This window comes from Garra rufa, chromosome 19 (assembly GCF_049309525.1).
Source record: "Garra rufa chromosome 19, GarRuf1.0, whole genome shotgun sequence".
NCBI lineage: Eukaryota > Metazoa > Chordata > Actinopteri > Cypriniformes > Cyprinidae > Garra > Garra rufa.
In genome coordinates, this window is record NC_133379.1 from 43358351 (window position 1) to 43486333 (window position 127983).

Here is a 127983-nt window from a genome sequence, read left to right on the forward strand (position 1 = left end):
CGATGTTTTACTGTGGACAGTTAAAAGGTCCACACAATCTATATTTCGTGTTAGAGCGCGCACATTCTGTCAAATACAATTCTGCCGCCTCAGTCTTAATATAGGCTACTGTACGATGCAGCACACATTCAAATCAAATGATAACTCAGCTGCAGAGGACCGCTCACGCATAGGCATAATTTCCACTGTGGGGACACGCTTTTTTCAAAATCCCGTTTGTGTCCTGCCACTTTCAAAACAAGGTTTTGTTAAAGCAATCTATTGTATTCATGGGTACCATGTGACGTCACTGTGCTTTATCGCCGCCATTTTTGTGTCCGCGCTACCTGTTTTAGTCTCTGGTCACAGCAGCCACAACTACCAGAGGAAGCTCAACAAAACTCCCAGAATGTTCACAACAGGGATACAATATGCCCGGGATATGTTGTTCTGTTAGCTGTAACAACAGTCATCAGAAAAAAACCTAACTACAGATTTATTCGATCTCAGCAGTGCTTGAAGTGGGTCGGTATGCATATAGCCTTTAGTGTACCGGTGTCATTCACGCAGGTGCTTTTCACAGCAGGGTGTTTTTTCGGCACAACAAGAGTAGTGCAATAATAATTAATTATTGACTAAGATTGTAAATAAGTAGATGATAACGAAAATAATGCCTTAAAATGAAAAGAATCAGTTAATTACATTTTGAACCGATCAACTCGTACGTCAAAAGATCTAGTAAACGAGAATGCATTCAAACAGTAAGTTCAAAACAGTGCTAATGCAGAGAATAGTGACTTACAGTACAGCCAGATGCCGTAAATTATTTGTTTCAGTGTGTATTAGGCTTAAGAGCAAGAGTGTTTACAGTTGAAGGCATTTTAGAACATGCAGTGTGTAATGAATTATGAAAATTAAATAATAAACGCTAAACAATTGTACTACATAGCGTTCATTGCAACGCCTGCAGTAAAGTATATACATGTAAAAAAGGTTCTTAAAATAATCATATTTGTTTTGCTAAAACTATTTATGTACAATTACCCTAAAAATTATTTGTCATACAAAAATGGCACACACACAAATCATCATCCCGAGTAAATTGTACCATTGTGAATTGTGACTGGCTGCACAAGTGATGTAATAAACTAAAGTAAACTAAAATTTTATGCGGCCATATAGTCTGGATGAATGAAAAAGCATATTTTTAAACAGAAATCGCATGCTTTTGGTGCTTGAATTTGAGCTTCAATAATGAGATCCAGGTTTGTGAATACACAAAACGTGAAAGACGTTTTCCCTTGGCTTGCTGGATGTTGGGCTTATGCTCAACAATCACATTTTTTTTGCATTCGGCAAAACTAATTTGCCGAAATCTAAGCGCGGACTGTATTAGTGCCGTCAGCGCGAGTCCCGTTCGCTGTGAAGTAGTGACCAGCCGGCAAAGGATTCTTCCAGGTCTTAAAGCCTTCACCGAGCGACTACGTTCACAATAATTTACACAATCTGTCCTAAACATACAATCAAGTCAAATACACAGTGTGGGAAGTAGTGATAAAAAGTAATTTCTTGTTTCAATTTATTAATAAATCTCATTTAGATGCGCTGTGCCTGTTATCATATCGGACACAAATATGGCGGCGAGCATAGCGGAAGTGACGTCTTTGGTACAAATGGATTGTAGAATGGACGCTATGCACTGCTGATTTAATTAAGAAGTTTCAATTATTGATTTTAATTATTTTGCCTTATGTTCCATGTTACAAGAAAAAAGCGGGAGACTGCAGTGACCATCTGATCTGGATACAGGTGGCTGCGGTGACCTCAGAATAAGAAGAAAAAATGCTAATATTAGCGTAGATGCCATTCTTCTTCTGATGCAACGAGTGCATTAGGTGTTATAGGAAGTGTCCCTGGTTCCGGTTGACCTAAATAATGCAGCCTAAAAAATCCTTTAACAGATTTGGATTATGAAATGTAGTAAGTGTAGGCCAGGTTAATAAGATGGGTCTTTAATCTAGATTTAAACTGGCAGAGTGTGTCTGCCTCCCGAACAGTGTTAGGTAGATTGTTCCAGAGTTTGGGCGCTGAATTTGAAAAAGATCTGCCGCCTGCAGATGATTTTGATATTCTAGGTACTATCAAATTGCCGGAATTTTGAGAACGCAGCGGACGTGAAGGACTATAATACGATAGGAGCTCGTTCAAGTACTGAGGAGCTAAACCATTGAGGGCTTTATAAGTAATTAGCAAGATTTTAAAGTCTATACGATGTTTAATAGGGAGCCAGTGCAGTGTTGACAGAACCGGGCTAATATGGTCATACTTTCTGGTTCTAGTAAGAACTCTAGCTGCTGCATTTTGGACCAGCTGGAGTTTGTTTATTAAGCGTGCAGAACAAACACCTAATAAAGCATTACAATAATCTATCCTTGAGGTCATAAATGCATGGATTAACGTTTCTGCATTTGACATCGTGAGCATAGGTCGTAATTTCAATATATTTTTAGATGTAAAAATGCAGTTTTGCAAATGCTAGAAATGTGGCTTTCGAAGGAAAGATTGCTATCGAATAGCACACCTAGGTTCCTGACTGATGACGACGAATTGACAGAGCAGTCATTGAGTTTTAGACTGTGTTTTAGGTTATTACATGTAGAGGTTTTAGGTCCAATAATTAACCCTCTGGGGTCTGAGGGTGTTTTGGGGCCCTGAAGAAGTTTTGACATGTCCTGACATTTGTGCTTTTTTCAGTATCTTAAAAACTTATGAATGGCCTAAATCTGATTACGTTGTAATCAGCACATATTGGGCTACACTAATATGTAAGCAACATGAAAGTACATGTTTGTGTTTTTGAGAAAACAACTTTTATGCGTGTTTAGTGAAAAACGAAATTTTTGAAGTCACTAAAATAAGCTCATGAAACATACAGAATATTTGTTCACAAGACTTTTGAGAACTGGATGTGGTAGGCTGAAGTTTTTTTCTACCAAATGATGTGAAAATCATCTAGTTCACTTGTTTACACAAAACAGTATATTGAATAACATTTTTGAAGACTTTAGAATGGCTGTATTCGAGAAGGTGTGAATCATCATGAATAATGCTGTGATTCACACCTGAAATGACAAAGACCCGCATAATGAGCTGCATAACGAGCCTTTCACTCAGGTGTGTCACTGAGAGGGAATTGCTACCAAGAAAAGAATGTGAGGAAAAATAGAAATGTATATAGTTTTTGTTTATTGAGAATATAGAACTATCATGCAAACGAGAGTATCACATGAGGTGGATGGTTTGTATAAATGTGCCCACTCACCCACCAATAGTAATAATCGACTAGCTTACATGGTATCGTACATAAATGCTTTACATGTTACATGTTGCTGAAGGAAAAAAAACGTACTTAAACTGAGAAGACAAAGACCTGCATAATGAGCCGCATAATTAGCCATTCAGTCAGATGAAGGAGGAATGTTAAGGACAAAAGATGTTTGTAGCTTATTTTGAATAGATTTATTTATCACGCAAAATAACTTGAGTTTCACTTGTAAACTTCTTTAACATCTGAAGTTGGTAAAGTGCTCTCAGGAAAACGTCAAATGTCAGCAGGATTCATCTTTTGAGCAGGTTTCAGATCACTAAAAACAACAACAACAAAACATCTGTGAGCATGTTAATATCAGGAGCATCATACTATTTATTTATATACAGTACAGACCAAAAGTGAACCAAGGTTTTCTTTATTTTCATGACTATGAAAATTGTAGATTCACACTGAAGGCATCAAAACTATGAATTAGCACATGTGGAAATATATACATAACAAAAAAGAGTGAAGCAAATTAATTATACAATACAAAGAAACTATGCCATATTATAACTGTTAAGCTTAAATGTGAACACTATTACCTTTATATTGCATCATTGTTTATTGTATAGACTATTAAAAGCATCATGGCATCGTGAGGCATTTAGATGCAGTGAAATGAAACATACTTTATAATGTTTCACTTGCTGTAGTCAGGAATTATAGCTGGCAAAAAGTCTTAACTGGTAAAATGTGTGCACATTCTGTCACAGTAATAACTAACAAGTAGGCTAATAAAAGAAAAAAACTTACTCATGTAAATATCTCCTCTGCTGGATCGGGCCGTGTCTCACATAATGTTCATCTTCTGAAGTAAGTTTTATTACAAGTAGCCCGGATGAACTTGAAAGAAGCGTCTTTCTCCCCAGCTAACAAAAATAGGTCCCCAGAACGTCCCCTAAATGGCCTCTGCGAACTTCCCCGGATGTCATTTTGTAGGGTCCCCGTTACGTCTAGCGGACGTCCGTGAAGACGCCCTCCGGACGTTCCCGGGGACGTTCACAGGACGTGCAGCGGCCAATCGGGACGTTTAGAGGACTTTTGCTTAAAGTACTCTTAATGTCATTTTATTTTACTTTTAGGCTAACCAAAGAAAGTAGACACGTGGAAAATAGTTGGAACAAAGTAGGCTACATTTTATTTAAACAATTATTATTTTTTAGATGTTAATACATAAAAGATATACAACTATAACAAAACATCATAACACATAGTATATTTAAAATAGATTAAAAAGGCTTACAAGAAAAATGAAATGCATAGATGTAGAACTTAGCAAAAAAAAGAATTATATCTAAAAAAACAACAACAATACAGGTTAAATTTTTTTATTTATTCTTTAACTCATAAAAAATCATTTTTTTCGTGCGTGTGTGGCTGGCTGGCTGTGTGCTCTGGCTGCTTATTCTGACAGTTCTGCCTGGCTTCTAACCTGAAACAACGAAATGAAAACATTTACATGTTAAGAAAAATAAAACATATTTCTAATGCTGTCTTGCAATGAAACTACAACAAAATTCAGCGTTATTACTGAAAAGCATCCACTCAATTCTTTTCTAACATAATTTAAATTGTAAATGCCATCATCAAGTAAAATAAAATTTAGAAAAAAATAGCGAAAGTCCCCTAAACGTCCCGAATGGCCGTTGACCGTCCTGTGAAAGTCCCCGAGAACGTCCAGAGCACGTTGTTGGGGATGTCTGCTCGACGTCAAGAGGACCCTACACGTTCCGGACGTTCGCAGAGGCCATTTAGGGGACGTTCTGGGGACCTTTTAGAAGTGTCTGTAGGTTTGTTTCCCCTAGTATTTTATGTGGTGACCACTGGGAGGTGCTCAGTGCATATATTTTTCTTTCTTAGTTTCTTCCCTGATGTAATCTATGTTACAAAGCGAAAGTACCAATTTTACGCACATTTGCTGCATTCTAACAGGACAGAGTGCCATGTATTTATTAAAAATCGTTTATTTTATGAAGAACATCGCTTTCTCACATTACACACTGAAGCAGACCCTGCATTCAGTGAATAATCACTTTCTGAGAAATCTATATAAACCAATTCAGCACCACGGCCATGGGCAGCAACCAGTAACGTTGCACGTAAGCACGAGCTCAAATGCGATTTTTTTGGTTATCGGAAAAAATCGTCTGTTCTCTTATGGTCTGGGCACGTACGGTGTGTGAGAAATTACGGCAGGTTTTAAAATCGTGCCGTGTACCACTGCGTCCGTCACTCAAGACGTGTGCTTGACCATACGGTCTTCCGACCATCCAAATTCGTACCATGTACGGCGGCCTTTAAGCAGCAGTAGGCTATATAGTTCGGGGAACAAAGCTAGAAAAGGTACAGCTGTAGTGAAGATATACCTTTAGAATATAAGAGACAGCGTTATCGAGAAATGCACCCCCCCCCCCAAAAGAGCAGAAAATCTTACTGATCCCAAACTTTTAAGCGTAGTCTAACATTGTAGTATTTATTACTTCCCTACAAAAATGTACTACCTTTGTAATATTTACTGTTCTTTTTAGATTGTGGAATGTTTGCCTTTCAATAAAGGAGATTTTGTTGTTGAATATAGAGGAAAAATGATTTTGGAGAAGAACATAGAAGACACATCTGTCCAAATACAGGCTTCATCTTTGACTTTACCTGGCAAAACAAGAAGTGCTGGTAAGTTTTTAAAATTTACATTTTCTTTGAAACAAGACTTCACTTTCCTTTGGTGTTTTTAACATCCAAAAATAAAAATCTTTGCACTTATTTTACATCAAAAATAATTAAATTTAAAAAAAAAAGTGTGTATTGTTTTACTTATCAGCTGAGCGACATGATTCTTGATTTATTCTTTGAAAAGTGTTATATCAGAAATAAAAGAACAGCACAAAACCAAGGACAGGAAACAGCCATAAGTTGAGGTCTAAAATGTCGATGAAACATCAGTTCTATTCACAAAATCAATTATGTAAGTAAAGGTGGGGTATGCCTTTTTTTCAAAAAAAGCTTTATACAATGGGCAGAGTACCAAAACAAGCTTGTACCCAGTCAGCAGTTCTACTCATGATGGGGATTAGAGAGCACTCAGTGCACAGCATGGATGTTAGATAGTTGAGTCACTCTGGTTTACTTTGTTTCACAGAACAAATATATGCTGACCTTAGCTTAGCAGAACTATCAAAATAAGGGCGAGACCCTTTTGGTGTAGGGGCTTGTTCATTTTGGTGATTTAAAATGTCAACATTGGCAACCAGAAATCACTTACCCCACATTTAATGTAATTTTGTTTCTTACAGTAAATACAAAATGCCATTTCTATGTTTTATTTTTTTGTTTGTTTGTTTTTTGCTCTGATAAGCTCCAGTCCTGCACTTACTCTTGTTTGCACCCTTTAACCTAATTTTGAAAGAGGAAGTTCCTTTCTTGAGAAGATAACACTGGGTTTTAGTGCCCTGAGCTGTTGCTCAACACTTCTGTGGAAGTGACATGAGAATAGTAGACCAGCAGGCTTTTGTGTTTATGCATATTTGTGTTACTGTTTAGTCCAGAGTGTATTTCCGAAAGCCATATGTCTGGCTAATAAAAAATATATATAAAAAAAGAAGAAGCAGAATCACATCCATAATTATAATCGTGCCAAAAATTAAGCTAATATTGAGGAAACAATGGAGGATTGAGGATTTGGTTTTGGAGCTAAAGTAAAGTAAAAGATCACTTCTTTAACCAGAGAAGGTGAGCATGTTGTTCTTGTGGGAAAAATAAACATGCAAGCACTGTCACTGACAGCCAGTTTAGTTTAAATTTTATTTCTTTTTTTATTTTTAAAAGCTTTTCCTGCACTGTTAAAAATTGCTGTAAAAATACAGCCAATTTCCAACAGTAAAATACTGTTATTCCAATGAACAGTTTAATCCTGTAAATTTACAGTCCATAAATTAATTAATTAATTAATTGTAGTAACCCTTAACTCGATATACATGAATTTCTGATTCAGTAATGTTAAATGATGCGAATTTTACAAGATGCATTAATGGTAACGTTATTCACATAATCTCATGCACATAAAATGGAGAATAATTACAAAACTACTCTACATATCCAGATCCATTATAATAATTAAAATTTAGTGGTCAATTTGTTTAGTTTCCATGCAAATAATGTAAAGCTGTTAAAATTCCCAAAGCAAAATAAATATTTATGTATATTTTTCTGATTTAGTGCTGCGATTAGGCTGTGTGTTATGTGAAATTCACAAGTAACTTACAAAGTATTAAAAAGTCAAAGAGGTTCTTTTTGAAAGACAAGGCGGAAATTCGATTTTTCGTAAAACCCGAAGTCAATTATTCCGCTTATCAGGGGCGGATTGGCCATTTGGCAATTCTGGCAAATGCCAGAAGGGCCGGACCATTTTTTTTAAATGTGGGCCGGTCAGTTTTAATTTTCTTGCAAGATGTGAATATTATGATGATGATAGTAATAATAATCATGATAAATGTTAAGCATTTGGCCCAATCGGCGACGGCCGGCTGGTTTCGAGACGGGCCGACCCAATCAGAGGTTTTGCGGACGTAATCAAAATCTGGCATGAATGACAAACAGAAAGTGCAACACAAGCTAATTGTAAGAGATGAAACGTAAAAAAACGGAAAGGCGGTGACGAAAAGCTCAGAGAAAGCAAAAAAAAGGGCTGTAAAATCAGACGCTGCCAAATGCATACAATTAACTGAAATATTCTCGAAAGGTTTACATTCGGCTGCTGCATCGGAGGACAGTAGCGTGGTAGAGGAGGTAAGAAGAAAACAGTAAATATACTTCTAATGGCCGTATCTACCACTGAGGACACCGAGGTCATGTCCTCTGTATTTTTTTTTTTTAATTTCAAATTAGTCAAAGCTGAAATCCAGCAGTGATGATCAATGCCAAACACAGAACCCGGTCCGTGTCCGAATCCATATGTCGTCTGTATTTTCTCCCAATTAAATTTACATTCTCCATCTAATCTCAAGTGAAATCTCCGCCTCTATCTGTCTTTGCAGGCAGCGGCACTTGACGTCACGTTACCTGCAGGTTACCTTCGAACGAACCACCCCATACCGCAAATTTTTTTATAAACATGTGTTCTTTTAAATAACAACGACATTTAAAGCCATGAAAAGTATTAAATACCTTAATTAGTATAAAAGCCTTAATTATTAAAGATGTCATAAATTTGGGCAAGGAAAGACAAGAATCGCCTTATGGATTAAGTGCGCTAGTCATTTAAAGCTTGCCACACGGACCGTTTATCCGCTCGGATCACAGTTCAAACAGCAGCGGAGCGCAAATTCACAAGAGCAGATCGTTTACTAGCGAGCTCTGAACAGCGCTGCAAGATCCACGATGAAGCTTTTGAAGTTAGTGAAAAACACAAATGACTTTGCGACTTAAACAGGCAAAACAGCGCTGACAAACAGAAGAGACACTGTGTGCGACGATACAGTCAGAATCATTTTCCATATAGCCTAATTATTTTACACTAACTGCACCATGGTATTATAGCGGCAGAAATGTGGAATATTATATAATATTAATGTAGACATGTATTAACTGTAAATAAGTAATGTAATATAATTATAGTATCTATAGCGTTTGTGCATTTATACTAAATGTATTCAGACCACTGTTCTTTATACAAATACATAGAAAATATGTAGCCTAGTTAATTTTTATACCATGGTGTTAAGGCGCTATAGGCCTACAGTATGTGTGTGTTTGGTTATCATGTATGCTACTAGCAAGGGGTCGTTTAATAACTCAAACAGTCAGAATAATTCAATTTCACCATATAAAAATTAGCTTGTTACAATTTTACAGATGTTATTGTTTTTGATGAACATTATCTGAGCTGTAAATCATGATAGAGGTTTAATATGTTACTAGACATTGCTTGATCCCGCTCATTTAATATTAATTCTATTTCTGCAGGTCTTAAAAAGGTAACAAAAAGCCTTTATTTTGATTTTAATAATCCTGCAAAAACCATGTGGGCCTAAATAGTTAAATAGAATTCCTTTCTTGATATTTGTGTTTTGAAAAGGAGGGCACTGCATAGGGCCCAGAGGTTGAAAGGGGCCCAGAAAACTGACTAGAGGCGACACTTTTTTATTTTTCTTGTTCAATTTGCCCACTGAACATAGTTGTAGCTCTTATTTTTAAACTCTCAAAATGCACCAAATGAATGAATTTAACTTTAAAATGTAAAAAAAAATTCTACAGGGGAGCATGCCCCCGGACCCCCCTAGAGGGATACACATTCACCCACCACTGTATCGTTAAATCTTACATGACCATGATGTCAGCCCTCAACCATTACCCCCTCATGTTTTGGCTCAGGCAAAGTTTTTAATTTAAATACTACAAACATAAACTCAATTGGAAGTGTGTCGGTACAAAGGATCTGTGCATTTATTGCATTAACAATGTCACTTGCGCTTCTTTATTAATTGCTTTAGGTATTTTTGTATATTTACTGAGGTGATACATGATGTTGGTAAGTTTGAAGTTTTTGAAGTAAGTTTTTGACAGTAACCTACACTGTGTTTAAGAGTTGTAAGCTTAGCGTAGAACTCCCATGTCATAATGTCATTATCAGCAGATAACGTGGGATTTAGGGTAGACTGCTATAGGCATTAGCAAACTCTGAATACATAGCTAGTCTTTAAAGTAAAGGAACCGTATGTAAGAAAAAATTATGTCAGTTAATCATAAAATGGCCCTGACATGTCACTAGACATTAAGAAATCATGTTAATTCCAAATACTTATATCACTGACAACAGTGGTCTGGCCAGGATATTGTCATTTAAAAGTGAGAGTTGCAGCCCACAACTGATGTTATTGTTGACGTTTTGTGTTTTGGTCTGATGCGCCACCCTCCAGCTATCTACCAATCACAAAGTCAGTAGAGTTTCGTGAGACGGGTTGCCAGCTATGCTCTAGTTAGTTAGCTAGCTGCTGCTAAGAACGAGTCGGATAAAACATGTATAAAGTTACGAAACCTAAAAGACCTCGTTATGAATCCGAAATACGTAGTGACAAAGTCCGAAATAAAACAAGGATTTGTATAGGAGATGCTTTTGAAAGATGGAGACGGCTGAAAACGGAGAAGAATTTGAAAGATAGACGTCAACGTTGATAATTTTCTCCTTGACAGGTAAGATTCATCTATGTTTGGCTAACTTTGCTTCCGTACACAGTGGATTTTCTGCGGTCGCCTGTGCTAAATGAGTTCATAAAAAGCTTTATATCGCACCACGAGCAGGGTATGAAAACAATCTATGTTCCGACTGAAATGTGGTATTACAGTACATCTTTCTGAAATATTTGGCTAATCGCCATCTGTACATTTTTGCGATACATAATTACTTCGCAAAACATCTCTTGTGAAGCATAAACCTAATTAACAGAAGAAAAACAAATTACTGTGTAAGACTCGTCACTTGCCATTGGAAGCTCCTTGTAGCAGCCTACTCCTGCAGCTTAGCTGGCAACCTCGAGTCAGGGGGGGAGCGGGAGGGGACACACCGTTCTACAGTATTTTGAAAGTGATTGCAGTACCAGTTTTGGCCACAATCCTACATACGGTTCCTTTAAAGTAAAACATTAAATACATGCATAGGTTACAGTATGTAATTAATCCTTAGGTAGGGTGGAACATAATATATACACTGGCGATCAAAATTAGAGAACAATTTATAAACTTAAAAAATTTAACAATTCTAAAATAATGTCATCTTCACTGCTCAACAGCTGAAGGAGTTTTTGTCCCGTCTATACCATGCTACCAGAACACTTTTCCAAAAAACAACTAAGGCATTTCAACAAAAAAACATTATTTTGCAGAAAACACACTGATCAAAATTAGCGAACACTTTCAGATACCTCCCAGTTATTGGTGTTAATCTGGCACCTTGTTCTAATTTCCTTAATTATCTGTTCTGGTAGCATGGTATAGACGGGACAAAATCTCCTTCAACTGTTGAGGTGTGAAGATGACATTATTTCGGAATTGTTAAATTGTTAATAAATTGTTCTCTAATTTTGATTGCCAGTGTATATGCAATAGTTAGACAATGTAAAATGAGACATTGGCTTGCTTATGTTCTCCCATGACTGAATCGTATGTTCATCTATTCAAAACTAGAATGTTTCTGGACCCACTGCAGATAGCTCAGCTGCTGCAGCAGAGTCAAGTATCATGGAGGTAGGAAGACAGCAATGGGAGAGAACACCATGAGAGACCAGCAAAAAGCATGGACACAATGACAGTCAGGCAAGAGTGAGGAACAATAAGTAGTGAATGTGCGTGTCTGTGGGTGGGGCTATGTCGGTGTGGTGATGTGAGCTGGTGTGGCTACATTGCCAGGGCTGAATTTTTGTCCCAGTCCGCCCCTGGTACTCCTCTTAATAAAAAAAAAAGTGACTCAAAATGTGCTCAACCATTTGGTCGAGCAGGCAGTTAAAGGGTTAAGCTGGAAAAGACATATGACCTAGAAACCAATCCCATCTCATCTCATTCTGCGAATTATAACCAGCCTTACATCCTATATAAGACTCAGATCAGAAGACAGATTTTACTTGTTGGTCAGAAGAAAACAAGAGAAAGAAAATGGCAAGCAAAACTGCAACCGCAGGCAGCAAAAGACCCAGAGACCCATCTAATCAGGTTAGGCATTTTATTTAACATAATGCATTGTACAATAGTCACTATTATTTACAAAGACTAATTCATAAAATATTGATCACTTCAGTTTCTTGTTTATAATTATAGGCACTAGGGATAACTGCTTATGCTTATATATTATGTATATAATATAATATAATATTATTATTATTATTATTATTATTATTATTATTATTATTATTATTATTATTATTATTATTAAATAACAATATAGGATACTTATCTGTTTATAGTTACATTTAGTGTTGCAAATTTTCTGTGAAACATCTGTAGTTCTTGTTGTCACAGTTGGAAACTGTCATTCCCACACCAGTCTTTTCTCCCTTGGTTAATTTGTTTGTTTTTGTTAATTAGACAAAACATAATAATAATAATAAAAAGAAGGTAGTGCACACCCTGTCCTAAAGAAGTTGGAAAGTTAGAACCTTATCTAGTGTTGTCACAAAGTAATGACATAGGAGACGCATTCCATTATTGTTATATAAATGTTAAACATACAGAAAACTTCACCATGTCAATGGTATTCTGTTTAGGGGCCCTGTGAATGGCTCTAGTCTAGTACAATAACATAATAGAGCCAGTGCATTATTACAAACATTTGCAGTGACTGTCAGAACTGACGTTATAAAAAATGAACACTTCCTGACCCTTCATAATTCAGAGTTCAGCAGCAGTGTGGTATATTTTTACATTAAATAAACTATATTAAGTTGACTCAAATAATTTCTGCATTAGTGTCATGCTATAATTTTAGTAGTCTATGTTTTTATGGAGACATGAACTTCTCATAAAATCAGTCAAGGGATTGTAGTGTGTGGATAGTGCTGGATAAATACTTTTTGCAGTTAGTCTTATCTACAAAAGTGACAAAAATTCTTTCTCACTAGCAATAAGTGTGTTCTTTTTTTCATCAGGGGTTAAAGATCAAGTTTTTGATCAATATACCTTTGAAGGTGAACTCAGAGACTGAGGCACAGAAGAGGTGTTGTTATCTACTTACAAAACTAGATGAAGACTTTAGTAAAGAGGATAGAAACTACAGAATAGAAGATGTAGCCGTGATTATTGGCATGAATGGACAATACAGCCGAGAACTAGATGCGGTCCTGAAGAGGCTCAAGACCTTCAGGTGTGAGAGTAAAACCAAGTTTTCTATAATCACGTACACCTGGGGAAGCGGTGGAACAATAGCACAAGCAGCGACTACGCCACCATACCAGGATATTCGAGAGTATCTGAAAAACAATGCTGCTACAACAAAACTTGTGGAGGAGTTGAGGGGGAAAGAGAGATGTCTGGTTTACTTCAGTTTCGTTGATAGCGACACCTTCGAGTTTAACTCCATCTACAGTGAATACATAACAATTGTGAGAGATGAGCTGAGAAAAGACTCTATCCCACCCACCGTGATGTCGGCTGGTTATGAGTTCACCCACGAGAAAGAATATCACATTGCAAGTGAACAAGACCGCATGATTCGCAGTGCGTTAGCAGAGGTCAGTCCTCTCTTAGTGTATTACCCAGAACCCAACTTCTGTGTTCTAGTGCGTGATGAACTCAACACTATAAAGGAGAGTTTCATTGACCCAAAAAGAAAGAAAGGAGAATACAGCATGGAATCACCAGTTCTGATCAGGCAGGTTAAGACACGTGAAAACTTTAAAGCGGTGTTTCCATGGAAAAAGCCCATTATCATTGTTACTCCAGAAAGATTTAATCGATGGGGCCAAGGCCTGAAGACCAGACAATCAACTCTTGTGGGGAGGAGTTTGGCAATTGGTGCATACTGCAATAGGTTGCTCGAACATGTGGAGACATATAATGGGGCGGAGTTACCAAATGACCCCCAAGTGCGGCAAAATACACATTTAAAAAACTTAAAGTTTATTATGGACTTGTATAAATGTGATGATGACAACGAGTTTGAAGAGCTGAGTAAAAAAAATCCATTCAGCATAGATGGAAAAGATGCAACAATACTAGTCACTGCTATTAGAGAAGCAAGAGAATGCAGAAAATTAGTTGAAGAGCGTAATGAAAGCTTTTCTGAAGACCGTTAAACTGAAATATTCATCTGCTTCAACATGCTGTTATTCTGATCAGAAATTACTTTGCAGATTATACACAATAGCCGGTTTTTATGTTTATATACGGTACACTCATGTGACTTTAAATATTTTAGTTACATTGTTAATGTTGCTTTATTTTCTAAATTGTATTTAAGTTCCTGCTTGTCACTTCCTTTTTGTGTAGTCTTAAACGTCTAGTGTATTTTCCAAGTTGTTGTATTCCTGTGTTCTTTATTATTCAAATCCTGTGTTGGGAAAAGGTACTTTTAAAAGTAATGCATTACAATATTGAGTTGCTCCCTAAAAAAGTAACTTATTATGTAATGTTACTTTTATCTGGGAAAACCTTTGAAGGATCCATCGATCCTCACATGACGCTTAAATTGTTTGTGTTGTTTTTTGATTTGTATGTTTTAAATTCATTTATAATCATTAATTGACACATTTATAATAATTTTATAATCATTAGTCACTCATATAATTTATCAGTTGATTATTTGATTATTGATTACTATATATTTTTTAATCATTTATACATTTAGTATTTTAGTAGTTCTTATTGTTTTCCTTGCATTTGTATTTTCATTATTGTTCCGTTTTATGATTGTGGTGTTTCATGGATTGTTTGGATTTCCATCAACATCCCCTCTTATCTATTTCTTATTCATACAGACCAGAGTTTAATGGGAAGTTGTCATGAATCAGTTTGATATATCATTGTTTTCTTAAATGTGTTCTCCAGACGAATTGTTCAATAAACTCTGTTATTCCTTTTCAAAATCATTATATAGTGTCCTGCTTCTGCTCTTTTCTAGCTTTCATCAGTCAACTTATTTTAGTTTCTTTAGTGTTTAACACTCGTTTTTGGTATTTTTAGATACCAGACGAGACTTCTTGTTAGCAGGGCTTGGGTATTGACAGCTCTGCTGACTAGTTATTCTGATACCAGAAAAACTGATATTTCCTGACAGGATCCGGCATTTGGGGATGGATCTTAATTACTGTCTTGAAGTGGGGCCTCGATCTAACAGCGTGCTTGTTTGTTTTTAATATAAAAAATTATATTTTTGACAAATGTAAAAGCCTCTTCACACAAAAAGCTTCAGGCTAAGAGAAAAGTAAGTTCATGTCTGTACAGTAGACCACAGAAAGTGTAAACTCTTCAACAATACAAAAAAAGGAAAACAAATGTTAGATTATCTTGAGTAATTTTTTATTAGTAGTATGGATGAATGCTCTACTTGCGAACCTACTTCTGCATTCTTCTCAATAGGGCTCAGTCAGTTCCGGTTTTCTTACGATTTGTGCCGCCTTATCGACAAATGCTACCCTATTGCAAATCGGGCTCGAGCTAAAGTGCCCTTTTGGTGATATTGGTGTCCCCGACAAAAATTTTGATTCAGTGGAATCAATATGCATGAAATTGAGTGACACCTCTATAGTTGAGATTAGAGGGAATCTACTGCAACCACTCAATATTTGAAACTATAGCAAAATGGTATGGACACAGGAGAATTATGATCAACAGGTTCAATGTACAAATAAAACAAGCACAAGTATAGTAGTTTTGGAGGTGACAGTCAGCTATAGCCCACAGTCAGATGTAGCCTGCATTCAGCCCTGGTGTGAATGTAGCCTGCATTTTACATAGCATTTTTCTTGTCATACTCTTTAACAAAGAACAGAAAGTCTTATATTTGCATTGTTTTCTTCATGTATCTATAAATGTGATAGGAAAAAGTTACACAATTGAATTGTTTTCCAGAATGAATGGACAGATGATGGTGGAAATTACTCCTTTTTCTAAGCTTCGGCAATCTGAGGTAACTGGCAATTTCTTCACAGAATGAGTTTCCAAATGACGTTTCATGCTGTTTTGATGTGTGAAAATGTCTTCTCACACTGAATACACTTGAAAGGCTTCTCTCCAGTGTGAACTCTCATGCGAGTTTTAAGATTTTAAAACTTAAAACTTAAAACTTTTGGGGGCAGCCGTGGCCTAATGGTTAGAGAGTTGCGGATTTGTAACCCAAAGGTTGCAGGTTTGAGTCCCAGGTCCGGCAGGGATTGTAGGTGGAGATTGTGAATGTACAGCACTCTCTCCACCCTCAATACCACGACTGAGGTGAGTCCCTTGAGCAACGCACCGTTCCCCCAACTGCTCCCCGGGCGCCGCAGCAATGGTTGCCCACTGCTCCGGGTGTGTGTTCACTACTGTGTGTGTGCACTTGGATGGGTTAAATGCGGAGCACAAATTCCTAGTATGGGTCACCATACTTGGCCTCACTTCACCTGCTTTAATTAATTAATTTTCTTTAATCGTGAAACTCTTTCCACAATGTTTGCATGTGAATGGTTTTGTCTCCAGTGTGAACAGTCATCCAGACTGACTAAAGCAGTCAATTACTGTAGTTTTAGACAGATTTCAGGGACGTCGTCAGAATATAAAATATTGAAAGGATGTAAGCAGTTACAGGAATTTGCCAAGATTTTCAGCGACTCTAATCTAATCAGCAGAACTATAGACTCATTATCACAGAGATCAGGGAAAGTCTCACCTATAGCCTCTGCATTCATATTTAACTCAGATATTGATCAGAAACAAAGACACCAATTAAAGAAATGAGGCTGAAACATCAGTCTCCTCAATTGTAGACGTGATAATACTTTCTAGAGTTGTGTCAATAGTTATTAAGATAGTGTGCAAATTCCAGAAGCTCTTAACTCATCTTTTACAGAAAGGACGAGGAAGAAATTGAGGAATATCACGGCAGAAACCGTCCTTCTGGCAAATAAAAATGATTTAGGACATCCTTCATACCAAATTCCTAACTCTGCAAGTGACTGAAAAAATTCTTGCAAAGATTGACATGAACCTTTTTTTACTTTGTCTTTTCACATTTATGGGGTTTTGTAACTTGTAAACTTCTGAAGTGGTAAACTACAACAAATACAGATCCTTTTCAAAAATATTAAAGTTCATTATTTTCTGTAATGTATTGATAAACATTAGACTTTCATATATTTTAGATTCATTACACACAACTGAAGTAGTTCAAGCCTTTTATTGTTTTAATATTGATGATTTTGGCATACAGCTCATGAAAGCATCCTGGGCCTCCATAACACCTCAGCAGTGCCACAGGCTGATTGCCTCCATGCCACGTCGCATTGAAGCAGTCATTTCTGCAAAAGGATTCCTGACCAAGTATTGAGTGCATAAATGAACATAATTGTTTGAAGGTTGACTTTTTTGTATTAAAAACACTTTTCTTTTATTGGTCGGATGAAATATGCTAATTTTTTGAGATAGGAATTTTGGGTTTTCATGAGCCGTATGCCAAAATCATAAATATTAAAACAATAAAAGGCTTGAACTACTTCAGTTGTGTGTAATGAATCTAAAATATATGAAAGTCTAATGTTTATCAGTACATTACAGAAAATAATGAACTTTATCACAATATGCTAATTTTTTGAAAAGGACCTGTATATTCTGATTTACAGGATAACAAAAGTAGATATCCATAAATCCCTCTGTATTTTTTTCCCATCTAATATGTGAACACGATGAATTGGCTAGTTGCATATCTCCCCCATCGTCTGGCCTCGTCGGGCAGTTGGTGCGCGTCCGGTGAAGCACGTTGGTTCGGTGTGTTCCGCATGCGGCTTTCGTCGGGCTTGCATCGGCCAAAGTTTGCCCGATTCAACATGTTGAATTAGCGTCGGACTTGTTGGGGCTGTCTGGGAAAGGGAGCGCTCTGATTGGCTGTTTAGACATCGAATCAGAGGGCCTGGAGGACTTGAACGAGAAGTGATTTAACAAGCAAAGAAAAGAGTCAAGAGGGAACCGATTCGCTGTCATCATTTCACAATCCGTAACAATTCGAAACCAACTATGGCTGTGTGGAACGAAGCTATGGAAGGCGAGCTGATCAATTTGATCCAAGACAGGCCAGCGCTGTACGATATAACGGAAAATGCTATGCAAACCGTGCAGTGGTTCTTCTGGGTTCTCTTCTTGAAATGAAAATACAGACTACTGCCATCTGCAGGTACACCACGGTATATCACCTCATGCATACGCAGAAAGCACCTTCTAGTTTGTAGTCGGCTTTCGTCAGTTCACAAACATTATTAAATATTTGCCTAGTTTCACAGAAGTCTTAAGCCTAGTCTCAGACTAAACTTCATGTTTCAGCTGTCTTAACTGAATGCAAATTACAGACATATCTTAAAATATGTCAGTGCTATTGTTTTGTCCAAAATTGCACACCAGAAAAGTTTTTTTTCTAAGGCATGTTCATAAATGCTACTTAAATGTTCTAATCCAACTAAAGTTTAGACTTGGCTTAATCTAAACCATCTGTTAAACTAGGCCATTAGGTTAGAGCAAGATGAGACAGTTAATAAAGTAAAACCATGGTTCATTTTGTAAGGGGATGTCTTGTCATTGTGTAACTGTAACATGATAATAAATGAATGTTTCTTTGTTGAATCCAAAAGTACGCGAGATGCTGCTGGGGTGTGAAGTCTTTGAATCGGTGCTCTTTGGTCACAGGAATATTGACATACTGTATCTTCAAAAAACTCATCAAACCAAGGTACTGAAAATCTTCTTAGAAAGTGTAAAAAGCCTTTATTCACATGGTTTTATAATTTATCTTATATGTTGGAGAGCATTTAAATTGTTTTTCCTCATCTCATTGCTGTTTCAATCTTAATTTTTTTAAATAAATCCTTTCTTCACAGGAGCACACTTTACAAACCAGTGAAAGGAAATTTGCCTGATCAAGATGTGCTTACAGTTGTAGAAATTTACAAGGACGTTTCACCAGACATTGCACCACTCATCACTACTATGTGTATAAATGCAGACGCACCATTAGTTGATTCTGCTCTTGGAAAAGTTCAAGAAGGAAGTCCCATCTCCTTTCACCGTCCACTGCCAGTGAGCCAGACAGTAATTTTCCACCCAGACACCCCTCCTCCACCACTTCTACCTTTAGACGGCTACAGGCTTGAGCCCACCAGCTGCCAATTTGTTTGCAGTCACCAACAGCAACTGCATCTTCAGTCACTGAAGACTATGCTGGACATGGCCAGGAGAATTGAAGCTACTAATACTGGCAGGTCCAAGGCCAGCTCTTGATTACTGGAATGGCATGGTGTGACTTTGTTGTTTTTGAAGTAGCCAGAATCATTAGAGAGAAAGCCAATTACTTCTTTTTTTATTTTTACATGTGTTAGATTTAGGGTTAGAGCCAAAGTACCTCTATAGGACCAGGACACACACACACACACACACACACACACACACACACACACACACACACACACACACACACACACACACACACAAAGAAAGAAAGAGAGACAGGGAAAAGTGCAGATTAAAGAAAGATAAAAAGACAACAAATTCTAAGCTTTTACAAAAATACACTTTTTTTTCTTTTCTTTTTTTTTTTTAAATGTTTAAATATGTATTTACAAAATATATATTACAAAGTTGTGAGAAGTGGAAGCGTCAAAAAAAATTTAATTAAATGAGTCCCTAAGGGCCTCTGCTGGATATATGTGGTCATCGCACTTCCTCTCTCTAACTATAATTTCTAAAGTTTTCTTCACTAACCTGCAGAAGGCAGTATTGTATGTTTTAAAACATAGAGCAATGTCCAAAAACAATTTAGATCATCATCAATATGTATTATTCATTAAAAAGTAATTTTTCATAAGTCACTTGCTGCCGTAGGTGAGTAATTGTACAGTAAATGGGTAAAAAAGTACCAAAAATCCTTGAAAACAAAGCATCAATATAAAGTTGAGAAGTAAATGAAAAAATATATGTAGTTTATATTATTTAAAATATATATTTCTTTATGCAATCACACTTTAAATCTTTGGAGTCTATATGACCCCAGGGAAGACGACCATAACCCTACTTACGGAGAGCTAAAGGGTGTTAAATAGTTCACCCCAAAAAAATTACATCTGATGTTAATTTACTCACCCTTAGGCCATCCAAAGATGTTGGTATATTTTTCTTCTACAGTGCAGTAGTAACGAAGATTTTAAGCTGAAATCATGGTCCTTGATTTTTAACTGAAAATGTGATCACTGACAAAAATTCACAAAATGCAAGTCAGCGACTGACCCTCTTTGAGAATTACAAAAAAAAAAAAGAAACAGGCAGCGACTAATTTGCATTTTTTAAGGACCATGTTCTTTTCAAGAAAAAAAAGTCACATACATCTTGGATGGCTTCAAAGTGAGCAAATGTTCATTTTTGGATGCATTATCATTTTAAAAGAAAGGGCTCAATTCATAGATATATGATGTTATATATATATATATATGGGCTTTCCTACATAGCCAGAGCTGTCCTTCCCCCATGAACAAGAGGAACTGGCCACATTCCCAACGGCCAACACCTGTTCACTTGGTATCAGAATCCAAGTAAAAAACACTTACTCAGATTTTAAAAGCTCCATGGCTCCAAATAGGCATTGGTTGTTAAGACCAGTTTGGGCTTCAGTAAATGTTTTTTTTTTTTTTAATCTACATGTTATGTTGATGTTTTAATACTAACAATTAGTTGGCATTTAATATATATATATAATTTTTTTTTACTGAATTGCACACAGTGCTGTTGCACTGTTCAAATATTCAAATATTTTCAGAGTTTCACACAATAAACAAGCACAAATGTTTTAGATTGTCATGATTTTATTGAGTTGCACACATGAAATCACTTTCTTTTTTTTAGAACTTATTTTTTGAGTAACAACTTTGCATACAATACAGTATTACAGTTTAACATGTTAGTCCATCAATTATCAAAAAAAAAGAGTTCTATTGGGGAGGAGGTTTTAACTTTCTCAAAGGAAATTTCTTAATTGCAAATATCTAAAAAATTCTGACCTTGGAAGCCTAAATTCAATTTTAATTTGTTCAAATGATTTAAGTGTATCATTATGAAACATCTGATGCAGACAGTTGAGTCCATATTGAGACCACTTTTTAAAACCTGTATCTGTACGAGCTGGAACAAAATCATTAAGATAACCAATATTGGCTGCGGATGAAATTTTCTTTGACATGCCAAATGATGTTTGTATAGTTCTCCAGATTTTTAACGTTGCTTTAGTGTCATGATCTGGGCTGTGGGGCTCCCCTCAGCCACCTGAGGTCGCTGTTTTCCCTTCCCTGCACACACATGCCTAATTGTACACTCCTGTCTAGTTGTTATCACTGATTACACGCACACCTGTTCACAATCACATCTGGTATATAAGAACACTCAATTCCCACTACTCATTCTGGCTGCATTGTCTTCTGTGTGGTTTGTTGTTGATGTTATTTTGTATTCTAGATCTTGGCTCCTGACCGTGTTTCTTGTTTTGTTCAGTTTATGTTTGAGTTAATGTTTGATTGTGCCGTGTTGGCCTTTTGTTTGTTTGTTTGTTTGTTTGTTTATTGTTCATTAAAATCTTTCCCTGCATTTTGGACCCAGATCTTCTCTTGTTTCACGTGACAGAATGCAGCCAGCACAAATGGGTCCAGCGGGGAAGATTTTTTTTTTTGAGGCGGCGGTCGGGGCGGCGACCATTCCCTCTGCTCCCAACACGGAGGGGATGTCCTTTGAGGCGGCGTCGGCAGCGCGCTTTGAATATATCTACGCCTGCCTGGCGATGGACGCCCGTGTCGCAGAGGATTTGCGAAGGCGCCCCTTCTTTGCGGTGGGGGTGGAGACGGAGTTTCGTGGGAAGGTGGCGGCTTCCACTCTCTCTGTTCCGGACGCGGCGGTGACCGCTCTCTCTGTTCCGGACGCGGCGGTGACCGCTCTCTCTGTTCCGGACGCGGCGGTGACCGCTCTCTCTGCTCCGGACGTGGCGGTGATCGCTATCTCTGATCCGGACGCGGCGGTGACCGCTCTCTCTGCTCCGGACGCGGCGTTGACCGCTCTCTCTGCTCCGGACGCGGCGGTGACCGCTCTCTCTGATCCGGACGCGCCGTTGACCGCTCTCTCTGCTCCGGACGCTGCGGTGACCGCTCTCTCTGATCCGGACGCGGCGGTGACCGCTCTCTCTGCTCCTGACGCGGCGTTGACCGCTCTCTCTGTTCCGGACGCGGCGGTGACCGCTCTCTCTGCTCCGGATGCGGCGGTGACCGCTCTCTCTGCTCCTGACGCGGCGTTGACCGCTCTCTCTGCTCCGGACGCGGCGGTGACCGCTCTCTCTGCTCCTGACGCGGCGTTGACCGCTCTCTCTGCTCCGGACGCGGCGGTGACCGCTCTCTCTGCTCCGGACGCGGCGGTGACCGCTCTTTCTGCTCTTGACGCGGCGTTGACCGCTCTCTGTTCCGGACGTGGCGGTGACCGCTGTCTCTGCTCTGGACGCGGCGGTGACCGCTCTCTCTGCTCCGGACGCGGCGGTGACCGCTCTCTCTGCTCTGGACGCGGCGGTGACCGCTCTCTCTGCTCCGGACGCGGCGGTGACCGCTCTCTCTGCTCTGGACGCGGCGGTGACTGCTCTCTCTGCTCTGGACGCGGCGGTGACCGCTCTCTCTGCTCTGGACGCGGCAGTGACCGCTCTCTCTGCTCTGGACGCGGCGGTGACCGCTCTCTCTGCTCCGGACGCGGCGGTGAACGCTATCTCCGTGCCTGACGCGCCGGAGACCGCAATCTCTGTTCCTGACACTGCGGCGACCGTGCTTTCTGTTCCTGGCGTGGCGGTGACTGCGCTGCACGGACCTGGCCCGCCGTCCCTCCCCCTGATTTGCCTTCCCCCGTTCCTCCACCCTCCAGACTTGTGGAACGTCTGGGAGCCGTTCCGTGGGGAGGGGGTAGTGTCATGATCTGGGCTCCCCTCAGCCACCTGAGGTCGCTGTTTTCCCTTCCCTGCACACACATGCCTAATTGTACACTCCTGTCTAGTTGTTATCACTGATTACACGCACACCTGTTCACAATCACATCTGGTATATAAGAACACTCAATTCCCACTACTCATTCTGGCTGCATTGTCTTCTGTGTGGTTTGTTGTTGATGTTATTTTGTATTCTAGATCTTGGCTCCTGACCGTGTTTCTTGTTTTGTTCAGTTTATGTTTGAGTTAATGTTTGATTGTGCCGTGTTGGCCTTTTGTTTGTTTGTTTGTTTATTGTTCATTAAAATCTTTCCCTGCATTTTGGACCCAGATCTTCTCTTGTTTCACGTGACATTTAGTCCATTCTCCCATATTGGCATTTTTTAATGATATGTTGGAAAAAGGAACTACCTTAAGGGGCATTGAACAGAGACTCTTTTCAATGTTGACCCAGCGAGTATGTGTGATATCTCTAATCCATGAGATCAAGGGCCTCAGTTGAGCAGCCCAAAAGTAAAACCTAAAATTTGGAAGCCCATATGAAATCACTGTCTTATAAATGTTACATACATCAAGTAAACTGCATGTGAGATGAAACACAGATGATACAGTAGTCAACATTTGAATTGTGTCAAAAAAAGCTGTCCTAAGACAAGAATGGGTATAGTTTTGGTTTTAGAACTTTGATGAAAGGTTTTAATCCACTTTGGACAGGTAATAGAAATAGTAATATGCTGCGGGGACGAGCAAACGACAGACCCAGTAAGTGGTGTCAGGCCTCGGAGAGGCTTTTATTAAACATAAAATAAACAAATGTGGAAAAGTGGAAAAATAAGAGTCCGAAATAAACAGGGGATCTGATATTCTCGTCTTGCTGGGAGTTCCGTAAAGGTCCTTCTCGAACACTGCTCCTCTTTCACAGAACTCCCAGCATGACAAGGATAACAGTTTCCCCTTTAATTTGGACACCCCCCCCCCCCCCCCCTTTGGACATTTTATGTTTAATAAAAACACCACACTTACTGTGTCTGTCGTTTACTCCTCCCGCCACAAATAGAAATGGGAAAGAAGAGAGCTGCTGTACTAATGAACAAAAATACTGTACAAAAAACCAAAACTAATTACATGGAGTCAAGGAACACAATAACCTCTTGTAAGCGGTTCACTCCAAGGCCGTCTCTTTGTCCTCCCAAGGGATCAATGCGTTGCTGAAGATCAGTCAAGCAGTCAATGTCCAGAGCATATTCACTTTTGGGGACCTCAACACTGTCTGGCCAGCTAAAAGCTGGTAGCTGAGGTGAGAAGGGCACTTCTGCCTCCAGTTGAGCTAGCTGCTCATCAGCCTCAAACACTCCCTGGATCCCAGTGAGATTTTTAGCCTGCAAGCGAAGACAGCCACGCACAAACATCTGATATGGTGACATGTACCTTGCTGTTCTCAGGCAGTGATGGTTCCACTGGTTCACAAAGAGAGTCAAGTCCTGGTTTATTCGGGGAAGGTAGATGTTATGGAGCGCTCACAGATGCTTTTCATTGTTGCAATCTACTATTCCATCACCTTCCAAAACAGCTGCGCAGGCTCTTTTATTGTACATGACGTCCCGATGGCAGGTCCGTTGCATTACGATTAAAAGCAGTATCAATAAAGTAAAAAATCTGATGTGCACTGCAGTCAAGCTCCAGTGCGCTGTTTAAACAAGTGTTCTCACTGATACTTTTGTGATTTGTGGAGTTTTGACAAGTTTTATAGCCTTGATATTGTTTCTTATTGAAAAGTGGTGACAGAAAAAACTCAGCATCCCCAGTGAAGCAAATGTATATGTAAGGGAATCAAGTTGAACAATTACATGTAGCCTACCCAGCTTTTGAATTGTGTTGGTTAAAATAAAATGCTCTTCAGAACAGGTTAATCATTTGTGAATGTGTCTCCGAAATCAGAAATTGAAAACCAGACACGTTTAACATTTGCATTCAACAAAAATCATTCAACAAGTGTATTTTGTCAGGTAATTATGACATTTAACCAATGTTTGAGAAATGTGAAACACTTTTTTTACTGAAATGTGTATCAGTAATAATCTCAGTAATAATGTGTTATTCTAAAAAAAAGACTAAAATTTTTTGACTAAACCTAGACTAAAATTAAAAGACTTTTAGTCGACTAAAACTTGACTAAGATACCTTGAGTTTTCTTTTGACTAAAACTACGCTAAAATGACGAGACTTTTAGTCGACTAAAACTTGACTAACAAAAAAAGATATGTGAATGACTAAATATGACTAAAACTAACAAGGACATTTGGCCCAAGACTAAGACTAAATAAAAAATAGGTGACGAAATGAACACTACGCTGATTATGGGTGCTCCTTCCCCTCAAAGCAGTCTCCTGGCAGATCCTCGAAAAAAACCTCCATAAATAGGCAAACCCCATTGTTCTCTCCGCTTTGGTCGCAGCGGACTCTTGACGGCACACCATCAGGGGCGCCGCTAAGGGGGGGGGGGGGTAAGTTAGGACAATTCTAAGGGCCCACGCACTTTAGGGGCCCCCAGAGATCTGCTTAAGTGTGGTAGGGGGGGCCCAACTTCATATTTTGTCATAGGGTCCAAAATTGCGAGCGGCGCCCCTGCACACCATACTGGGGTGCGTTTCCCGTACAGCGACATAACTCACTGGTTAACCTCCATAGTACGATGCATCGTTGTGGAAACGAACTAGCTAGTCACAAGTGTTTCCCGAACACGGTCGCATCTCCGTCGTTTGAACCACATTAGTTCAACAACTTAGGTCCGTTGTTAATGACGTCACCGAGTAATAACTTCTGCTATTTAACTGATTAGGGTCTCTCAAAAATGCAGCTATATTGAACATGGCACCTAATGACTAATTTACTATTTTTGTTCCCTGTCAATTTGCTTTATTTGATGTTTGATTCATTGCGCGTTCTCTCTTACGTCATATTCCGGGGTCCCCTGAGGCATTTGTGCACATGCGCACTGTTCATAAACAACGCTTATAAAGGACGCACAAAAATACATAGAGTAAAATGCATTTATTTTTAGATAAAATTGAGGATATAGATTGTACTGCGTGTTAGCTTGCAAACTGTGACCAAGAACATAATTTATTTAGCCCACATGTGTTACTAAGAAGCAACAATGCTTCTAACCACAGGTCAAGAGCTGTAGTTCCAACCAAGTAAGTTTGTGACGCTGTTTGCGAATGTTCGTTTGAACTATGGTGTTGGGAAACACCCAATCGTTGAACTATGTTGGTAACGACGGAACTTGCAAACATAGTTGGCTAACGATGCTTTTGGGAAACGCACCCCTGTTCGACAGCTTTAACAAACTTCTTCATGACAGTGCTGCTTCTATTGTTGTCTAAAGCTTCCAAAAAATGTGACCAATCTGCTGAATCCATTAATGGCCCCGTGAATAACAATTCTCCATCTGAAAACGAAATGAATAAGTTAGCACCAGTGCTATGTACAAAAAAGTTAACATACAGCCCTTTATGTATGTGTGTATATATATGCTGTCAGCTAAAAGCTGGTAGCTGAGGTGAGAGGGGAAGTGTGTGTGTGTGTGTGTGTGTGTGTGTGTGTGTGTGTGTGTGTGTGTGTGTGTGTGTGTGTGTGTGTGTGTGTGTGTGTGTGTGTGTTCTTGAATATAGGGTTTATGAGGAAAAAATGTCAGGTTACTCACTATAAGGACAGCTTGGTTTATGAGGACACTTCAGTGTTCTCATAATTCTGGGAGTAGTTATGTTGTTTTTTTGACTCCAAATAATGCCCCTATTATGTTTTTACATAAAAAAAGACCTTATATACCACAATGTGTATGTGAATGATTTTTGAGGATGTCCCCTTTAACCACGATGTGCATTTTACAACAGTACAATCTCGCGGGAAATTATACAAAAATTCGCGGGAAATGGATAAAATCACGATTTGATGGATAAATATTAAAAATACAAACTTAATATTAACAGATAACATAGTCTCATCTTCTTTGATGGAAATGGAAAGAAAATAGTGCCGATTAAAACTGAGGTATGATTTTTGTCTGGAGTGTTTTTTGTGATGTAAATTAATCAAGCTTTGAAACGCATATATTTTTTTCACGTAAAAACGCACAGTTTTGAGGCCCCGGAAAATAACAGTGACTACTTTCTTGAAAAACTTCCAGTGGCCAGAACTCTGACCAGGGAGGTGAACGCAGTGTGGGTCAGTGTGTATACACTATAGTGCTGATAAGGATTGCATACAACTTCATGTCTTAAATGGGCGAACTGTCCCTTTAAGCATCCTTCATATAGCAGCCCTTAATTTGTCATTTGTGGACATATTTTCAAATTGACATATTTCAGATATCAAAAATATCAATAGCCACTATATGGCTGTAGAACTTATTGGTTGCATTTAGGCTGAAATCAATAAACCATTGCTGTAATCAACTTGACCTCTTAAGTTTTAGATTTGATCAAGTTAAAAGTGTAAAATTGCAGGAAAAAATTGTGCTGGGTGAGACTATACATAGGTGCCAAAATATGCCTACAGACAAATCTTACAATGCTATATCAGGGTGGCCGCGGATCCTTAAAAAGTCTTAAATTCCGTTGTCCTAAAATAAGGCCTTTAAATGTCTTAATTTGTCTTAAATCTAAATCCAAAGGTCTTAATTTTTTAATCTTCATTTTAGAGGGAATTTCTCCATCATTAAAATGTTTTTTTTACACTTTGAAAAGGAAAAGTTTATCGTTTTGAGGAGAATCTCCTCTAAATCTGTTCTGTTGCTAGACACGCGCTTGTTTGACAATGCCCCAGTGTTGCCAGATTTAGCGGCTTTTGATGATTTGGGCGGGTTTTACGTCGTGTTTGGGCTGGAACCTGTCAGTCAGATCTGGCAACCCTGATCCCAGCGCTGGATTATTTGGATTTAGTCAGCGTAGTCTCGAGACAAGGCAAGGAAATATAGGTAAATGTAAATTTAGCGACAAATGGCTTGAAAATTCCAGTTTCTATTGGTGGCAGAAAGCTGTGCCCAAAGATGACAGCGAGGCTTACTGTGCGGTTCATTAAACTCACAAACCCCTGCTATTCCTTTACAAAATGTTTAATCCACTTCATGTTTAAGCACTGGAGTCTCAAATGCAGAGCGGGAAACACGTTAGCTTTTGCTACAGCCCGCCAACAGCAGCCTCAAATCAATGACTTTTGCACCGCCACCGCTAACGGAGAAATGGCATAATGGGTGTCTGAGAGTGAGTGAGTATCAGTGCTCGCAAAATCGCTAGCCCAGTTGTGTTTTCCAGTCGGGCTACCAAAATGTTTAACCGGCTACCCGACAGGCTATTGTAAAGTAGAAAAAGTTGTAATTATAATTTAGGAGGTTTTACAGCTGAGGACGGAAAGATGAGAATCGTGATAGGGCTGGATTAAACTTCAAAAAGGCAATGATGTCCCTGAAAAAATATGCACGCTGCACGTTTCAAAGTCAAAACGCAGCAGTTATGTCTTTATTAATGTATCTGAAGGAAACCGACGGTCCTCAGAAACGTGTCGTTGGCATTTTCTATTAAACAGCGTTAATTCTGCATTGTGTTCAGCTGTTACTAGGGAAACCGTAGTATTTCAGCGCTCCTAAAGCGCCCCCTTGTGACGGAGAATGAATTATGTCCACATTTTTTTTCACATGTTTATGGTCAAATGATTGCAAGTATCGACCCATGTTTTTATGCAGCAAACACATAGAGTTGTAAATGTGAAAGAAGTTAATGTGCTTTCTAAAAATCTAAACAATTAAGACAGTAATACTTACGTTTTAAATAAATATAATAAATTATGTACTCTATTTATCTCTTTTAATGGTATAAAGGCTGAAATGCCATTGTATTAGATATTTTGTTTTTGTGTGGACCTGTATCTGAATTATAATTCATGCCATTTTATGGCTTAATATTCTACCGTGTATTGTCCAACCCCACTCATACTACTCATTTTACTTGTACATTGGATTCAAAGTGTGTGAGTGCCTTGACATTGTCATGGAATAGAAATTAATTTCTTCTTCTGGAATAGTGTTTTCTGTTGAATATTCCCAAGAACAATCAGTTAAATAACAATTTAAAATATCCTCATTGTGCTTGACTTTTGCGGGACTTTCAATTTGGTCTTAAATTTGGTTTGAAAATGGTATTAAAAAGTCTTAAAATGTCTTAAATTTAACTTGGTCAAACCTGTAGACACCCTGTATATAAAAAAAGACCAAGTAGAAGACAGATAAATAAATTTATTTTGGAAAAAAAAAAAAACATTTCAATAACTCACAAAAGTAAAATGGAACCATTTAGTTTTTTTTTTTTTTTTTTTTATCGTTTCCCTAAACTGAACAGTTCAAGACTTGGCAACTTTTCATCTATTTGACGTCTGCATTTACATCTGCAAGACATAGTTTGCTCATCTGCAATACGTCTATTGGATGTTTCCTATAAGATGTCAAATAGACGTCTAATAAATGTCTTAAAGATGTTTATGAATTATAATGTATGTAACACTGACATCTTACAAACGTCTGCCTGACGTTTGTACACAGATGCTTTCCAGATCAAGAAATCTTTAACGGACATCTTGCAGATGTACATGTGTTATTTGGGAAATTAGGTCCCGCAAAGTGAGTTTGTGGGATAAAACCGTTTCTAGTTCCTGTTGTGCGAACACTTCAAAAAGCGGTAACTTCTTCCAATAGTTCTAGGAACTATGAAAAGGTTTCTCCGGTGCAAAGGTCCAAATGGTCCCGTGGTCCCAATTTTCCTGCTCTTTGCAGAGTCAAATTTGGACATGACATCTATAACAAGACTATAATACATTTTTACAAAGAATTGAATTATAAAAGCATTTCAAGAAATGCAATTTCAAGCACAGGCATACCAAACACAAATATAAACCATTAAGCTATTCAATAGTTATCAAAAAGGACATACACAACGAGTGGTTAAAACATGATAGACAAATGTGTGGGCTACATAAATGATAGGAAGTTATGCATAGAAATGATTAGTTGCTCTTAAGTCCTTTTAGCATCATTTTAGATGCATACATACATGAATAGGCAGTTTTCTGTGTCGTATTGGGAATGTAATGGTACGTTCTCTGAGCTGGAAGGTCAACAGTTTAGGGAAGGAATCTCTGTTTCTGTCCTGAGTGGGGGAGCCCACCAACCAAAATCTCTAATGATTTTCCTCATGTGATGTTCATGATGTGCATATTTTGACCATTAATCTTGGTTACTTGCCCCAATCTCTTTTCTTGGGATTATCAACAAGTGTCCTTGTGTGTTAATGTTGCAAGTTGTTCTTAGCTTCTAGTTCATTAGACTTCAGGGTGGCTGGTGCCAGGGTATCAAATGAAAAATTTACAGCCTCTTGTGGAATTTGGGTCTGTAGAAGTGTTTCAAATTTTCTAATCGAACCACTTGAATTGTCTGATTTGTGCTGAGATCCTAGAACTTTAAAACCAAGTCATAAGATTAAAAACAAAACACTGTAAAGGTGCGTCCAATGAGTAGATGGCAAGTCAGGATCAGGGTTGCCAGGTTTTTACAACAAAACCCACCCAATTGCTACTCAAAATTAGCCCAATGGTGTTTCGAAGTGGGGGTCCCCCGGGGAAGTTAAATACGTGTTTTTGACTCGGTTACCCTAATAAAATTTGCATTCCAGGGGCTAAATATCATGTTATTGGAATCAGTGCTCTGTGTGAAAGGGGAAATTCTTTCCTATATGGCACAAGTTCATTGGCCACTATGCTATGGAAAATTCAAAGAAATATGTGCGAATAAAGAAGGTAACTGGACGAAGCTTTGCCCAAATAAATGTGGTTACTCCCCTGTATGGATCCTCATGTGTAGCTTCAGGTGACCTTTAAAAAAGAAACTCTTCCCGCACTGATCACACCTGTTATGACGTTTCTCTCCGCTGTGCATCTTCTCGTGTGTTTTCATATTTCCTAACTGACTGAATGTCTTGTCACAATATGAACACTTGTGAGGTTTTTCTCCAGTGTGAACTCTCAGGTGTAGTCTTAAATGTTTCGCTGTAGTGAAAGTCTTCCCACACTCAAAGCACAAGTGCTCTCTCACACCAGTATGCAGAGTTTTCTGATGTAAAAGTAAATTCCTCAGCTGTGAAAATGTCTTTCCACATTCAGAACAGGAATGTGGCTTCTCATTCGTATGAACTGCCAGGTGAGTTTTTAAATTTGATGACGTATGAAATGTTTTGTCGCACTGATCACACTTGAATGGCTTCTCTCCTGTGTGGATCCTCATGTGAACAGTAAGACCGTGTTTGTATGGGAAACTCGTCCCGCACTGATCACACGTGTGTGGCTTTTCTCCAGTGTGAACTCTCATGTGTGTTTTAAGATGTGCTCTTTGCGTGAAGCTCTTTCCGCATTGATCACAAGTGAATGGCTTCTCTCCAGTGTGAACTCTGAGGTGACACTCAAGACCATCTTTCCTTGAGAATCTCATTTCACACTGATCGCACATGAACGGCTTCACTCCGGTGTGGATTCTCATGTGAAACTCAAGACTATTTTTGTGTGCGAATCTCTTTTCACATAGATCACACTTGTACGGCTTCTCTCCTGTGTGAGTTCTCATGTGTACTGTAAGGTTTGATGATTGTCTGAAACTCTTACCACAGTGATCACACGGGAACGGCTTCTCTCCAGTGTGAACTCTCATGTGAAGCTCAAGACAGGGTTTGTCTGAGAAACTCTTCCCGCACTGATCACATGAAAACGGCTTCTCTCCAGTGTGGATTTTCATGTGCTTTTTAAGGGATGCTTTTTCTTTAAATTGATTTCCACATTGATTACACGTGAATGGCTTCTCTCCAGTGTGAACTCTCATGTGACGCTCAAGACTTTGTTTGAGTGAGAAACTCTTCGCGCACTGATCACATGGAAACGGCTTCTCTCCTGTGTGGACTCTCATGTGTCCCTTAAGGTTTCCTTGTTGTGCAAACCTTTTCCCGCATTGATCACATGAAAACGGCTTCTCTCCAGTGTGGATTTTCATGTGCTTTTTAAGGGATCCTTTTTCTTTAAATTGATTTCCACATTGATTACACGTGAATGGCTTCTCTCCAGTGTGAACTCTCATGTGACGCTCAAGACTTTGTTTGAGTGAGAAACTCTTCGCGCACTGATCACATGGAAACGGCTTCTCTCCTGTGTGAACTCTCATGTGACACTTAAGACTATGTTTGTCTGTGAAACTCTTTCCACACTGAGTGCAGACAGATTTCTTGGCCATTCTTTTCTTTAAAAACGTCTTTTTAGTCTCTGAGTGACTCAAAGTTTTTTTTCCTGGTTTGACATGATGCCACTCATGCGAACTCAGTTCGTCGCTCTCCTCCATCAGGTCTGAAAAAAGAAGCATTTTAAAGAGCAAAATATGAAAGTTAGTCCCAGTGTAATAACAGATATAAGACAGCTGCTGTTGTTCACTGCGGTGTTTTTATAAATTAATTGTATGACTGAGAAACAAATTACATTTTTGTGTGTGAGAACTATCATTTATTTGTCTTAAGTTATATTTTAAAGACCAACCAGAGAAAAGCTAATTAAATCACCTAAATTAGTGAAAAATAAATAGAGATTTCAAATTGTGTAAATATATCAATATTTCTCAATGCATGTCTTTTGAATATAAACACTTATTGACGCTATGGTAACACAAATAAACCTCTGCAGACGTGACTGAATGTGAATCAAATCACACATACGGATTTATTTATTATATTGCACTCTTGACACAAATAATAATTATCTGTCACTGCAACAGTTGTATCGAAAAACATTGATCAAATATCGAAGATAGTCTTCAATCATTGTAATGATGCACAGTTGTCCAGATCAAGGAAAAGTGATGTTTAAAAGTGAAACGTTAATAATCTAAGGCCGAGGTGATCTTTGCATCTTAACAGTATGAACAGATTTGGAGTAATGAAGGCAGAATTTTAATTTTTGGGAGAGTTATCGATTTTGTGTACAAAACATAAAAATAACAATGTTGTAAACTCTATATTTTAGCTTTTTTTGTGCTCAATGCTTTCTAACATTAACGTTCTTCAGCATCAAGGTGAACCATTAGGGTTGCAAAGGTGTGGAAAATTTCCAGGGGAACTTAATTTTAGAAATATTTTAAGTTGGACAGAATTTATAGAATTATAAATTTGGTAATAAAAATAAATTACTGAATAGATTTCATACACTATGACTTAAGGACCAGTTACTAAAAGACTAGAGAGTTCATTTATTTCTGAGATTAAGGCTAGCAGCAAGTTAAGGGGACAGTTACTGTGGTGGTTTCCCTCTTCCTCAATCGAAGAAACATTTTTGAGACTCAGGTTTTGATACCAAAAAGAATTGCCGAAACGATCAAGCCGAGCCATTCATAGAGAACTAACTTACCTTGGTTGAGGCAGGGTTCTTATACCTGCCTTCTCACGCACACATGTCAAACTGAATGGATTTACCATTATTATTATAAACAGATGTTCTTCCCCACCATGGACTAGCTATACTGCCCTCCAAAGGCAAAGTGCAGTAACTACGCGAACACTGAAACTGAGAAAAATGCCTTTAAATTTTTACACCAGCTAGACAAACATGTTGACACTCTTGTTTCTCTGAAACACTCTCATTTCTCTGGGACAAAATTTAACCAGGAGACTTTGCCACAAGACAAAACAGTTGTCACAAAGTCCATTTTAAGCCTTAACTCAATTTTGACCAAATGTGTAGTTATTTCGCTTTGCCTTTGAAGGGAAGTATAGGCCCCTAACATAAGTTCTTCCTTTCCCTGGCCTCCCTAGGGGAACATGGCCTAGTTACTGTAGTGTGCCTCAACATATATTTTGTCTAATGTTAAAACAAATCATATAGCTTCATCATATGAGGTCCACCATATGTGACTTCTGCAATGTCTGTACATTCCATTCTCCTGCAGGCCCGTACACACCCAGACAAATACATTATTATAATAGTAGCTGGAATAGTTCACATTATGACCAAAAAAATGACCATTAAAATGACTCAGCCTCAAGTTGTTCTAAACCAATATGAATTTATTTGTTCTGAAGAATGTTCATTAACAAAAATGTCTATTTCCCCATTAACTCCCATAGTATTTTTTTTTTTGTCATACTACTTCGTCAATGGGGCCCAGCAACTAGCCACCAATATTCTTCAAAATATGTTTAACAGAAAAACTCCTACAGGTTTGAAACAATATGAGGGTGACAGAATGATAATCGGGATTATTTTTAATTTTTTTTATGCTTTATGAATTATGCTTTTACCAACAATTTTATCCAAGATTATGCTGCAAAACGTTTTTTTCCAACTACATTTAATTTTCTTGTTATAGGCTAACATAACATAACCAGTTTATTTCTTTTATTTCTAATGGAAGTTTTCCAACGTCACTAACATCAGAATTTTGCATCACTTATCATGAATGAAGAATAAACACCAACCTATTTGTTCTTGAGTATCTTCAGTGTGTTTCATTCTGCTGTGTTCTGGATCACTGGATCAGTCTTTACAGATTTCAGCTCTTCACAATGATTTGATGCTCGTCTTTACTTGTGAACTGATGGGAATCTTCCAGCATTTAAAGCTGAACTGCAATTGGAGGAACTTCACTGATAAAGAATTTCAGTGTGGGAGGAGCTAAACTGCCAAAATAAAAAAATATAGCTGTTAAATAGTTTTTTTTTAATAGTCTCAAAAACCAGTAAAATTGTGTCTGCAATATATATCAGAATATATAAAATGAAAGTCTGAATAAATTGAATGAAAGTCCAAATATATATACAATGAAAGTCTGAATATATCAAATAAAAGTCTGAATATATGGAATGAAATCAGAATATATAAAATTATAGTCTTTATATATATATATATATATATATATATATATATATACATACATACATAAATACATACATACATACATACATACAATGAATGTCTTAATATATGGAACGAAAGTCTGAATATATTTATATATATACACAATGAAACATGTAGCTATTGAAGGAAATATAATGACATCAGCGCCATCTTGTGTTATTAATTTGCGATTGTTTAGACACATTTAGAACAATGAGCCAGTCCGCAAGAAATTTAGTAGTGGCAATTTTAAGTAATGATGATTAAATTTGAAGTTTCCTTCTGTAATGGTTGCCTGATAAGCAGGAACTTCCTGGCCTGTCAGGTTCACCACATTCACTCTTCCGTGGTGAAATAGCGAACTAATTTCTTCATCAGTAAAACAGTGCAGCGTACGGTTACCAGTATTTGGGCCTGTGCATTTAAACCCCTGTTTAAGTTGTGCATTTAGGTCTGTATTTTATTGCATCAATGTGCTTTAATATAAATTTGAAGGAAATCATTGTTTTTCCACCACATGAGGGGTGCACCTATAGTAAAATTACATTTTCATTCAATGGTAATTGATGGTTTCAAATGAGCGATCAAAGACTGCCCATTTTTTTTATGTCAACAGAAAGTTCTTTGTAGAAAGATGGAGGCCTGTCTGTAAAGTAGATAAACTCAATTTGTCTAAACGATGATTTTTGGATTTATAAGGGCTAGATTTATTACGTCAGGACGCTTCAGAGCTGGGTCATGTCTGTAATGTTTTAAAGATTAAGTTTATTTCATTTAGTAATTACTAATGCAATTAACTCGAAACATTCTGTGCAAAACCAACTTATGGCCATGCTTATTATGATCAACAGCCTATCTCAATTCTTTGCTCTTATCAGCCATAATAATGCATTATGGACGTGAGCGTTACGGACGCTTTATATTAAATCATATGCATACTGGCACACACGTTGATGACCGATAGCCTGATAGCATTTATTTCTACACTGCTGTGACCTGTTTCAAGCTTTCCCTATCACAACATTTCAGAAATTGATTCATTCTAAATTTTCAGAAATTGCATTCTCAACGAGAACATCGTGGAGCTGTGTGGGTCAGAAATGCAAAGGCGGACTGAAGGAAAAAAAATATTTATAATAAAAACTATATGAATAAAACCTATTTGAAATGTCATATAATGTTCATTGTCAATATTATATTATTTTATAATGAATAATTTAATATTTATAAATAAACATTAATATAAAAATACAACACTAGACGTAAGAGCAATTTTTCTGTACGTATCTAACTTACTAAAATACATATACAGTACTTGTCATACATAAACTCAGAATAGTTGACTGCACATACAACATAACCTAAGACAATACAGACTATACAAGTACTTGACATAAGGTATTTAAGGTTAAGAAGCAAGTACAATATGATTTGTGGTTCATTCACAAGTAAACATTTGCCGCCTGTCGTCTTATATTCGCCATCTCATTCGCAATCTATTTTATAAATATTTGTACAGTAGGCGGGCCTATAATATATTCAACATAATTTACTTAACCTGGATTGTGTCTTAGTTATTTAATGCATAAGCAAGTCATTAAAACTTTTTTTTTTTTCAGCTGCATCCGTTTAATCTTGATCAGAAATGATCAACAATTCGTTGCGGTGTTGGTCTGTTAGATCATATAGAAATGTCAAACAGTCTTCAATTTATAGGTCATGCTTGTCTTGGATGTAGACTGGTTGAGATTTATTTGAATGCAAATTCTAAACTTTATCACTAACCTAAGTAAATGTAAATTTTTTGGCCAATATTCAAGTATTTGCGCAGAATGTTAATGCACATATGGGAGGCGCATGCGCGATCAAACATTTGTCCAGAGTCAGCACTGTGAATTTCATCAGGCAGCCGTCAAGAAACCATTAGTTTATTAACAAATAATTCAAAAGTCAAATTTTTTTAAATACATTTATTAGTTCAATATTGGCTTAAACGATTGACAATTAGTTACTACTAGACTTTTTAAAGAATTTGATACGCATTTCCATAGTCCGATAAATTCCGCTTTCAGAACGGTCACATCCGTAATGCTGATTTTTCTACTGAAACACAAAAACGAAAATGTAAACAAAATTGATATTTTAGGTTTTGTGAATAGCCAACCCTTGTCAATTCGGCAGATATTGTTGTTTCTGGTTTGTGCATTGTAAATCTCAGAAATTCTACGAAATATGTTCTCTCCCAGAAACTTAACTTAACAAAACTCTCTTTAAAAAAATACATAAAGAGATGGTTCAATATGTAAAGTATGCAATTTATGAGAATTTATATTTCAGGTTTTGACTTTGAATATCAACACTGGAATTGTTTCTTAATTAATGGAAGATTGCTAGAAAAGTAGGCTTAGTAAAGAACTGCATGAAAAGCATTTGAAAGCACAAACACAAATTAATGTACATATTTGTAAGCAACAAATTGCCTACCTTCTTGACACCAATGAATTGAGCTTGAAATGGCAATTTACAGAAGATCTGAAGACATCAGCATAATAAATGAGGACAGGAACTATTGAGATTAAATAAAGGAGTCTTTTCAGTAGCTGTTAATATTGATGAACCTCAGACTATCAACACTCAGTCATAGTCAGAGGATAATCTCAATTTATTCTAAGTGTTTGCCATTAGAAACAGATTATTTGAGTTGAGATGTGCTAAAAGTGTTAAACTTAAAGATAATACAATTATTTTCTCAATATGACATGAATACAAAAACAAACACTACTTATCTTCATGAACCACCACAGCAGCATGCCCATGTGAATCTAAATAGTTTTATTTTCTAATAAGTACAGTATATTCATTGCAATCAAGCAATTACAACTTAAATACTAGTTTTGTGTGCAGAAAATTAAACTATTAATATTTACCTACATTAATATGTATTATAACGTCTGACGTTACCATGTAAAGTAGCTAACAATATGTCAGAAGAGTAGAAAAAAAAAGCTCAAACCTTAAGATAGATTCCCATCACAGATCTCCAAACTTCTTTCCAGCAGCACTAAATGTTTATTTCATTAGTCAGACGTCAGAAACGACGCAGAAAAGTCGCGCTGTAGTCGATGAAAACAATACAGAAAGAAGCCTGTAAAATGTGGCTTAAACAAATGAATAAAGTGTGTTTGATCCCTGTCTAAATAATATGTGTGGCTCCTCCTGAGGACTGGCGTCGACTGAATGAGGAGAGGCGCGAGAATAATGAGGTGGAAAAGATTCCTTCCAGACGGTCCTACAATGTCTTTTAGCGTGGTCTTTACTTTAAAAAAGCATAATTTCGCCCCACATAGTTATATAATTTGGCACTAAAAGAGATTCTGTAGAAAATTAAATCGACTTTGAAAACTGGGCAAAGTATTGTATTATTTTGGCTAGTCAGCTATTGACAAAGAAATGCCTTTTAAATATGTGGGATTTTTGTCACCATAAAATCCTAAATAACAGCAAGAGAATTTGATATTGTTTTTGGCCATTCCTTCTGGGATTATTATGTTTATGAAGGGTTTTAGGCACTTTTCTCAGGTTGTGCTACATCTTATTGTGTTTAAAACAGTTACATTTTCCCTGACCGAGCTCAAAGTCAAATAATAGTGTTTGTACTTATAAAATGATAAATCCATATCCTATAAAGCGTTTTTTAATAAAGGTTTATTTTTGATGACTTTAATGTAAATGGCTGCTTTTGTGATCATCAAACTGAAGATTTGTCTCATTTCTTTTGGTTCCCAGAACGTTCTGGGAACGTTAGTTTTTGGTTCCCAGAACGTTCCCAAGAATGCTCCCTGTTGGTTAGCCTGAAAAGTTTTCTTTACCTACCTACTGGGAACATTCCAGGAACGTTCTTAGAAAAACCTAAAAATAAACTGCAGGGAACGTTCTGGGAAGGTTCTTTTTAGGTTATAAAATAAAAGCTAAAAATAACCTGCAGGGAATGTTCTGAGAACGTTCTTTATAGGTTATTAAAAAGAGAACCTACAGGGAACGTTCTCATTTGGTTCCCGAAAAAAAACAACCAAATGGGAACCACATGGGAACGTTAGGAAAACGTTCTGTGTTTGCCGGGATTATACTAAGAATTACTTGAAAACTGCTTTTCGTGGCCCTGCTTGAAAAAAAAAAAAAAAACAGCTAAAATCAGCCTAGGCTGTTTGGCTGGTTTTAGCTGGTCCCCCAGCCTTGCCCGGCTGGTTTTAGCTGGTGGTTTCTCAGCCTGACCAGCTAAGAGCCTGGCCAGGCTGGAAAAGTGGACAAAACCCCTCTGAAACCAGCCTGCTAGCTGTTTTTTTCAGCAGGGGTGGTATTATTTCTTTGAAATATGAACATGTTATTCTAGAATATACACATGAGAGTCAGATGTTTTTTTTATTTATTCAGTCTTATTTGTTCCTGGCTTAATATTTTATGTATAAATGTTACATATAAAAGGCTTTTCTACAGAATTTTTATTAGGATTTAAAGGAGTAGTCACTTAATCCACAACAAAAACTTACAGATAATGTACTCACCCCCTTCCAAACTGCAGTAGTTTAAATGCAGCGTCAAAGAGCACTAAATGATCCCAGCCCAGGAATTAAGGGTCTTATCTAATAAAACAATTTGTTTAAAAACACACACACACACACACACACACACACACACACACACACACACACACACACACACACACACACACACACACACACACACACACAATTTATTTACTTTTTAACCACAAACGCTAATCTTGGTCTAGCTCTGCGTGAACTGTGTGTATTCCTGTTTATGACAGTTAGGGCATGTCGAAAAACTCCCTTCTCATTTTCTCTTCTAACTTCAAAATCGTCCTACATTGCTGCAGAATTACTGACCCAATGTTTACAAAGTGAACATGCAAAGAAGGTCAAATGCCCTTTACAAATAAAGGTACACCAGTGATGTAGCAATGTACATTTTTTAGGCCAAAGCTTTTTACTTGTAATGTTTCCTCAATGTTCTTAAATGATTTGAGTTCCTATTGTTTTTCTAAAGGTAATATGAACTGCTGTGCATTAAGGATGTTTGTTTAAAAAAAAAAAAAAAAAAAAAAATCTTTAGAATCTACTAGTAGTAGTAGAATATATAAAGTAGAATATTTAATCAAATCCCTAAGAGTAATTAATAAAAAAAAGTCATTTTCATGTTTTGTACCTTCCTTTTAGTTGTGTGTGCAAAAACGGCTGTACTTATGTAATATGTGACCCTGGACCACAAAACCAGTCTTAAGTCGCTGGGGTATATTTGTAGCAATAGTCAAAAATACATAGTATGGGTCAAAATTATAGATTTTTTTTTTTATGTCAAAAATCATTAGGATATTAAGTAAAGATCATGTTCCATGAAGATTTTTTGTTAAATTCCTTCTGTAAACCTATTAAAATTTAATTTTTGATTAGTAATATGCATTGTTAAGAACTTAATTTGGAGAACTTTAAATGCGATTTTCTCAGTATTTTGATTTTTTTGCACCCTCAGATTCCAGATTTTCAAATAGATGTATCTCGGCCAAATATTGTCCTATCCTAACAAACCATACATCAATAGAAAGCTTATTTATTGAGCCTTCATATGATGTATATATCTCAGTTTTGTAAAATTTTACCTTATGACTGGTTTTGTGGTCCAGGGTCACATATGTACTTTTGCTGGTAGTTTTAAATTTCCCAAATATGTTTGGTCCATTATTACACTACATGAATTGTGAAATATTAATAATAACTAGATAAAAAAGCAAAACAAACTTCGAGATTGGCTTGAGAAAGCCTGACCAGAAAGCTTGAAAAATGTCAAATTTTAAAGTTAAAGGAAATAGTTTGAAGTTTAAAGTAGTTTTAAAAGGTTAAAGTCTGAATGTTTTGAAAGGCATGCATAGATAGATAGATAGATAGCTCTCCCTACCCCATACAGTAAAAAAAAAAAAAAAAAATTATCGAATGGGACCTACTACTAACCCTACCTACTAAATAATTTTTTATTTAATACCCATTAGGTTCTTTATTTCCGCTTTTCCTCATGCTTATGAAAACAAAGACTATAGAATACTCAAGACGTGTCACTCGTATAGTTTTGAATTGGGAAAAATGCAACGCTCATTATGGCCACGAAGCCCATTTTCTCTAAACCCCTCTCGTTCTCATAGTCTCTCCTCAGCCTGAGCTCGCATTACACACAGAACCCTTTGAACATGTTTTTCAGTGCTTATCACACTATATGTAAAAGTACCCAAACAAGTCATTTGATGAATGTATATAAAAAGCTTTTTCAGCAATATAATAATAATTGATACAAAAACTTAACCCAGCACAACAGTCTATTAACACAACAGTCAGGAGTGTGTCTCCATTTGAGCAGGTGTCTGTCTCAGCCCCCTCAGCTGCTCCTGTCATTTTGTCAGGGGGTACGAATTAGTTCTAACCTCGTTCTCACAGTATACATCTGTTTTAAGAAATCTGTGGATTGTCATGCTTTGTGGACATTTGGCTCTTTCCCAGTGAATTGATGGGTGATTCATCAATAATATGATCTCTTCACTAACCCTCCGTCTCTCTATGTCCCTACTGTGCTCTCGCTCTCATGACCTCTTCACCTGTGTGAGAGCACACATGTTTGCATGGTTGAACAGGCAAACTAAAAAACAAGTACACCTAAATGAAACTGAAATTTAGTTGTCTGTTTACCACAGATTAGACATTCCTTCTTTCTCTTTTTAAAAATAGTTTTATTAACCATGCTGTTTAAATGCTGCATATTTATTTTTGATAAGATGTGTAATAATTGTGAAGTGTAATATTACAGTTAAAAATAGTTGAACTATTCATAGCTTTCACATATGATTCATGTCCACACTCAGTTTTTTGTTTATGTTTGTATGAAGGACTTTTCTTTTAAGATGACAGACTAAAAACTTGATTGATTAAACCAACTGAGGTGTGAAAGATCTAAAAATCTGCAAACCTTATTTTATTCATTGTGATGCTAAAGGTTTTTATTTGTAAAAGGTTTGTAAAAGACATTGTAAAAGTTTAACTGCAGCGGCATGTTTGTTTATGCGAGTGTTTGTGCAGATGGCTGTGTTTGTATGTTTGGGCTTTAGTTACATTCATGTTTTAGTTTGCATGTGTTTTTAATGTTTGTTTGGATGTATGTTTGTGTTTTGATTTGTACGTTTGTGTTTGTCCTTTAGTTGCATGTTTGTTTTAGTTTGTGTTTTAATTTGCATGTATGTTTTTTATATTTGTTTGTTTGTGTTTTAGTATGTTTGTGCTTGTGTGAGTGATTGTGCTTGTATTGAGACAAACACAATTTATAAGCCATGGACTTCCTTTTCCTGATTGCCAAGTATTGTTTGCATTTATCGCTCTTGGGCGAAATGTTGGAAGAATCTTATCACAAATTTTTTTCAGAAATATCCCAATTTGCGATTTTTTCACGATTCTTTCTCATATTGGTTTGACTATTTTCCAAGGTGTCTGAGCAGTACAGCCAAACTAATTTCCCTATTTTAAAACCAAAGCCATACATAATAAAATAAAAAGAACGACAAATGTTTAGGCCAAATTGAGCAAAGATTAAAAAAAATTGTCATTTTTTTAAACCTTGTTATCTGGCAGGCTACATGTTACAAATACACATAATTAAATTGAACAAACTTTAATTTTCAGGTACAGTAGTTGCATTTATCAATAGCATTCAAGAAATTGAATTAACAAAAATAAAAATAAAACACTATATACATAAATTAAACACTGACTCTTATTAAAGCAACCATCTTAAAGTTCTTCAGTCAAGAGCAATAAATTATTTTTCTTTGTGTTTTATTAGACTACCATAACCCAGAAATGACAATTCTGTCATCATTTACTCACTCTCATTTAAATAAAATAAATAAATAAAACATGTTGAACATGAAACTTATTTTGAAGAATGTGGGTAACCAAACAGTTGCTGGGTCCCCAGTTACTTCCATAGTATTTTAATGATCTTTTTCTCACTATTAAAGTCAGTGGGGACCAGCTACCGTTATCCAGGTATTTTTTTGAGTTTAGCACATGAAAAAAAAAAAAAAAAAACGTTTAAAGGTTTGAGACAAGTGAGTGAGTTTTTAATTTTTTATGACAATTGGCATCATGTATAGTTCTGTCGTTTTAAGAGCTGCATGCATCTGATGCTGTGTTCACACCAATCTGAATTTAATTAATTTGCGCGAGTCAATCGTTTTTCTCTCAACTGTTTCAGCAGAGTGAGGCTGTCCTCGCCATCTGAGACCCCCACAATCTCCACTATAGCAGTCTCTACCTTTCATTGAGTAGTCTGGATTTCAACAAAAATATAAAAATAAATACAATTTACATTTACAAATTAACTCTTTCAAACAGGGTGTGTCAAAAACTCCCATTTCATTTTTCTCCTCCAACTTCAAAATCATCCTACATCACTGTTTTACCTTTTTTTTTGTAAAGGGTGTTTGACCTTCTTTGCAAATTCACTTTGTGAACACTGGGTTGGTACTTTTGCAGCGATGTAGGATGATTTTGAAGATGAGGGAGAAAATAAGATGGAAGTGAGAAGTTTTTCAATATACCCTAACTCTATTAAACCGAAGTGCAAAAAGTATGCATCTGCATCTCAGAGTAAGAGAAGATATGTGACACTATAGTATTTAGAGATGGTGTTTATTAAAGAGGAGAGTGAAGACATGAAGATTGAAGAAACATTCAGAGTCAAACATGAAGAAACTAAAGAACAAACAAAGATGGTGTTTATTAAAGAGGAGATTGAAGACTTGAAGACTGAAGAAGCATTCAGAGTCAAACATGAAGATACTGAGGAACAAACAGGTTGGTTTTTATTCTGAAAGCTGAATTCACTTCAGAAAGGAATGATATTTATGAATAATGTCACACGAGTGTAGAAATGTTAAGACATTTGACAGAAGTGTTGAGATCACATGACAAATACTAACCCTGCCTTCAATATCCTGCTTTCACACTGAACATTTGTTATTATGAGATCATGCATTTATGTTGTAACAATAATATGGAAAAAAAGCCTTAAACATTTTTCAGTGATATTAAACCCAATATCTGACATAATATTAAAACCATTGATAGCACTTTGGCTAATTATGCAAAAGTATCTAAGAAAATTATTTGCACAAACCTTGAAATGTAAGTAATCACATTTGGCTACTGCATGCTGACTACATTTGTTCATTTAAAGTATTTGGTAAGCAAATAAAACAGACAGTGGACACTGAAGCTACATCTAAATTAATCCGGATACAAATGAAAAGGTGTTTTTGTTGTAAAAATTTTCTCCATCCACCCTAACGTTTTCTAGCATTTTCTAAAAGTTTCTCGTCCACACTTGAACGTAAGAAAGTGTTAAATTTGCCTTTCTGTGTATGCGTGAAACCTCATAAAAGCTCACTGAGACTTTACAAACGGAACAGATGATAGTTTTTCATGCTTTTTCAGGAAATAAAGAATAATTCACATAATATTAATATAATGAAGTAAATAAATTGATGACCACGCTTCAAGTGCATCAGAGAGGAGCAGTAGGGCATATTTATAAAGAAGGTGCTGTATTTCACCATAAAATAAATAAACCTTTTCTTAAAGCTAAAATCATGATTTTATGTGTATATTCCCAAATATACTTTCATAGTTTTTTTTAATCATACTTATTCTTTATATAAAAACAACTTTAAATTACATCCATCAACTTAATGTGATGAATACCACAGATATTCTTATTTATGTTAGAACTGATGAAATTGTAAAGAGAATATTGCTTGTAAATAAATTACTTGAACAACAAATTATAATTTTTTTCTTACATAAAACTTGTTACTTTTTTCTACAAATGGATGATTGATTTAGCTGTCTAAAGGACAAGTGCATATCAAGGCTTACTCTAATCTATATAAACTATAATGTAAGTGTATTTTTTATTATAGCAGTAAATGTGAATCAATTGTAAGCTGATTTATACAGTCCTAATTATTAGCTTAAATAAGTAAATGTCTGTTCCTCTTCCCAGTTAAAATGTAGGCTGGTTTCTATTATTTCTTTTTTGATAGAAGATACAGCTGTCATAAAACCACAGGCTCAATCTGGTTAAAACGTTTCAACCAGATTGAGCCTGTGTCTCTTTAGTTTTTAGGAGACATTATTGGTAAGATGAAACCATCTTCTTACTGTATGAACATTGTCCCTTCACACTTGTTGTTGAAACCATTGGACCCAATATTTAGAGAATTATAAATAGCAGTCTCACCTCAGGTGTTGCACCACAGAATTTTGAACATGCAATAGTGGAACCATTGATTAAAAAGGCAAATTTGGACCTGTATCAAAACTGCCATTTCTTCCCAAAGTGTTAGAAAAGGTTGTTTTAATACAACTGCTGTCTTTTCTAGATTTACATGGGGTTCAGGAAGTGCTCCAGTCATGTTTTAAATCCCATCATAGCGCTGAAACGGCACTTGTAAAAGTTTTTAATGACCAGTTATTAGCTAATGACTTTGGTAATTATGCTTTCCTCTTGCTTTTAGATCTTACAGCAGTACATGTAAAAAATGTGGGTGTTATTATGGAGTGAAAACTGGAAAAAAAGGTTAATTCAGTAATTAAAGCTAGTTGTTTCCAGTTGAGGCAATTATCCAAAGTGAAGTCTTTTCTATCTTTTAGTGACTTTGAATGAGTTATACATATGTTTAGGTATTAACCAGGCTTCTCTCATACATTTGGAGTTGGTACAGAATGCTGCTGCTCTTATGTTGACAGGAACACAAACGAGAACATATTACACCAGTTCTGGCAACTCTCCATTGGCTTCCTGTTCATTTTTTTTTTTTTTTTTTTTTACAAGTAAATAACACTGTCAAGGTCACGAAAAGTATTTCCTGTTCATTTTATAATGGATTTTAATCGATTTTGGTTTTAGTGTTTAAATCACTAAATGGACTAGCATATTCTGACTTAATACAGCTATACACTCCAACAAGAGCATTTAGATCCACTGAGCCTTTACTTTAGGTTGTTCCTGCCATAAGGTTAAAAACCGGGGGACCTAGTCTTAAAACTCATCTTTACTTGTTGGCTTTTAACAAAGTATGAGAGTTAAGTTTTTATGATTGTGTTGGACTCTTGCCTGTTTTACAGTGGTGTGAAAAAGTGTTGGCCCCCTTCCTGATTTTTAATATTCCAGATCATCAAACAAATTTAAATATTAATCAAAGATAACACAAGATGCAGTTTTTAAACGGTTTCTTTTAATGAAGGGAAAATAAAATCCAAATGTCCCTGTGTGAAAAAGTGTTAAAACATAACAGTGTTTTATCACACCTGATAGGGCTGGGCGATATGCAGAAAAAAATATATCTCAATATCTTTACTGGATAAATAACCCCCCAAAAACTACTGCAAAAACAAATATGCCAAAATCCAAAGTCTTTTTTATTGAAACTCAGAGGTAGGCAGTTCAGAACAAAGTGCTTCTGCGAATTTTCTTTTCAAAATCCCTGTATACATATTAGAGCTACACAGTTTACTTCACCATTTTACAAATAAAGCCTAATCTAATCAAATCAAACCATATTACATAGGAAAGGTCTAAGGCTCCTAAAAAGATATTTAACATTTTGTTGTGTTACAAATTATGTAGAGTGCACTTTAAAAAGTGAGTTCAGTCCTCAGACGAGAAAGAACGACGGCGCGTAAGTGTCTACATTAATACTATTTCACTAGGCGGTCCTTACTTAGAGTTGCTGCTAAAAGCACTTTGTCGTTTCTGTTTAATTACTTATTCCTAAGTATTAATTTTAAGCCGCTGTTCTCTTAAGCACTCTGTAGTTTCTATTCACTTATTGGTTAATATTAAATTTGAGCTGCTTCTAAAACGCACTCTGTAGTTTCTATTTACTTATTGGTTAACATTAAATTTGAGCTGCTTCTAAAACGCACTCTGTAGTTTCTATTTACTTATTGGTTAATATTAAATTTGAGCTGCTTCTAAAACGCACTCTGTAGTTTCTATTTACTTATTGGTTAACATTAAATTTGAGCTGCTTCTAAAACGCACTCTGTAGTTTCTATTCACTTATTGGTTAATATTAAATTTGAGCTGCTTCTAAAACGCACTCTGTAGTTTCTATTCACTTATTGGTTAATATTAAATTTGAGCTGCTTCTAAAACGCACTCTGTAGTTTCTATTCACTTATTGGTTAATATTAAATTTGAGCTGCTTCTAAAACGCACTCTGTAGTTTCTATTCACTTATTCGTTAATATTAATTTTGAGCTGCTTCTCAAAGTACTCCGTTGTTCTATTTACTTATTCGTTTGTTTTATTTACATCTATTCACTGTTAGAAAAGGAGTGTTCTTCTGTTATTTGTCCTGCGATTGTTTTTGCTTTAAATTCTAGTTTTTATTGCAATCATTAAAATCGATAACTGAGCGTACGGCCAAGGGAAGCTTTTGTTTTTGTCATATTGTTCCCTTCTGGAGCTATTACAAGTGCGAAGCTGTTGTTTTTTGAGTGTCGATTGAGCCATTTTGCGTGCGGGCGAGACATTTGCGGCTCACTGAGCCTAGGAGGCGTGGCTAGCGAGAATACAGCTTAAATAGTTTGCTTACTTTCCATACTGCGGGAAAGTGAGTTCAGTCCTCAGACGAGAAAGAACGACGGCGCGTAAGTGTCTACATTAATACTATTTCACTAGGCGGTCCTTACTTAGAGTTGCTGCTAAAAGCACTTTGTCGTTTCTGTTTAATTACTTATTCCTAAGTATTAATTTTAAGCCGCTGTTCTCTTAAGCACTCTGTAGTTTCTATTCACTTATTGGTTAATATTAAATTTGAGCTGCTTCTAAAACGCACTCTGTAGTTTCTATTTACTTATTGGTTAACATTAAATTTGAGCTGCTTCTAAAACGCACTCTGTAGTTTCTATTTACTTATTGGTTAATATTAAATTTGAGCTGCTTCTAAAACGCACTCTGTAGTTTCTATTTACTTATTGGTTAACATTAAATTTGAGCTGCTTCTAAAACGCACTCTGTAGTTTCTATTCACTTATTGGTTAATATTAAATTTGAGCTGCTTCTAAAACGCACTCTGTAGTTTCTATTCACTTATTGGTTAATATTAAATTTGAGCTGCTTCTAAAACGCACTCTGTAGTTTCTATTCACTTATTCGTTAATATTAATTTTGAGCTGCTTCTCAAAGTACTCCGTTGTTCTATTTAGTTATTCGTTTGTTTTATTTACATCTATTCACTGTTAGAAAAGGAGTGTTCTTCTGTTATTTGTCCTGCGATTGTTTTTGCTTTAAATTCTAGTTTTTATTGCAATCATTAAAATCGATAACTGAGCGTACGGCCAAGGGAAGCTTTTGTTTTTGTCATATTGTTCCCTTCTGGAGCTATTACAAGTGCGAAGCTGTTGTTTTTTGAGTGTCGATTGAGCCATTTTGCGTGCGGGCGAGACATTTGCGGCTCACTGAGCCTAGGAGGCGTGGCTAGCGAGAATACAGCTTAAATAGTTTGCTTACTTTCCATACTGCGGGAAAGTGAGTTCAGTCCTCAGACGAGAAAGAACGACGGCGCGTAAGTGTCTACATTAATACTATTTCACTAGGCGGTCCTTACTTAGAGTTGCTGCTAAAAGCACTTTGTCGTTTCTGTTTAATTACTTATTCCTAAGTATTAATTTTAAGCCGCTGTTCTCTTAAGCACTCTGTAGTTTCTATTCACTTATTGGTTAATATTAAATTTGAGCTGCTTCTAAAACGCACTCTGTAGTTTCTATTTACTTATTGGTTAATATTAAATTTGAGCTGCTTCTAAAACGCACTCTGTAGTTTCTATTTACTTATTGGTTAACATTAAATTTGAGCTGCTTCTAAAACGCACTCTGTAGTTTCTATTTACTTATTGGTTAATATTAAATTTGAGCTGCTTCTAAAACGCACTCTGTAGTTTCTATTTACTTATTGGTTAACATTAAATTTGAGCTGCTTCTAAAACGCACTCTGTAGTTTCTATTCACTTATTGGTTAATATTAAATTTGAGCTGCTTCTAAAACGCACTCTGTAGTTTCTATTCACTTATTGGTTAATATTAAATTTGAGCTGCTTCTAAAACGCACTCTGTAGTTTCTATTCACTTATTCGTTAATATTAATTTTGAGCTGCTTCTCAAAGTACTCCGTTGTTCTATTTAGTTATTCGTTTGTTTTATTTACATCTATTCACTGTTAGAAAAGGAGTGTTCTTCTGTTATTTGTCCTGCGATTGTTTTTGCTTTAAATTCTAGTTTTTATTGCAATCATTAAAATCGATAACTGAGCGTACGGCCAAGGGAAGCTTTTGTTTTTGTCATATTGTTCCCTTCTGGAGCTATTACAAGTGCGAAGCTGTTGTTTTTTGAGTGTCGATTGAGCCATTTTGCGTGCGGGCGAGACATTTGCGGCTCACTGAGCCTAGGAGGCGTGGCTAGCGAGAATACAGCTTAAATAGTTTGCTTACTTTCCATACTGCGGGAAAGTGAGTTCAGTCCTCAGACGAGAAAGAACGACGGCGCGTAAGTGTCTACATTAATACTATTTCACTAGGCGGTCCTTACTTAGAGTTGCTGCTAAAAGCACTTTGTCGTTTCTGTTTAATTACTTATTCCTAAGTATTAATTTTAAGCCGCTGTTCTCTTAAGCACTCTGTAGTTTCTATTCACTTATTGGTTAATATTAAATTTGAGCTGCTTCTAAAACGCACTCTGTAGTTTCTATTTACTTATTGGTTAATATTAAATTTGAGCTGCTTCTAAAACGCACTCTGTAGTTTCTATTTACTTATTGGTTAACATTAAATTTGAGCTGCTTCTAAAACGCACTCTGTAGTTTCTATTTACTTATTGGTTAATATTAAATTTGAGCTGCTTCTAAAACGCACTCTGTAGTTTCTATTTACTTATTGGTTAACATTAAATTTGAGCTGCTTCTAAAACGCACTCTGTAGTTTCTATTCACTTATTGGTTAATATTAAATTTGAGCTGCTTCTAAAACGCACTCTGTAGTTTCTATTCACTTATTGGTTAATATTAAATTTGAGCTGCTTCTAAAACGCACTCTGTAGTTTCTATTCACTTATTCGTTAATATTAATTTTGAGCTGCTTCTCAAAGTACTCCGTTGTTCTATTTAGTTATTCGTTTGTTTTATTTACATCTATTCACTGTTAGAAAAGGAGTGTTCTTCTGTTATTTGTCCTGCGATTGTTTTTGCTTTAAATTCTAGTTTTTATTGCAATCATTAAAATCGATAACTGAGCGTACGGCCAAGGGAAGCTTTTGTTTTTGTCATATTGTTCCCTTCTGGAGCTATTACAAGTGCGAAGCTGTTGTTTTTTGAGTGTCGATTGAGCCATTTTGCGTGCAGGCGAGACATTTGCGGCTCACTGAGCCTAGGAGGCGTCCCTAGCTTTTATCATTGAAGCACTGTTTGGTTGTCTATTTAACTGCGTCAGAACAGCTGACGCTGAAGCGTCAGCGGAAGCGTTCAGCCTCCTCGCGTGAAGACGGACGAGAGTAAAGACTTGCGACTTTTCCTGCGCGACTTCTCCGAGCAACGACACCGACAACGCACTTAAGTACTCCTTTCCTTTATTTCACTCTTCTTTCTGTCCTCCTCTATCATGTGTTTCCAACTCATTTCGGTGGTCTCTTCACACCGCACTAATATCACACGCACACGCCGACGCAATATATCTAACCTGCGTCCTATCGACACTTCTTCCACTGAACCTTTCTCTTTCACGGTTGGACTCTGGAACTGTCAATCAGCTGTCAATAAAACTGACTTCATTTCAGCATTTTCTGTGCAATCTGGTTTGAGCATTCTAGGCTTGACTGAGACCTGGATTCGTCCAGAAGACTCTGCAACCCCAGCTGCTCTTTCTAATAACTTTTCCTTCTCTCACACCCCTCGTCAGACTGGAAGGGGTGGGGGGACGGGACTTCTTATTTCTAACAACTGGAAATACTCAACCCATTCTCCTCTATGCAATTACAGTTCTTTTGAATCTCATACAATCACTGTAACATCTCCTATCGAACTCCACATTGTGGTAATCTACCGCCCTCCTACTCAACTTGGCATCTTCTTAGAAGAGCTGGATGGGCTGCTGTCCTCGTTTCCAGAGGATGGCAGCCCACTTCTAGTCTTTGGGGACCTCAACATTCACCTTGACAAACCCTATGCTGCTGACTTCAATTCACTTCTAGCTTCATTTGATCTACAACGTGTTATCACTACATGCACTCATAAATCTGGCAACCAACTTGATCTCATTTACATGCGAAATTGTATTTCAGACAACATTGTGGTCAAACCCCTACACATCTCTGACCACTTCTTCATTACATTTGACCTACATCTTGCTACTTGTGCACTCCCAACCCCTCTACCTGTTACTTTTAGAAGAAACCTACGCTCTCTCTCACACTCCCATCTTTCTTCTTTAGTATCCTCCTCCCTTCCCTCTCCTACTCACTTCTCATCCCTGGACACTAATGCAGCAACTGACACCTTATGCTCCACTCTCACCTCCTGTCTAGATGCTATATGCCCTCTCTCCTCCAGGCCAGCACGATCTGCTCCGACAACCCCTTGGTTATCCGATGTTCTTCGTGAGCATCGTTCCAAACTTAGGGCAGCTGAGAGAAAATGGCACAAATCTAAGGATCCATCCGACCTCAGTAAGTATCGGTCTATGCTCTCATCTTTCGCTACCCAAGTACATACAGCCAAATCTTCATACTTCCACAACAGGATCAACAATTCCCCGGACGCACGCAACCTTTTCAAAACATTTAATACACTGCTTTGTCCCCCTCCACCACCTCCCACAACTTCTATAACAGCTGATGATTTCGCCACATTTTTTACAGACAAAACTACATCGATCAATAATAAGTTCTCAGCTCCACACATACAGGAACTAAAATTGACCACAATCAAGGCTGGAACCCCCCACTTCTCCTTCTGTCCTTGCTCGGAGGCAGAAGTAACCAAACTTTTCCTCTCCAGCCATCCGACGACATGTCCTCTAGATCCTGTCCCCTCACACCTTCTCCAAGCAATCTCCCCTACAATCCTACCGGCGCTCACACACATCATCAACACATCTCTTCTCACAGGCACTTTTCCTACTTCATTTAAGCAGGCCCGGGTAACCCCACTGCTCAAAAAACCTACACTTAACTCTTCACTCATAGACAACTACAGACCTGTCTCCCTCCTTCCATTCATAGCAAAAACACTGGAACGGGCTGTTTTCAACCAGCTATCCTTATTCCTCTCACAGAACAATCTACTGGACTCTAACCAATCAGGGTTCAGAAGCGGCCATTCAACTGAGACTGCGCTACTGTCTGTCACTGAAGCCTTGCGGACGGCAAAAGCTGAGTCCAAATCATCGGTACTCATCTTGCTGGACCTATCTGCAGCTTTTGACACTGTGAATCACCAGATCCTCCTGTCCACCCTCTCAATGCTGGGTATTACAGGGACTTCACTTCGCTGGTTCAAATCCTACCTCTCTGGTAGGTCTTTCAGAGTGGCCTGGGGAGGCGAGGTATCCAAAACTCATCAACTGGTCACCGGGGTTCCTCAGGGTTCAGTTCTTGGACCTCTCCTCTTCTCCATATACACTACATCTCTGGGCCCCATCATACAGGCACATGGCTTCTCCTACCATTGCTATGCTGATGACACACAGCTCTATCTTTCTTTCAAACCAGACGATCCATCGGTAGCTGCACGGATCTCAGGTTGCCTGGCGGATATCTCTGCATGGATGAAGGAACACCATCTACAGCTCAACCTAGCAAAGACGGAACTCCTTATCTTTCCTGCCACTCCATCTCTACAGCATGACTTCTCCATCCAGCTAGGTTCATCAACAATTACCCCATCAACTTCAGCCAGAAATCTGGGTGTTATCTTTGACAACCAACTGACTTTCAAAGATCACATTGCTAAGACCGCTCGATCTTGCAGGTTTGCATTGTACAACATCAGAAAGATCAGGCCCTTCCTAACAGAGCATGCTACACAACTCCTCGTCCAGGCCCTGGTCATTTCCAGGCTGGACTACTGCAATGCTCTTTTAGCTGGTCTTCCAGCATGTACAATCAAGCCTCTACAAATGATTCAGAATGCAGCAGCACGACTGGTCTTCAACGAGCCCAAAAAGGCCCATGTCACACCTCTCTTCATATCCCTGCACTGGCTACCGGTTACAGCACGCATCAAATTCAAGACACTGATGCTGGCCTATAGGACAGCCACCGGATCATCACCAGCCTACCTCCATTCACTACTACACATCTACACTCCTTCCAGAAGACTGAGATCCTCTAGTGAAAGACGCCTCATTGTACCACCACAGAGAGGTATTAAATCACTGTCCAGAACATTCTCGTTCAACGTTCCTGCCTGGTGGAATGATCTTCCCACCCCTATCCGGAATGCAGACTCCTTAACAGCTTTCAAACGACTGCTGAAAACCCATCTTTTTCGACACTATCTGACTCAATAAAAAAAAAAAAAAAAAAAAAATCCTCCCTTCTAGCCTGTTTTTCCTCTCTTTCTTGATCTTCTCCTTCTAGCCTGCACTCTTCTAACAACGCCTGATATATGGTATTTTTGAACACTTCCTATGTTGATCTGCCTCCTTAGGATGAATCACTTGTTGTATTCCCAATTGTAAGTCGCTTTGGATAAAAGCGTCGGCTAAATGAATAAATGTAAATGTAAATGTAAAAATATACTTCATAACAGGAGTTCTGACCTTTTTCACAGACACCCTTGTTACCTTTTTTCTCTATTACACTTTAGAAATGATAGGCTATAGCAGATGAAAACTTAAAATATCAAAATTCATAATTTGAAAGCCATTTTAAAATCAGACATAGCATTAACATGGACAATGTACATCAAAATCATATTACAAAATGTTTATGAATTATAAAGATTTAAGTTTCAATTCTTCATTTTCACGTCTGTTCAAAAATGGGAGTAACCGTTAATGGGTTAATGGATCGTCATGGTCCATAAATCTGCCATGATCAAAGTACTAATCTTTTAATATTCAAAGTGCAAATAGAGACCGACTTTTTCAAGCATTTGATGTGGCCTAATTTGCGCGTATTGGGGAGTCGCTCTCTAAACCCGGGGTATTAAATTTGCTTTTGAATGTGCGTACACATGCGGGTTTGACGCCTTAAAACCAAAGTATCTCCATGTAATGGAGCCGGTTGTCCTTTTTTTGCGACGAGTTCTGTAGCCTCGGGGGAGGTTGCAGAGACTCATGTTGAATGAGAAGACAGGCGAGGGGAGGGGGAACAAAAGCAAAGAGACGGGGGCGAGAACAACACAGAGAAGGCAAACAATCTTAGAGGCGAAAATTAAATATAAACATTATATCAAACATTATGTCAAAATTCATATCGAGTTTAAAAAATATCTCGATATATTTTAAATATCGAGATATCGCCCACCCCTAACACCTGAGTTCAGTTTCTCTAGCCTTACTCAGGCCTGATTACTGCCACACCTGTTGGCAATCAAGAAATCATAAATAGGACCTGTCTGAGTGAAGTACACCAAAAGGTCCTCAAAAGCTACAACAACATCTAAAGAGCCTGCAAAACTTCATGAAAGAGACTGGGCAAAAATGGCCTGCATGGCAGAGGTCCAAGACAAAAACTGCTGCTGAGCAAAAAGAACATAAAGGCTCGTCTCAGTTTTTAAAACACATCTTGATGATCCCCAAGACTTTTGGGAAAATACTCTGATGAGCATTAACATATCTAAGTGTACTATATCTGTATTTAAAAAATATATATTAAGTTACAAAAAGGAATACACTTGAACCCTACTTTTAAACATTTATAAATATATTTATGACTAATTTAAAGTATAACAATACAGTATATTAAAATATACAAAGTGTGAAAAAAGTGTGCTAAAATACAGTGCACTTCCCTAATGTACTCTATTTCCGTGCACTAATTTTGTACTTTAAATACTAAAAGTTATTCTTAAGTAATTCTTAAGATAAACTTAAGATCATCTAAGTGTACTCAACTGTGCTATTTTGAAACAGCATGAAGATGAACTAAAATGTGCTTTTAACATACTTTCTCAGCATTTCAAAATATTTTGTTACCGCTTACAATACAATTGAATCATATTTCATAAACCTTTAAATATACTAATTATACATAAAAAATAAACTTACTAATTATTTAAAATACATGAATAATATATAACACATGTATACAAAGCATATTTATAATGAATTGCCCACAAATTTTTATTAATAAAAAATACACTTGTTGATCATTTAAAATACATGAATAATATTTAATAAATTACACATAGTGTGTTTATAATGTATTTTTTATAAATAAAAATATGTGGGCAAGACATTATAAATACGCTTTGTATACATTTATTATTATAATTCATATATTTTAATTAATTAATTATTGTATTGTAATGAATAAAAATGTGTGGGCAATACATTATTAATACGTTGTCACGAAGCGTGTAGGAAGGCATAAAATAACGTTTTCAATAAAAAGTCTTCAATAAATCCTCAGGCAGAGTAACGATAGACAGGAATGACTGGAGAAGCCGCGCACACAACGAAGGAACATAGGTGTAACGCTTGTAGCTGGACAGAGAAATCAAACAAACTTATAAAGGGGAGATAATTACAACAACAGGTGGAGGGGATCACACTAATGAGCAGGAAGACCAAAAAAGGGCATGGGAGAAACCAAACAGACAGTCCAATGGGGTAAACACTGGGAAAAACCAAGACAAACAGTCCAAGGGCGTGACATAAACTTTGTATACATTTGTTATATATTATTCATGTATTTTAAATAATCAGTAAGTTTATTTTTTTTTTGATGTATTATTAGTATATTTAAAGGTTTATGAAATATGTTTCAATTTTATTATAAGTGGTAACAAAATACATTTTTGGAAATGCTAAGATAGTATGTTAAAAGCACATTTTAGTTCATCTTCATGGTGTCTCAAAATAGCACAGTTGAGTACACTCAGATGATCTTAAGTTTATCTTAACATATACTTAAGAATAACTTTTAGTATATTGAGTACAAAGTTAGTGCCCGAAAATAGAGCACTTTAAGTACATTAGGGAAGTGCACTAAGTGTACTTAAATTGTATTTTAGCACACTTTTTTTTAACAATTTGTATATTCTTTTAATATATTATTCAAAAAATTAGTCATAAATATATTTATAAATGTTTAAAAGTAGGGTTCAAGTGTATTTCTAGTTGTAACTAAATATATATTTTTTAAAATACATATTTAGTATGTTAAAAGCACATTTTAGTTCAATTTCATGGTGTCTCAAAATAGCACAGTTGAGTAAACTTAGAAGGTATTAAGATTATCTTAACATATACTTAATACTAGTTTTTATTACAATAAGTACAAAATTAGTGTGTGAAAATAGAGCACTTTTAGTACATTACTGAAAAGTGTTTTATTTCCTGGGAGAATTACGGTGTGTTCACACGGGGCGCAAGCGTCAACGCTTCCCATTGACTTTGAATGGGTGACGTCAAGCTTTGCCGAAAGGAATTGTGGATCCGTCGGCGGCGCTTCACTCGCGTTGCTCGCGACAGAAGTTGAGAAATTTTCAACTTCTGCCGCGAGCAACGCCAGTGAAGCGCCGCGTCAGCCAATCAGATCGCTCTATGCAAATACAGTGGCCAGGCGGCAGCCAATCACGTTCATCTTGTTCAAGAGCAGCATTTTATTGGCTGACGCTGCTATGACCATAAACGTCAGCCACGCCTTCCGTTAAGCGTTGACGCTTGCGCCCCGTGTGAACACACCGTTACCACACTCAAAATCAGTTTAAGTGTTAGTGCTAATAATGCATTCATATTAAGTGTACATAAGCACAACTTTTAAGAAAATGTGCTTCTACTACAATACATTGCTAATAGATTTTTAATAAAATCAATTTAATATAACTTAAAATTACCACACTCAAAATCAATTTAAGTCTTAGTGCTAATAATGCATTCATATTAAGTGTACATAAGTACAACTTTTGAGAAAATCTACTTCTACTACAATACTTTACTAATAGATTTTTTATATATTAACTTATTTTAAACTTAGGATTAGTATGTAAACAGTCTACTAAAAATCAACTAATGTTTAAAGCATTTAAAGTACACTTTTAAAAAACACACTAATAAAACTCTTTTGTATGTTTTTTCTGTAGTATACTTTATTTCAGTACACCAAAAAGTATTACTGGTATTTAGTACTTTTTTTTCAAGTGTACTAAAGTCCTACTGAAGTATAAACATATTTTTAATTAGTATATTTATAGTGTATAAACATCACACTTTTATTTATCACAAAAAATAACAATGTACTAAAAATTTATTTGCGGGTATTTAAGTGTGTTTTCGTTGCATTTAAGTATATATTTTTTTCACCTGGGGTGGCATGACCTTAAAAAGGTGGTTCATGCTCAAACCCTCTAATGTGGCAGAATTACTACAATTCTGCCAAGATGAGTGGGCCAAAATTCCTGCACACCGCTGTAACAGACTCATTGCAAGTTATCGCACACACTTGATTGGAGTTGTTGCTGCTAAGGGTGGCCCAAGTTTAGGGGGCAAACACTTTTTCACACAGGGCCATGTGGGTTTGGAATTCCCTACATAATATAAAAACGTAATTCAAAAACTGTATGTTGTGTTTACTTGGGTTATCTTTGATTAATATTTACATTTGTTTGATGATCTGAAACATTAAAGTGTGACACATGCAAAAAAAAAAAAAAAAAATCAGGAAGGGGGCCAACACTTTTCCAAACCACTGTATGTGTTTATTGTTTTCAATTTAGTATGCTTGTACATCACTTTAGTAAACACTTGTTGTTTTTAAAAGTAATTTAAATTAGATAAATCGCGTCGTCCTCCATTCATAAAAACCGAATCTACTATAGCGAAATGCCACGTAAATTCGTCGTTTTTTGGATTCATAAATCAAATGTTGGTCAGTCACTTAATTCAAATCGCGATATGGACTAGTGTATGTGAAAACTGAAATGCAAAAAGACCGTTTTAATATGAATCCGGTATGTTCCGTTTGCCTAGCTGTATGTATGCATTGCGGAGACGAGCTTTTACTACACGCATACTGAAACACACGTGACGCTCCCGGTAATTTTTGGCATTTGCATCTCACATGAACAGATAAACTCAATCTCCCAAACTGCTGTGAGTGTCACTTTTACCGTTTCATTTGAGAAAACGGTAACACTTTACAATAAGGTTCATTAGTTAAACATTAGTTAATGTACTAACTAACATGAACTAACCATGAGCAATACATTTATTACTGTATTTACTAATCTTTATTAACATTAGTTAACTAAAATACAGTTGCTCATTGCTTGTTCATGTTAGTTCACACTGCATTAACTAATGTTAACAAGATTTTAATACCATAATTAGTAAATGTTGAAATTAACATTAACAAAGATTAATAAATGCTTTATAAGTGCAGTTCATTATTAGTTCATGTTAACTAATGTGGTTAACTAATGTTAACTAAAGAACCTTATTGTAAAGTGTTACCGAGAAAACTAGCATCATATCATACTGTATGACACAAAAGCTTCACGGCAACCTGTCAAAATAAAAGTACGGTGTAACATGTAATGGGCTGGGTAGGTGTTGACGTTAAAAAAACACAATCTAATAGGGAGAAAAAATAATTTCAGTGTTAGTTAGTTAGTAAACACAAGTACATCTAATTGAACATAATTTATTTTCATCAACAAATTATCATAGAACAGCTTTATGAACTTTATGATCCATTCTCAAAGACTTTAAGTCATTATTTGGGTAGCACACATATTCTGAATGCCTTCAGCAGAATTCAAATTAGCCATTTTAATCTAGATTAATCTAGATTAATTCCAAGATTTAATCTAGATTAAAAAAATTAATCTATGCCCACCCCTAATATATATAATAATTTATTTATCAATTGTATAACGGTCAGCCTAAACTCTGTAGGGTACTGGCTAGGGATGCACCGAATATTCGGCCACCGAAAAGACCGAAAGACTTTTATCACGAAACAACACGGCCGAAACAGTATGTTGACGCAAACAGAAACCGCGGCCTGCGCGTGCTTGTCTGACGCAACACTTCTGCAGTGTGGGCGTATTTCAGTATATCTGAGAAAGACCAATGGATAGCGATTTGCAAAACTTGTAATGCCGAAATTTCAAGAGGGGGTGTGTCTGCAGTCGTGCGTGCAGCCAGTGATGAGAGCAGAGACCGGCGCATTGCGCTGACAGATGTGGCTTTCAGTGAGTGAAAAACAATGGCTTTACTTTGGTGTTACGTCACAACATTTTTAAATATATATCCCTTTTCTATATACTGTATTTTTATAAATAATTATTTTAAACCGTGGAGGTGAGCCAATGGATATCACACAAGCAATGTGAAAACTGCGCAATATATTAAAGTGAAAGCTGACAGTGCTTTGAGCATCAGACGATTATACTTCATATGCTGATATTAATTTAGTCCCCTACTATTGTGTAAGTGTTGTTTTTTGAAAGACTTAAATAAAGCTCTTAATTTTAATGAAACTTCAAAAGGCTATCTATTGAATAAATATGAGCGCTGCACGTTTCAAAGGCATTTGCTGCGCTGCTTTGTTTACCAGTCTGACAGCGCCTCCTGCTGGAAGAGAAAAACATAGACTTGTAAATGTGAACTGATGGATAATGTGTTATAAAAATGTAAACAATTTTAACAAAGGCAGTAAAATATATGTATATGTTGTTATTATTATATAATACTTGATTGATAATAATTGTTTAAATTAATATAACTGATTTATTCTTCGAAACTTTAATATTAATTTAATTGCAATGCCTTGATTTTAGTCAAATTGGTACACAGTCATAGCCATAAATGCAATGGTGCTAATAATTGGCATAATTCTTTCGGTTTTCGGTTTCGGCCAAGAATTTTCATTTCGGTGCATCCCTAGTACCGGCTGACCAGGATCAGGTTTGGACACCATGGTATAGGATCTAGCATACATGCATTACATATCTACATGTTTTGATGTTAATTGTTTTGTGCCATTAAACTGGGGTTAACTTTTATTCCTTTTTTTCCACCTTAGACCTAACAGCTCTGAAAGAGGAGAGAGAAGTACTGAATGAAACTGAAGAGAAAGATCAGTTTGAGAATCTTCATGATTTCGTATCTGGAGAAAAATCTTTTTGTTCTTTACAGTCTGAAAAGACTTCTAAACAAAGAGCTCAAACTACAAACCTTGAAGTCCACCAGAAAATTCACACTACAGAGAACCCTTTTACCTGCCAACAGTGTGGAAAGAGTTTCACTCAAAAAGGAAGCCTTAACAGACACATGATAATTCACACTAGAGAGAAGCCTTACACATGCAAACGGTGTGGAAAGAGTTTCACTCTAAAAGGAAGCCTTAACAGACACATAAGACTTCACACAGGAGAGAAGCCTTACACATGCAAACTGTGCGGCAAGAGTTTCGCTCAAAGTGGAAACCTTAAAGTCCACCAGAAAATTCACACTACGGAGAACCCTTTTACCTGCAAACAATGTGGAAAGAGTTTCATTCAAAAAGGACACCTTAACACACACATGAGAGTTCACACTGGAGAGAAGCCTTACACCTGCAAACAGTGTGGAAAGAGTTTCAATCAAAGTGGATACCTTAAAGTCCACCAGAAAATTCACACTACGGAGAGCCCTTTCACCTGCCAATGGTGTGGAAAGAGTTTTAATCAAAAAGGAAGCCTTAACATTCACATGAGAGTCCACACTGGAGAGAAGCCTTACTCATGCAAACAGTGTGGAAAGAGTTTCAATGAAAAAGGAAACCTTAACAGGCACATGTTAGTTCACACTGGAGAGAGGCCTCACACATGCAAACAGTGTGGAAACTGTTTCAGTCAAAAAGGAAGCCTTGACAGGCACATGAAAATTCATAATAGAGAGGAGCCTAACAGATCCCCTTAGTGTAGAGTGAGTTTCAAACTAAATGTATAAAATGGAACATTCTAGTTATGTTTCTCATTATGTTTTGTCCATTGTACACTTTAATCTCAGTCCAACACAATATAGCTAGTTGACACAGTAATGCATAAAAGAGCAAGGAATAAAATGGACTATGGACAATGCGTTTGCTCTGTCTACAATGTAAGAACTTCACATTTGTGTATCATTAATTGAAAAGAGATCTCACAGAAAGTGCAGTTTTTTGGTTGAAGCACAATAAAGGACATTGTTAGCATTTTTAAAATCACCGTTTCGGGTTACAACTACAACCCTTGTTCCCTGAGAAAGGGAAGGAAACACAAGGACATACAGAGACAGGCTCCTCCCTCCGTCATCTCCACCTTGGACTCTGTTCTTCATCCTCCTCCCAGATGTCCATTCTTCTCCTTCTGTTGCTCCATTAGTGCAATGATGTGCCTTCCAGAAGGGGAACGATATGCCAGAAATATAGACCAGGGGCTCGTTCTTCGTACGTCGCTAACTAAGTTAGCTGGATTTGATTGTTGACGATTTTGCGTGATCTTGGATCGCTCGGTTCTTCGAAGCTCATCTGGGACTTGCTGTCATAGCAACAGGTGCGCAAGCTTAAACCTGCTCTGGAGCAGGTTTATTTCATGTAAACAGGATTCAGGCTGCGCTCCTGGCGGGTTATGATTGGTTGAAATGGCGAGGTCACATCTGATTGGTTAAAAAGCACGACTGAGGCGGACTGACTCACGTGGGAAAAAAAAAGTATTATAAGTAAAGTAAATTAATAATTTTATTCACCAAGGATGTATTAAGTTAATAATTAAAAATTTATTAAAAGTTAATAATAAATAATTGACATTATATATATATATATATATATATATATATATATATATATATATATATAAAACAAATCACAGGTTCCAAAAAATATTTGGCAGCACAACTGTTAATATTATCCAACATTGATCATTCTAATAATAAATCAGCATATTAGAATGATTTCTGAAGGATCATGTGACACTTAAGACTGGAGTAACAGCTGATAAAAATTCAGCTTTTCATCACAGGAATAAATTCTATTTTAAAGTATGTTAAAATATATATTAAAAAAACATTACTTTATATTGTAAAAACATTTTGCAATATTACTGTTTTTTTCTGTATTTTTAATCAAATAAATGCAGCCTTGATGAGCAGAAGACTTCTTTAAAGACTATTACAAGTCTTACTGACCCCAAACTTTTGAACGGTAGTGTATAAACAATAAAAATATAAATAAAATAACATATCAAGGAAAAAACATGTAACATGGGCAGCATTAACGCATTTAATTTGTTCACTACTTTTTGCCAGCCCTCTCTCCTTGCTTTTCCTGCCTTTGCAGTGTTCCCTTGCGTTTTAATTAAACTCTGAAACTCCTGAAATCCCTCAATCAAGAGTTCTTGCTCTGCTGCAGAAAAATACTGAGCGCGCTACTTCGTCATGTTCGCCGACCAATCAAAGTGTTGCCGATCCATTTTTCTACTATCGATACGTAGCCCCTTTTAAGCCACCCAGTGATCTCAAATAACTTCATCCAGCTATACTAATCATCAACAACAGGTGCGTTCGGAGAACCGGAATAGCGAGCTCATAGTTAGCGCGATGATTTGATCTTGGATGTGTCATTTGATCTTGGATGTAGTAAGCGAGGTACGAAGAACGGACCCCAGGGCCCGTAATTACAAAACATTTTATCTTACCACTAAGAGTTCTCCTAAATAGCAGTAAAAGTTTTTAGCTAAGAGTTTTCTCTTAAAACCTATTAACAAAGCTGCTGAGACAAACTTTTACTGAGCAGTAGAGAGAAGTCTTAAGCTAAGAGTAAGGGCGGGGTTGACCTCGTTACCATGGATGATGTCAGCCTGCTCACTAACCATGCATACAGTGATTGGCTGATAGGGGAGGGGTCTCTGTCAGACATTTATTCATAGAAATATTGTTGTAAATGTTGCCATATTCAAATAAAGATTTTAAAATACAGGGCAAGTGTCATTTACTAAACAAGTGTTCAAATGATTGACAGCCTTTTATAACAATCAATTAACTGATATGCATGTAAATGTAACCCCTCACACCCAAGTCCTACCACACCCGCTCCAAGCAGGTTTCATCCCGGGTCTCCAGCACGGCGGATGCACTAACAAGGAGGCTAAACGCTACAACCTCTTGGGTCTGTCGCTATACATAAACAGACTTTTTTAAAGAGTTTTTTATGCTTTTAATGACACAAAATAGCAGAGAACTGACACAAAATCATTGGGTGAAGGGAAGGGGGCGGGAGCAGCAAAACATTTCGAAACTGGAATCGAACTTGGGGCGCTTTGAGCAGAGTTACGCTATATATTGACGCACTAACCGCTGGGCTATTGGTGCTGACGTAAATGTTTTTGTTTTTTCTATTCATGATAGCTGTTACTTTTTGCCCATCGTATGAAAATTTGGAGCTGGGATAACCTCCAAGACTAAAAAAAAAAAGTTGTGTAGGAATATGCGTGCATATACAGGAAGAGTGTTTCTAAATAGTTTAAGTTCCGAGGCAGATCGCCTGCAACAGCAATATTAGGAAGGTTAGGATTTGATCTTGTGATTTAAGCCTGATTTAGACTGATTTATACTTGACGCGTTCTTCTGCACCGCAAGCCTGTGCTGCCTGCGCACGTACATCACCAAATTCTGGCCCCTGTTCCTAAAAGATCTTAAGGATAAAAGTAGCCTATCTCATAACTTAGCGATTTAAGAGAAAATCTTAAAAGTAATGTTTAAAACAATTCTAAATTTAGGACTCCTACTTTTTGCTCTAAGAGTATTTGACAAAGCGTTTTAGCACTAAAACTAGCTCCTAAATCTGCAAAATGTTAGGAGCAGTGGAGAGGACTCCTAAATCACTAAGATCAAGTCCTAAAACTATCCTATAATGGCTGTTGCCGGCTGTCTGCCTCGGAACATTTTAGAAGCATTGGATGATAATGAGCTTTTCAGAAGATGTGGTCTTAAGGTATTATGACTATTGCAGAATTGCAACAAATAGAAACAACCCAATTACGCCACAGATCAAGGTTCTGACAATACTCGAATGGCAGCTCCTTGTGAATGCAATAAATATTTTAATGAGGCAAAGGATTTCAATCTGCAATAGCATGACAAGGTTATATGAAAACATTATCGGCAACTTGAAAGTAATGTCCGTTTAGCTGTAGCTGTTGTTTATCACTTAAATCTCTGCCTTAATTTGCCTGACTTTGCAAAGAATACCAGCACTTTTCACAATAATCTTTGCTTCTGGACAAAAGTGGGAAAGCTGCATTTATTTGCACACATATATTTTTCCACACATCTTTTTTAGTTTTTGAGGTTATCCCAACTCCAAATTGTCCCTTATATCATTGTTTTCATGAACAAATTGCACACCGCCACACGAAATGGGTGATTTCACAAACCCAAGCGACGCGTATAAATCAGTCTTTACGTTGCACAGATTTAGGAGCTAGTTTTAGCGCTAAAATGCTTTGTGAAATACTCTCAGAGCAAAAATTAAGGAGTCCTAAATTTAGGACTGACACGCCCATTATTTTTAAGATTTTCGCCTAAATCATCAAGTTAGGAGCTACTTTTAGCCTTAAGATGTTTTTTTTGTAAATACGGGCCCTGGACTCAAAACATTATAGCGACTGTATTTAGGACAATTACATCTTAAGTAAACTTTCTGTATTTGACGATTCAAGTGAGGTGCAGATTTCTTTCACTACATATATTCGGCAAGACATAAATATAACGTTACCGCCTAGCCGCAGCTAACAGTATTAGCTTATACGAAACAAAACACAGTAACACACACTGGTAGGATACTAAGATATGTAACGTAGACTAACTATGTACACTTTTCGTCTTTTATCGCACGCCAATGACGACTCCTCTGTTGTTGAAAGCCTGACAAGCATGTTTGTGTGAACATTCTCTGGGAGAATACTATTACACAGTAACACGTTGACTGATGTCTTTTGGACCAATCGTTTTTGAGAAAAGTGGGGAAAAGCACCTCCTCCGCACGTGTACGGAAGATGATAAGCATTAACCATGTTCCGTACAGGCTTACAATGGTGTTCCGACAGAGGGCGTATCTTGAAAAAATGGACATTCAACAGATCAACAGTGTGCCATTTATTTGTTTTTACTGAAGAAAACAACATTTAAATTAATAAGTGAGGTCAGTACCCTTTTATTTGTTTAAAAGTCAAGTTATTTGCTACTTAAATAAGCTTGAGGACCACGCGAGCTAGGCCTGATCGTGTCACAATATTATGGCATAAATGAACAGGATACAGGTGTGTGCGTGACATTTAACACCACACTGACAATAGTATAACTGCAAATAACATTCATTTTCAGTGTGCACTATGTACGTGTGTGTGTGTGTGTGTGTGTGTGTGTGTGTGTGTGTGTGTGTGTGTAGGTTTGTGTTTTATGTTGACAGACAACATTTATGGCACAGCCAGTTGGTGTCTGGCACTTCCTCCACTTCTGCACACACCAAGTGGAACCACAATTGGCACAAATCACACTGGAGCCATTCATCAATGGCCTCATCTTCTGAGCCAGGTGGGACCACTCTACGGCAGACAGCACAGTGTTCCCCATCTTCCGTCTGAGTAGGAGGTGCCTGCCTCTTTTGACGTTTGGCCTCCTGGGCTTGCCTCTTTTCCTCCTCCTTTTTTGCCATCTCTTCCTTGCGCTTTCTTTTGTTTTCTTCCTTCTCTTTTCCCTCAGTTTTTTTTTCTACCAGCAGGTTGAAATACTCGTCGCTGGTGATGACACGGGCTGGCAAAGGAATGCGACGCCTCACTTTCTCCTTCCTTTCCAGGGCTGGACTCATGAGGACATTAGGCAGACTCTCGGGTATTACGCCTGCTGCCACCAGGTAATTTTTGGGAGCCACCCGGTTACAGGTGGGACAAGGTGTTTGAGTTGTGCTTAATCTGTCATCAGGTTGAGTGCGTGGCGTGAGCACTGGATGGTGTGGGTGAATGAGGAATGGATGTTGTGGTGGCAGAGCTGGTTGGTGTGGCAGAAGCGATGGATGGTGTGTCTGACGGAGTGGTGGGATGCTGGATGGTGTGGCATTATTTCCATCTGCAGATGGAAGCACTCTTACCACCTAATAAAATAAAACTTATGTAAAACTCATTAACACACTTGGAAAGAAATGTAAGTAACTTAGAGGATGAATTATCATATTATTAATGTCAAAATACCTGTGTTGTGTCCACAGCAGCCCTGGACAGAGGAAAGATGCCAGCCTTGCGGAACCCAGCCTTAATGTTTTGGGCTGTGACTGCAGTGGGGTAGACATGTTTGAGGAGAGATGAAAACTGCTTCTTCCCCACAACAATGTCCCCTCGCACCAGACCCATCCTGGAAGCCATAGTGGAGAAAGCAGTCTTCAGTGGGTTGAAGACTGCAATGTCGAGGGGCTGCAGAATATGGGTTGTGTGGGCAGGTAGGCAGAGAATTTCAATTCGGTTTTCCCTGCAGAACATGATTACATCTTTTGAAACGTGTGTCTCGTGTTGGTCAATGATTAAAATTAGTGGTCTCTCCTCAGGAGCATATTTAATGAAATGGCTGAGCCATTTTAAGAAGAGCTCCGAGTCCATGTAACCATTATCCTGGACACCGTAGAGGGCGTTGGGGGGCCCATCCAGCCTGTAGGCATTACTCGGAAGGCAGTTGGGGTAAATGATGAAAGGCGGAATGCTGTCCCCAGCTGCATTCACACAGCAGTGGACTGTGATGTGCTCCCTGGTGGTCTGCTGCTGCTGGTAGACATGCTTCCTTCCAGTCTGGCACAGGACCTTTTCCCTGGACCGAGGCTTGTCTCCAAAGCCAGTCTCATCACAGTTGTAGATGAGATGTGGCTTTTCATCTAAACCGTGCATTACGTAAAGGTCCTCAAACAGCCTGAAGAAGGCTTCAATGGCCTCTGGTGTCGCCCCATGGACCCTGGCTCTGTCAAGGGAATCTGCTGTCCGTGAGGTTAATTCTGGATGGCGGGCCTTGAACCTGGACCACCACACATCGCTTGGGCCCTTCTCCAAATTGACAGAGGTGCTCTCTGTTCTGCCACTCTCTTTTATAATCCCCACAGCCAACACTTTGACAAGGGATCTTGTCACCGGAAAGCCATGGTCCGCCATCCAGAAAATAAAAGAAACTAGAGCCTCTTCCTCTGCAGGTGTCAGGGCTGAGTTAGGATGAGGGTTGTGGACATATTTATTTTTTTATAGTCCTGGAGAGTAGTGTGGGGAATGCTGTATTTTTTTGCAGTTGCCCTTAAACTTGCCCCTGCCTTCGCTTCCTCAACTGCCTCATTTGATTTCTCCTTTGAATATTGTTTTTTTCTTTCCTGACATCTTTCTTTTGCCTTTGCTGACTTTCCTTTAAATGAACATTATTTGTGTCAATTGTGTGAAATTGTTTTTCAAATTGTTATATTATGAATTATGAAATTGAATGTCTTATATGAACTCTTATTAAATAACTTTTCTAAATAACCTATCATTGTGTTTGACTTTGTGATAAATTAAATAACTGAAAAGTTGGCAATAAAATAATGTTTCGTTACAATCCAGTTTTATTTCATGTTTAATTTGTTAAAGAATGACAATTTAAAATGTTAAAACATTAAATTCATGTAACATTAAATTAATGCCAACTTTTTTATTTTTAAATTAACATGAATGCTAACTTAATTGACCCTTTATGACCTTAAAAATCAAAACTGCGCGCAGGATGATGCTCAAACCGCGTCTGCTGACTGTCTCAGACGGAGAGTGGCGCCAAGTGGTCATCGCCCACATTTGACGTTTAAATATTCCCATTTCAAAGCATTTATCCAACAAAAGGTAATTTATTTAACAATTTGTGATAACTAAATATTCATTTTATAAAGACTGTAATACTGTGAGATCCATAAATTTAATGGAAATGCACATTTTTGCTGCTCTAGTTGTCTTCCCTCCCAAGTGCCAGTTTCACGTTTAGCTAGACCGGCATCCATTTTCAAGTGCAGTGGGCGGACCTAACAAACTTACTGAAATCTCTCTGGAACAAATGGTGGGAGTGTCTCTGTCATGATCGGGGGTGAAAGAGGGAGAAATGAAGATGACACAGATATATAGTTTATGTATGTCCCGGAAGTATTTATTCAGCGATTGGCAGTAAAAGGTAAACTGTACGGAACATTGTTTGTGTGGAACATGGTTAGTCTACGTTACCAGACACTGTGATTACTTACCTGTAGTACTTAGCTCTGTGAAAGGTCTTTTTCTGCATGACGTTGACTCAAAACATGGCTTCGCTCTACCATGGGTGATGAGAGGCTATCTAGTCTAGCTCTCATGCATGTCCACCAGAACATTGAAATTGACCACCCCCATCGAGTGCTACAGAGATAAGATGCTTCTGGCCACAGGAGAATTGTTACTTGTTTTGACAAGAAGTGAGACTTAATGTGAACTAACAATAAAAACTAGAACTGATAAAAAGTCATCAGTTCACACCCTCTCTAGGCATACTGTATGTCTCTCCACATACACCCACGAATGACCTAACACACACACACACACACACACACACACACACACACACACACACACACACACACACACACACACACACACACACACACCTACCTGTATCCTGTTCATTTATGTGTGTTAAAGTTTTCAAATTGGTTAATCGTTAAATATTTTAAATCAGTTCAAATTGTTTGTCCTTGTTTATCTTAAGAAACACATGGTGTGTTAACTTAATGCTATTTACTAACGTTTCACATGGTTCTTAACCCATATGCCATAATATTGCGTCACGATCAGGCCTAGCTCGCGTGGTCCTCTAGCTTATTTAAGTAGCAAATAACTTGACTTTTAAACAAATAAAAGGGTACTCACCTTCCTTATTAATTTAAATGTTGTTTTCTTCAGTAAAAACAAATAAATGGCACACTGACGATCCGTTAAATGTCCATTTTTGTCATTGAAATCAAGATGTGCACTCTGTACGGAACACCATCGTAAGCCTGTACGGAACATCGTTAATGCTTATCATCTTCCGTACACGTGCGGATAGGGCTGGGTATCGTTCCAAAATGTTCGATACCGATACCGGTTCCGAACGATACTTTTTTTCTATACTTTTATTTTAAGAAATGTATTTTAACAAGATTACTTTTTCAGGATGTTTGTGACACTTTCACATCAGGCTAATCTCTAAGACCAATAAACAAAGGAACAAAAGCACAAAATGAACAAAGTGTAGTTAACACAATATATCAGTGAATGTTTTTATAATAAAGTTCAAACAGTTTTAACTCAATCAGATTTAAGTATTTGTGAGGCTCACTGCTGCTTAAAGGTTTAGTTCACCCAAAAATTTGAATTCTGTCATTAATTATCTACAAATGAAGATATTTTGGATTTAATCCAAGAGCTTTCTGATCCTCCCATGGATAAATCTTTGAATAAAGTTAATTTTGTTTACTTTGCACACAGAAGTATTCACATTGACTTATTTTGACTATGTTTTTGGTTTTCTTTCTGGGCATTGAAAATGCATATCCAGTAAATATAGGAGGATCAGAAAGCTCTTTGATTAAATCCAAATGATCTTCATTTGTGTTCTGAAGATAAACAAAGGTCTTATGGGTTTGGAACAACATTAGGGTGAGTTATTAATGACAGAATTTTCCTCTTTTGGTGAACTAACCTTTTAAGATCACCTGAAATCACTCAACAGTTCTTCTTCAGAAAAATGAGCATGTAGCACTGATATTGATTCTTCATGGTCGATTTTGATTGCTGATGTTTTACAAGTAAATGGGCTGATTCTGAAAGCCTTTTTAATATATTTACTTTACACCTTAAGCAAGGGACAAGAATGAATGATAATATGAGTACATGAACAAGATGTTTATTATAAGTACAGCCATTTAAATTAGAGGCAACCACTGCATTTAGATTAAAATCTAAATAAATGACAAAATATATTCTAAATAACAAAAAATAAACTACACAGTTCTTTCTTAGTGGTGTATTAAACTAGAGTGGGGTATTAAAATTGCTTTAAATGCGTGTGCGCGTGTTACTTCTGGTTTCGTTTCAACGATCCCGCGAAACTCGGCGGTGATGAGCGTGCATTCTACAATACAAGAGATTACTTTAACAAAACCTTTTGAAAGTGGGAGGACACAAACGGGATTTTGAAAAGCGTGTCCCCAGTGAAAATGATGCCCCTGAGTGCAACTATGCCGCTGAGTTATCGTTTGATGTGAATGTATGTCGCGTTGTACCTATACTGAGACTATATTGAGACTGAGGCGCCATAATTGTATCCGACAGAATGTTGTCTGGTGTTTTTTCATATTTGACGTTTTGCCAGTCTTGGACGCGATAACCTTTTTACAAATATTGCATCGCACGCTGTTGCCCTCAATACTGGCATAATGTAGAAATACTTTTGATCGCTTATACATCGTTTGCGTTAAATTTATGCTATGCTTTAAAGTATAGTGTACATTACAGCCTCACATTTGACAAGCTCTGGGCGAGTGGGCGTGACCCCCGTAAACTATTGATTTTCAAGGCAGCCTCGCCGCAGCTAATCACCAGCATTTGATCCGGGCACGTTAAAGATACCGCACGTTTTCTAGCTCACTGACGTTGACAAGATTATATCCTTGGGTATCGAAATTTGGTACCGAACGAAAATGATTTTTTCGAAACTCGATAGTATCGAGACAATTCGGTCATTGCTTAAAAAGTATCGAACTCGATACCCAGCCCTACGTGTGGAGGAGGTGCTTTTCCCCACTTTTCTCAAAAACTATTGGTCCAAAAGACATCAACCAATGTGTGTACTGTGCAATAGGTATTCTCCCAGAGAATGATCACACAAACATGCTTGTCAGGCTTTCAACAACGGAGGAGTGGTCATTGGTGTGCGATAAAAGACGAAAAGTGTACATAGTTAGTCTACGTTACATATCTTAGTATCCTACCAGTGTGTGTTACTGTGTTTTGTTCGTATAAGCAAATACTGTTAGCTGCGGCTAGGCGGTAATGTTATATTTATGTCTTGCCGAATATATGTAGTGAAAGAAATCTGCACCTCACTTGAATAGTCAAATACAGACAGTTTACTTAAGATGTAATTGACCTAAATACAGTCGCTAATGTTTTGAGTCCAGATTAACAAACCAGGTTAGGTGTCAGTTACTGGATTTTAAAGTTACATCAGTATAATTAAGCCTATCGTTACAAGCATTCGGTCTTAATTATAATCAAGCAACAAAATACTAAAGAGAAAATCATTAAATGTACTTAACTTGCCTTTGTATTAGTCCTATTGTTTGTATCGTCAATTTGCTACTTTGATCGTATGTTGAATGAAATACAATATTATAAATAACTATACTGTGATATATTACTATTGTGAAATAATATGGTCATATCGTGCACCCATGCTAGTTTTAAGGTCAAACTCACAAAATGTGACAGAACTTCAAAATGAGTAACCTAAGAACACTGTTATGTGAACTCATCTGACAGAAAGAGGACCTGAGTGAAAGCATGATCATTGGACTCCATGGAGAAGAATACTAGATGTAAACCAGGATTTTGTATCAGCTGTGCAGATTTGGTATGGAGCTGGTGAGTACATTTTTGCAAGCCCATGTCTGTCCGTAAGTAGATAATGTCTTATCAAACAAATTCATTTTAATTTAATTGAATGCTTGTGTGTGTGTTTCCTCCTTATGATCCAGAAGATTTGGGAATGAAAATCTTCTACTACATGATCTTCAGAGGAAGTAAGTATTCATTCCTAACGTTAAGACACACTAACATTAATTTTATTTTTAAAGGAAAGTTCATAGTATTTTTCACTTGTGTACAAATTCTGTAAAATGAGAATGTTGATAAAAAGATCATAAATGTTTTCTTTATCAATTAACTTCTTTTAACTAAATTAAATCAACATTTGGTGTGACCATCATCCTGTGTTTAAAGCAGCTTTTGCACTAGGGGCACTTGCGGATATTTTTTCAGGTTTGCAGGTGGGCCTCTTAAAGCATCTTGGAGACGTTGCCACAGTTCTTCTAGATTTAATCTGTCTCAGTTTGTTCTGTCATTCTGTGCAGAATGGATGATGATAAGATCAGATCTCTGTTTGGAGCACTGGCTGTTGTCAAACAAAAGTCTTACTGGATTATTACATTTAATGGCAAAATTAATGTTTAGAAATATAAAATAAATTACTCATTGAAACACTACAGCAAAAGATAAACATGACTGAATTAAAATCATTTTTAGCTGGTAAAAATACTAGTGTTCTAATAATTTTGGACACCACTGTGTTTGGAGCCCATGGGAGTCAGTAGAATATTGTGGATTAAAATAAAATGATGTGGATGAGATAGAAATGCATTTTCAGTTAAATTTAACCTCGGAGCTCTGAATAACTGGTAATGAAAATTCAATAATCTAAATTTACATCTGAAACTAATAAAATTGTTAGTCTTGATAATTTTGTATATGTGTTGGTTTTGTATTTATTCAGTTTTTAGATCAATTCTGACACAAATATTTCCTGTTGATAATACACTCACCCCTCTGTCATTCAAGATGTTGGTGTCTGTCTCTTTTTCTGTCAAAAAGATTTTTGAGGAAAACCTTCCAGGATTTTTCTACATATTTCGAAGGGAGCCAAAAGGTTGAAGTTCCAAAATTAATTGTCAATGCAGCTTCAAAGGGCTCTACATCATCCCATCCAAGGAATAAGGGTCACTGGGAACTTGTAAAGCCCTTTGAAAGCTGTATTGAAATTTTTTGAAACCTTTATCCTTGACCTTAATCCCTATATGGAGAAAAATCCTGAAATCTACTCTTCAAAAACTTTTCTTTCTTTTCGACTTAAAGAAAGAAAGATATGAACATCTTGGATTACATGGGGCTGAGTGAATTATCAGGAAATTATTTCTAATAGTTTAAAGGTCAACATATATTTAATTCAAAGTTTTGATGAAACTGTCCCATGGTTTTTTAATGTAATTGTGCCGTATTTCTTAAAAAATAGCTGAAATGTAAAATGTAAATTTTATAGGGCATTTGCACAGACATTAAGCATTAAGCATGCTTTGACACTTTATTGAAGGTTTTTTAATTGTAATGATTTGGGGGAGGGGGTGCTGCAAGGGCACGGTATTGCCCTGTTAAGACCCACATAAGACCCTTACAGATCCCACTTAAATCCCATCTGGGCATCCACGGCTGACCCCCATGTGGATCCCGGGGTACAAACCCACTTTGAACCCCTTTGGGCAGGTGGGGCCTAAATGGGTTTGGCATGAATTGCCCAGTTAGGACCCACATAAGACTGCCACATTTGCCGCCCATGAAGCCCTGGCTGGGTGGTGATGAAGGCATGAACAAGTTTCTCCAAGTCTTGACGGGAAACAAAACATCAAATTCTTGCAATGTTATTGAGATGATAGTATGCTGATTTAGTTACTACTTTGACATGGCTACTGAAACTGAGGTCTGACACCAGAATCACACCAAGATTCTTGACTTGATTTTTTGTTTTTTGACCCCTAGCGTCAAGGTACGCATTTACCTTATGAACTTCATCTTTGTTTCCAAATGCAATGAGTTCTGTTTTCTCCTTGTTTAATTGAAGAAAGCTTTGGCACATCCAACTGTTAATTTCATCAATGCATTGGCAGAGAGATTCAATGGGGCTGGGTGTCATTTGCATAGCTGTGATATGCAATTCGGTACTTTCTCATTATTTGACTTAGTGGGAGCATATACAGGCTGAACAACAGCTGCACAAGAATTGAGCCTTGTGGGACTCTGCATGTCATGGACGTCCACTTAGACTTATGTTCTCCTTTACTCTCATAATAGCCTCTCCCTTCTAAGTATGACCTGAACTATTTGAGGACCATCTCAGAAAGCCCGACCCAGTTTTCAAGTCTATCTAGAAGAATGTTATGATCGACAGTGTCGAATGGAGCACTGAGATCTAGCAATATCAGCACTGATAGTTTGCCAGAATCAGAATTCAGGCGAATATCATTTATTAACTATAAGCGCTGTCTCTGTGCTATGATGTTGCCTGAAACCAGATTGGAAATTATCCAGGTATCTATTTGAGTTTATGCAATGGTTAAGCTGAATAAGCTGGTAGTGTTGCAAGAGAAACCGCCCGCTGTCCTCGAGCTCCTCTGTGTCCCTTTTTGCTATCTGTTTTTTGGTAAACACGAGCTTGGCTGTATTGTGGCCTGCAACCAAAGGCATCGCTGGGATTCGAACGCAGGATCTCCTGTTTACTAGACTAGCCGGGCAGCACATTAGCCCTCCGGGAGGGCGACTCAGACAATCCAGGCTTCCAGAGAAGAGGCCAGGCGTCGGCTGACCGGGCGCGCTTGCTGGACTGGAAAACCGCCCAAGGCACCGCTGGGATTTGAACCCAGGATCTCCTGTTTACAAGACAGGCGCTTTGACCAGCCACGGCGCCTCCTTGGTGGGACCCGTTAGTCTACGATGCTATCCTTCAAAAGCACGTGAGAGGGTAGTGTTGCAAGGGAAGCTGCCCGCTGTCCTCGAGCTTCTATGTGTCTCCATTCGCCGTCTGTTTTTTGGTAAAGCACGACGTTGGCTGTATTGTGGTACGCAACCAGAGGCATTGCTGGGATTCGAACCCAGGCTGACCTTCCAGGTCTGTGGCCGTCCAACAGTAAGAGAGCGCGTTCTCTCTCTGCAGGAAGGACAGGCCCTCGGCTCTCTGAACAATTGCAGTACCCAGTGTTGTTTGAAAGGCAGAGGCACTGTAAGGGCCTCAGGTCCAAGGGAGGGAAAAAAGATCCCAGCTTCCATTTGCAAGGCACCGCTGGGATTCGAAACCAGGATCTCCGGTATACTAGACAGGCGCTTTAACCAACTAAGCCACGGCACCAACCCGCATGTTAATCGTGGGGATGGCGGCTTAGACGATGCATGAATCAACACTTCGGACGTCCTGCTTCCTCCACTTGATGCAAGACAGTGATTGCCATACCTCACTGAATTGGTTCTTGGGCATGTTTTGCTACCTTTTAAATATGATTGACTTTTTTTTTTAAACAATTTACGCTGAGAACAGGAGGCCTCCAAATGGTTTCTGCTGTCAGATTGTAACACTGCGCATGATGGGCTTAAGAAAATGGCAAAAATCTCAACTCAAGCTCCTCTGTGTCCCTATTCGCTGCCCGTTTTTTTGGTAAAGCATGACGTCGGCTGTATTGTGGCGCGCAACCAAAGGCATCGCTGGGATTCGAGCGCTGGATCTCCTGTTTATGAGACAGGCACTTTAACCAACTAAGCCATGGCGTCAAATCAAAAGCAAGGCTGTCGGGAGGGTGACTCAGATGGTCAAAACATCCAGAGGCAGGAAAGGTGCTGGTAAGCTTAAAAGAGAGGCGCTGCATTCGAAACCGCATACTTCCATACTATATAGTGGGTAAAAAGCAGTAGGCGAGCAAAAAAGTATGTTTGAATGTTCAGTATTCATAAAAGAGTAGGCGAGAATTAGTTGGCGAGTGCACTAATTCTCACAAGATTCGGACGAACGTATACTTAAAGTGCGTTCGAATATGCCTACTTACCTACTATATAGTAGGGAAAAAGAGTGCGTGAAGAAAGAAGTACCTTCGAAACCTCAGTATTCATAAAAGAGTAGGCGAGAAATCCCTACTGCTTCAGCCCAGATTCTGAAGTGTTCATCTAATGCACACTTTTCAATCCCAGGAGGCCAAAACGCGACCAGGGTGCAAACCGAAACACGGTTCGCCGTCTTAAAATCATATTTGTTGAGCTACTGTATCGTAAACTGTTGATTTGCATAAGGTGCCAAGACGTTAGACAGTAATGCATATATATATATATATATATTTCTGATCTCGCTGTAAAACACGTTTTATTACGTATAGCTACCATAGACATCTTAAATATGATTACTAAATGTTTAACAACGGAATATGAAGGATAACAAAGGTATGTATAACAAATGTATAACAAAGGAATATGTTCTGAGAGAATTAAATGAGCACATCACAACACAAAACAGACATCTAAATGAGTGATGGACATTATGTGAGTTAATTTAGAGTTCACTGTTGTCAACACTGCTTTAGATTAATGTTATGTAAATAAACACATGTACATATAGTAACTAAACATGAGTTATCTGTTTCATTTGTCTAATAGTACTGTTGATAAATTCAGGAGCATTTGAATTTGATGATAAACCAATGAACACAACAGCTACCTCATAAATGTAGTATTGAGCACACAAATCAGAGGGAACTGAATCTTGGCTGGATGTTACAGGGACAGATGAGGCAAGTATGCTTGTCAGGTGAAGAATGACTGATAAAGCAGTGCTGCCATCAAAGGCTTTGAGTGAGTACACTACAGACATCAATAAAACATATTTTAAACCTTAAGTTGCAGTTTATTAATAATATTTAATAAAAAATAAAAAAATAAATTAAGCAGAGCTATTACACCACTTTTCTGATTCTTGATTTCTGTGCCTTTGTTGCAGATATTTTGTGGTGGAGCAGGACCTGAAAGCAAAGATGACAGCAGAGCAATTCCACGCAAATGTCAACCTTACCATGGAAAAATTAAGTTTATACAAAAAGAACAAAACCCTGTTTAAGTTGTGCATTTAGGTCTGTATTTAGCTGCATCAACGTGCTTTAATAGAAATTTGAAGGAAATTGCTATGTTTTTCCACCACGTATGATGGGTGCACCTATTGAAAAATTACATTTTCATTCGACTGTATTTCATGGTTTCAAATGAGAGATTAAAGACTGAATATTTTTTAATTGTGTCAACAGTAAGTATTTTGTAGAAAGATGGAGGCCTGTATGAAAAGTAAATAAACTCACTTTGTCGAAACAGCTATGATTTTTGGATTTATAAGGGCTAGATTTATGACGTCAGGACGCTTCAGCGTTGTGTCACGTCCGTAACGTTTTAAAGATTAAGTTTATTTAATTTAGTAATTACTAATGTAATTAACTTGAAACTTTCTGTACAAAGCCAACTTATGGCCATGCTTATTATGATCAACAGCCCATCTCAATTCTTTGCTCTTATCAGCCATAATAATGCGTTACGGACGTGACCGTTACGGACGTGACTCTTACAGATGCTTCATATTAATTCATATGCATACTGGCACACAAGCAGGCCCGGTTCCAGAACTAAATCACTGAGGGTGCTTCCTAAATTAATGAGGGTGCTCTAACATTATACCATCATAGTCGACATTAGGGCGCGACACTGATGGCGCGCGTTGCTAGTTTAAAATCAAAATACTTCATTTTTGTATGTAATGGCAAATTGATTATACTTTCGTTTTTTTATTAACTTAATTTAGAAAAAAAACGTTTGGAGCAGTTTTGTTCGTAAAATATAAGTTTTTATTTTATTTTATTATTATTATTATTATTTTTAAGGAACAGCGCCCAGCGGTAGACTGCAGTCTGTTAATTTGATCAGTTTGCCTACTCAAATCATCACGATTTGCATAAAATAGATATGAAATAGTTCAAGTATAAAACAATGTTAGTTTAAACGTTAAACCTAGAGATAAATGTGCGGTATTAGGCGCATATCCAATAGTTTGTGCAGAGAGTGGAAGCTGAAGACGCAGGACATGGGCACCAGTGCATTTTTTTCAGTGGAAGCAATTTAAAATGATCTGTCAATTTTGCTCACAAAGGTAAGAGTAGGTTAATAAATCATTCGGAACTGTAAAGGGTGTACTTTTATTTGTGTGCACTTAAAAAAACCGTATAAAATAGTTTTAAATTATTTCTTAACGAAAAAAAACAAATAGAAAACAAAAACTCTCTCATTATGTAATCCGAAAAGATAAATTTCTCTTTAAAGGCGTGTCCAAAAAGGATTTTTGTTACACTGACTCAGAATACACTAGTTTATTAATATATAATTTAAATAAGCTTTACTCTTTCCGGCCCGACACATTCAGTGTTATTTATTTACCTTTGTGTCAATTTTCAGCATATTGTGTGCTTGAGCGCGGATCTGTTCCAGCTGCGCTGCAGTCCGTGCCCGGCCTCGAAAGTGAAAGCAAAAGTGAAGTCTCCTGTTGTTTCCACCAACGCGGCATTTTTTTCTTCACCATAATTTATGGATGTCTAAAATATTAAAATAAGGAGAAACCTAAAACAGATAAAACCGGTGCCCGTCCGCCTCTGAACTTTGACGTGAAAATTGGCCTGAAGCCCAGCAACCAGAGGTGTAAAAAAGTCGGGCTAGTCGGCCGAGGCTGAAATGCAACGCTCTAATTGACTGCTTTGATGCGTTACAATATGGTAGGGCATTGTTTTAATGCTTACAGCAGAAAAATATTTTTTTTTAATGATTACTCACTGGATTGTTATCTAAATCTGCAATAAAATGACATTATTACAGCTTTAACTGAGGGTGCTATTGATTTCGTTTGATTTCGCACCCTCAAGCACCCCCGCAGAACCGGGCCTGCACACAAGTTGATGATCAATAGCCTGTGTATTTTATTATACTGTGACCTGTTTGAGTTTTTTTCTATCATAACATTTTAGAAATTAATTCATTCTAAAATTTCAGAAATTGCGTTCTCAACTAAAAACAGCGCGGAGATGGACTGCATTTACTGTGCAGAAATGCACAGGCGGACTAAAGGGAAAAAATCGTCAAAACTATTTGAAATGTCATATAATTTCCATTGTCAGTATTATCTTATTGAAACATTTTATGTATTTCAAATAACTTGTGTCGCTATCTGCGCTGCATTCATGCATAGAGAAAGATTTTGCGTGTTCTGCGAGCATGCTGCTAAGTGAGCAAGAGATGTGCTGTGGGGTTTCAACACTCATATTTGTCTAAATATTATTTTCTTCATTACAAATCTTGTTTGGTTTTATTTTGTATCATTGCATGTTAAAAATAATTCACTATTTTATGCAGATGCAAAATGAAGATTAGGCTTTCCCATTTTATAAATATTTGTACAAAATATATTCAGCATATTTAATAACCTGTTTTGTATCTTTATTATTTAATGCATAAGCGATTTATTAAAACAAGTTTATGCTGCGACATATGCGTAATCTTGATTAACAGCAACTAATGATCAACGAATTGGAACGGCATCGGTCAATTAGATCATTTTAAAACGTCAAATACATCCTTCAATTTGCAGGTTATAACTGCATTTGTCTCGGGTGTAGACAATTTATTTTAACGCGGATCCCAACTCTAGCATTAACCTCATTTATTACTGATATTTAAGGGTTTGTGCTGAAAACGAATGCGCATGCATGACAGGGAGGTGCATGCGTGATCACTTTTTTTCTGATAAAGCATTTTTTTCTGATAATGAAACATTCAGTTCGAACCTGGTATAACGTAAGCTTTTAATTTTATTATTTGTATTTTTTATTTTTATTTTTACAAATAAAGACAGACAGGATGCGCTTTCTGCCATCTCGGTCTGTCTCTGGCTGGAGCGTTTCTCAAAAAAGAGCCAGAACTCAGCCTGTCTCACATAGGCTACAAGAGATATGTCTAGCTTAAAATGTCTACTTTCAAACGAACCAATTAAAAACGAAATTAAACACTCTCCGTTTATGTAATATGAAGGCTTTATTTCTCTCTAAAGCCACATCCAGTACAGGCATGTGGAGATGCGAGTCAGCACTGTGAATTTCATCTGGCAGCTCACAAGAAAACATTAGTTTATTAATAAAAAGATTAAAATGTCTCATTTTTGTATACATTAATTAGTTAAATAATGGCCTAAACGAATGTTTATTACTTACTATAAGTTACTATTAGACGTCTCAGTTAAAGTTTTTAAAGCATTCTATACGCATTTCCATAGTCGCATAAATTCCGCTTTCATAACGGTCACGTCCGTAACGGAGAGATGTCACGTCCGTAACGCTGATTTTTCTTCTGAAACATAAAAGCGAAAATTTAAACAAAATTTATGTTTTAGGTTTTGTAAATAGCCAACCCTTGTCAATTCGGCAGATATTGTTACTTCTGGTTTGTGCACTGTAAATCGCAGAAATTTTACAAAATATGTTGTCTCCCAGAAACTCGAGTCTTTTTTTGTCACGTCCGTAACGTGTGTGTATTTCCCTCATTTAAAATATAAAACAGGGTTTTAGACTGAAACTTTTCTGATGTCTGGACTCTATTTTAAGGGGTTTCAAAAATATAAAGAGATGGTTCAATATATTGGTAAAGAATAAAATTTATGAGGATTTATATTTCAGGTTTTGACCTTGAATGTCACGTCCGTAACGCTGGAATTGCTGAGCAGCATTTACGGGAAAAAAAGTAAAATCTGAAACTTAATATAAAGATTGTTCATTTTGTTTGTTACTTCTAATACAGAGATCTAATGACATTGTGCTGTTAAAATGACAGCTTTTGTATTGTATTTGTGCATCTTTGTATGATCTGAAATGTCTGCAGACTGGTGTGTGCAGTGAGAAAGGAGAAATCCACAGCAGCGTCCTGGAAATAAATAGTCTAGTGCCATCGATGAGACCCTCCATCACTCCACCTGCCCTTTGCCTCATCTGGACCAGATGTTGCTGTGGCCTCTTCATCATCAATGAGCCCAGAGCCAGCGAGAGCATCTAGAGCAGGGGTCCCCAAACTTTTTTCTGAGCGGGCCACATATTTTTCTTTTCTTTAATGGGGGGCCAGGTCGGTTATAAAAGAAAATTCCATGGGCTGGACTGACTACTATTATTATTATTATTTTATTATGATTTTATCTGTATTTATTATACTTTTTAATGCTAGAATCGTTTATTATTTTGTTATGCACCAAACACAAGATCTTCGAGCAGCTGATCCACGTTTCCTTTGTGCAGATATTGCAAACATGGAGGAAGATGTACAAGGTAGGGTCATTGTGTTACTAATGCTATGAGTTATTTGAGCATCTGTTGTGCTATTTTCTTTTTATTATTATAAAACATAACTTATTATTACAGGTTCAGGGAAAGATGGTATTTATCTTTAACAATGAACAATCATAATGAAAAAACCTGAAAACATAACTATTAGGCTTGCTCACATCAAAGAATGCGATTATATACACGGAAATATGATTAAATATCTCTGAATCAAATTATTAACATTATAGTTTATCAAAAAATGGATTTGTTGTTTTTGTTAAGCCTCAGGGATGAAAAGAGAAATTCAACAAGAATTTAGGCTAGTTTTGCGTATGGATAAACAATTTTGAATACAAATTAAAAAAAAACATATTCAAAAAATAAAGAATTTGGGTTTTCCTGACAAAAAATATTTATTTTAGAATTAAAAAATACAAAAACCTAAATGAACCCAAAACATATATGTTATACTACAATCACAATAAAAGAACAGCTGTTTCTTCAACATGATCACAAAATGAACAAATTTCATCAATATCAAAATATTTATAGAAAGATGAATTAAACCTGTCGCTATATGTTAAGTTGTTGCACTTGTTATAACGTCGTTGGTCACATGATAACGTCAACATGGCGGAAGACGTGCAGATCACATCCATACTCAACGAGATTTGGCTGTAGAGTACGTACTCTTTTAGCGATCATTAAGCAAGTACTTATTGAAATTAAGTACCTACTCATCCAGTATGCGCTTTCGAATGCAGCCACATTATGTACGTATGTCCGACTATTATTATTACTCTTGTTTTTTTTTTTTGTAAGAAAAATAGGACAATAATTTGTAACAGTTTTTTTTTTTATTCAACAATGATTGTTTTACAATAAAGTTTAAACCTAAAAGTGAGGCACTGACAAATGATGGTCATTGCAAAGTGATGGTGCCAGGGAGCAATGTGCTTTTTAAAAACATTTTTTAGGTTTAACATTAGATTAACAGCTCGGATTATACGCTACTTTGACATGAGACATAGAAAATGCTAAAAATTTAGTCAGGCGTGACTTCCGCGTTCAGAAAAAAGGTCTACAAGACAATCCTAAAAGACAATTCCTAATACAGCCCTTTAAGAATGGTTCCAAAATATGATTATTAAAGCCTTCCTCAAAACCGCCAATGTTGGTACTAGAAATGAGCAAGTAACTGATGTGTGCAAATTAAATCCATACACACTGATGTTAAAATGCTAACAGTGTCCTTTTGTATGCTTCAACCAAAAAACAGTGCACTTCCTGTGAGATCTCTCTTCAATTCATGACATTCAAATGTGAAGTTCTTACACTGTAGACAGAGTCCATTTGTCCATAGTCCATATTTCAAGTTGACACGGTAAAGTGTACCATGGACAAAACACATTGCTTTAAAATGTGAATTAGAATTTCATTGTAGAAGCCCTGTATAGGATTCCATTTGGAACCCTTAATAAGGCTTCTTTTGATTATGAATCTCCATGTGCTTGCCAAGGCTTACTTTTTGAGTGAAACTCTTTCCACACTAGTCACACGTGTAAGGCTTCTCTCCAGTGTGAATTCGCATGTGTCTGTTAAGGTTTGCTTTACGAGCGAAACTCTTTACACACTGTTTGCATGTGTAAGGCTTCTCTCCAGTGTGAACTCTCATGTGTCTGTTAAGGCTTTCTTTACGAGTGAAATTTTCTCCACACTGTTGGCAGGTAAAAAAGCTCTCCAAAGTGTGAATACGCATGTGGTATTTAAGTTTTGATTTTTCACAGAAACCTTTTCCACACTGTTTGCATGTGTAAGGTTTCACTCCAGTATGTATTCTCATGTGTCTGTTAAGGCATCCTTTTTGAGTGAAACTCTTTCCACACAGTTTGCATGTAGAAGGCTTCTCTCCAGTGTGAATTCTCATGTGTCTGTTAAGGCATCCTTTTTGAGTGAAACTTTTTCCACACTGTTTGCACGTGTAAGGCTTCTCTCCAGTGTGAATTCTCATGTGTGTGTTAAGGTTTTCTTTATGAGCGAAACTCTTTCCACACTGTTTGCACGTGTAAGGCTTCTCTCCAGTGTGAATTCTCATGTGTGTGTTAAGGTTTACTTTATGAGCGAAACTCTTTCCACACTGTTCGCACGTGTAAGGCTTCTCTCCAGTGTGAATTCTCATGTGTTTGTTAAGGCTTTCTTTACGAGTGAAATTTTCTCCACACTGTTGGCAGTTAAAAAGGCTCTCCAAAGTGTGAATACACACGTGGTTTTTAAGATTTAATTTTCTGCAGAAACTTTTTCCACATTTTCTCCAGGTGTAAGGCTTCTCTCCATTGTGAACTCTCATGTGGATGTTAAAGTGTCCTTTTTGACTGAAACTTTTTCCACACTGTTTGCATGTGTAAGGCTTCTCTCCAGTGTGAACTCTCATGTGCCTGTTAAGGTGTTCTTTTCGAGTGAAACTGTGTCCACACTGAAAGCAAGTAAAATTACTCCTAGTTCCTGTATTTTGTGCTCTTTTTTGTTTAGAAGTATTTGCAGACTCTAAGGAACAAACAGATTTATCTCCAGATACAAAATCATGAAGATTCTCAAACTGATCTTTCTCTTCGGTTTCATTCAGTTCTTCTCTCTCCTCTTTCAGCGCTGTTAGGTCTACGGTGGAAAAACAAAGAAATAAAAGTTAACCCCAGTTTAATGACACAAAGCAATTGGCATCATAACATGTAGATATCTAATGCTTGTATGCTAGATCCTATACCAGGGTGTCCAAACCCGATCCTGGTCGGCTGGTTTCCTACAGTGTTTAAGTTGGCCTTTATACAATTAACAAAAAAAAAAATCCAGATAATCTAATGATAGTGTTTAGGAAATCTATATAGACTGATCTCTACTATTTTATGTATCCTAGGGAATAAAAATCATCAAATTGAATTCAAAGAGATGAGGGAAAATAAGAGAAAAAACTCCCCATTTAACTATCAAATAAAAAAAAATAAACTTCTGAGTTTTTATTTAGGGGGCAGTTTATTAATGGGATTTTCCACTGATCTTTTAAATGGAAAACAACCCAAAACTGACTGTCACAGGATGTTCACTCATAAATCACTAAACTTTTTCTGTAAAAAACTTTAGTAATATTATAATTACACTTTAGGAATAGGAAATAGTTTTGCACCAGTTGAAAGAGAAACAGTTAAGTATGGTGAATTGTGCTCTGCATTTAATCCATCGAAGTGCAAACACAACAGGAACACACACCTGGAGCTCCTTATGCCCATAAAGTGGGCCAATCACAATGTTGCATGAACAGTCTGTGCATCTGACTGATGGCCTGCAAGTACGTTTTCATATTTAAAGAATTCAGTACTTACTTTTCAAACACGAGTTTGCACGTATGCAACAAATGCCTCGTTTATAATGGGTTTTATCATTTCTGTCTCGATGCGCCAAGAAATGGTATCACAACATGGTTAGGGGTGTAACATTTCCAACACACGCTGGAGGTATCCGGCCAATTCCAAAGCATGGATAGCTGACCAATCAGAGAACACCTGGGTTTCCATCAACAGTGAGTTTTGTGGAAATCAAAGCCTTTCAGAAAGGGAGGGCAGAGAGTAGCAACAATAATGTACAGTATGTGGAAAATAGGCATGGGATGATAACCGGTTTCAAGGTTTACCGCGGTTTGAAAAAGTCACGGTTTCAAAACCGCAAACAAAAAAAGTTATACCGTTCCTATGATATGTGCATTTTCTGTCGTCAAAGTGAAAGTGCAGGACTCGCTACTAGGCTGTGTGTGTGCGTACCTGCAGCGAAAACAATGCAGCCCCTCCCCCAGCGGTTACTGCTGGCTGGCGCGTGTCTGTGATTGTGAACGTGGTCCATAGTCAGTGAGACTCGGGTAATAAAAGCTCAGGATGGCCGAAGGAGGTGAACCCCCACAACACAGAGTGGGGAATAGCAGACTATATGTACTAACGTTACGTTTCTGTGATTGAACATTAGTACAACAATTAAGTTAAAGTGAAATCACGTCTTTGCTTTTAAGTCTTCTGCTACGTTAAAGGTGCAGTGTGTAGATTGTTGCGGCATCTAGTGGCGAAGTTGTGAATTGCAACAGTCCACCGCTAACCCCTCCCTTTACAGAACTACGGAAGCCAATACAGGATTAAAATCACGCCGTTTTTGACAGCAACGAATAGTGAGATTTCTTTTTAAACGTAATTTAAGGAATTACACTTACTTAATCATTCAATAAAGATATATTATTGTGAATATTACTGTTACTTGTTCATCATTGTGTCAGTGTTTTTTTTTTCGCAAGCTGATAATTCTAAGTTAATAAAAACATAATGGTTCATTAAGGTCTTTATGCACCCCTGAAAACAGTTATTGCACCTCTGTCTAGAGATCATCTTAAATATTACACAGTGTACCTTTAACATCTTTTCAAAATCACAGCATTAAAAAAGAAAAGAAAAAAGAAAACACTCGCTGGCTCTCCTGTGTCTTTGAGTATTTTTTTATTTTTGGAACTTGGTCATATTTTTGCATTGATTAGTGATTGCATTTTTTCCATTTAGAAGGATTTGTTTTTGAAGTGAAGTGACTGAAATTAAATTTAATTAAGAAGTTTCAATTATTGATTTTAATTATTTTGCCTGATGTTCCATGTTAAAAAATGTTCTATATGTTTCCTAAAATAAAATATACTGTGTTCAGTTAAAAAAAAAAAAAAAAATGTTTTTTTTTTTTTTTTTTACCCAGACATTTAAATATAACATTGTAGAGCAGTAATTACAATACCGTGAAACCGTGAAACCGTGATATTTTTATCCAAGGTTATCATACCGTCAGAATCTTATACCGGCCCATGCCTAGTGGAAAATAACATGTTTTTAAAACTCAAACTGCATAAAGACATCATCATTTGATGCTAAAAAGTGAATAACAAGTCAACCATAAGATTACTATTGTTTTGAATGTTTAAGCGCAGTTACTAAAAAATATTACGTTTATTTCTTGGTAAGACACATTTGACAGCAAAGCACTAAACTTGAGTCAGGAGGCATGCAAAATTTCAATTTCGTTGAAAAGTTCTTGAATTTTTCTCCCAAAATGTCCAAACCCTGAAACTAATGATGTAATAGCATTGGACATGACTTTAGCTAACACTACTGTTTCTGCATCAGCCGTGTTTGATCTGTTCATAAAAGAATTCAGTAACACTTTCTTTGAAGCCCATATTTATAATGCATTATAAGGGTATGCTTAAGGCACTATAATGAATTCATAGTGCATTATAAAAAAATGTATAGTATGTTGTATCATAAAACTGTTTTAGTGTATTGTAATTTTTATTTATTTGCGGTTATAGCTTTTAAGCGTGTGATCCCTTACGCAACAAAAATATATTGCAATATACTACAATTTATATTGCAATACATTAGAAAATATATTTCAATATATCAGAAACTTCCTCATATATTTGAAAATATATAGCAATATATGGACGGACAACCTATTGCTATATATTGATTCATATATTGAAATACATTGATATGCAAACAAAACTGTATTACAGTATTGCATGTATTTTTTATTGAAACAAAGTATTTTTTTTCTATGAGTTAAGCAAGCTCATGCATAGGTTTATAGAGAGGTTGATTAACAATAGACCAAATCAGATTTTTGAATGACATTCAATATATTTTACATTATATATAGATGGACCATATATGTAGCCTATAGAATCTAGACGCACCCCTAGCGGCAGCAGATTACATTTGTTTCCAATGTCAGTCTAGTTACTCTCAATTCACTTAAAGGTCCCATATTGTCAAGATTGAAATTTTTGATGACTGACCTGCGACCATAAGTTCTGTCAGACATGAATTCCTGGTTCCATGAATTACGCGTGGAAAACTGAACAGTATTTATATAATTTTTTACTTTTGATACACAGCCACGTCCATCTGTCCTGAGCAGGAGTTCATCATCTGGCTCGTCACATGTGAACGCGCTCTGGTGTAGTATACGCAAACGCCGTAAGCGATCTGTGGCGTGTAAACGACTCGTGTCTTAGGACATCAATGTATCGTCACGAGCCACAGGGTGTAATTTGGATTTGTCTGTGCATGGTTTCTGTTTACATTGATAAAAAAAAAAACTAATTTGCCGAAATCTAAGCGTGGACTGTAAAAGGGAATTAGTGCCGTCAGCACGAGCCCCGTTCCCTGTGAAGTAGTAGTGACCAGGATTCTTCAAGGTCTTAAAGCCTTCATCGAGCGACTACGTTCACAATATTTACACTTTTTGTCCCAAACATACAATCAAGTCAAATACACAGTGTGGTAAGTAGTAGTAAAAAGTAATTTCTTATTTCAATTTATTATTAAATCTCATTTAGATGCGCTGTGTCTGTTGTCATATCGGACACAAAGGCTGTATCCGAAATCGCCCCCTATACCCTATTCACTATTCCCTACATTAGTCCACTCGTACAGTTCACTTGAAGGAGTGAATGAAAACGAGTGAGTGAATTCGGACACTAAGTGCACCGGAAGGACTGCCACTTTTGCATAGTATTGCTAACTGTTTAACAATCATTTAAAACGGACAGTTCTAGTAGTAAGATTAAAGGATTTATCTTGAACTATGTTAGGGAATTTGTGTATAAACACTGGTTAAACAATTTAATAATCAATTTACAACGAATTTGTACCTGTGTTGTATGCTGTATTACGCAGTGGACCAGCGCGTTGTAAAATGAACACATGGATGATGATTCAGCTGCGGGCGCCATCGTCTGGCGAGACGCGGGAATTCAGTCAGCGTGCGACTCTCACAGTGCATTATGGGTTATCTCTAGCTGTTGAGCGCGTTGAGCGTACATCAGTTGTACACTCGTTTTTGCGGTGCATTGTGGGATTGAATGAGTGCACTCGGGAATGTCCACTATGGTTTCGAACACCACTTAAAATGGCTGTCCCCTCAAATAGTGCCCTATTTGAGGGTATAGGGGGCGATTTCAGATACAGCCAAATATGGCGGCAAGCATAGCGGAAGTGACGTCTTTGGTACCCATTAATATTTAGCGACTTTTCAGACCCCCTTAGCGACTTTTTTTTTTTTTAAAGCGCCTAGCGACAAATCTAGCGACTTCTTGGAAAAACCTTATTTATAGCTTATGAGACTCTCTGGTACTGCCGCGCGAGCGCGAAGTCGTGCTTTCCCATCACCACAGATGGATGGACGTCCCGTGCCACAGACAGCTACGTGACCATAACCGCACACTATATTACGGGCAATTGGCAAATAGCAAACCACGTCCTCCAAACACGCCCGGTGTATGAGAGCCATACAAGCGACCATTTATCGGGAATACTTAAAGAGGCTGTGATAGATTGGAAGATCAGCAGATCAAACATCTCCGTTCCCGTGACAACAGACAGCGCCAGAAACATTGCCAATGCTGTCGAAGCGGCCGGATTTTCACCGCATATACGATGCTTTGCTCACACTGTTAATCTGGCTGCGCAGAGAGGGATGGTCGTTCACCAGATGTCCCGACTCCTCGCCAGAGTGAGGAAAGTTGTCACGTTTTTTCACCGCAGCACAACAGCTGCAGCTGTGTTGAAGGAGAAACAGGTGATGCTACAGCTGCCCTTACACAAGCTGGTCCAGGATGTGGCTACTAGGTGGAACTCTAGCCACGACATGCTCGAGCGCTACCTTGAGCAGCAGGCTGCTGTTTTCTCTGCATTAACAGACAAGAGTGTCAAGAAGAACATTAAAGACATCGTCACTCTGTCTGATGATGATGTGAAAATAGCTGAGGACATGGTCCAGGTTCTTAAACCTTTGAAAACTGTGACAACCCTCATGAGCACTGAGCAGATTCCAACTATTTCAATGATCTTGCCAATTAAAAAAATATAAAAACTTTACTAAATAAAGTGCTGTGTAAATCAGTTAGGCCTATTTATTTAAAGTCAGTATTTAAATATAGTCAGATAATAATAGTTCTTAACTTTATTAAATTAGCTTCATTCATCCTAGATTTCATATTGTATCTAACATTATGCTGCAATTATATTATGGATTTGGTCTTACAGGCCCAAACTTTCAGGGATGAGACAGAGGAGCAATCAGAGATAGCCTCCAGCAGCAGTGACTGTCCTCCTCCAGCCGAAAGAGCACCAATGGCTGAACTGTTTGGAGACATCTTTCCAATTGAACAGGCATCATCATCCAAGTCTTTGTCTGAAGTGGTGGATGAGGAGGTGCAGCATTACAGAGCAGTGCAGAGCCTCTCAGCAGAGATGGGGGACTCGAGTTTGAGACTCGGACTCGAGTGCGACTTAAGTCGCACACACAGTGACTTGAGACTTGACTTGAGACTCGTCCTCGAAAGACTTCAGACTCGACTCGGACTCGAGCTGCTGGACTCATGAACAATGTTTATTTTTTAGGAAATAACTAATGAGCTCGACGTTATTCCCCTGCCTCCGTTTGTTTTTTGTTTTTGTTTTTAGGCGCAGCTGCCACACATGAGAGGACAACAAACACACGTCGACTGCATTGCCATTCAACATTTGGATTTAAAACTTCAAACAAAACGGTCCAAACAGAAGATGCATAATAATAATATTAATACCTAAATTATTTATAGATAACGTTTGTGTATATAGGCCTATGTAGGCTACAATATATATTATTTTGAAACAATAATCGTTTGTAAACATTAACAAACATGCGTGTTTAGCCTATTTGAGCACTTCCGTCAGTGAACAAGCAGCCTACAAAATGCTAAAATTAATAATACATTTAAAATAAAGTAGCCTAAATAAGAATGTTAAATAGGCTATTAAATAAACATTCGTTGCAAAAATTCCTTAAACCTCGCCCGGACCTTGTCTGACAGCTCATCAGAATACTGGCCCGAGTCCGACTGGAACTTTTTTATTTTTCTTTCCCATTACACAGCTGCTGTTTTTAATAGCAACGTGATTACATTTATTTTCGTTTATTTAGTTTATGAAGTAAATTTAGAAATATATTTGGAACACGTTTTGTTTGTGAAATTCAAGTTTTTTTTTTTTTTTTAAAGTAGGCTAACCACCAAGCGGCCAGCGACAGACAGGGCTGTGTTTCCCGATAACGATTGATCTTTGTAGTGCCTGGAGCCCATCAGACATGAAATAACTAGTTATATTCCTTAAATGACTTCTCCCCCATGATTAACACCTATGTGCTATGAGCCAGACCTCTGGTCACTATCCCACTCATCCCCCCACCATCAAGATAAGACTCCTACAGGAATGCAGGGAAAGATAGACTTTCCTTATTCAGACATGCAGTCCCACATACAGTTATATAGAAATGTACACATATCAATGTGTTACCTTTTCTTATATTGTTGTTTCTGTTATGTATGTCGGCCTCAAACATTAATCCGCAATAGGTGAATTATTGTGCATGCTAAGACTCTCACATTTATAATCACTCAGTCAAACGAGAAGATACATAGATCATGTTTGGTGTCTATGAGCAGCATTTATTATTCCCTAAATGTTAATGTTTGTGGCATCTTAATAACTCCTTGCTTTATATGTATTATTGAACTTTTGAAAGTTTTGTGGCCAAACAACCAATCAGCTTCCACAGGCGAAATAACATTTTGAGAGACAAAGACTTTCAATCTTCCCTCCAAAACTCATATCAACCGGATTGGACAAGGTCCAACTGTGGGCGTGAACGACCTACAGGTTTATAAACCTTCCCTCATCTCTCTCTCATTCTCTTGCCTTCTAGACACAAAGACACGTCACCCGCACCTCCCCCCAGATCCATGGGGGGGGGGGGGGGGTCTCACCTAGCGGAGGAGATGATGAGGCCTGCAATACTCTCAAGGAACTGGAAAGGACCTTCTGAACTGAACACATACGGAACCAATGCACAACAACAAGAGCTTGCAAGTACCCGTCCTTTCTACAAACGTAGATAGCTGCGTTTTAGGCGTTTTATGAAAGAAACGATTTCAGGTTGTTCAGAACTGTTTTCATTCCTGTCCCTTGCAAACTCACTTTCTGTCTCTCTCTCTCTTACTCTCTCTCTCTCTCTCTCTCTCTCTCTCTCTCTTTCTCTCTCTTACTCTCTCTCTCTCACGCGTTCTCTGTCTATTTGTGTTTTATGTACGTTTGTCTATGTGCGATCGTTTGTAAGTAGAATAGTTTAATAAACAACCATATATTCACATATAATGATTCTCTGTGCTGAATGCTTACATTACAAAGTCACTTAAACTGTTTCGATCTCATATTGCTACCTTAAGCCCTATTCTGTTCAATTGTTTTAACTCCGTTCTGGTTAGTAAAACACGTTGCCGTGACGACGGGCCAACGTCAGAGTAATGGGTATCACTGAACAATTTGCTGGACAAAGAAACCAGTCGATATCATTATTACTGTAACTGATCAGAAACTGGAAATTGCGTATATTTAATGACGATTATTATACACGATTTCCTGTGAGTTAAACTACTTTCCCTGACTGAAATGTATGTTTTAAATAACTCATTTCATCCTATTCATTGGTCATAAGACCTGGTGGAGTTTTGCAGTGTATATGTGATGAGAGAAACAGTCTCATGCATATACACACATATATTGATCATCTTAAATTCTTTGAGCTAACCACAATTCTCTACACCTTAGTGCTTAAGAGCATTTTCTACGAGTCATTTTGCGAACGTTCTAAATATCTGGACCTGTTGGCGATTCAAAATCATGCCGTGTGAAAGGTGATCTGACTGAAAATCACATCGGCGATTACCTACAGCCAATGAGACAGCAACATCCAGGCCAGCGGGAAGTTGGAGGAGGAGTTACGAAGGTATAGACCACAGTATCAACAAGAATAGTTTCGGCTTTTTTTCTTTTCGCTGCAAATGAGTGCACATGCAATTTGTATGACAAGCTTCTTGCGGGCTACCATTTTTTATAATAATACCAGTCTCACGTGAGAACTTGCATGCCTGACCTCGCGTTGTTTCCATGTCACTTCTCGCGTGTGTTTGGTTGTGAGACGTAGTTTGCGGACCGGGACAAAGTTGTCGGCGATTCTTCCTATTGTGAAGTCATGCAGTGTGAAACCCCCTGTCGCCGATCCATCGTGCAGCGTGAACACAGCAGCGACGGAATGCTACCCCAGATAGTCATGCAGTGTGAAAACATCTGTGACGCGATTGCTTTGAAAATCGTGCAGTCTGAACTCGGCATTAGGAGTCGCTATCCGTTGGTCAAGTGCTGAAATGTCACATGCTGTTATAGCAATCCATCTAATTTTTTATTTCCGATTCTTCTTCTACTTGTGTGAATGTATATTCAACTCGAATAACATAAAAAGTCCTGGGATTTATTTTTTGAGCAAGTATAAAAACATAAATTAACTGGAAATGTCGTACTGTAAAAACACTGTCTTGCTCTAATCTTGCATAAAGCAAATTCTAACAGTCCTTGCCGGAAATGACATCAGCATCATTTTCGATATTTATATGAAACCTTAATTATTTAAGTAGAATTATGTATCAATTTCTTTATCAACAATTGCTTATCTAACATCAAAATAAACAAATAAGTAAATAAATAAATAAATAAGCTCTTACATTCATTCATTGAAAAGTTTAGCCTAATTATCTTTAATTAGGACAAAAATTTAAATAAGCACATACCTAGGGGTGGAGACACTAGCAAAATGGCTGAAACCAAAAAACATTTTTCAATAAGGAAATTAATATTATTTTAGAGGAGGTGGAGCTACAAAAACCTCCTAGGTTTACCTCCTATTGACAGACACTTACCATCTTGAAATCTAGTTCAATTAGATTTAAGTATTTTTTTTATATATATATATATAAATGTGCCTTAGGAAAAAAACATCACTGGTGTCCATCTTGAGACAAAACAAAGGGATTTATATATTTTAGGATCAGTCAGTGCAAGTGTCCTTCAGTTAAATAAGCTCAGACTTGCATTTTAGTCTGGACTATAGGCTTAAGCCTTGTCTGTGAAAAGAGGGATATATATTTTACTACAGCTTGAGTCTTGAGGGTGTGTGTGGCAATATTAGTATTAGGGCCTATCTATTAGCCTATCCATATAGGTGCAGAAAAATGTTTAATGTGCAAATTCTTTATCAGCACTCTCCATATACATTTATAAAAGGACAACCTTTGACCATTATCAACCTAACAAGAGAATAAATTCAGGGAAGAGGTAATTAATGCAATTTCTTCAAGTGGGGCCTTCTGCAATTAGTGAAATAGATGACAATCAGTGTGTGACATGTGAATACTATCACAGCCTGAAAAACTTTAAGTTTTAAGTTTGTAATTTTAATTAAAACATTTTTTTCATCCTAACATTTATTATGTAATTGTATTTCTATATTGAATTGTGTAATGAGTAGAAAATAGAAATGAATAAATATATTCATACCAATAAAATGAAAAACTACTTTGAAGAGAAGTACATTTTAGGTGCAATTTACCGGATGTCCAGCAGGTGTCCTCATAACTCTGTCTTCTTACGATGCACTTAACGGTGTGTTCACACGGGGCGTAAGCGTCAACGCTTAACGGAAGGCGTGGCTGACGTTTATGGTCATAGCAGCGTCAGCCAATGAAATGCTGCTCTTGAACAGGATGAACATGATTGGCTGCCGCCTGGCCACTGTATTTGCATAGAGCGATCTGATTGGCTGACGCGGCGCTTCACTGGCGTTGCTCGCGGCAAAAGTTGAAAATTTCTCAACTTCTGCCGCGAGCAACGCGAGTGAAGCGCCGCCGACGGATCCACAATTCCTTTCGGCAAAGCTTGACGTCACCCATTCAAAGTCAATGGGAAGCGTTGACGCTTGCGCCCCGTGTGAACACACCGTAAGGCTTTACGATTACTCCAGACCACTCGTAGATCTACGAAGATTTTCAAGTGCTACTTAAGTTACGATGTTTTTGGGAAACAGACCGTAATATTAAGATCAGTCGTACGATCGTTTTGACGAACTTCTTAGGCTTACGATGCTTTTGGGAAACGCAGCCCAGATCAATTTAGCTCTCTTAAGTCATCACGATTTCGATAGATATTAAAAACTTAAAGCATATCACAATATTAGTTTTATAGTTTAAACTAGATAAATGTGTGCTATTAGGCGCATATCCAATCGTTTGCGCCAAGAGTGAAAGCTGAAGCTGGCTTTACAGGACCTCGCGCAGATGACGAGTCAGAATCATCAACTTCACCTTTGCGACAAATAGTTTATTAATAAATAATTCGAATATCTCCTTACTTTTCCCCAGACACATTCATGGTAATTATTTGCGGTCAGCTTTAGTGCATTTGAACGTGGAACTAACAGCTGCGTTGAAGGCACTTTAAGTGGCGCGGTATTGGGACAGTCACAGCCTTTGTTTTGCTTCCACCATGTAAGTGGGCCTGACTGTACTATAGTAGGCTACTGTCTCCCAAATATTGCTCAATCTCTTTTATTTTTGCTGTCTGTTAGTGGCGCAGCAGTCTGATCTTCTTCATTCATATTTAAGCGCGAATGAGAACCGTTTTGCGGGGGAATGAAAGGTGTATGAAAAAAAAAGAATATTCAAATCTTAAATTTTAAAATCGAATGTCAACCCACCGAATGATTATTCGAATAATCAAATATTCTGGTCCAGCCTTAACAGTGAAAGGGTAGGCTATTACAACGTAAACATGGCTTATGGGGACCTCTGTGTCCTCATAAACTAAACAGCTTAAAAACACACTAAATGGTGCTTTCTTAATTTTTGATCTGTACTGTACTGTGTTCATGCTACAAGGCAAAATACAGATATTAACTTAAAGTAAAGCATTTTTGGTGTTTTTGTCATGTTGAAATAGCCTGTTTATACTTTTTGTATACCAAAATCAAAGCAGATACTGTATGCTAATAGATAAAGGAGTAATAATAACATATTACATGCTTTGAATTCCTTATATATAGCTTTGCAGTGTTGGATGGGTCGCCGTGCGTGATGCAACACTTATTATAACCAGAGACTTAATATAATAAAGAGACTTGACTTGGACTCTGGCTCAGAGACTTGAGACTTGACTTGGACTCTAGTTCAGAGACATGTGAGCATCTCTGCCTCTCAGTGGACTCAAATCCACTTGCGTGGTGGAAGGACAACCAGAACCAGTTCCCCCATTTAGACAAGTTGGCTAAAAGTTACCTTGGAATCCCAGCCACATCTGTCCCCAGTGAGAGAGTATTTTCTACTGCAGGTGACATTGACACACCACAGAGAGCAAGCCTCTCACCAGACAATGTTGACATGATGGTGTTTCTGAAGAAGAATTTTCAACTCCCTTAAATCAAACGAGTTTGGTTTTCGTAAGAGAAATAAGTTGTTTATTTGTTTAATGTTTACTTGATTTGTGGTTTGCAGCACAGGCAGTAAGCCTCAGTTACCTCAGTGTGAAACAGTAGCCATTTAATTTACTAATAATAACTGTAAATGTAAGAGAACTTGATTGAAGAAGAATTTTCAACATGCTCGAATCATCTCCACAATCGAGTTTAGTTCTGTTTGTATTTCAACAGTATTTTGTTACAAAGAAAGCAGAAGTGTTATAGCTTTGGCTATTTATTTGACATATGGCTATTTGTATTGTTAATAATTTGCATTGTTAATCTTGTTCTTTGGTGTTCAGTTTATAAAGATTTTCAAATGTTATATAATAAAAAATATTGTTTTAAAAAAAAAAAAAACGTTTTTTTCTCCCACCCCCCACAAAAAAAAAAATCGTGATACGAACCGAATCGTGGTTTTGGAGTATCATTACAGCCCTAATATATATATATATATATATATATATATATATATTTCTGCAAATGAAATTATCTTACTAGAGGAAATTGCATGAAAAAGTATAATCCGTTGCATTTGTATAGTTTTAGTGAGCTTTTATGAGGCAAATTTAACACTTTCTTACGTTCAAGTGTGGATGAGAAACTTTTGGAAAATACTTGAAAACGTTAGTGTGGATGGAGAAAATTTTTTAAACAAAAACAACTTTTCATTTGTATCCGGATTAAGTTAGATGCAGCTTTAGTGTCCACTGTCTGTTTTATTTGCTTACCAAATACTTTAAATGACCAAATGTAGTCAGCATGCAGTAGCCAAATGTGATTACTTACATATCAAGGTTTGTGCAAATGACTTTAACATAAATAATTTTCTTAGATACTTTTGAATAAGTAGCCAAAGTGCTAGAAATCAATGGTTTTAATACTAGAAGAAGATATTGGGTTTAATGTTACAGTAAAATATACAGTTTTTTAGGCTTATTCCATATTATTGTTACAACTTAAATGCATGATGTTATAATAAGAAATGCAGTGAAAGCAGGATATTGAAGGCAGCGTTAATATTTGTCATGTGATCTCAACACTTCTGTCAAATGTCTTAACATTTCTACACTCGTGACATTTCTGTAGTGCATTCATCTTTGAGAATAAAAACCAACCTGTTTGTTCCTCAGTATCTTCATGTTTGACTCTGAATGTTTCTTCAATCTTCACGTCTTCACTCTCCTCTTTAATAAACTCCGTCTTTCTTAGTTCCTCAGTATCTTCATGTTTCAATGTTTCTTCAATCTTCATGTCTTCACTCTCCTCTTTAATAAACGTCATCTTTATAATAGTGTGTCACTTGGATCTCTGTTGATTCTCCAGGAGTTTTTCTGTGTTTGTACACTCTGTCCTGTTTAAGATGACAATAATTAATAGAAAGAAAAATCAATGCAAACTCAATCTCTGGATGCGTCTCAATCAGCCCCTAGTTCACTAGTCAGTGTACTGGTAATACAGTCAGAGTTAATAGACTTATATATAACATTTACAAAATATATACAAATTACACAGATTGTTCATACTTACATAGGCTATTTTTATTTATATTTGGTATTCAATTATTTGTACATCATATCTAATATATTACACTCTCATGAAATCATTGTCGGTTGTGATTCACTCGTTTGTGTTTGTTGTTGTCGTTTGTAGTCCGCGTGCCGCTGAATCGAATCACTGAATCATTCACAAATGATTTGATTCAAATGAATCGGATTCTCAGATTCTCTCATCACTTCTTATCATCACACGATTGATTCATGGTATAGAGAGAGAAATGAGACGCACATTCTCTGTTACTAAAGGCTAACGTCTTAAGTTACACTAAAGCATTACAACGTTATATTTAATAAGGATGATTTATTTTACATAGCTTGTAAAAACGCCTTAATTGATGCAACAATATCCATTGGTTTAAAAACTTTAAAAGCACAAACCTTTCTTCAGGTGATTCACAACAGATGAGGAGCGCGGCACATCTTTATGACGTCATATCACCGGAGCAAAATAAAAGTCCCATTCGTGCACTGCTGTTGTATATAGAATAGAATTTCGTACCCATATTATGATGCTTTTCTAAAGTTACTAACATTGTAAATCTATTAATATTATTCTCTTTTTTAATGTACATTTATAACACTTTGTTTTAAGTTGATATACCTTGCCAAAAATATGCCAACATATTCAGTTCACTCAATATCTTCTTTTATTAAAAGTGAAAAGTTTAGGTAATAAATACAAGACACAATAAACAGTTTATTAAAAACTTTAACTAGAAGTACATCTATCAGGAAAAAATATATATGTCATGTTGTATTAGTGTTATGATTTTAGTGAAGTTAAATGTTTTGAAAGCTTTTAGCTGGTTTATGCTGGTCCTTTGCTGGTTAATGCTGGTCCTTGACCAGCAACATGACCCGCATAAACCAGCAAAGGACCAGCATTAACCAGCTAAGGACCAGCATAAACCAGCAAAGGACCAGCATAAACCAGCAAAGGACCAGCATAAACCAGCTAAAATCAGCATACCAGCACCAAAACCTACCTAACCAGCATATGCTGTTTTTTTCAGCAGGGCATCCTTTCAAAAAGGCAACTTGGAGACTCTGAATAGACACATGATAACCAAATTACCAAATAGGTCAAAACTACATACATGTGTATCAATTCAGAACTGCTCTGCCCACGAAACCCATACACACACACACACACACACACACACACACACACACACACACACACACACACACACACACACACACACACACACACACGTACATAGTGCACACTGAAAATGAATGTTATTTGCAGTTATACTATTGTCAGTTTGGTGTTAAATGTTCATAGTTGTAAACACACAAACACACACACACACACACACACACGCACACACCTGTATCCTGTTCATTTATGCCATAATATTGCGACACGATCAGGCCTAGCTCGCGTGGTCCTCGAGCTTATTTAAGTAGCAAATAACTTGACTTTTAAACAAATAAAAGGGTACTCACCTTCCTTATTAATTTAAATGTTGTTTTCTTCAGTAAAAACAAATAAATGGCACACTGTTGATCTGTTGAATGTCCATTTTTTCAAGATACACCCTCTGTACGGAACACCATTGTAAGCCTGTACGGAACATGGTTAATGCTTATCATCTTCCGTACACGTGCGGAGGAGGTGCTTTTCCCCACTTTTCTCAAAAACTATTGGTCCAAAAGACATCAGTCAACGTGTTACTGTGTAATAGTATTCTCCCAGAGAATGTTCACACAAACATGCTTGTCAGGCTTTCAACAACGGAGGAGTCGTCATTGGCGTGCGATAAAAGACGAAAAGTGTACATAGTTAGTCTACGTTACATATCTTAGTATCCTACCAGTGTGTGTTACTGTGTTTTGTTCGTATAAGCTAATACTGTTAGCTGCGGCTAGGCGGTAACGTTATATTTATGTCTTGCCGAATATATGTAGTGAAAGAAATCTGCACCTCACTTGAATCGTCAAATACAGAAAGTTTACTTAAGATGTAATTGTCCTAAATACAGTCGCTATAATGTTTTGAGTCCAGGGCCCGTATTTACAAAAAAACATCTTAAGGCTAAAAGTAGCTCCTAACTTGATGATTTAGGCGAAAATCTTAAAAATAATGGGCGTGTCAGTCCTAAATTTAGGACTCCTAAATTTTTGCTCTAAGAGTATTTCACAAAGCATTTTAGCACTAAAACTAGCTCCTAAATCTGTGCAACGTAAAGACTGATTTATACGCGTCGCTTGGGTTTGTGAAATCACCCATTTCGTGTGGCGGTGTGCAATTTGTTCATGAAAACAATGATATAAGGGACAATTTGGAGTTGGGATAACCTCAAAAACTAAAAAAGATGTGTGGAAAAATATATGTGTGCAAATAAATGCAGCTTTCCCACTTTTGTCCAGAAGCAAAGATGACTGTGAAAAGTGCTGGTATTCTTTGCAAAGTCAGGCAAATTAAGGCAGAGATTTAAGTGATAAACAACAGCTACAGCTAAACGGACATTACTTTCAAGTTGCCGATAATGTTTTCATATAACCTTGTCATGCTATTGCAGATTGAAATCCTTTGCCTCATTAAAATATTTATTGCATTCATAAGGAGCTGCCATTCGAGTATTGTCAGAACCTTGATCTGTGGCGTAATTGGGTTGTTTCTATTTGTTGCAATTCTGCAATAGTCATAATACCTTAAGACCACATCTTCTGAAAAGCTCATTATCATCCAATGCTTCTAAAATGTTCCGAGGGAGACAGCCAGCAACAGCCATTATAGGATAGTTTTAGGACTTGATCTTAGTGATTTAGGAGTCCTCTCCACTGCTCCTAACATTTTGCAGATTTAGGAGCTAGTTTTAGTGCTAAAACGCTTTGTCAAATACTCTTAGAGCAAAAATTAGGAGTCCTAAATTTAGGATTGTTTTAAACATTACTTTTAAGATTTTCTCTTAAATCGCTAAGTTATGAGATAGGCTACTTTTATCCTTAAGATCTTTTAGGAACAGGGGCCAGAATTTGGTGATGTACGTGCGCAGGCAGCACAGGCTTGCGGTGCAGAAGAACGCGTCGAGTATAAATCAGTCTAAATCAGGCTTAAATCACAAGATCAAATCCTAACCTTCCTAATATTGCTGTTGCTGGCGATCTGCCTCGGAACTTAAACTATTTAGAAACACTCTTCCTGTATATGCACGCATATTCCTACACAACTTTTTTTTTTTTAGTCTTGGAGGTTATCCCAGCTCCAAATTTTCATACGATGGGCAAGAAGTAACCGCTGTTCTTGCGTCCAGTTTGGTTTTGTTTTACGTTTCCGTATCTCGCTATCAGCCATGATTATTCTATCATGAATAGAAAAAACAAAAACTTTTACGTCAGCACCAATAGCCCAGCAGTTAGTGCGTCAATATATAGCGTAACTCTGCTCAAAGCGCCCCAAGTTCGATTCCAGTTTCGAAATGTTTTGCTGCTCCCGCCCCCTTCCCTTCACCCAATGATTTTGTGTCAGTTCTCTGCTATTCTGTGTCATTAAAAGCATAAAAAACTCTTTAAAAAAGTCTGTTTATGTATAGCGACAGACTCAAGAGGTTGTAGCGTTTAGCCTCTTGTTAGTGCATCCGCCTCACGTGCTGGAGACCCGGGTTCGAGACCTGCTTGGAGCGGGTGCGGTAGGACTTGGGTGTGAGGGGTTACATTTACATGCAGTCCAACACAATAATAAAAACTAAACTCTCATACTGTGTTGAAAGCCAACAAGTAAAGATGAGTTTTAAGACTAGGTCCCCTGGTTTTTAACCTTATGGCAGGAACAACCAAAAGTAAAGGCTCAGTGGATCTAAATGTTCTTGTTGGAGTGTATAGCCGTCAGAATATGCTAGTCCATTTAGTGATTTGAACACTAAAAACAAAATCCATTAAAATCCATTCTAAAATGAACAGGAAGCAACATACAAGCAGCAGCATTCTGTACCAACTCCAAATGTATGAGAGAAGCCTGGTTAATACCTAAAAATATGTATAACTCTTTCTAAGTTACTAAAAGATAGAAAAGACTTCACTTTGGATAATTGCCTCAACTGGAAACAACTAGCTTTAATTACCGAATTAACCTTTTTTTCCAGTTTTCACTCCATAATAACACCCACATTTTTTACATGTACCGCTGTAAGATCTAAAAGCAAGAGGAAAGCATAATTAGCAAAGTCATTAGCTAATAACAGGTCATTAAAATCTTTTACAAGCACCGTTTCAGTGCTATGATGGGATTTAAAACATGACTGGAGCACTTCCTGAACGCCATGTAAATCTAAAAAAGACAGCAGTTGTATTAAAACAACCTTTTCTAACACTTTGGGAAGAAATGGCAGTTTTGATATTGGTCCAAATTTGCCTTTTTAATCAATGGTTCCACTATTGCATGTTTCAAATTATGTGGTACAAATCCTGAGGTGAGACTGCTATTTATAATTCTCTAAATATTGGGTCCAATGGTTTCAAAAACACTTTAAAAAGTGTGAAGGGACAATGTCCATACAGTGAGAAGATGGTTTCATCTTACCAATAATGTCTCCAAAAAACGAAAGAGACACAGGCTCAATCTGGTTGAAACGTTTTAACCAGATTGAGCCTGTGGTTTTATGACAGCTGTATCTTCTATCAAAAAAGAAATAATAGAAACCAGCCTACATTTTAACTGGGAAGAGGAACAGACATTTACTTATTTAAGCTAATAATTAGGACTGCATAAATCAGCTTACAATTGATTCACATTTACTGCTATAATAAAAAATACACTTACATTATAGTTTATATAGATTAGAGTAAGCCTTGATATGCACTTGTCCTTTAGACAGCTAAATCAATCATTCATTTGTAGAAAAAAGTCTCAAGTTTTATGTAAGAAAAAAATAATAATTTGTTGTTCAAGTAATTTATTTACAAGCAATATTCTCTACAATTTCATCAGTTCTAACATAAATAAGCATATCTGTGGTATTCATCACATTAAATTGATGAATGTAATTTAAAGTTGTTTTTATATAAAAAATAAGTATGATAAAAAAAAAAACTATGAAAGTATATTTGGGAATATACACATAAAATCATGATTTTAGCTTTAAGAAAAGGTTTATTTATTTTATGGTGAAATACAGCACCTTCTTTATAAATATGCCCTACTGCTCTACTCTGATGCACTTGAAGCGTGGTCATCAATTTATTTACTTCATTGTCATGATCCTGCCTTGACAGCCCTGTCTGTCTTGTCTTTGTTTAATGTTTCCTTGTTTGTATTGTGTGTCAGCACATGGCTGTGTCTTTGTTTATGTCTGCCATGTGCTCCTGTTGCCCCACCTCCTTGTTTCCCTTTTCCACGCCCTCTTGTTTAGTCCTCGTTTGTTTGAGTGTCGTCACCTGTTTTTCTCGTTTGTCTAATTGTACTCACCTGATCCTCATGTCATTTCCTCCCTTTATATTGTGCTCTTTCCCTCTTGTCTTTGCTGGTTTGTTTTGTGAGTTTGTATGTTTAAACCATTAAGATTTTTCAGTCCCTTCTAGATAACTGTCAGAGTTTATTCCCCTTTAGTCTAGTTTTAGTTTTTTCTTCTGAGCCCTAGTTTTTGCCTTTCCCGTTCTAGTGTTTTTGTTAATCTTTATTTTTGTTTTTGTTTTACCTAGCTCTTCCGGTCTTTTGTTTAAATTCTAGTTTTCATTTATTTACTTCTTCTTTTTGATTTGTTTTCTCTAGTCTTTTTGATATCTTTATTTTGTTTTACCTAGTTCTTCTGGTCTTTTGTTTTAATTCTAGTTTACATTTATTTACTTCTTCTTTTTGATTTGTTTTCTCTAGTCTTTTTGATATCTTTATTTTTTTGTTTTACCTAGTTCTTCTGGTCTTTTGTTTTAATTCTAGTTTACATTTATTTACTTCTTCTTTTTGATTTGTTTTCTCTAGTCTTTTTGATATCTTTATTTTGTTTTACCTAGTTCTTCTGGTCTTTTGTTTTAATTCTATTTTTTCCCTTTTGTTGTTGTTTTGATTTTTCTAGTCCGTTTACCTTATTGTTTTACCTAGCTCTTCCCCGTCTTAGTTTTTGAAACTTTTCTTTTGTGTGCCTGTCTTTGTCGTCTTGTCTTTTGTGTGTTTGTCTGTTCCTGCCCGGCCTCCTGAGTTCCCCTTGGTTGCTGCTCCCAGCGGCCCGGACTCTCTTCGGGGTTGCACCTGCCTCTCCATCCACATCCTGCCTGTCTTCCCTAGTCGTGTGTTCCCAGGCCCGTGTGTGCGACTGTCTGCCTTTCCTCTTGTTTGCCCTGTCCAGTCAATAAACTGTCAAACTGTTCATTCTGCGTTTGGGTCCTCACTTACCAAATCTTGACAGAACAAACCAGCCACTCGAGGACCCAGCAGAATGAGCATTAAGTTTGTGCCACCAGCCACTGAAGAGGAGAGACTGGCACTTCGGCGGGCGGTGTCTGTGCTTCGTCAGCAGGGCCAGGATCCACGGTCTTATGCCCAGTTTTTCTGGTCCATGGCAAGGGGTCTTGACTATGATGATGCAGCCCTGAAGGGAACCTTCAACCTCACCTTAGACGACCCCTTACCACTATGGGAGATGGAGCATCTTCAAATTCTGGACTTCTGGGGGTTCTCAAGGTATCTGTACCACCGCCAGCACTGGCAGAACCATACTCCTCAAGAGGATGTTCGCAATGACCAGCCTGCCCTTCTTTCCCCTCCGAGTCAAGTCCACAATCATCTTCTGACTCCCACAAGAATACGGAGGGATCGTAGGAAGAGGGCGGCTCGATCTGCTGCGTCTGCCAGAGAATCGGCTCCAGCCCCTGAGTCCGCTCCAGTGTCGGCTCCAGCCCCTGAGTCCGCTCCAGTGTCGGCTCCAGCCCCTGAGTCCGCTCCAGTGTCGGCTCCAGCCCCTGAGTCCGCTCCAGTGTCGGCTCCAGCCCCTGAGTCCGCTCCAGTGTCGGCTCCAGCCCCTGAGTCCGCTCCAGTGTCGGCTCCAGCCCCTGAGTCCGCTCCAGTGTCGGCTCCAGCCCCTGAGTCCGCTCCAGTGTCGGCTCCAGCCCCTGAGTCCGCTCCAGTGTCGGCTCCAGCCCCTGAGTCCGCTCCAGTGTCGGCTCCAGCCCCTGAGTCCGCTCCAGTGTCGGCTCCAGCCCCTGAGTCCGCTCCAGTGTCGGCTCCAAAGTGTAAGCAGAGAAGGAAGAGGGCAGCCCAGAAAACTGCCTTAGTCTCTGAGTCTCCCGAGCCTGCTCAAGTCATGCCGGAGTCTGCCAAGTCCATCCCAGTCGTTCCAGAACCGGTCAAGCCCTTTGCTATCAATCCTGATCCATGTAAAACCACCCCAGTCATTCCAGAGCTGGCCGAACACACTGCCACACTTCCCGAGCCCAGTCAGGACACTGCCACGCTTCCCGAGTTCCCGGCCAGGATGGCCGTTGATCCTGTATCCCCGGCCAAGAGGGCCGCCGATCCCGAGTCTCCGGCCAAGATGGCCGTTAATCCCGAATCCCCGGCCAAGATGGCCGCCAACTCTGAGCCCCTGGCCAAAGAGGCCACCGTTCCTGAGTTCCCGGCCAGGATGGCCGTTGATCCTGTATCCTCGGCCAAGAGGGCCGCCGATCCCAAGTCCCCAGCCAAGATGGCCGCCAATCCCGAATCCCCGGCCAAGAGGGCAGCCGATTCCGAGTCCCCGGCCAAGATGGCCGCCAACTCTGAGCCCCCGGCCAAAGAGGCCGCTGTTCCCGAGTTCCCGGCCAGGATGGCCGTTGATCCTGTATCCCCGGTCAAGATGACCGTTAATTCTGAGCCCCCGGCCAAAGAGGCCGCCGTTCCCGAGTTCCCGGCCAGGATGGCCGTTGATCCTGTATCCCCGGCCAAGAGGGCCGCCGATCCCAAGTCCCCGGCCAAAGAGGCCGCCGTTCCCGAGTTCCCGGCCAGGATGGCCGTTGATCCTGTATCCCCGGCCAAGAGGGCCGCCGATCCCGAGTTCCCGGCCAAGATGGCCGTTAATCCCGAATCCCCGGCCAAGATGGCCGCCAACTCTGAGCCCCTGGCCAAAGAGGCCACCGTTCCTGAGTTCCCGGCCAGGATGGCCGTTGATCCTGTATCCCCGGCCAAGAGGGCCGCCGATCCCAAGTCCCCAGCCAAGATGGCCGCCAATCCCGAATCCCCGGCCAGGATGGCCGTTGATCCTGTATCCCCGGCCAAGAGGGCCGCCGATTCCGAGTCCCCGGCCAAGATGGCCGCCAACTCTGAGCCCCCGGCCAAAGAGGCCGCCGTCCCTGAGTTCCTGGCCAGGATGGCCGTTGATCCTGTATCCCCGGCCAAAGAGGCCGCCGTCCCTGAGTTCTCGGCCAAGATGGCCGCCAATCCTGAGTTTCCGGCCAAGATGGTTCCAGTAGCCCTGGAGGGCTTCCCGGATTTGACTTTCAAGCCAAGTCCCAAGCTCCCTCAAATCAAGAGCACCCACAGACCTAGAGGGGCTTCTAGAGGTTTTCCTGGCCCTCCCATCCCACCCCCGGTGTTTCCTGGACCTAGTGGGCCTTTAAGGTGGCCTCCCCCCTCCTCTGTCCCAAGCCAACCCCCTGGACTTTTCCTTCCCCCTCCTTTTCCTCCAAATTTCCCTGGCTACCTGGGGTTTCCCAATCCGCCACCCCACCCTCCCTCCCAGTTTGTACCCCCTTGGCCGTTGCCCTTTATGGACGCCTGGAGGCGTCCGTCAGGGGGAGGGTACTGTCATGATCCTGCCCTGACAGCCCTGTCTGTCTTGTCTTTGTTTAATGTTTCCTTGTTTGTATTGTGTGTCAGCACATGGCTGTGTCTTTGTTTATGTCTGCCATGTGCTCCTGTTGCCCCACCTCCTTGTTTCCCTTTTCCACGCCCTCTTGTTTAGTCCTTGTTTGTTTGAGTGTCGTCACCTGTTTTTCTCGTTTGTCTAATTGTACTCACCTGATCCTCATGTCATTTCCTCCCTTTATATTGTGCTCTTTCCCTCTTGTCTTTGCTGGTTTGTTTTGTGAGTTTGTTTGTTTAAACCATTAAGATTTTTCAGTCCCTTCTAGATAACTGTCAGAGTTTATTCCCCTTTAGTCTAGTTTTAGTTTTTTCTTCTGAGCCCTAGTTTTTGCCTTTCCCGTTCTAGTCTTTTTGTTAATCTTTATTTTTGTTTTACCTAGCTCTTCCGGTCTTTTGTTTAAATTCTAGTTTTCATTTATTTACTTTAGTTATTCTTTTGTTTTGATTTCTCTAGTCTTTTTGATATCTTTATTTTTTTTGTTTTACCTAGTTCTTCTGGTCTCTTATTTAAATTCTAGTTTACATTTACTTCTTCTTTTTGATTTGTTTTCTCTAGTCTTTTTGATATCTTTATTTTGTTTTACCTAGTTCTTCTGGTCTTTTGTTTTAATTCTATTTTTTCCCTTTTGTTGTTGTTTTGATTTTTCTAGTCCGTTTACCTTATTGTTTTACCTAGCTCTTCCCCGTCTTAGTTTTTGAAACTTTTCTTTTGTGTGCCTGTCTTTGTCGTCTTGTCTTTTGTGTGTTTGTCTGTTCCTGCCCGGCCTCCTGAGTTCCCCTTGGTTGCTGCTCCCGGCCGCCCGGACTCTCTTCGGGGTTGCACCTGCCTCTCCATCCACATCCTGCCTGTCTTCCCTAGTCGTGTGTTCCCAGGCCCGTGTGTGCGACTGTCTGCCCTTCCTCTTGTTTGCCCTGTCCAGTCAATAAACTGTCAAACTGCTCATTCTGCGTTTGGGTCCTCACTTACCAAATCTTGACACTTCATTATATTAATATTATTTGAATTATTCTTTATTTCCTCTGACTAGAGGAAAATGCATGGAAAAAGTATGTTCCATTTGTATAGTCTCAGTGAGCTTTTATGAGGTTTCACGCATGCGCAGAAAGGCAAATTTAACACTTTCTTACCTTCAAGTGTGGACGAGAAACTTTTGAAAAATGCTTGAAAACGTTAGGGTGGATGGAGAGAATTTTTACAACAAAAACACCTTTTCATTTGTATCCGGATTAATTTAGATGTAGCTTTAGTGTCCACTGTCTGTTTTATTTGCTTACCAAATACTTTAAATGAACAAATGTAGTCAGCATGCAGTAGCCAAATGTGATTACTTACATTTCAAGGTTTGTGCAAATAATTTTCTTAGATACTTTTGCATAATTAGCCAAAGTGCTATCAATGGTTTTATATATTATAGCAGATATTGGGTTTAATATTACTGAAAAATGTTTAAGGCTTTTTTTTCCATATTATTGTTACAACATAAATGCATGATCTCATAATAACAAATGTTCAGTGTGAAAGCAGGATATTGAAGGCAGGGTTAGTATTTGTCATGTGATCTCAACACTTCTGTCAAATGTCTTAACATTTCTACACTCGTGTGACATTATTCATAAATATCATTCCTTTCTGAAGTGAATTCAGCTTTCAGAATAAAAACCAACCTGTTTGTTCCTCAGTATCTTCATGTTTGACTCTGAATGCTTCTTCAGTCTTCAAGTCTTCAATCTCCTCTTTAATAAACACCATCTTTGTTTGTTCTTTAGTTTCTTCATGTTTGACTCTGAATGTTTCTTCAATCTTCATGTCTTCACTCTCCTCTTTAATAAACACCATCTTTAAAAACTATAGCATCTTCTCTTACTCTGAGATGCAGATGCATACTTTTTGCACTTCGGTTTAATAGAGTTAGGGTATATTGAAAAACTTCTCACTTCCATCTTATTTTCTCCCTCATCTTCAAAATCATCCTACATCGCTTCAAAAGTACCAACCCAGTGTTCACAAAGTGAATTTGCAAAGAAGGTCAAACACCCTTTACAAAAAAAAAAAAGGTAAAACAGTGATGTAGGATGATTTTGAAGTTGGAGGAGAAAAATGAAATGGGAGTTTTTGACATACCCTGTTTGAAAGAGTTAATTTGTAAATGTAAATTGTATTTTTGTTGAAATACAGACTACTCAGTGAAAGGTAGAGACTGCTATAGTGGAGATTGTGGGGGTCTCAGATGGCGAGGACAGCCTCACTCTGCTGAACAGCGATTTTGAGGAGTTTGCGGTCCCAGCCGACCTCTACAACGGCGGTATCGAGGAGCTTATTGAAAGCCTGCCAGTGAAAGTAGAAATAAAACACATTCACAAACGAGCTATTGATGTTTCCTTGGTTCAGTCTTAAGTTTTTTTAGTTTAGTTTAAATTATTTACTATTTTAGTTCATTTTTGTAGTCATACGTTCATTTAGTTTATGTAGTAGCTGTGTACATTTGGTAGTAGTTAGTAGTTTATAGTATTTCATTTAGTTGTAGTAGTTTAGTTTGTTTACAGATAGCTTGTACATAGTTTATAGTAAGATTCGTTTTCGGTTAATTTAAATCATTTGGTTGCATTTAATTTGGAAATAAAAATGTTTGTTTATTTATGATTTAAATGTATATATTTTATTTTAAAAGTTGTTAGAATGGTATTTTCACAGATACATTTAAGTTACCTCAACAGTCAGTATGTGTCACTATATGTTTAACTGTAGAACACATGCTAGCATTAGCATCAACATTTTCAGCCTGTCACAAAAAAGGAAAATTTCTTGTTTACATTTTGTAAATTTTCCATGATGATTTTCCCTTTGTGTTTTACTCTTAGGATGGCAACAGAACATTGTGTAAACATACCATACTGTAGTGTCCTAACCTGTGACTACTTTTCCATATCTTCTCTAGGAAGTGAGGACAGGCAACCAGGTTTGCACTCTGGAGTCCTCTCTGAGACATTCAAGTACTTATGAAATTCAAAAACTCAACCAGAAATTTGCATGTACACCTGAAGCGTGCGCTAAAGCCTGTTAAACAGAGCCTGATTACTGGACTAATCTATTCGCTCATACTGTCAAAACCACACAAGGATTACATAAACACAGTTGGTTATGTCTAAAGTGAAAATAAACAGTTGAGAGAAAAACGATTGACTCGCGCGAATAATTAAATTCAGATTGGTGTGAACACAGCATCAGATGCATGCAGCTCTTAAAACGACAGAACTATACATGATGCCAATTGTCATAAAAAATAAAAAACTCACTTGTCTCAAACCTTTAAAAGTTTTTTTTTTTTTTTTTCATGTGCTAAACTCAAAAAAATACCTGGATAACGGTAGCTGGTCCCCACTGACTTTAATAGTGAGAAAAAGATCATTAAAATACTATGGAAGTAACTGGGGACCCAGCAACTGTTTGGTTACCCACATTCTTCAAAATAAGTTTCATGTTCAACATGTTTTATTTATTTATTTTATTTAAATGAGAGTGAGTAAATGATGACAGAATTGTCATTTCTGGGTTATGGTAGTCTAATAAAACACAAAGAAAAATAATTTATTGCTCTTGACTGAAGAACTTTAAGATGGTTGCTTTAATAAGAGTCAGTGTTTAATTTATGTATATAGTGTTTTATTTTTATTTTTGTTAATTCAATTTCTTGAATGCTATTGATAAATGCAACTACTGTACCTGAAAATTAAAGTTTGTTCAATTTAATTATGTGTATTTGTAACATGTAGCCTGCCAGATAACAAGGTTTAAAAAAATGACAATTTTTTTTTATCTTTGCTCAATTTGGCCTAAACATTTGTCGTTCTTTTTATTTTATTATGTATGGCTTTGGTTTTAAAATAGGGAAATTAGTTTGGCTGTACTGCTCAGACACCTTGGAAAATAGTCAAACCAATATGAGAAAGAATCGTGAAAAAATCGCAAATTGGGATATTTCTGAAAAAAATTTGTGATAAGATTCTTCCAACATTTCGCCCAAGAGCGATAAATGCAAACAATACTTGGCAATCAGGAAAAGGAAGTCCATGGCTTATAAATTGTGTTTGTCTCAATACAAGCACAATCACTCACACAAGCACAAACATACTAAAACACAAACAAACAAATATAAAAAACATACATGCAAATTAAAACACAAACTAAAACAAACATGCAACTAAAGGACAAACACAAACGTACAAATCAAAACACAAACATACATCCAAACAAACATTAAAAACACATGCAAACTAAAACATGAATGTAACTAAAGCCCAAACATACAAACACAGCCATCTGCACAAACACTCGCATAAACAAACATGCCGCTGCAGTTAAACTTTTACAATGTCTTTTACAAACCTTTTACAAATAAAAACCTTTAGCATCACAATGAATAAAATAAGGTTTGCAGATTTTTAGATCTTTCACACCTCAGTTGGTTTAATCAATCAAGTTTTTAGTCTGTCATCTTAAAAGAAAAGTCCTTCATACAAACATAAACAAAAAACTGAGTGTGGACATGAATCATATGTGAAAGCTATGAATAGTTCAACTATTTTTAACTGTAATATTACACTTCACAATTATTACACATCTTATCAAAAATAAATATGCAGCATTTAAACAGCATGGTTAATAAAACTATTTTTAAAAAGAGAAAGAAGGAATGTCTAATCTGTGGTAAACAGACAACTAAATTTCAGTTTCATTTAGGTGTACTTGTTTTTTAGTTTGCCTGTTCAACCATGCAAACATGTGTGCTCTCACACAGGTGAAGAGGTCATGAGAGCGAGAGCACAGTAGGGACATAGAGAGACGGAGGGTTAGTGAAGAGATCATATTATTGATGAATCACCCATCAATTCACTGGGAAAGAGCCAAATGTTCACAAAGCATGACAATCCACAGATTTCTTAAAACAGATGTATACTGTGAGAACGAGGTTAGAACTAATCCGTACCCCCTGACAAAATGACAGGAGCAGCTGAGGGGGCTGAGACAGACACCTGCTCAAATGGAGACACACTCCTGACTGTTGTGTTAATAGACTGTTGTGCTGTGTTAAGTTTTTGTATCAATTATTATTATATTGCTGAAAAAGCTTTTTATATACATTCATCAAATGACTTGTTTGGGTACTTTTACATATAGTGTGATAAGCACTGAAAAACATGTTAAAAGGATTCTGTGTGTAATGCGAGCTCATGCAGCACATGTGCAGGTTGAGGAGAGAGTATGAGAGCGAGAGGGGTTAGGGAAAATGGGCTTCGTGGCCATAATGAGCGTTGCATTTTTCCCAATTCAGAACTATACGAGTGACACGTCTTGAGTATTCTATAGTCTTTGTTTTCATAAGCATGAGGAAAAGTGGAAATAAAGAACCTAATGGGTATTTAATAAAAAATTATTTAGTAGGTAGGGTTAGTAGTAGGTCCCATACGATAAAAAAAATATTTTTTTTACTGTATGGGGTAGGGAGAGCTATCTATCTATCTATCTATCTATCTATCTATCTATCTATCTATCTATCTATCTATCTATCTATCTATGCATGCCTTCAAAACATTCAGACTTTAACCTACTTTAAACTTCAAACTATTTCCTTTAACTTTAAAATTTGACATTTTTCAAGCTTTCTGGTCAGGCTTTCTCAAGCCAATCTTGAAGTTTGTTTTGCTTTTTTATCTAGTTATTATTAATATTTCACAATTCATGTAGTGTAATAATGGACCAAACATATATGGGAAATTTAAAACTACCAGCAAAAGTACATAAGGTAAAATTTTACAAAACTGAGATTTATACATCATATGAACGCTCAATAAATAAGCTTTCTATTGATATGTGGTTTGTTAGGATAGGACAATATTTGGCCGAGATACATTTATTTGAAAATCTGAAATCTAAGGGTGCAAAAAATCTAAATACTGAGAAAATCACCTTTAAAGTTGTCCAAATTAAGTTCTTAACAATGCTGTTACTAATCAAAAATTACATTTTGATATATTTATAGTAGGAATTTTACAAAAAATCTTCATGGAACATGACCTTTACTTAATATCCTAATGATTTTTGACATAAAAGAAAAATCAATAATTTTGACCCATACTATGTATTTTTGGCTATTGCTACAAGTATACCCCAGCGACTTAAGACTGGTTTTGTGGTCCAGGGTCACATATTACATAAGTACAGCCGTTTTTGCACACACAACTAAAAGGAAGGTAGAAAACAAAGATGGGAAAAAAAAAAACAGAAAATAAGGAATTAATTATGGTACATGAAAGATCACATATTTCTTTTTTTAAAAGGATTTTTTTTTATTAATTACTCTTAGTGATTTGATTTTACTTCTTATATTCTACTACTACTAGTAGATTCTAAAGATTTTGGTTTTTAAAAAAACAAACAACATCCTTAATGCACAGCAGTTCATATTACCTTTAGAAAAACAAAAGGAACTCAAATCATTCAAGAACATTGAGGAAACATTACAAGAAAAAAGCTTTGGCCTAAAAAAATTTACATTGTTACATCGCTGGTGTACCTTTATTTGTAAAGGGCATTTGATCTTTACATGTTCACTTTGTAAACACTGGGTCGGTACTTCTGCAGCAATGTAGGACGATTTTGAAGTTAGAGGAGAAAATGAGAAGGGAGTTTTTCGACATGCCCTAACTGTCATAAACAGGAATACACACAGTTCACGCAGAGCTAGACCAAGATTAGCGTTTGCGGTTAAAAAGTAAATAAATTGTGTGTGTGTTTTTTTTAAACAAATTGTTTTGTTAGATAAGACCCTTAATTCCTGGGCTGGGATCGTTTAGAGCTCTTTGACACTGCATTTATACTACTGCAGTTTGGAAGGGGGTGAGTACATTATCTGTAAGTTTTTGTTGCGGATTAAGTGACTACTCCTTTAAATCCTAAAAAAAAATTCTATAGAAAAGCCTTTTATTTGTAACATTTATAAAATATTAAGCCAGGAACAAAATAAGACTGAATAAACCACCCCTGCTGCAAAAAATGGCTGGTTGGCTGGTTTTAGCTGTTCAGCGGTTTCAGAGGGGTTTTGCCCACTTTTCCAGCCTGGCCAAGCTGGAGAAACCACCAGCTAAAACCAGCCTGGCAAGGCTGGGAGACCAGCTAAAACCAGCTACTTCCAGCTTAAACCAGCTAAGACCAGCCAACCAGCCTAGGCTGGTTTTAGCAGGGGTTTTTTTTTCAGCAGGGACACGAAAAGCAGTTTTCAAGTAATTCTTAGTATAATCCCAGCAAACACAGAACATTCCCCTAACGTTCCCATTAGTTATTTTTTTTTGTAACCAAATGAGAACGTTCCCAGAATGTTCCCTGCAGGTTATTTTTAGTTTTTATTTTATAACCTAAAAAATACCTTCTCAGAACGTTCCCTGCAGGTTATTTTTAGGTTTTTCTAAGAATGTTCCCGGAACGTTCCCAGAAGGTTCCCAGAACGTTCCCCTAACCTAAAGGGAACGTTCAAGTTACGTAAAGAAAACATTCCAGGCTAAACAATAGGGAACGTTCTGGTAACCAAAAACTAACGTTCCCTGAACGTTCTGGGAACCAAAAGAAATTATACAAATCTTCAGTTTGTAGATCACAAAAGGAGCCGTTTACATTAAAGTAATCAAAAATAAACCTTTGTAAAAAACGCTTTGTAGGATATAGTATGGATGTATCATTTTACAAGACACTTCTTTGAAACAGAGTACAAAAACCCTGATATTTAAAAAGCATTCCTTTGTCAATAGCTGACTAACCAAAATAATACAATACTTTGTCCAGTTATCAAAGTGAATCGATTTATTTTTCTACAGTATCTATTATATTACTATGTGGGGGGAAATTATGCTTTTTTTTAAAGTAAAGACCACGCTAAAAGACATTGTAGGACCGTCTGGAAGGAATCATTTCCACCTCATTATTCTCCCGCTCGCGCCTCTCCTCATTCAGTCGACACCAGTCTTCAGGAGGAGCCACACATATTCATTTTTGTTTAAGCCACATTTTACAGGCTTCTTTCTGTATTGTTTTCATCGACTAGAGCGCGACTCCTGCGTCGTTTCTGGCGTCTGACTAATGAAATAAACATTTAGTGCAGCTGGAAAGAAGTTTGGAGATCTGTGAAGGGAATTGATGGGAGTCTGTCTTAAGGTTTGAGCTTTTATTTCTACTCTTCTGACATATTGTTATACTTTATAGACTTTGGTAACGTCAGACATTATAATACATGTTAATGTAGGTAAATATTAATAGTTTAATGTATTGTCAGTTTCTGCACACAAAAGTATTTAAGTTATAATTACTTCATTGCAATGAATATACTTATTAGAAAATAAAACTATATTTAGATTCATGTGGACATGCTGCTGTAGTGGATAATGAAGATAAGTAGAGTTTGTTTTCGTTTTATTCATGTCATATTGAGAGAAATAATTGTATCATCTTTAAGTTGAACACTTTTAGCATATATCTCAACTCAAATAATCTGTTCCTAAAAGCAAACACTTACAATAAATTGAGATGATCCTCTGACTCTGAATGTCTTGTTGAATGAGAGTTGATAGTCTGAGGTTCATCAATATTAACAGCTACTGAAAAGACTCTTTTGTTTCATGTCAATAGTTCCTGTTCTGAATGAAAGTCAGAATATATGAAAAGAAACTCTGAATATATAAAATGAAAGTATGAATATATGGAATGAAAGTCTGAATATATGGAATAAAATCAGAATATATATAAAATGAAAATCTGAATATATATATATATATACACACACACACACACACACACACAATTAAACATGTAGCTATTGAAGGAAATCTAATATCATCAGCGCCATTTTGTGTTATTAATTCGCAATTGTTTAGACACATTTTGAACAATGAGCCAGTCCGCACGAAATTTAGTAGCGGCAATTTTAAGTAATGATGATTAAATTACCACCCTTGGGAACGCATGCATAGGCCCAAATACTGGTAACCGTACTCTGCACCGTTCTACTGATCAAGAAATTAGTTCGCTATTTTATCGCGGAAGAGCGAATGCAGTGAACCTGACAGGCCAGGAAGTTTCATTGTATATATATATATTCAGACTATCGTTCCATATATTAAGACATTCATTGTATAAATATAATGTTTTCATTCCATATATTCAGACTTTTATTTGATATATTTGGACTTTCATTCAATATATTCAGACTTTAATTCTATATATTCAGAGTTTCTTTCCATATATTCAGACTTTCGTTCCATACACTAAAACTTCGTATTATAAATATAATTATTTCCTGAACGACATTCCATAGTATGTATGTATGTATGTATGTATGTGTGTGTGTATATAAATATATATATATATACAGACCAAAAGTTTGGACACACCACCTCATTCAGGTGTGTCCAAACTTTTGGTCTGTACTGTAGATATGAATTCAACTGAAATATAGCAAATAGTGGAGCTCTGCAGCCACCTAACTGGTAAAAGTTGTTTGCAGTTGTTTTTTTTAACTTTTAAAACTGGATTTTCAAAAAAAGGGAAAAAATCTTACACTAAACCATGTGAAATTATCCATTTTGTCCACATGAATTAAAGTTAGAAATGTGGGTCTTTTATAAAGTGAATTTTACATTAAAAAAAAAACAGTTTTTGTATAAAAACCCATTTAAAAAATATGTATTTATTAATTTATATATATTTAAAAAAATATCACTAACCTACTGAAAACTGCACAAATGTAGAGTAAAAAAAATTAATAAACAGAAATTTATTCAGTACAGACCAAAAGTTTGGACACACCTCATTCATTTGAATATATATATATATGACAATATAAAAAAAAAAAAAAAAACTATTTAACAGCTATATTTTTTCATTTTGGCAGTTTAGCTCCTCCCACACTGAAATTCTTTATCAGTGAAGTTCCTCCAATTGCAGTGGCTGGAAGATTCCCATCAGTTCAAAAGTGAAGACGAGCATCAAAGCATCGTGAAGAGCTGAAATCTGTAAAGACTGTACAGTGATCCAGAACACAGCAGAATGAAACACACTGAAGATACTCAAGAACAAATAGGTTGGTGTTTATTCTTCATTCATGATAAGTGATGCAAAATTCAGAGTTAGTGAAGTTGGAAAACTTCCATTAGAAATAAAAGAAATAAACTGGTTATGTTATGTTAGCCTATAACAAGAAAATTAAATGTAGTTGAAAAAAAAAACGTTTTGCAGCATAATCTTGGATAAGATTGTTGTTAAAAGCATAATTCATAAAGCATAAAAAAAAAAAATCCCTATTATCATTCTGTCACCCTCATATTGTTTCAAACCTGTAGGAGTTTTTCTGTTAAACATATTTTGAAGAATATTGGTGGCTAGTTGCTGGGCCCCATTGACGACGTAGTATGACAAAAAATAAAAAAATAAATAAAAATACTATGGGAGTTAATGGGGAAATAGACATTTTTGTTAATGAACATTCTTCAGAACAAATAAATTAATATTGGTTTAGAACAACTTGAGGCTGAGTAATATTAATTTTTCTGTAATGTTGAAGATTTTTTTGGTCATAATGTGAACTAATCCTGCTACTATTATAATAATGTATCTGTCTGGGTGTGTACGGGCCTGCAGGAGAATGGAATGTACAGACATTGAAGAAGTCACATATGGTGGACCTCATATGAAGAAACTATATGATTTGTTTTAACATTAGACAAAATATATGTTGAGATACACTACAGTAGCTAGGCCATGTTCCCCTAGGGAGGCCAGGGAAAGGAAGAACTTATGTTAGGGGCCTATACTGCCCTCCAAAGGCAAAGCGCAGTAACTACACATTTGGTCAAAATTGAGTTAAGGCTTAAAATGGACTTTGTGACAACTGTTTTGTCTTGTGGCAAAGTCTCCTGGTTAAATTTTGTCCCAGAGAAATGAGAGTGTTTCAGAGAAACAAGAGTGTCAACATGTTTGTCTAGCTGGTGTAAAAATTTAAAGGCATTTTTCTCAGTTTCAGTGTTCGCGTAGTTACTGCACTTTGCCTTTGGAGGGCAGTATAGCTAGTCCATGGTGGGGAAGAACATCTGTTTATAATAATAATAATGGTAAATCCATTCAGTTTGACATGTGTGCGTGAGAAGGCAGGTATAAGAACCCTGCCTCAACCAAGGTAAGTTAGTTCTCTATGAATGGCTCGGCTTGATTGTTTCGGCAATAAAGTCTATTCTTTTTGGTATCAAAACCTGAGTCTCAAAAATATTTCTTCGATTGAGGAAGAGGGAAACCACCACAGTAACTGTCCCCTTAACTTGCTGCTAGCCTTAATCTCAGAAATAAATGAACTCTCTAGTCGTTTAGTAACTGGTCCTTAAGTCATAGTGTATGAAATCTATTCAGTAATTAATTTTTATTACCAAATTTACAATTCATTCCCTTTAATTCCTTTAAATTCTGTCCAACTTCAAATATTTCTAAAATTAAGTTCCCCTGGAAATTTTCCACACCTATGCAACCCTAATGGTTCACCATGATGCTGAAGAACATTAATGTAAGAAAGCATTGAGCACAAATAAAGCTAAAATATAGAGTTTACAACATTGTTATTTTTATGTTTTGTACTCAAAATCTCAAAATAACTCTCACAAAAATTTAAATTCTGCCTTCATTTACTCACCCTCAGGTTCTTTCAAATCTGTTCATACTGTAATCGGCCTTAGATTATTAACGTTTCACTTTTAAACATCACTTTTCCTTGATCTGGACAACTGTGCATCATTACAATGATTGAAGACTGTCTTCAATATTTTATCAATGTATCGATAAAACTGTTGCAGTGACAGATAATTATTATTTGTGTCAAAAGTTCAAAATGATAAATAAATCCGTATGTGTGATTTGATTTATATTCAGTCACATCTGCAGAGGTTTATTTGTGTTACCATAGCTTCACTGAACAGCTTCAATCAGTGCTTATATACCAAAGACATGCATTGAGAAATATTAATATATTTACACAGTTTGAAATTTCTATTTATTTTTCACTAATTTAGGTGATTTAATTAGCTTTTCTCTGGTTGATCTTTAAAACATAACATAAGACGAGTAAATGATAGTTGTCACACACAAAAATGTAATTTGTTTCTCAGTCATGCAATTAATTTATAAAAACATACCGCAGTGATCAACAGCAGCTGTCTTGTATCTGTTATTACACTAGGACTTACTTTCATATTTTGCTCTTTAAAATGCTTCTTTTTTTCAGACCTGATGGAGGAGAGCGAGGAGAGTGACGAACGACGAAGTGAAGAGGAGGAGCATCATGTCAAACCAGGAAAAAAAAAGACTAAAAAGACATTTTTAAAGAAAAGAATGGCCAAGAAATCTGTCTGCACTCAGTGTGGAAAGAGTTTCACAGACAAACATAGTCTTAAAGCTATGGTCTACAATTTCAAAGATTGTTCATTATTAATAACCTCGTTTAGATGCTGGTTATAGTTCTACAGTACAATCCTAATAATATAAAGAGAAAAAAGAATGAAAAAAATCCATTCACTCTATTGGGTGTACACCCGCAGAGAAATTGACCAATGTAAGCTGTCCGGCCGGACAGCTTACATTGGTTAACTGCTCTCATACAATCCCCTGCTCCACTCGCGTCTCCACCCCGCCCCCTCCTGCGACATGAAATTTCGCGCGAAATTAGGCAGCATCAACTCAGCAATGGAGAAAAACCAACAAACAGACAGCAGCAAGCGGCCCCTGCTCGCCCCAAACGTCAAGGTTGGAAGAAAGAGAAAGTCAATTGAGGAAAGAGCAGAGATTTAAAAAAAAAAATGTGAAAAACGCCGGACTCAAAGCCGAATCAATATAGGGTCCACCATTGCCCGTTGGTGGAAGCTTCAGAGAAACCTTGGACTTAAAACCGACGCTGACATGGCTGACTTTTTGTTTAGCAGGTAACTTAAGCATTTATTTATACTTTTATGGTGTGGTGTATTACATAAATAGCTTTTTATCAGTCTGACAACATGACCATGCAGACGCATTGGAATGTTAGCCGTTCAGCATCGCCTTTCGCGGGTCAAAGTAATTATATTTCTTGAAGTGCTTGACTATTTCAGTATGCCTAACGTTATCGGTTTTCTGTTCGAGCCGATAGAACATTGCATGTGTTGCTAATCTTGCGTGTGCGTGAACTTAAACGTGTGCCTCTGAGCTATTTTGTTAGGACAATGGTGACATTGCATTGTTGATGAAGCAACTATGTTCAAGTGTCGAAAGTTAACTTTACATATGATGTGTCATTAGCGAGGTCATTAGATTGAAGCGACTAAGCAATCCGACATCGCACATGGTACATCTCTGTTCCATGTTTACTCCTGCTTGACTGAGTGACGTTGTTCAGGTCGTTTCCCGGTGGGAGGGATCAGGTAGCACAGAGGGGAGGGGTGTGCGTGTGGAGGGGCGGGATGAGTTTTTTAAAAATTCAGGCTTTCTCGACTGATTTTCAACATCGTAGACTACAGCTTTAAGTGTCACATGAGAGTTCACACTGGAGAGAAGCCGTTCACATGTGATCAATGCGGGAAAAGTTTTGCACAACAAGGAAATTTTAAGGGACACATGAGAGTTCACACAGGAGAGAAGCCGTTTCCATGTGATCAGTGCGCAAGGAGTTTCTCACACAAACAAAGTCTTGAGTGTCACATGAGAGTTCACACTGGAGAGAAGCCATTTACGTGTAATCAATGCGGAAATCAATTCAAAGAAAAAGGATCCCTTAAAAAGCACATGAAAATCCACACTGGAGAGAAGCCGTTTTCATGTGATCAGTGCGGGAAGAGTTTCTCAGACAAACACTATCTTGAGCTTCACATGAGAGTTCACACCGGAGTGAAGCCGTTTCCATGTGATCACTGTGGTAAGAGTTTCAGACAATCATCAAACCTTACAGTACACATGCGAATTCACACAGGAGAGAAGCCGTACAAGTGTGATCTATGTGAAAAGAGATTCGCACACAAAAATGCTCTTGAGGGTCACATGAGAATCCACACCGGAGTGAAGCCGTTCATGTGCGATCAGTGTGAAATGAGATTCTCAAGGAAAGATGGTCTTGAGTGTCACCTCAGAGTTCACACTGGAGAGAAGCCATTCACTTGTGATCAATGCGGAAAGAGCTTCACGCAAAGAGCACATCTAAAAACACACATGAGAGTTCACACTGGAGAAAAGCCACACACGTGTGATCAGTGCGGGACGAGTTTCCCATACAAAAACGGCCTTTCTCTTCACATGAGGATCCACACAGGAGAGAAGCCATTCAAGTGTGATCAATGCGACAAAACATTTCATTGGTCATCAGGTCTGAAAACTCACCTGGCAGTTCATACAAATGAGAAGCCACATTCCTGTTCTGAATGTGGAAAGACATTTTCACAGCTGAGGAATTTACTTTTACATCAGAAAACTCTGCATACTGGTGTGAGAGAACACTTGTGCTTTGAGTGTGGGAAGACTTTCACTACAGCGAAACATTTAAGACTTCACCTGAGAGTTTACACTGGAGAAAAACCTCCAGACATTCAGTCAGTTAGGAAATATGAAAACACACGAGAAGATGCACAGCGGAGAGAAGCGTCATAACAGGTGTGATCAGTGCGGGAAGAGTTTCTTTTTTAAAGGTCACCTGAAGCTACACATGAGGATCCATACAGTGGAGTGACCACATTTATTTGGGCAAAGCTTTGTCCAGTTACCTTTTTTATTCACACATATTTCTTTGAATTTTCCATAGCATAGTGGCCAATGAACTTGTGCCATAAAGGAAAGAATTTTCCCTTTCACACAGAGCACTGATTCCAATAACGTGATATTTAGCCCCTGGAATGCAGATTTTATTAGGGTAACCAAGCCAAAAACACGTATTTAACTTCCCCGGGGGACCCCCACTTCGAAACACCATTGGGCTAGTTTTGAGTAGCAATTGGGTGGGTTTTGTTGTAAAAACCTGGCAACCCTGATCCTGACTTGCCATCTACTCATTGGACGCACCTTTAAAGTGTTTTTTTTTTTTTTTCAATCTTATGACTTGGTTTTAAAGTTGTAGGATCTCAGCACAAATCAGACAATTCAAGTGGTTCGATTAGAGGATTTGAAACACTTCTACAGACCCAAATTCCACAAGAGGCTGTAAATTTGTCGTTTGATACCCTGGCACCAGCCACCCTGAAGTCTAATGAACTAGAAGCTAAGAACAACTTGCAACATTAACACACAAGGACACTTGTTAATAATCCCAAGAAAAGAGATTGTGAAACTTGGGGCAAGTAACCAAGATTAATGGTCAAAATATGCACATCATGAACATCACATGAGGAAAATCATTAGAGATTTTGGTTGGTGGGCTCCCCCACGCAAGACGGAGACTAAGATTCCTTCCCTAGCCTTTTGACTTTCCAACTCAGAGAACGTACCATTACATTCCCAATACGACACAGAAAACTGCCTATTCATGTATGTATGCATCTAAAATTATGCTAAAAGGACTTAGGAGCAACTAATCATTTCTATGCATAACTTCCTATCATTTATGTAACCCATACATTTTTCTATCATGTTTTAACCACTCGTTGTGTATGTCCTTTTTGATAACTATTGAATAGCTTAATGGTTTATATTTGTGTTTTGTATGCCGTGCTTGAAATTGCATTTCTTGAAATGCTTCTATAATTCAATTCTTTGTAAAATGTATTATAGTCTTGTTATAGATGTCACATCCAAATTTGAATCTGCAAAGAGCGGGAAAATTGGGACCACGGGACCATTGGGACCTTTGTACCGGAGAAACCTTTTCATAGTTCCTAGAACTACTGGAAGAAGTTACCACTTTTTGGCGTGTTCGCAAAACAGGAACTAGAAACGGTTTTATCCTACGAACTTACTTTGCGGGACCTAATTTCCCAAATAACACATGTACATCTGCAAGATGTCCGTTAAAGACCTACTGGGAACGTTCCCGCAACGTTCTAAGAACATTCCCGGAACGTTCCCAGTAGGTTCCCAGAACGTTCCCCTAACCTAAAGGGAATGTTCTAGTTACGTAAAGAAAACTTTCCTGGCTAACCAATAGGGAACGTTCTATGTATGTTCCTAGAAGGTTATCTGAAAGTTATCTGATGGTTCCCAGAACGTTCTCCTAACCTCTTCACTCCAGTACCGCTTTTGCACGTCTGCACTCCCGTGTCCCGAAGTAAGCGGCATGGAAGGCGGACCGATGTGAATCTCAATAATCACTACTACACACCATGTCTTGTTTTAAACCATTTTTTAATCATTACAGATAATCAGAGCACATTTAACCATCATAAGGAGCATAAATGAGACTAAATTATGCTATACTATGTTAGATTTCGTTAATGTAAGATGTAGAAGTACCATACCATAAAACAACCCAGATTTTGTTTATTAAAGCACCAAATAACATGACTTCAACAAAATATTCGATTTTAAAAATGTGTATTTTATTTTTTACAGACATTAAAAAAAGGAAAACATTTATTTGACTTTAACTAGGATAACATTATGTTCGTTTCTTACCGCTGAATTAACGATGAGGTGCTTCCCTCTTCTGGACACAAAACGAAAACGTCTCGGTTAACATTATGTTTTCTTCAATAAGACGTGTCAAATCTCCCTAAAATAACAATATTTACTCTGGTATATATATATTAGTTATAAGTAATTATCCATTAAAGAGATCAATCACCGAACTTTAGTCAGTCAGTAAAACGGAATGACCGTTATTTTTTAAATTACGCGAGCGTGCCGCTTTATGTTGAGGACAGGAGAAAGCGCGTGATGGAGAAAGCGCGTGCTGGAGTAAAGAAATAAATAGTGTTTATAATATGATTTTCAGACACTTAACCTTGGCTTGTTTTAGCTATAAAATTATAAATTATATTATCATTATAATGCGGTTTGACCACTTTGATGTCATTTATTAAAAGCTTATCTCGGTCCTCGGACATGAGATTCTAGTTTGTTTATGATGAAAAAAAAATCCATTTCAGCATTAGAAAAATCAGAGTCATCTGCAAAGTTTTAATTCGTTTAAATGGTAATGATTACAAAAAAAAATAACCTGAAGGGAACGTTCTGGGAAGGTTCTTTTTAGGTTATAAAATAAAAACTAAAAATAACCTGCAGGGAACGTTCTGGGAAGGTTCTTTTTAGGTTATAAAATAAAAACTAAAAATAACCTGCAGGGAACGTTCTGGGAAGGTTCTCTGTAGGTTATAAAAATAAAACCTAAAAATAACCTACAGGGAACGTTCTGGAAAGGTTCTTTTTAGGTTATAAAATAAAAACTAAAAATAACCTGCAGGGAACGTTCTGGGAACGTTCTTGTCACGTGAAACGAAGGAGATCTGGGTCCAAATGCAGGGAAGGATTTTAATGAAACAAAACACAATAAAACAGAACAAACAAAGCAAACAAAAAGGCCAACACGGCACAACTTAAACATAAACTCAAATACTAAATAACAAAACCAGAGCCAGGATACAGGAACGTAGAGCAGACGGAGAGTTGACAGAAGACATAAGACAATGCAGACCTGAAAACGGAATGAAGTGTGAGTGTTCTTATACAGAGTCCAGATAGTGAACAGCTGTGTGTGAATCAGTGGTAATGACAAAACAGACGTGATGAATCAGAGTGCAGTGCAAACAGCGACCTCAGGTGGCTGAGGGAAAACCCACAGCCCCGATCATGACAGTACCCCCTCTCTAGGGAACGGCTACCAGACGTTCCCAAAACAAAATTTCTGGAGGGAGGAGGAACGGTGGAAGGTGCATAAGGGGGAGGGATGGCGGGCCAGGCCCGTGCAGCGGAGGGACGTGAGCGGACACCGCCGCCAGAGGAACGTGAGCTGGCCTCGCCGCCAGTGGAACGTGAGCTGGCCTCGCCGCCAGTGGAACGTGAGCTGGCCTAGCTGCCAGAGGAACGTCAGCGGACGTCGCCAGAGGAACGTCAGCGGTCACCGCCGCGTCCGGAACAGAGAGAGCGGTCAACGCCGCGTCAGGAGCAGAGAGAGCGGTCACTGCCGCGTCCGGAACAGAGAGAGCGGTCACCGCCGCGTCAGGAGCAGAGAGAGCGGTCACCGCCGCGTCCGGAGCAGAGAGAGCGGTCAACGCCGCGTCAGGAGCAGACAGAGCGGTCACCGCCGCGTCCGGAACAGAGAGAGCGGTCAACGCCGCGTCAGGAGCAGAGAGAGCGGTCACCGCCGCGTCCGGAGCAGAGAGAGCGGTCACCGCCGCGTCCGGAGCAGAGAGAGCGGTCACCGCCGCGTCAGGAGCAGAGAGAGCGGTCACCGCCGCGTCCGGAGCAGAGAGAGCGGTCACCGCCGCGTCAGGAGCAGAGAGAGCGGTCACCGCCGCGTCAGGAGCAGAGAGAGCGGTCACCGCCACGGCCGTAGCAGAGAGCGCGGTCACCGCCGCGTCCGGAACAGAGAGCGCGGTCACCGCCGCGTCCGGAACAGATAGTGCGGTCACCGCCGCGTCCGGCACAGAGAGAGCGGTCACCGCCGCGTCCGGCACAGAGAGAGCGGTCACCGCCGCGTCAGGAGCAGAGAGCGCGGTCACCGCCGCGTCCGGAACAGATAGCGCGGTCACCGCCGCGTCCGGCACAGAGAGAGCGGTCACCGCCGCGTCCGGCACAGAGAGAGCGGTCACCGCCGCGTCAGGAGCAGAGAGCGCGGTCACCGCCGCGTCCGGAACAGATAGTGCGGTCACCGCCGCGTCCGGCACAGAGAGAGCGGTCACCGCCGCGTCCGGCACAGAGAGAGCGGTCACCGCCGCGTCCGGCACAGAGAGAGCGGTCACCGCCGCGTCAGGAGCAGAGAGAGCGGTCAACGCCGCGTCAGGAGCAGAGAGAGCGGTCAACGCCGCGTCAGGAGCAGAGAGAGCGGTCACCGCCGCGTCCGGAACAGATAGTGCGGTCACCGCCGCGTCCCGGCACAGAGAGAGCGGTCACCGCCGCGTCCGGCACAGAGAGAGCGGTCACCGCCGCGTCCGGCACAGAGAGAGCGGTCACCGCCGCGTCAGGAGCAGAGAGAGCGGTCAACGCCGCGTCAGGAGCAGAGAGAGCGGTCAACGCCGCGTCAGGAGCAGAGAGAGCGGTCACCGCCGCGTCCGGAACAGAGAGAGCGGTCAACGCCGCGTCAGGAGCAGAGAGAGCGGTCAGCGCCGCGTCCGGAGCAGAGAGAGCGGTCACCGCCGCGTCCGGAGCAGAGAGAGCGGTCACCGCCGCGTCCGGAGCAGAGAGAGCGGTCACCGCCGCGTCCGTAGCAGAGAGCGCGGTCACCGCCGCGTCCGGAACAGAGAGCGCGGTCGTCTCCACCCCCACCGCAAAGAAGGGGCGCTTCCGCATAGCCTCGGCGATACCAGCATCCACCGCCAGGCAGGCGTAGATGTACTCGAACCTTGCGGCCGACGCCGCCTCGAAAGACATCCCCTCTGTCTTGGGAGCAGAGGGAATGGTCGCCGCCCTCAAGCGGGGGAATGCCGCCTCAAAAAAAAATTTCCTCCCCGCTGGACCCATTTGTGAGGTCTGCATTCTGTCACGTGAAACGAAGGAGATCTGGGTCCAAATGCAGGGAAGGATTTTAATGAAACAAAACACAATAAAACAGAACAAACAAAGCAAACAAAAAGGCCAACACGGCACAACTTAAACATAAACTCAAATACTAAATAACAAAACCAGAGCCAGGATACAGGAACGTAGAGCAGACGGAGAGTTGACAGAAGACATAAGACAATGCAGACCTGAAAACGGAATGAAGTGTGAGTGTTCTTATACAGAGTCCAGATAGTGAACAGCTGTGTGTGAATCAGTGGTAATGACAAAACAGACGTGATGAATCAGAGTGCAGTGCAAACAGCGACCTCAGGTGGCTGAGGGAAAACCCACAGCCCCGATCATGACAGTTCTCTGTAGGTTATAAAATTAAAACCTAAAAATAACCTGCAGGGAACGTTCTGGGAACGTTCTCTGTAGGTTATAAAATTAAAACCTAAAAATAACCTGCAGGGAACGTTCTGGGAAGGTTCTTTATAGGTTATAAAATAAAAACTAAAAATAACCTGCAGGGAACGTTCTGAGAACGTTCTTTATAGGCTATTAAAAAGAGAACCTACAGGGAACGTTCTGGGAACGTTCTCATTTGGTTCCCGAAAAAATAACCAAATGGGAACCATATGGGAACGTTAGGGGAACGTTCTGTGTTTGCTGGGCTTCTCTCAATCAGCCTGTTAGCAAAAGGCATTATTTTAGCCAACAGAGCTTGCACACTCATGCTTACATTCATGAATTCGCTCCAACAATACATGCTTTAACTCATAACATAATTCACACAAACTTCATACATGTTTGAATATGATTAAAGTGCATTTTAGAACAAATTACATGTTATACTACATAAAAAAACTCATTTCAAACTTTTCTGACAGAGCATCAGTACAACCCACCTCTCTTCAGGCGCATTAACCGCGAACTGAAGGAGAGCAACCAGAACCGGAACATAAAAGAACATCGCAAAGAAACTTAAAGGAGCCACGCACCGTATTAAACAAAACTGAAAAATGACCTTTTAACCATAGAAATATGACATCTCAATTAATAGAAATCAATATTTGAGGTATAAATGAAATTCCAGAATGCAAAATAATGAAAGAAATATAACAAATGAAAATAACAAAGGGAGATTTTGAGTGAAATTAATTAATAAATATAACATCTGTTACATCCACAAATGACAAATTAAGGGCTGCTATATGAAGGATGTTTAAAGGGATAGTTCGCCCATTTAAGACATGAAGTTGTATTCAATCCACTGACCCACACTGCGTTCACCTCCCTGGTCAGAGTTCTGGCCGCTGGAAGTTTTTCAAGAAAGTAGTCAAGGTTAGTTTCCGGGGCCTCAAAACTGTGCGTTTTTACTTGAAAAAAATATATGCGTTTCAAAGCTTGATTAATTTACATATACACTTGATGATTTTTGTTGAATGCAAATGTTAAACGTGTCTGGTTTTCAATTTCTGATTTCGGAGACACATTCACAAATGATTAACCTGTTCTGAAGAGCATTTTATTTTAACCAACACAATTCAAAAGCTGGGTAGGCTACATGTAATTGTTCAACTTGATTCCCTTACATATACATTTGCTTCACTGGGAGTGCTGAGTTTTTTTCTGTCACCACTTTTGAATAAGAAACAATATCAAGGCTATAAAACTTGTCAAAACGCCGCAAATCACAAAAGTATCAGTGAGAATACTCGTTTAAACAGCGCACTGGAGCTTGACTGCAGTGCACATCACATTTTTTACTTTATTGATGCTGCTTTTAATCAAAACTAAAATCTAAAAAATGTAACGGACCTGTCATCAGGACGTCATGTACAATAAAAGAGCCTGCGCAGCTGTTTTGGAAGGTGATGGAATAGTAGATTGCAACAATGAAAAGCATCTGTGGGCGCTCCATTACATCTACCTTCCCCGAATAAACCGGGACTTGACTCTCTTTGTGAACCAGTGGAACCATCACTGCCTGAGAACATGTACATGTCACCATATCAGATGTTTGTGCGTGGCTGTCTTCGCTTGCAGGCTGAAAATCTCACTGGGATCCAGGGAGTGTTTGGGGCTGATGAGCAGCTAGCTCAACTGGAGGCAGAAGTGCCCTTCTCACCTCAGCTACCAGCTTTTAGCTGGCCAGACAGCGTTGAGGCCCCCGAAAGTGAATATGCTCTGGACATTGACTGAACTTCAGCAACGCATTGAT

The 127983-nt window shown here is 37.9% G+C and overlaps 4 protein-coding genes across 4 annotated transcripts; 2 read left to right on the forward strand and 2 right to left on the reverse strand.

Annotated features, from left to right (window-relative positions):
• The first annotated feature begins 11879 nt into the window (after window positions 1-11879).
• On the forward strand, window positions 11880-14901 carry LOC141292184 (uncharacterized). Its single transcript, XM_073824137.1, has 2 exons — window positions 11880-12049; window positions 12982-14901. The coding sequence occupies exons 1-2, from the start codon at window positions 11993-11995 to the stop codon at window positions 14125-14127; spliced, it is 1203 nt and encodes a 400-aa protein (XP_073680238.1). The 5' UTR covers window positions 11880-11992; the 3' UTR covers window positions 14128-14901.
• Window positions 14902-29390: 14489 nt separating this feature from the next.
• On the reverse strand, window positions 29391-32436 carry LOC141292185 (uncharacterized). The gene has a single exon (XM_073824138.1). The coding sequence runs from the start codon at window positions 32428-32430 to the stop codon at window positions 30883-30885; it is 1548 nt and encodes a 515-aa protein (XP_073680239.1). The 5' UTR covers window positions 32431-32436; the 3' UTR covers window positions 29391-30882.
• Window positions 32437-59285: 26849 nt separating this feature from the next.
• On the forward strand, window positions 59286-120782 carry LOC141292137 (uncharacterized). Its single transcript, XM_073824087.1, has 3 exons — window positions 59286-59352; window positions 60335-61088; window positions 119681-120782. Exons 1-3 carry the CDS (start codon window positions 59286-59288, stop codon window positions 120780-120782), a joined length of 1923 nt encoding a protein of 640 aa, XP_073680188.1.
• LOC141292186 (uncharacterized) lies at window positions 82217-83922 on the reverse strand. Its single transcript, XM_073824139.1, has one exon. It carries the CDS (start codon window positions 83727-83729, stop codon window positions 82848-82850), a length of 882 nt encoding a protein of 293 aa, XP_073680240.1. The 5' UTR covers window positions 83730-83922; the 3' UTR covers window positions 82217-82847.
• Window positions 120783-127983: the final 7201 nt, after the last annotated feature.

Excerpts from the sequence above, each read along its gene's own strand:
- LOC141292137 (XM_073824087.1), top strand. The coding sequence starts at position 59,286 with ATGTTGACGCAAACAGAAACCGCGGCCTGCGCGTGCTTGTCTGACGCA. Across the intron at positions 59,353-60,334 it reads AACACTTCTGCAGTGTGGGC|ACCTAACAGCTCTGAAAGAG; the intron begins GTATTTCAGTAT and ends TTTCCACCTTAG. Across the intron at positions 61,089-119,680 it reads GGAAACCTTAACAGGCACAT|AGTTCACACTGGAGAGAAGC; the intron begins GTTAGTTCACAC and ends GTGTCACATGAG.
- LOC141292186 (XM_073824139.1), bottom strand. The coding sequence starts at position 83,729 with ATGAGAGTTCACACTGGAGAGAAGCCTTACACATGCAAACAGTGTGGA.
- LOC141292184 (XM_073824137.1), top strand. The coding sequence starts at position 11,993 with ATGGCAAGCAAAACTGCAACCGCAGGCAGCAAAAGACCCAGAGACCCA. Across the intron at positions 12,050-12,981 it reads CCAGAGACCCATCTAATCAG|GGGTTAAAGATCAAGTTTTT; the intron begins GTTAGGCATTTT and ends TTTTTTCATCAG.
- LOC141292185 (XM_073824138.1), bottom strand. The coding sequence starts at position 32,430 with ATGGAGGAGAGCGACGAACTGAGTTCGCATGAGTGGCATCATGTCAAA.